The sequence below is a fragment of the Sorghum bicolor genome, chromosome 10 (genome assembly GCF_000003195.3).
Source record: "Sorghum bicolor cultivar BTx623 chromosome 10, Sorghum_bicolor_NCBIv3, whole genome shotgun sequence".
Lineage (NCBI taxonomy): Eukaryota > Viridiplantae > Streptophyta > Magnoliopsida > Poales > Poaceae > Sorghum > Sorghum bicolor.
In genome coordinates, this window is record NC_012879.2 from 60,763,524 (window position 1) to 60,902,205 (window position 138,682).

The 138,682-nt window shown below is 42.6% G+C and overlaps 16 protein-coding genes, 1 long non-coding RNA gene and 1 other non-coding gene across 23 annotated transcripts in view; 11 read left to right on the plus strand and 7 right to left on the minus strand.

Annotated features, from left to right (window-relative positions):
- Positions 1–1,215, minus strand: part of LOC8069230 (berberine bridge enzyme-like 18) — a 1,884-nt gene extending 669 nt beyond the window's left edge. The window contains exon 1 of the mRNA XM_021450495.1: positions 1–1,215. This exon is cut by the window's left edge and continues 669 nt beyond it. Within this exon, the coding sequence (XP_021306170.1) occupies positions 1–1,195 (1,195 nt within the window). The 5' untranslated portion in view covers positions 1,196–1,215.
- Positions 17,812–22,056, plus strand: LOC8069231 (catalase isozyme 1). Its single transcript, XM_021448709.1, has 8 exons — positions 17,812–17,946; positions 18,094–18,190; positions 19,129–19,406; positions 20,064–20,840; positions 20,972–21,061; positions 21,227–21,294; positions 21,390–21,483; positions 21,616–22,056. The coding sequence occupies exons 1-8, from the start codon at positions 17,932–17,934 to the stop codon at positions 21,673–21,675; spliced, it is 1,479 nt and encodes a 492-aa protein (XP_021304384.1). The 5' UTR covers positions 17,812–17,931; the 3' UTR covers positions 21,676–22,056.
- Positions 22,636–27,438, plus strand: LOC8066379 (probable U3 small nucleolar RNA-associated protein 7). Its single transcript, XM_002437587.2, has 7 exons — positions 22,636–22,885; positions 23,027–23,116; positions 24,185–24,317; positions 24,654–24,772; positions 24,934–25,001; positions 25,601–25,649; positions 26,416–27,438. Exons 1-7 carry the CDS (start codon positions 22,835–22,837, stop codon positions 27,436–27,438), a joined length of 1,533 nt encoding a protein of 510 aa, XP_002437632.1. The 5' UTR covers positions 22,636–22,834.
- LOC8066380 (receptor kinase-like protein Xa21) lies at positions 29,083–31,553 on the plus strand. The gene is made up of 3 exons (XM_021449937.1): positions 29,083–29,746; positions 29,838–31,309; positions 31,503–31,553. Exons 1-3 carry the CDS (start codon positions 29,083–29,085, stop codon positions 31,551–31,553), a joined length of 2,187 nt encoding a protein of 728 aa, XP_021305612.1.
- LOC8066381 (probable galacturonosyltransferase 3) lies at positions 32,926–36,205 on the minus strand. Of its 2 annotated transcripts, none has more exons than XM_002439020.2 (8): positions 35,975–36,205; positions 35,773–35,837; positions 35,631–35,676; positions 35,378–35,524; positions 35,157–35,267; positions 34,678–35,012; positions 33,613–34,585; positions 32,926–33,493 (listed from the first exon to the last, which is right to left on the minus strand). In XM_002439020.2, the coding sequence occupies exons 1-8, from the start codon at positions 36,110–36,112 to the stop codon at positions 33,215–33,217; spliced, it is 2,094 nt and encodes a 697-aa protein (XP_002439065.1). In that variant the 5' UTR covers positions 36,113–36,205; the 3' UTR covers positions 32,926–33,214. The 2 variants fall into 2 exon arrangements, with proteins under 2 accessions (XP_002439065.1, XP_021305859.1); XM_021450184.1 differs by having other exon boundaries at positions 35,440–35,524; positions 35,975–36,114.
- Positions 38,178–41,951, minus strand: LOC8069232 (probable serine/threonine-protein kinase PIX13). Its single transcript, XM_002439021.2, has 6 exons — positions 41,623–41,951; positions 40,495–40,847; positions 39,837–39,972; positions 39,259–39,401; positions 39,011–39,134; positions 38,178–38,866 (listed from the first exon to the last, which is right to left on the minus strand). Exons 1-6 carry the CDS (start codon positions 41,705–41,707, stop codon positions 38,448–38,450), a joined length of 1,260 nt encoding a protein of 419 aa, XP_002439066.1. The 5' UTR covers positions 41,708–41,951; the 3' UTR covers positions 38,178–38,447.
- LOC8069233 (glycosyltransferase family 92 protein Os08g0121900) lies at positions 57,760–59,920 on the plus strand. The gene has a single exon (XM_002437589.2). The coding sequence runs from the start codon at positions 57,840–57,842 to the stop codon at positions 59,670–59,672; it is 1,833 nt and encodes a 610-aa protein (XP_002437634.2). The 5' UTR covers positions 57,760–57,839; the 3' UTR covers positions 59,673–59,920.
- Positions 64,575–67,221, plus strand: LOC110431286 (transport and Golgi organization 2 homolog). The gene is made up of 5 exons (XM_021450262.1): positions 64,575–64,735; positions 65,058–65,247; positions 65,649–65,855; positions 66,314–66,508; positions 66,864–67,221. Exons 1-5 carry the CDS (start codon positions 64,653–64,655, stop codon positions 66,987–66,989), a joined length of 801 nt encoding a protein of 266 aa, XP_021305937.1. The 5' UTR covers positions 64,575–64,652; the 3' UTR covers positions 66,990–67,221.
- LOC110431285 (probable tRNA-splicing endonuclease subunit Sen2) lies at positions 67,573–69,335 on the minus strand. The gene is made up of 2 exons (XM_021450261.1): positions 68,661–69,335; positions 67,573–68,588 (listed from the first exon to the last, which is right to left on the minus strand). Exon 2 carries the CDS (start codon positions 68,583–68,585, stop codon positions 67,662–67,664), a length of 924 nt encoding a protein of 307 aa, XP_021305936.1. The 5' UTR covers positions 68,586–68,588; positions 68,661–69,335; the 3' UTR covers positions 67,573–67,661.
- LOC110431291 lies at positions 70,115–71,399 on the minus strand. Its single transcript, XR_002448757.1, has 2 exons — positions 70,900–71,399; positions 70,115–70,732 (listed from the first exon to the last, which is right to left on the minus strand). It is a non-coding gene; the product is annotated as an uncharacterized LOC110431291 (long non-coding RNA).
- Positions 71,926–74,003, plus strand: LOC110431028 (DNA-binding protein MNB1B). The gene is made up of 7 exons (XM_021449536.1): positions 71,926–72,200; positions 72,428–72,538; positions 72,630–72,687; positions 72,855–72,899; positions 73,056–73,136; positions 73,253–73,369; positions 73,643–74,003. Exons 1-7 carry the CDS (start codon positions 72,157–72,159, stop codon positions 73,661–73,663), a joined length of 477 nt encoding a protein of 158 aa, XP_021305211.1. The 5' UTR covers positions 71,926–72,156; the 3' UTR covers positions 73,664–74,003.
- Positions 76,479–76,550, plus strand: TRNAT-CGU. The gene has a single exon. It is a non-coding gene; the product is annotated as a tRNA-Thr (tRNA).
- LOC8066382 lies at positions 78,772–79,899 on the plus strand. The gene is made up of 3 exons (XM_021450506.1): positions 78,772–78,897; positions 79,000–79,454; positions 79,574–79,899. The coding sequence occupies exons 2-3, from the start codon at positions 79,197–79,199 to the stop codon at positions 79,772–79,774; spliced, it is 459 nt and encodes a 152-aa protein (XP_021306181.1). The 5' UTR covers positions 78,772–78,897; positions 79,000–79,196; the 3' UTR covers positions 79,775–79,899.
- On the plus strand, positions 82,166–84,202 carry LOC8066383. Its single transcript, XM_002437591.2, has 2 exons — positions 82,166–82,380; positions 82,491–84,202. The coding sequence occupies exon 2, from the start codon at positions 82,621–82,623 to the stop codon at positions 83,854–83,856; it is 1,236 nt and encodes a 411-aa protein (XP_002437636.1). The 5' UTR covers positions 82,166–82,380; positions 82,491–82,620; the 3' UTR covers positions 83,857–84,202.
- Positions 89,688–98,274, plus strand: LOC8066384 (epidermal growth factor receptor substrate 15-like 1). 2 transcript variants are annotated; one of them, XM_021449116.1, is made up of 13 exons: positions 89,688–90,051; positions 90,892–92,068; positions 92,737–92,955; positions 93,061–93,278; positions 93,892–93,966; positions 94,313–94,384; positions 94,879–94,977; positions 95,062–95,133; positions 95,219–95,333; positions 95,650–95,718; positions 95,829–96,138; positions 96,601–96,718; positions 96,813–98,274. In XM_021449116.1, exons 1-13 carry the CDS (start codon positions 89,929–89,931, stop codon positions 97,815–97,817), a joined length of 3,672 nt encoding a protein of 1,223 aa, XP_021304791.1. In that variant the 5' UTR covers positions 89,688–89,928; the 3' UTR covers positions 97,818–98,274. The 2 variants fall into 2 exon arrangements, with proteins under 2 accessions (XP_021304791.1, XP_002437637.1); XM_002437592.2 differs by having other exon boundaries at positions 89,768–90,051; positions 93,052–93,278.
- LOC8066385 lies at positions 100,644–110,817 on the plus strand. Its single transcript, XM_021449939.1, has 6 exons — positions 100,644–101,120; positions 101,147–101,853; positions 105,547–106,248; positions 106,353–106,952; positions 107,057–107,698; positions 108,288–110,817. The coding sequence occupies exons 1-6, from the start codon at positions 100,649–100,651 to the stop codon at positions 110,127–110,129; spliced, it is 4,965 nt and encodes a 1,654-aa protein (XP_021305614.1). The 5' UTR covers positions 100,644–100,648; the 3' UTR covers positions 110,130–110,817.
- Positions 110,907–114,077, minus strand: LOC110431210. 4 transcript variants are annotated; one of them, XM_021449955.1, is made up of 7 exons: positions 113,715–114,045; positions 113,050–113,610; positions 112,869–112,979; positions 112,623–112,734; positions 112,475–112,536; positions 111,986–112,339; positions 110,907–111,888 (listed from the first exon to the last, which is right to left on the minus strand). In XM_021449955.1, exons 2-7 carry the CDS (start codon positions 113,050–113,052, stop codon positions 111,247–111,249), a joined length of 1,284 nt encoding a protein of 427 aa, XP_021305630.1. In that variant the 5' UTR covers positions 113,053–113,610; positions 113,715–114,045; the 3' UTR covers positions 110,907–111,246. The 4 variants fall into 4 exon arrangements, with proteins under 4 accessions (XP_021305630.1, XP_021305629.1, XP_021305631.1 ...); XM_021449954.1 differs by having other exon boundaries at positions 112,838–112,979; XM_021449956.1 differs by lacking the exon at positions 113,050–113,610 and having other exon boundaries at positions 112,838–112,979.
- Positions 122,786–137,471, minus strand: LOC8066386 (callose synthase 3). Its single transcript, XM_002439022.2, has 41 exons — positions 137,023–137,471; positions 136,797–136,897; positions 136,387–136,511; positions 136,204–136,297; positions 135,969–136,079; positions 135,740–135,871; positions 135,518–135,610; positions 135,304–135,395; positions 134,978–135,104; positions 134,697–134,834; positions 134,539–134,615; positions 134,358–134,451; positions 133,848–133,970; positions 133,619–133,733; positions 132,741–133,075; positions 132,590–132,642; positions 132,445–132,505; positions 131,789–131,870; positions 131,665–131,714; positions 131,503–131,589; positions 131,024–131,149; positions 130,723–130,911; positions 130,478–130,638; positions 129,755–129,878; positions 129,574–129,677; positions 129,149–129,278; positions 128,895–129,046; positions 128,127–128,236; positions 127,892–128,017; positions 127,732–127,800; positions 127,462–127,636; positions 126,650–126,794; positions 126,071–126,190; positions 125,866–125,984; positions 125,666–125,749; positions 125,372–125,484; positions 125,062–125,291; positions 124,121–124,930; positions 123,986–124,036; positions 123,507–123,692; positions 122,786–123,414 (listed from the first exon to the last, which is right to left on the minus strand). The coding sequence occupies exons 1-41, from the start codon at positions 137,255–137,257 to the stop codon at positions 123,166–123,168; spliced, it is 5,898 nt and encodes a 1,965-aa protein (XP_002439067.1). The 5' UTR covers positions 137,258–137,471; the 3' UTR covers positions 122,786–123,165.

Below are 138,682 nucleotides of genomic sequence, written 5' to 3' on the forward strand. Positions count from 1 at the left end.
ACGCCTCGGGCTTCTCGAGCCAGTTTGACCATATGCTCTCCCACGCGTGCCTTGGCATGGCCTCCTGCACGTAGTCGGACTTCACCTTGAGGTGGTAGTATGGGTTGCTGCTTCTGTTCAGGAGCACCTCCGGCGGCAAGTCCGCCGTGCCGTAGAAGAAGAAGACGGTGGATTTCACCCAGCTCATCTCCTGGCAGTCCTGTTCCGCCATTCCTAGGTCCGGGAAGTGACCTCGCATGGTGTCCACGAGGCTGCTGCACCGGCCGAGGAACTGGGCGACGAAGTCCGCCTGCTGGTTCTGCACCATCACGCGGAGGTACAGGTCTCTGGGGAGGGCCGGCGCGATCGCCTGCCATTTGGTTATGAGGTCGACGGCGGACTCGTTCCTCCGCCGGCGGATGCTGAACACGGTGACGGTCTCCGTCACCGGCACCAACCGCACCTTCCAGGACAACACGACGCCGAAGCTCTCGCCGCCGCCGCCTCGGATGGCCCAGAACAGGTCCTCCCCCATGGTGCTCCTGTTCAGCAGCCTCCCCTCGGCGTCCACCACCACGGCGTCGAGGACGTTGTCGGCGGAGAGGCCGTATTTGCGCGACAGCACGCCGAATCCACCGCCGCTCAGGTGGCCGCCGATGCCGACGGTGGGGCAGCTTCCAGCGGGGAAGCCGAGCGTGCGGTTGGTGGCGGCGGCGGCATAGTAGAGCTCGCCGATCGTGGCGCCTGACCCGACCCAGGCCTCGGCTCTCGAGGCGTCCATGTCGATAGCGCGGAGCGCAGCGAGGTCGAGCACAGCGAAATCCCGCCGGTGGGGGTCGACGGAGGCGTAGGAGAGGCCCTCGTGGTCGTGGCCGCCGCTGCGCGTGCGGACGTGGACGCTATGGCGGCGGCCACAGAGCACGGTGGTCTGGACATGGGCGGGCTTGGTGGCCGCAACGATCACGAGCGGCCTCGTGCATGTGTCTGGCTCTGGCAGGGCGTAGCGGAGGTTCCGGGCAGAGGACAGAAGGACCGAGGAGTAGCTGTTGTTTGCTGGGGTGTAGATGAGGGAAGGCGGAATGTCCGCGGAGAGGCAGCCGAGGAATGCATCGACGACGACATCGCTGGAATAAGCTGAAGTTCTTGCGCTGGTGGAGAGGATGCAAACAAGGGTTACGAGGAGGTGCAAGATTGTTGTTGGTGTTCTTGCCATCATTGACGCCGGCGTAATATTAATTAAGTGGCAACTGTGGAGGTGGCTTGGAGCCAAGGAGATGTAGTATTTATAGGCTACAGTCGATCGTACGTGTTGTTTGTGACCTTCATTTGCGGCTCTCTTTGTTTTATTAAAACATACTCCCTCTGTCTTGAAATAAAGTGCATTCTGGTATTTAAAATGTATCCCTAAATATAGTATATTCATCAAAGAATAAGAAGATAATATCTACTTAAATAAAGTTACGGAAGAAGAAAGTAATTAAATGTTTACTAAGTACTGTAGATTAACTATAGTAATAAAACATATTCCCGTTGTGAATAGGATCAAATTTCAATAGATTAGAAAGTTTAGTGAGGATACATGCGTCTATTACCCTCTATCTTATTTTATCTTAGGTTAGAATAGCCACAACGGGAGGGATTTCAGATCCTCGAATTTTAAACTAATTTCAGGTCCTCAAATTTTAAACTAATTTTAAACCCTAGACATCTTTCTCTAGGCGGTGAAGCCTAAATAATGAGCACTAGGCTCCGATACCAATTGAAAGGATCAAGATGCCCAAGAGGGGGGGGTGAATTGGGCTTCTCTAAAAATTTAAGCAACCTATAAGCTCCAATTCAACCCCTTGTGCCTAGTGAGACTTAGAGAGCTACCGGATAAAAAGTTTTGCAACCTAGTTCCAATCCTATTCTAGCAAGGCAATTCTAAGAATGTAAAAACACAAAGTAAATGCTAGAAAGTAAAGGAGTAGTGGAAGAAAGTGCTCGGCGATGTTTTGCCGAGGTATCGGAGAGTCGCCACTCTCCACTAGTCCTCGTTGGAGCACCCGCGCAAGGGTCTTGCTCCCCCTTGGTCCGCGCAAGGACCAAGTGCTCTCTACGGGCTGATTCTTCGACACTCCGTCGCGGTGAATCGTCCAAAACCGCTCACAAGCTTGACACGAGCCACCCACAAGAACTACGGGTGATCTTCGTGCCTCCAATCACCACCGAACCGTCTAGGTGATGGCGATCACCAAGAGTAACAAGCAAAGAACTCTCACTTGACCCAAACAAGGCACTAGAGAGTGGTGGATGCACACTTGACTCTTGGAACTCACTAGAGAAGGATTCTCTCAAGAAATCACTCCAATCTCAATCCTCTCTAGGCTCTTGCAACTCTCTTGCTCCACAACAAGTTTCTCTGAGGTTCAAATGGGCAAGAGACCTCTCATGGACGAGGTGGAGGAGTATAAATACTATCCACCAAGTCCAAAGGTTGGCCAACCGTTTTCCACTGAAAACGGGGTCACCGGACGCACATTATGTTGCACCGGACGCACTGCACCGAGCGTCCGGTGTGACATAACGGCTACCTGCGCTTCCTCTGACAGGTCACCGGACGCTAACTCTCAGCGTCCGGTGCACCGTCCGGTGCTCGGGAAAACTTTACATGCTCCCTGCGCATGGGACCGGACGCTACCCGGTGCGTCCGGTGCTAGCGTCCGGTGCTCAGGGGAACTTTGCAAGCTCCCTGGGTAAGGGACCGGACGCTGCCCGGTGCGTCCGGTGCCAGCGTCCGGTGCCTAACCCTAAGCACCAAACTGTTCCAACGGCTAAGGACCTCACCGGACGCACTCACAAAGCGTCCGGTGCAGCGTCCGGTGCCCCTTTGGGCACCCAAACTTCGTCGAAACGCGAACGCTCCAACACGAAGTTTGTTCCTCTCGATCTAAGGACTATCTCTGAGCTGCCTAGTGCTAGGTTTACCAAGTGTGCACCACACCTAAACCTAAAGTCTTGCCTAAGTCAAGCTACTAGTTCAAAACCCCTCTTAATAGTACGGTCAAAGGAAAACAAAGTCCTAAACTACTCTAAGTGCCCTTCTTCACCATATGGCACTTAGACCTAGTCTAGTCTTGACGATGTCCATCCATCCTTTGAAAACCGAAACGATTTCCACTATTAAGTAGGCATGTACGTCCCTGTTCATCGAGTACCTATTTACCATGACCTTACCTATGACTTTGCCTCTGCAAAACACACGTTAGTCATAGTAACCAACAATATCATTAATCACCGAAATCACTAGGGGCCTAGATGCTCTTTCAGTTATAAATGTACTACAGTACTTAAAATTTTTTCTTTTCATGAACTAAACAAGGCTTAGCAATCAAAACACAGAAATTACCCTCTACTTAACAAATGGGCTTTATCCCTGGTGTACCTGCCCAGTGCGTGGCCGGCAAGGCTATTATTTAATCCATGGTCAATCGCTTGATGTGGTCAACCAAGGCTAGCTAGCCAGCAAGGTCGTCGCGCGAGCATGTCAATTAGGCCTTGTTTAATTCAACATAAAAATCAAAAACTTTTTAAGATTTTTTGTCACATCAAATTTTGCAGCACATATATGAAGCATTAAATATAGACCAAAACAAAAATTAATTGTACAGTTTGTCTCTAAATCACGAGATGAATCTTTTGAATCTAATTAGTCCATATTTGAACAATATTTGTCAAATAAAAATAAAAATACTACAATACCCAAAACCAAAAAAAAATCGAAACTAAACAATGTCTTAGTTTAATATACCATTAAAAGATTTGACTTTTTTGGTGTAATCCACGCACATGTGGAGTTTGAAATTAAAATTTTTGTTTATCTAGGCAACTACTGCCAATCAGCAGAAAATGGATTGCAGTTTTTTTTAAGAAAAAAAGCAGACGGGCCTCAGCCAGTGGTACACGTACCAGCCTCCAAGCCGGGTAAGATACTCCTTATAAAGAAAATGTGCAGTTATTCTAGTCTCATCCGTGTCCAAGAGAGCATACTACATCATATTCGTAAGGAATTTGACGCAAGCCACGTACGTAGCAGCTCTGGACAAGCTCTTCCCCACGACCAACAATAGGACCGGTAGAAGAGTGCTCTTTTTGATACCAGAGTAAGGTCGCGCAACCATCAATGGAGACGCCCAACTTTGTAGGCTGCAGTGCTCCTTTTAGCTCGATTTTGTACACCATTTATGTAATATTGAAGTTTGAAACAATTTGCTAGGACGGTCCAGTTGCAATAAAAGATCTCCTAGGGTGCTCATCAGAAGTGTGTCATTTGTATATAATTAAAGTCTTCTTCTTAATAGAATGATACATAAATCTTTTACGTATTCTAGAAAAAACTCTATACTTTTTAATATTTTAGTAAAAAAAAGGAAAAAAAGACCCTCTCGAACTGTGTGGCAAAAGAGCCTCTTATCTTCAAATAAAAAGTTATTAAATATCTTTTTTAATTCGTAAGTTTCTGCAGACGAGAGAACTCCTTATCTTTGTTCCCTAGGATAGTTTTCATAGGCACACTTTTTTGTTATTGCGAGTGGAGCCTGTTCGTTTGACTGAAAGACCATAGCTAAATATACTATTTGCTGATTTGTTGTGAGAGAAAAATACTACTGAATGATTGACAAATTCAATCGATAAGTTCAAACAAACATGGCCCTTGTACTGCCCTATGTCTACCTTCTTTATTTAATCAAGTTCTGGCCTCATCTTACGGATAGGGTTGACAGGAGGCCTGTGCGCTCGCGAATAGAGAAATGTACACGCCTTACAGATGATCCATTAATTATATGTACGATCGAATCACCACTTGTGCATCAGGATATGTTCCTAAAGTCAAATACTGCAGCTCATTGGACGTCAAAGTTTCGTTCAAATGAAGCGAAAGGTTCCAAAAAGGAGAATTAGGGCATTCTCAATACACAAACCATCATGATTTCTATAAACAGTAATTGTAGTGCCACCTAAGCATTTTACTGATGTGGCGAGGTAGTTATTGAAGAGAGAGAACAAAAATCATAGAAACTTGTCTAAGTTAGAAACCATGTCTACACGAAATCTAAGACATGAAGTGATATGATTGGTTGAGAATGGAGAGAAAATAAATGTGATTGGATAAAAAAATATTTTATAGAAACTATCTATTGAGACCATAGTTTCTATATATAGTGTTTAGGGCACTCCCAATGCTAGAAACTATGTATAGTTTCTATACTCATTAATTTTTATAGACACTATATATAGAAACTATGCTTCCAATGGATAGTTTCTATAGAATATTTTTATATCCAATCACATTTATTCTCTCTCCACTCTTAGCCAATCATATCACTTCATGTTTCTATGATTTTTACTCTCTCTCTTTAATAACTACATTGCCACATCAGCAAAATGCTTAGGTGCCACTGCAATTAATGTCTATAGAAACCATGGTAGTTTCTGCATTGGGAGTGCCCTAAAAATCAATAGGTATAGAAACTGTTGATGCAAAAGTTGATCTGCAAACACAAAGGGCTAACGATCCTGGATACGTGTCCAAAAACGGTGTCAACAGAAACTATATGTAGTTTCTAGCATTGGGAGTGCCCTAAGGGATTTTGACATTATTTGTGGTATCCACAATGTGCTTCGCAATAGGAGATTCACAAAAATCATCATCCCAGCGCTATGTTTACATTTGGGCTATCCTCACAACGAGTAATCCTCTGAACCAAGTCGCCTTCTGCCATTATTTTACTTTTATTTTTTATTTTTTGATAATGACCCAGCATATAGCGGATGTTGTGGTACTTTTGTATCCTTAGGAGTAGTGAAGATTCGTTAAGAGTACTTCCTCCATTTCATATTGTAATTTATTATAAAAATATTAGAGAGTCAAAATATCTCAAATTTGATCAAAACTATAGAAAAAATTACAAATATTTATGACATCAATTAGATATACTATAAAAATATAATTAATAAAGAATATAATATTACTGTCATTATAAATGTTATTATTTTATAATATAAATTTAGTTAAACATGATATTCTTAAAATGACTTATAATTTAGGATAAAGAAAGTAACATTCTTTGCACTAGCCGGTGTACCGGTTAATGTATTAAATGTATTTTTTTTTAGGAGTCATGGATAAAGGGTTGACTGATCGATTAACAAGGGATTCCAGCCATTGCAAGTTGCAACAGGGGAAAAAAAAGGAACGAACCAAGCCTGTAGAGCCGGAACAAGCACATTCAGAGGTAGAAGGTGGACGAAATGGTGAAGACGATTGTATTGTAGCTCCAGCACGCCGAGTAATTATATATATGTTACATAAAATCTGTATGTAAAATAAAATGCACCACAGTATGATGGGCATCCTTCCATCGGCGTGGTTCTAATTTCATCTGCGTCCAAACGAGCATACGACGCCATATTCATTGGAAACTTGACGCTGAGCCACGTGGCAGCTCTGGACGACCTTTTTCTAGCGACCAACAACACGGCCAGTAGAAGAGTGCTCTTCTTGTATGCTAGAGGCGCCAAACTCCGTACATTGCAGCATTGCTTTTAGCTTAGTTGTACACCATTTATATAATACTGAAGTTTGAAACCGTTTTCTAGGACGGTCATCAAAAGCACATCATTTGTATGATTAAACTCTTTTCTTAATTACAATAATACGCAAATCTTTTACGTATTTGAAGAAAAAAACTCTGTATTATGATATTTTAGTAAAAGAGCAAAAAAAACTCTCTCTAACAGTTTAGCTAAAGAGTTTTTTATCTTAAAAATAAAAAAGTTGCCAAATATCTTTCAACTTATAAGTTTTGGCAGTTGAGAACTCTGTATCTCGACAGAGTTTTTGCGGGTGCATTTTTTTTTTTTTTGCGCGAGCAGTCTTGTTCTAGTCCAGCGCCGCAGCCGCCCCCTTCAAGTTTGACGCGTCAAGTAGTACTGCCCTCTCTCTACCCTTTATTTAATCAAGTTCTCGCCTCGTCTTGGTAATACTAGCCGCCACTGCTTGTGCCTTCACACACTACTGGAATCGGACGCTTTGCCTAGTGTCTAGGGCACTCGGCAAACGGCAAAAAACACTTAGCAAACCGTTTACCGAGTGCCACACAGCAGAGATGGCAAAAAATTGACGGCAAAGCAAGCTTTGCCGAGTGTCTTTTTTCGGTCACTCGGTAAAGACCTGCAAAAGTAGCCGTCACGGCCAACCTAATTGAGGATCGCGGTTTGCCGAGTGTCTGGGGCCCAACACTCGGCAAAGACATTTTTCTAAAAAAATAAAATTTTCAGGTTTGCCGTTTGTCCTTCCTCGAGCACTAGGCAAAGTGCCACTCTTTTACCGAGTGCCCGATATAAAACACTAGGCAAAGCGTTTGACACTCGATATAGAACGTGTCTTCGGTAGTGACAGGTGTGTTGGTGTTTGTTTTATCCCACTTGACCCAAACCAAAGGAGTTCTCTCATTTAATCCCCAACAAATCAAAATCCTTCTTTACCCCTTCAATCCCTCTCTCATCTAAAGGTAAACGCGCCGGCAAGGCTAATTTAATCCATGGTCAATCGCGTGCTGTGTACCACCAATTCTTCATTTCTTTCTTTGTTTTCTGATTTGTCTCCCCCCTCCCCTCCTCTTATAGCTCTGTAAAAACGCTTCCTTTTTTGCCTTTTTAATTCACCAGTAGAGGTGCGCCCCTCCTGTTCATTCAAAAAAAAAAAAGGCTAGCTAGCCGGCCGGCAAGGTCGTCGTGCGAGCATGTCAATAAGTTTATACCCTTACAAGATTTGTCTTTTTTGTTTATCCACGCACCTGTCGAACGGCCGATGTCTGATGTTGGCGTGCAATCCGTTCTTGATACGTACAGCGTATCGCTGGGGCTTGACGGCTGGAGGATTCCAGCCATAGCAAGTTGCAACAGGAAAAAGAAAAAGAAGGACCGGCACTACTGGCTGTTCACTTGCTCCACGCCATACCCCTGAAAATGTACAGATAGCACATTTGACAGGAGGCCTGTGTAAATAGAAAAATGTACACGCCTGCAGATGATGCATTCATTATGGAACAGGCATCCATGTTTAGTGCACAAGCACTTTTCAGAGTATAGTATGTAGTGATCGAATCACACCACACTTGTGCATCAGGATGTCCATAAAGTCAAACACTGCAGCTCATTGGACATCAAAGTAGTGTTTCATTCAAATGAAGCGAAAGGGTTCCAAAAATAAAGGAGAATTCTAACACACAGGACGATTTTGACACTTTTGTGGTATCCACAATTAATGCGCTTCGCAATAGGAGATTCACAAAAATCATAGCATCATCCCAAGGCTTGATGTTTTTATTTGGGCTAATCCTCACAACAAGTAAATCCTCTTAGACCTTGTTTAGTTCACCTCAAAAACCAAAAACTTTTTAAGATTCCTCGTCACATCGAATCTTACGGTACATGCATGGAGTATTAAATATAAATGAAAAAAAACTAATTACACAGTTTTACTGTAAATCACGAGACGAATCTTTTAAGCCTAGTTACTCCATGATTGGACAATGTTTGATAAATAAAAACGAAAGTGCTACAATGTCGTTTTTCCAAAAAAAAATTGGAACTAAACAAGGCCTTAACCAAGTCGCACGCGTTCTGCCATTAATATTTTACTCCTCAGCGATTCGCTGAGGAGTAACATTCTTTGCACTAGCCGGTGCACCGGTGAATGTACTATTCAATGTATTTAGGCCTTGTTTAGTTTCCAAAAATTTTCAAGATTTTCCGTCACATCGAATCTTGCGGCACATGCATGAAACATTAAATATAGACGAAAACAAAAACTAATTACGCAGTTTACCTGTAAATCGCGAGACGAATCTTTTGATCCTAGTTAGTCTATGATTGGATAATATTTGCCACAAACAAACGAAAGTGCTACAGTAGTGAAATCCAAAATTTTTGTCAAACTAAACAAGGCGTTAATTTTAGGAGTCATGGGATCCAGGGTTTGACTAATTCACAAGGAAAGGATCATACTTTGGTTCAGAGTCAGATGAGCAGATAATTCCACCAATGCTTACAGTGGCAGATGCATGAGATGATGGAAGAATGACTTCAGGGGGCTGCAAAAATAATATTGGGATAGTTGAATGTTAAATTATTAAGCAGAGGCTGGGTGCTTTTCGTTGCAAAATCGATTAACAAAATATGACACCCCGATTATGCTACATTGTTTGACCTCAATCTTTGTATGAAATCTTTTGTTAGCGGGTCTTTATTGCCGTGTGAATCCCATTGTTTCTCTTCACCATATGTTTCTGAAAGGTCATGGTGTGTTCTGAAACTATCTTGCTTACAATCCACGAGTGGTAATCTGTTCGATGCAATCTGAGTAGCTTTTTGCATCCCGTCCTTGCACTCGCTGCCCTTGGGTTTTGGCAGAATCCCAACGGACAATGAATCAAAAAGCATTATGTTAACGTATTGATTTTCTTGATGGTTTTGGGGCTTTTCTTGAGGCATTTTGACCATGAAGGATATTCAGTTTTTAAGGTAGTGACATAATAATTATGGTTTGTACATGTACTGGCTTGATTAAATATAGTGATCACCCTCCTGTTTTTTTTTTTGAGCAAATCCAATTATAAGCACATGTCACTTAGGCAGTTAGGATGGATATAAGCCTGGACGAAAAACTCAGAAAGCTCGTTAGTTCATTCGGCTCGTGACTAGCTCGACTCAGCTCGGCTGAGCTAAGATTTTACCTTGTTAGCTATAACGAGCCAACTCGAGATAACTTACGAGACGCTCGCGAGCCAAATAAGCTATAATTTTTTAAAAAAGTTGTCATAACCATACGTGGACCCAACACTAGGGCCACCCAGGCCATGACCTTAGTCATGGCCCATATACCAAGGGAGCAAGTCTTGAGTTTTTTGCCATCAAACAGCCCCACACAAAGCAGCCCAAGCTGCATGCAGCAGGCTAGCAGCTCCCCTCCACTCGCACTTATTCCCTATTTTCCATCCTACGGAGTTTTGGTTTAACTAGATTGGAAATTGAGTTATAAATTATGGTTAAATAATTGCTCAGTTTTGTACTAAAATTATTTTAGTTTAATTGAATTAGATATTGAGTTATAAATTATGGTTAAATGATTGCTCAATTTTGTACTAAAATTACATATTTGCTTGGCTGTTCATGTTCTATTGAATCATCATCATGATTAAATGATTGCTCGATTTTGTCTAAAATTTCATATTTTTTGATTGTTCTACAAAATTACATAGTATACCTGTGGTACGTTCTCATTCAAGATTTACTATGCCTAATTTGGCCCTAGTCTTGGCTAATTCCTGGATCCGTCACTGATCATAACTTATATTAGTTTTGTATTACTTCATGTCTTACACTTTATAAATGATTGATATGTTAACTCATATAAATATTTTATTTGACTTAAGACTATTAGATATATTATTTTTATATTATTACTATTTTTAAGCTTTAGAAAAATAAAAATATTATATTTTATGTACTTTCCGTATCTAACTCGAAAGCTTAACTAGTTAGCTCGAGCTCGTAACGAGCCGAGCCGAGCCATCATGGATACTATATGACGAAGCTTGAAAATCAGCTAGTGTATCTCACCCATGCTCTGTGCAGTGCATACTGTGTGTCTCACACACGCATACAATCTAAGCCATTATAAAATTATTATTTCCACGACTAAGGAGTTGCAAATGTGAGAAACCACTGGGCTGGCCATGCATGCTCATCGTCGCCGATCGAGGGGGGATCTCGGAGGCCACCGGAGCTGCTGCTAGCTATAGCTGCATGCCGGCCGGTGGATTATATTGACGACACACGGCAGCCGCCGGCCGGAGAGATATATAGCCCGACGACCGACCGAGATCCGATCGAGAAGAAATGCATGGTTTGGAGAGGAGAGCACACCGTACCGGCCGCCGGGGGAGATGAGCTAGCTAGCGTGGCGTGTATTTAGCTTTAGAGCTTCTACTGTTGTAACGTATGCCTGCCGGCACCGGCAGTCCCCCCGGCCGGCCGGCCGGCACCACCACCACCACCACCACCCGAGGGAGAGGCCGGCCGCCGACGACAAGTGTGTGACACTGGTCGTCGTCAAATGCTTACGCCAGATGACGTCACGTGTTTAATTTAGTTTGCGAATATAGCGTGTGTATATATCTCAGCGAGCTAGCTCGGCTGCTTCACCACGCCGTATGTGCCCGCCAGCCCATGTGATCCATGAACACAGCACATACTGTCACACATTCATCATTTCATGTGTGTACTATCTACGTGTTGTGTTCACGTGACACACACGTACTTCATGCGCGTATATATATATATATATATATATATATATATATATATATATATATATATATATATATATATATATATATATTGTGTGTCACACATTTATCATTTCATGTGCATATAATGTGTGTACGTACGTGTGCGTGTGAACCTGCTACACGGTTAGTTTGTGGATGAGTGGATTGACGACTTCGGCCGAAGAGACGACCAATCGACCGATCGACGAAGACTGTACCAAGAAGGAATGGAATGGAATGGAGAGCACCGCTGGGGAGGGGATCGACGATGGGAGAGCGTACTTAATTAAGCTGCAGAGAATATAACGTATGCTTTCACCTGTGACCAAAAGTTAGAGAGAGAGGTTATTGCTTAGGCCTTATTTACTTCTAAATTTTTTTTTAGTACAATAGACACTGTAGCACTTTTATTTGTATTTGACAAATATTGTTTAATCATGAACTAAATAGGCTCAAAAGATATTCGTCTTGCAAATTACAGGTGAACTGTGTAATTAGTTTTTATTTTTATTTTTATTTTTTTATTTATATTTAATGCTTCACTAAAGATTCGATGTGACGGCTGAAAAAATTTGTAAAATTTTTTAGAAACTAAACAAGGCCGTTGTAACTAGGAAATTATTTGTGTATATGTTGCTTTGCATTGACTGTGAGCATAGCTAGGTAACAACAAGGTCTCCCCCCCCCCCACACACACACACAAGTATTCAACAGCAACTTAGATCTCAAAATTTAATGACAAATGTGAAATTTCCTTGAGTTGCATATTGTTCGAGGAACACACAATAATACCATGCATAGAAAACCCGAGAAATATGACTTCTATATATGGAATTCCTACATATAATTTCTTATTAAGTGCTTGGATTCCAAAGGGATCCATCTCTAAAAAGATTTGGACAAAACTTCAGCTGAACTTCATGAATTTCGGTAATCTTGGAGGTGGCCAAAAAAATCAAATACTGAAATTGAAAACAACCCCTAGTGAGTATATATATATATATAGCCGACTGTCCTCACGATGATCCTGATTATATGGAAGATGTCATGAGGAATATGATCGACGACGGTAGTCAGTACTTTACTGATTACAACGAGCTCGTGCAGGATAATCCGGCTGAGCAATAAGAGGGCAATGTGCCTGAGCAACAAGAGGGCAATGCACTTGAGCAACAACGAGTCGTACAACAAGAAGGGAATATCGGTGAGGTATGTAAATGTAAACATGTATAATGCATCTCTTACATTAGGTTTTAGACTTACTTGGCTATTAATTTAGTATTTTTTCTATATATATGTAGCCCTCTGGATCGATCTCTACGGGGAGAAGCGTACCTCCACGAGGGCCAAAGAAGCCGTTGGAGGGCCGCTACATCAATCAAACACCCAAAGAGATCTACATGTCTCTTTTCATTATCTCCTGAATTATATTGAATAACTTAGATAACTAATACCTTTTTCCTTTTATTTCAAATTGAAGACGGAATGGTTGAGGGAAAATGTCATGCAAAAAGACCGCATCAAAGCTATTCGAGAGACAATAGCTGGATTCCTCCACGATCAAGTGATCAATCGGTGAGTTTCACTTCAACGACAATGAAACTCTTATTCCAAAGAACGATGGTCATTTGTATCGGCTCTAGAGATTCGGAGAAGAAAACTCTCTCTCTCTCTCTCTATATATATATATATATATATATATATATATATATATATATATATATATATATATATGTTAAAGGGTTAAAGGGTGGGGCTTTAGCCCCGGTGCCCTGAACCGGGACTAAAGGGTGAGCCTTTAGTCCCGAAAGGACAGTACTGGCTCGAAAACTGAGACAACAGGCCCTTCCCGACCAATGCAAATGCCTGAAATGTACCACCAGTGCTTTTACCAGCGCAAAAGAGTCATGTTGGATTTGAGTTCCAAATTCGGAGTTGAGGGAGAAGTCCATCGGTGGATCAGAGCACAGCACACACATATCCATCCAACATGCATCAACAGATAATCTTAAGATTAATTTTTTTACTAAATCAAAAGAACAAAGAGCTTGATCGCATAAAAGTTTGATGTCAAGGAAATCGTCTTAGTGACCACACAACATGTTATTGCAATGTTTGGGCATACTTGCTAGCACAAAAATCTGAAATGAAGACACTCCTTATTTAGATGTGAAATTTTTTTGGATTATTTTGCTATTGTAGCACTTTCATTTATTTGTGACACAGTTCGTCTCGTGATTTACAGGTAAATTGTGTATTAATTTTGATTTTCGTTTATATTTAGTGCTTCATGCATATGCCGTAAGATTTGATATGATGGGGAATCTTAAAACTTTTTGGATTTCGGTGGGAACTAAACAAGGCCCAAGACAGTATATAAACACACACACATCTCTGTTGCTGCAGTGCTGCTGCCGCCGCCGCCGCAGCCGCCTTACTAGGGTTCATTTTATGACAAGGTAAAATTAAACTAAACACGAATTGATTGATGAAGCAGCAGGGGCAGCAGGCGGACGGCGGTGGCTACTGGGCCGCTAGCTAGGCATCAGGGCCCTGGCCGCCCGGACGATGGCGGTGGCCTGCTCTAGGGTACGGTGAACGTCTCGACGAGGATCTGCATTCTGCTCGTATGAGGGTCCAGGTGCATCGTGAGGAAGACGTCCAATCTGTTGCCGTGGTGCGTCTTGACGGACTCCTGCGACGCGAAGGCCAGCCAGCACGGCGAGAGAGCATGCATGGACACTGTGTATGTCAGGGGACCTACTGCACTTTGGCAGCACGCGACTAGAAGTGCCTTGCTTTCTCTTGCAAAGGTGGTTGTGGTCACCGAGGGGCTGAGTCACACTTGCCACTAATTCGATCGTATAACACCTCGAACAGATGTTTCTGTGATTACCAAATTTTTGTGGGATTATCTAGATGCAGGGGACAACTTAACAGTGATCCTTGCAATAGCAGTTCAAGCATATTGACGGCAATGTCGGTGTCTCAGCTTGCATCCTCTGAGTGATGTGATCCACCAAAGTTAAAGGTAACTGGATGTTCACTTGCAAGTTGCAAGTAGTAATACATCAAACATTTGTCATCAAGTCTTTTGAAGTGTACGTTGTTGTGTACGGCATAATAGAACGGATCGTCGATGGAGTTCATTCTTGTACGAGTTGATTGTACTGTATGATGTAGGAAACAAATTGTACACATTTGTAATAAATAAATTGTACAATATCATGTGTCATGTAATAAACAAATCTATATATTTGTGTGTGTGTCCCACACACACTACTCATGCTCTGTGCAGTGTGCATACTGTACGTGTGTGTCTCACACACCCAGACAGTCTAAAGCCATTATAAAATCATTTTCACACAACTCATCACGAGTTGCAGATGTGAGTATTGAATCAAATGTACGGTGAACGACAACCTTCATATACACTGCACCCGTGAAGACTAGCTAGGAAAGTAATAAAAAAGGTACGGTATCACGTATCTACTTACATTAATTAACCTACGTGTACCCCAAACATTTATACACGTTGTTGGCTGTTTTGACTCGGCGACATGACATTTCATGCTTCACCACCGTGGCCGCCAGCCTGCAGGAGTGGGCGCCGGCGCACACCCCCGGTCGTCAACAACAGGTTCCTGTGTGCGAGTGGTTCACGGCGCACCGCTCTGTTGCAGTTCTCGCCGGCACGCCTGCTGCTCATGTGCTGTGTCTACCTGTCATAAGATTTGATGTGATGAAATTTTTTTGAAAGTTTTAAAAACAAGACCAGGGTACCGCCGCTGCCCCCATCTTCGGCATCGGGCGCTACTGCTCAGTCGCTGCACTGGAGGATGGGACACACCCGCGGGAGTGCATCCCTGTGCACCAGTGGATCATGGAAGCCATTGCCAACCGGGCGTGGTCTATATATGTCGACGCCAATGCTGCTGCTATCCTCGCTATCATAAAAAACTACTTTAAGGAACATTGTAAAACGACCCCTTGATAATTGTTGCATCAGTCTCCAATTCAATTCGAGGGAGCCCCATCGATGTTGCCATTCTGACGCCTATCGAGCAAGCCAACAGCTCAGCATGGAGAGGATTCATAAGATCCTTGGCGCCGGCTCTCACCATTGATCCCTGGTCATCCCGGATAATATATCTGCAGCCCCCATGGTCGCTAGAGCTATCAAAGGCTCCATCTGTATTGATTTTGAACACCCCGGGTGGAGGTTTGACCCATCTTGTGGACTGGCGAGATTCCGGCAATAGGACTTCTCGAGGTGGTTTCTGAAAACGGTAAGCTAAGGCTTCAGATACATATGCAACCTCCATAGCTGATCTTCTTCTTCCTTCCTACCTCCATTTGTTTCTTTCAGTCCACCATATAACCACAGCTTCAGTACCACTTTCAATTGCGTTTTCGCATCCAGCTTCTAGGAAACACTAGAAAACATATTCATATGTTTTGCAACATGACGTATAGGTTGTTACTCAACTAATTTGATATGATTTGCAGCTCAAAGATTTGTTCAATAATCACACCATACATTTTATTTGTTTTGGAATTCCCTAGGACCTGAGCATCAAACCCATTAGGTAGTGACAATGTGAGATGGAGTGGGATATGGTTCTAATTTTCGTGGTGCTTGGTTGGGAGACAATAAGGGGAGTCATCCCACCACATAATATTTCCCATATATGCGGGGCAACCCCATCCCTCCAAAAAGAGTAGACGAGCTCGTCTTCTCTCATGCCATTGCATTCTCTCGTTGAGCTCATCCTTGTGTGGCCGGATAGGGATCAGGCAGATGGGTGCCCGCGGCTATGGGGGGTAGGGTGGATAGAGTTTTGAAAGCCATGGCACGAAGGGTGGTAGAGCTAATTCAAGCAGTGCGAATTAGCCAGGTCATGTTGATTAGGTAGATAGTGTGGGAGCAGACGAGCAAGGGCCAGCCAACGATGTTGAGCATGGATCGGATGAGTGGGAGCCAGATAGAGCAGAGCGACATAAATGGAGAGGGCCAGGTTGGCTCTTGGCAGCGCATCCGTGTGGGTCGCATAGAGGATGAGTGCTGGACGATGGAGACGCCCCCGCCCCTCCACCAAGCGAGCGATGTGGATGGGCAGAGGCTGGCTAGGTGGCACAATAAATCCCACCATAGGGTGCACATGGACTGAGCTCGGATGAGAGGGAGAAGATTAGAAGGAGACTAAGGGGGTGTTTGGGACTGCTCTGCTCCACGTTTTCGAGTTCCGCTCCATGTTTTTTAGCCAAACAGTTTCAGCTCTATGCACTCAGTTCGAGAAAAAAGGGTGGAGTTGTGAGAGCACCTAAAGAGGTACTCCACAAACTCCATTTTTTGTGGACCTGCTCCACGGTAGAGTTTGTGAAACAGAGTTTGTGGAGCAGTTTCAAACACTCCCTAATAGTTAGGGTTGACAAACAAACCTAAAGGTAAGATTGGGAGATGACTATTAGTTAGGGTTGGCAAACGACCAAAGATCCATGCAATTCCTTCTTATCCATTTAACCAAAAAAAGACAACCCAAACGTAGACATTATGGCCTTGTTCAGTTTGCAAAAAATTTTGGCTTCGGGTACTGTAGCACTTTCGTTTGCTTGTGGCAAATATTGTCCAATCATAGACTAACTAGGGTCAAAAGATTCTTCTCGCGATTTACAGGTAAACTGTGTAATTAGTTTTTATTTTTATCCATATTTAATGTTTCATGCATGTCGTAAGATTCGATGTGACGGGGAATCTTGAAAATTTTTGGTAGTTTTTGGAACTAAACAAGGCCTATCTTACAACCCAAACGAACCCAAAAAATTTTGTTTTTAGCTACTGTAGTATTTCGTTTTTATTTGATAAACATTGTCCAATCACAGAGTAACTAGACTCAAAAAATTCATCTCACAAATTATAGGTAAATTGTACAGTTAGTTTTTATTTTCGTCTATATTTAATGCTCCATATATACGACCAAAGATTTGATGTGACGGGAAATCTTTGTGGTAAATTGGTAATCACGTATTCACACGTACACGTGTTCCCTCTGTTCTGTTCATCTCTACGACTGCAAGTGGGCCACCCTCTCGGAGAGCAAGGAGAGCACAAACCACCACCCTGCCCATCCATCCTCCATTATTTCCCGGCTATCCTCGCCTTGGGCTCACCCCGAAAACCAAAAAGTTTTTCAAGATTCTTTGTCACATCGAATCTTTCGACACATATATAAAATATTAAATGTAAACAAAAATAAAAACTAATTGCACAGTTTACCTGTAAATCACGAGACGAATTTTTTGATCTTAGTTAGTCTATAATTGGATAATATTTGTCACAAACAAACGAAAGTGCTACGGTAGCGAAAACCAAAAATCTTTTCGCACCTAAACAAGGCCTTGGTGGATTTTGCTTGAAAAAGCGGCTTCCTACTCCTCGTCCTTATCACCAACCGAACCGACATTGTTTTCTTCCCCTTCTGGCTTCTGGCCTTCTCCTTCTACACAGTCTAGAGGCGTCTGCTCCCCCAATCCCTTCCGCCCGCCCCGCCTGCTCGACGCGATCCCGCCGGCGGCCATGGATCCGTACAAGGTACTGTTTTGTTTTTCGATTTCGACTTCTTTCTTCATCGATTTTGCCCTATGTATTAGATCCTCAAAATCAATTTCGAATCTTGTTTCCTTCCGCCCTTGATTGATGCGCTCGCTCATCTGATTTGTGAGATTCTTCTTCTTGCAGCACCGCCCTTCTAGCGGGAGCAACTCCAGCTTCTGGACCACCAACTCCGGCGCCCCCGTCTGGAACAACAACTCCGCCCTTACCGTCGGACAGCGAGGTCAGACTCTGCTCTGCTGCCTCCATTACTCCTTTCCTTTTTACCTTACACGATCCTGTAGCATATATGTTCTTGATTTGTGTGAGATTCATTCGATACGTGATCTGTGCTAGCCTTGCCATGTGGAATTAGTCGTTCTTTTGGTTGCTAGCTGCTCTGATCCCTCTACCAGTAGTATTGCACTGTGGAAGCTTGGCTGTAGCTGTTGACCTGAGGATTTGGCTTCCAATTCGTTCAAAGCTTGCGGCTTGATGTGCTTTTGGTTGATTTCCAGTGAATAATTTTGCTGCTCTATATATACGGATTGATTCACCTGTCATATAATTTCGTCGATGAATTTGAGACTTGCTTATTCTTCCTGTGCTGCCCAAAGGTCTTATTCCTTGGATCAGCTGTAAGGTGAAACTTTTGTCCTGATATTTTCGTCAGTCGCTGTCGTACCATTAAGTTGCTTAAGGGAAAGGGAAAGAAAGCACCTTTCCAATACGAAATGCCATCATGGAGTTATAGTGATAATCTTAGGTGAGGGGCAATTGCAGGGTGGTAAAGTCAAGGCAGGGTAATCACAGTTGATTATTACTGGTGCGCAGTGTGGTATATTTACTTTTGACAGTTACCTGGGCTAGTGCTGAATCACTACCAGAAAGCATAACCTTTGGATTTTCTCTCCTCAGCATGTATGGCAAAACTTTGAAAGTGATTGCAAGTCCAGTTTGGTTCTTCTGAATGTCATTGTCGCAAAAAGTGTCCATCAATTACAGGAACAGGATACAGCACACCTATCTGTAACCAATATGTTTCTTTCGGTGATGTCAGAAAAATAATAAGCCTTTTGTTTTAGGAGTTTGCTTTATTGTCTACCTGCTTCACTTTCTGTTTTGGTGTTTAGCTAACAATTTCTGATTTATTGTTTCACACGATGTGTTCTTCTTTGGCAGGACCCATCCTCCTTGAGGATTATCATCTAATCGAAAAGCTTGCTCAGTTCGACAGGGAACGTATCCCTGAACGTGTTGTGCATGCACGGGGAGCCAGTGCCAAGGGTTTCTTTGAGGTCACTCATGATATCTCTCACCTTACATGTGCTGATTTTCTCCGGGCTCCTGGGGTCCAGACACCTGTTATTGTCCGGTTCTCTACAGTTGTGCATGAGCGTGGAAGCCCCGAGACCTTGAGGGATCCACGTGGTTTTGCTGTCAAGTTCTACACCAGAGAGGTACTGAGGATAAATTCTAACTTGCCTCCTAGGGGGAATATATATACATCTTAACTGTTCTATTTTTTGTTATGTCTTAAAAAGGAACATTCTTTTTAGAACTGTTGTGAGATGACACATCTTGGCAACATTTTTCTGTCAATGTAAAGGTTTAGCTGATTTCAACTATTGCTTGGTAACTTGATGTGTACTTTAGCCATGTAGATGATGTCCTTGGCATGAGCTGTTATTCAGATGAACTGATAGCTCTATATTCTTTTACTCATTGGAATGAACTGTATCTTTTTTTTTCCTTAGTTGAAAGCTACCTCCTGTTTAAGTTGACCTTTTACATTGTCATGATGAACTTTTATGAAATTAAATTCTGATTACCTATTTGTGACACAGATACAAGTGTCTTTTGCTTAAAAGAACAATACAATGTGGCTCCATAATGTGCACATGGATAATCACAGATTCTCTCAGCAGAAACAGTAAAATCAAAGATATTTCATAACTGAGTCCATCTCTGTCCAGTTTCACCTACAGATTGCTGTGCTGTTTGTTTACCTTTTTTTAACAATTTTTGACGCCTTATATAGTGACCCCGACACTTTATATTGAGCTTTTTATATCCAAAGGAATAGTATCTTATGATTTTCTCCGTGCCTTTTTCAGGGTAACTTTGACCTTGTGGGTAACAACATGCCTGTGTTTTTCATACGAGATGGGATGAAATTCCCTGATATGGTCCATGCTTTCAAGCCAAACCCAAAGACCAATTTGCAGGAGAACTGGAGAATAGTAGATTTCTTCTCTCACCACCCAGAGAGCCTGCACATGTTCACCTTCCTCTTTGATGATGTTGGCATCCCACTCAACTACAGGCACATGGAGGGCTTTGGTGTCAATACCTACACCTTGATCAACAGGGATGGAAAGCCTCACCTTGTGAAATTCCATTGGAAGCCTACTTGTGGCGTGAAATGCTTGCTTGATGATGAAGCTGTGACTGTTGGAGGTACCTGCCATAGCCATGCGACAAAGGATCTATATGATTCCATTGCAGCTGGGAATTACCCTGAATGGAAGCTCTACATCCAGACTATCGATCTTGACCATGAGGATAAGTTTGACTTCGACCCGCTTGATGTCACCAAGACCTGGCCTGAGGATATCATCCCACTGCAACCTGTTGGACGGATGGTCCTGAACAAGAACATTGATAACTTCTTTGCGGAGAATGAACAAATTGCTTTCTGCCCAGCGATTATTGTCCCTGGAATCCACTATTCTGATGATAAGCTGCTCCAGACGAGAATCTTCTCCTATGCTGATACCCAGAGGCACCGCCTTGGTCCAAACTATCTGATGCTTCCTGTGAATGCACCAAAATGTGCCCACCACAACAACCACCATGAAGGGTTCATGAACTTCATGCACAGGGATGAAGAGGTACTATGTTCTTTGGACTTCTTTCTCCTTTTGCATGCAAGTGTGTTAGGATGCATCTTACCTATTGACACATGTAACATGTGGGAGTTCTTCCTTTATAGCACTTATATCTATTTTCTCTGCTTCTTTAGGTGAACTACTTCCCTTCAAGGTTTGATCCTACCCGTCATGCTGAGAAGGTCCCTATTCCTTCCCGTGTTCTAACAGGCTGCCGCGAGAAGGTGTGTATTGTAGTATGTTTAAATTCGAACAGTGCCTTTATGTTAACAATATTATGCTATGGTGGGCTTGTGGCTGCATCGTTGTACTATATAATGGCGAAGGTGAGTCATTGTTGGATTTTTTTCTTGATTCTGAGAACCTGGCGTGTGCTGTTGAATCTGCAGTGCATCATCGAGAAGGAGAACAACTTCAAGCAGGCTGGTGAGAGATTTCGATCCTTTGACCCTGCCAGGTTTGCTCCCACACCTCAGGCTGTTTGGTTTACAGGCATAGAAAGACATTAAGCTGCTGTTTGCCTAATTCAAGTGTTTTGGTATCTGATGACAGGCAAGACCGGTTTATCCAACGATGGGTTGACGCACTGTCAGACCCTCGTGTTACCCATGAACACCATACGATTTGGATCAACTACTGGTCTCAGGTATTCATTTTGTTGTTTGTTTTTGGTAAAATGCTCAGTGGCTACTTGGGCTATTGCTAACCATGTACAACAGCTGCGGACATTTGTGTTTTATTATCTTGGTACTGAAACCATATTACCTGTGTGCTGCAGTGTGATGCCTCTCTTGGCCAGAAGCTGGCTTCTAGGCTGAACCTGAAGCCGAACATGTAAGATTGACAAGGAAGAAAGCAGGCGCCGGTGGCCGAGGATGCAACATGGAGCGTGATGCAACACATGTTGGATCGTGCGATGTTGAGAACGGCTGTTACACCTATATAATCGAATAAACAGGGATGTGCGCGTTGTAGTATGCTGATGATCGGTGGTGGTTATATATCCTGGAACTTTTGGTGTACACATCTTTTCTGGAAAGACGTAATAATAAAGAAGAATGTGTCAATGTGGTGGGCAACAGTAGCAGACGATGTAGTTTACGGTGGCGTTGTTTTTGTCGCCTGTAATGCAAAACCCTGCTGTGTGCTCGCCTGTCTATTACAAACAGTGATGAGTTGTGGCGGTATGTTTTTGACAGTTTATTTACTAGTGAGTACATCTCTGATTGATCACGTTCGCCTAGAACCAAAGAACGTGAAGGAACAGTCGGTTCTGGTGTGGTGGTTGCCCCCTCAAAATTCAGAAAGAACGAACAGAGGCAGCAAGGATCCCAATCCTAACCCCATCTAAAGGGTCTCTCTTTGAACAGAATTCAGAAAAGCACAGGCAAAAGAGAAGCAGCAAGGAACCCATACAAAGGGTCTCTTAAAAGGCAGATTTTTTTGCCATGTTCTAGCACTACTATTTCAGCGGTACTTTTTAACGAACGAACAATGTTTTTCTTACAACAAATCAGCATAAGCATCGTATAGGAGTTTTACTGAAAGTTAGTTCAATTTGACAGGATTTTATAAGAATTATAATCATATAGGAATTTTATTGAAACTATGATTTAATATAGGGGAAAAATATCCTAAATTCCAAAGAGGCCTGTATCCGTCTGCACATACATTACACGGATTCAGCATGGCTTTGCCTCACCGTCACCGCAGCAAGAGCAAACATGACCAACCATGCTGCCGCAACAGAAAAACAGGCGGCCTGCAATTGTCCAGCGGGCCGGGATAAGTGGGCTTGCGGGCAGGCCGGCGTCCCTTGCAACCCTACTCTGCTGCCTTGTCCTTGTCTTCTTCTTCCATCACCCCCAAGCGTGACCGACGACTGGGCCGACCGCCGCCGCCGACGACGAGCACCACCAGTTACGCGCTTCCCTTCCTTCTGGGAGAAGCCGTGCGCCCAAACCTTAACGTAGCAGGACGCTCAGCACGAGCTGGAGATGGAGGTGGAGGTGGCCAAGTATTCGCGGGGGCAGGGTGCTGACTTGAAGGTAATCCATTGTTGTGCTCTTGCAAACAAGCTACAAGTGTTAACCATTCTACTTTAGGATGAATATGCTGGCCTGCTATGCCACTGTCATTTTCTCCTGAAACTGCACATTGACTAGCTTGGTTTTGGAATGGCTCTGTAGGCGCTGCGGGACAAGAAGTTGAAAGGGCAGCTCACTGTAAAAGAGAAGCTATATGGCCAATCTGCAAAAGCTGCTGCAAAGGCAGAAAAGGTCACCTCTCTTTCCATTGCATCGTTGTGGATATGCAATTGGTGTCTCACTAGAAATCTTAGGTGAAATTGTGAACATTATGCGGGTGAAACAGAGAGTCTGATATTTAAAACCTGTGATTGGTTATGGTATATGTATGCTATTGTACCCCACAATTGATGTTTAGCTGTTTTGACCTCAAGGGAATCCAGTTTGGATGAACTGACGAAGTGAGTATACGCACATACATACAGGTTTAGCATTTTACAAGCATTATATGAGTCACTGAAAGCCTGAAACATTACTGCCAAAAAGGACAAAGCCTCAGCAAGATCTGTATGTTTTTTTTTTTGGGTACATATTGGCTTGCTAAAAGTACTATTGCTGAGCTGAAAAGACTTGCTTTGGAGCAGAGCTTTGTTGTCTTAGATCAGCTCCTAGCTCTTCCTCTGAGCAGAACTTGGACATCAATGTGGTCTCTAATATAACACTTTGACTAGCAATATTAATAAAAGTATATTATGTTAAACAGAGATATACGTTATAAAAGTAGTATTCCGAATAAAGCTAGCAATGCTGATATAGTCCTATCAAGCTATATAAATATTATACTCCCTTCGTTCCAAATTATAAGACAATTTGGATTTTCTAGATACATTTCTTTTACTATATATTTAGACATAGTGTATATCTAAGTGCATAGCAAAAGCTATGTGTCTAGAAATGCCAAAACGTCTTATAATTTGGAAAGGACGGAGTAGACATTGATAGATGAAGATAAAAAGAAAAGTTTAACTTAAAGATAAACCTAGATGGACTTATATTTGTGATAAGAGGAAGTATGTAAAACGGCATGCCTACCTTTTTGAAGACAGTATGAGCTTAAATATGTTGATCTTTTAGATTTTTTTAGTTTGATTCACTTTTCTCATGACCCTCATTCTTGATGGTTATACTCTGAATCAGCTGTTGTTAATATTCTTCTTTAATGAAATAACATGCAGCTCTCCTGCCCATTTGAGGGAAAAAAAAACTGTTCTTAATTTCAAAGATTTGTCCTTGTCTGATTTCTGCTACTCCGTTTTGCAGTGGCTTATGCCTAATGATGGAGGTATTTTAGAGCCTGATCATTTGGAGAAGACATATAGATTTTCACAAAAGGATATATTGACGGAGGTGGATCTTTTGAGTTCAAGAAAACCATTTGATATGATCTTACCTGGTAAATCTTTTAGTCAATGTTAGTGTTCTAAGAATTTCTGTCAACATAACTTGTTTGTCGCTCTTGCCTAAACCAGCTGTTAACTGTTTGATAATAACAACCTTGTTGATTCTATATGATCCTTTAGAGTATACAATAACTCAAAAAATGCCCTTTTTGCTGATATTTATAGTTTTATACATGACACTGTACTGAATCCAACATGCATGTCCGGTGCCAGTTTTGATTGATTGAGAAATCTGCATATTCAATTTTGTTAGCCTACCTTACTATTAACTTTTCTGAATATATGATTACTGACTGCTATGGGATCTGACTGACGCTTCTATTGTGCAGTACTTGGTCCTTATCATATAGGATACACATCAAATGGACGCTACATGCTAGTAGGCGGACGAAAAGGCCACCTTGCAATGATGGATATGTTGCATATGAATCTTATCAAGGAATTTGAGGTAAGTTCTTTTACTATTGAAGCATTTCCCTCCATACGGGCTTTACTTCACATACCCTTGTTTGTGCCATGTTCAAATGTCAAAATATTTCCAGCATCACCCATTTTTGGTGTGCTTCATGGATAACGATTGATTTGGTTTTAATTTCTTATTTTCTTTAGGTGAGGGAAACTGTTCGTGATGTGACATTCTTACACAATGAGCAGTTGTATGCAGTCGCTCAAAAAAAGTAATTTCTTTTTACTTTGCTGGAACTGTGTACTATGTCATCATTGCTCATGAAATATTTAACATGTATTAACTGTTGGCCTGAAAAATATGAAATAAAGGAATATTAAAATTCACAGAAATCACTGTTCAGGGTCTCAAATGAGAACATATACCAAATTGTTGCGAAATCTGTTGATCAACCAGGTCATAAAATTATTTCCAAATGGTTGCTGCGTGTTCCTCATAGAAATATCCTGAAGCCATATTATTTCATGCAACATTCATTTTTGTGAACAATAAGCCTATTTCTGGCAGCTCATTGAACTTCTTATACATAATCTGAATCTCAATGATGTGAGGTAGGAGCAGCTGAAAATTGCCATTTGAGGTCTGAGCTCTGACTGATCTGGATTGCTTGTCTGAATTGTTCATCATTGCTTTACTGAGGCATTGAATTATTCTATAATTTGAAATGTTTGTACTAGGCTAGATCAAGCAAAATTGTATATGCTTATAGTTGATGCTTTATTGTTCTAGGCAGTTGATTATGGCTGTTGGTCTCTGTTTCCTGTCTACTATTAACATTTCATAGTTACTCATGAAACATTTTTCAAACAGGTACCCCTACATCTATAATCAACATGGTACAGAAATTCACTGTCTGAAGGTAAGCATGATGGCACAATAATGCGATGACATTACTGTTCAAATGTTGTTTTCACATGCTGATGGGACAATTATAGAAGAAAATATTCAATAATAGAATCATATTCTCTTATTTGCATTCATGAAAACTGCACTATATGTCAAACTGAAAGTGGATCTCTTTTTTGAGAATAACTGAAAGTGGAGATCAGCTACATGTGACTATGTGAGTCTCAATAACATTGGTACTTTCCGAGAACACATACCTTATAGTTCCGTTGGCTAATTTTCCTGCAATACTGAAAATAAAAGTTTGCATACATTAAATAATAAATTAGCACATGTTCCCTCCGTTCCAAATTGTAAGTCGTTTTAGCTTTTCTATATACATAGCTTTTACTACGTACCGGATGTACATTATGTCATACATAGTAGAAGGAAAAGCTATGTATCTAGAAAAGCTAGAACAACTTACAATTTGGAATGGAGGGAGTACTTCACAGTTCAGTCATCAAATGCCCTGCATCCAGGAGATCATTTGTCACTTAATCAATTCAGTACTTTTTTTATTTTCCTTTTAAATCCCACTGGGCCTTCAAATGAACTTATTAGACAGAATTTCTTTGGAATATAATGCTGTGCGCTGGTGAGCATTGTAACAGTTTAGCAACATAGATTTTGAGAGATGTGTATCAGTCTCAGCCTGTCATCAATGCATAGACGTGTTATCATCCTAAACTCAGTGAAGATGTTTTCTTTTGTGAGTGTGATCGCTTCTATGTTGGCAGGAACATGGAAAAGCATTGAAACTCCAATTTCTGTCTAAGCAATTCCTCTTGGCCTCAATAAACAGCTTTGGGCAGCTCCACTACCAAGATGTGAGCACTGGTGAAATGGTTGCAAATTATAGGACAGGTCTGGGCCGTACCGATGTTATGCAGGCCAATCCTTACAATGCTGTCATTGGCCTTGGGCATGCTGGTGGAAAAGTTACCATGTGGAAGCCAACCAGTGTGAAACCCCTTGTTACCATGCTGTGTCATCATGGCCCGGTGACTGCTGTTGCATTTGACAGGGGCGGCAATCTTATGGCAACAGCAGGTGTTGACAGGAAGATAAAGATCTGGGACCTGAGGAAGTATGAGGTTGTGCATTCTTACCCAGTACGTGCTCAGTCCTTGGATTTTAGCCAGAAGGGGCTGTTAGCCTGCAGCAATGGATCTCAGGTAGAGATATACAGGGATTTTGGTGGGCATGATTATAAGCTTTATATGAAGCACAAAATAATGAAGGGCTATCAGGTTGGGAAGGTTTTGTTCCGCCCATACGAAGATATTCTGGGGATTGGGCACTCGATGGGCTTTTCTTCCATTCTTGTTCCAGGATCTGGTGAGCCGAACTTTGATACCTTTGTTGACAACCCCATGGAAACTACCAAACAGAAACGTGAGAAGGAGGTGCATGCTCTCCTTGATAAACTCCCGCCGGAGACTATCATGCTCAACCCAAACACGATAGCCACTGTAAGAGCTCCAAAGAAGAAAGAGAAGAAGACCAAGAAGGAGATTGAGGAAGAGATGGAAGATGCCATTGAGGCTGCCAAGAACATTGAGCGCAAGAAGAAGACCAAGGGTAGGAGCAAACCGAGCAAGCGGGCCAAGAAGAAAGAGGAAGATGTTTTCAAAGCCAAGAGGCCCTTCCTGGAGCAATCCGATAAGGTCGATGGACGACCTGACAAGAAGCAGCGGATAGGCGAAGAGGTCGAACTCCCAAAAGCCTTGCAGCGGTTTGCCAAGAAACCACAATCATAATTGTCGTTAACACAGAGTAGGGATTCACATTGGTTTGTGATGCATGGCTAGTGAGCCTTTATGATTTAGCTGTCCAGTATGTAAAATTCCAGTGCGAGGATATAATGCACAGAAGAATGTGCCGAAATTTTGTCTGAACTATTGGTATTCCAGTGAGCATGGCCGTGCCCCCTCTTTGGTTATCGTAGATTCTATTGCCTTTTTCATTCAGATGAAGTAGATAATTCCTAGGTTTATTGTGGATCATCAAAGGCACTCTTTGTGGTCAAGTACCGAAGAATCAGGACTTTGAACCAGAAGCACTCATTCGCTGCTGTCCATTACGCTTTAGTTTTGGTTCATCTACTGTACCTTTGAAGGGCTCTGCTTGTGCAAAATTGCAGTCAAGGTTATCGAGTCGTTGGATCAGTTATTCAGTTGCGACTATTGGTGCCACCGTGATGAAGCTAAAACAAATTAGATGAGGATGCGCTTGTCTTGTAGGTATGAAAATTTAAATTGCAACTCTGGTAAAAATTTGATCTAGTATTGGGTTTTTAAATTTTTGTGGGCGAAAGTCCAGCAGGCTAGACGTTCGCCCGAGAAGGGGATGATCACACGCGGGAAGGGTTGGGCTACCCTGGATGCAAATCTCCCTTGCCTTAAGCGGTTGTGTGGATTATCAATCTTGAGATCTGTCGATTTAGTCTAAGACCTTCATAAGTGATCATAGAAATAAAGTTATCATTTTTTCCCCAAGATTTGCCAATGTTAGTTGGGAGGTTTTAACAATTTAAACAAGTTACTCCATACAAAAGCATATAAGCATCTCTAATAGGGCAACCAAATCATTTTGTAAAGATAAATAGGGCTATCATTAGACAAAAACTTCTCTAAATAATGTGCCAGGCGTGTTGGCACGGTCAAAAAGGTTAGAAATATAAATAAAAAAGTAGGTTGGGTTATATTTAAATATGATGTGAAAAACAATTAAAAAATTCCTGGATGGTGGCTCCACCACTGCCTGTGCCATCATTGACCAAGGCAAAGGTTTGGGTTATCCAAGGCCTTGTTTAGATCCAAAAAAATTTTAGATTTTGATACTGTAACACTTTTATTTTTATTTGATAAACATTATTCAATCATGGAGTAACTAGGCTTAAAAGATCTGTACAATTAGTTTTTGTTTTCATCTATATTTAATGCTCCATACATGTGCACAAGATTCGATGTGATGAAAAATCTTGAAAAGTTTTTTATTTTTGGGTGAAGCCCAAGTCACGGCGGTCTGGTCACTTCCTGGCCAAATGCCGTCTGCTCTGGGTTAAGTCAGTAGCAGCCTCAACGTCACTGTTCTAACTTCAAATTTGGATTTGGAACGGAGGGGAGTACTTTTTGAACGGCTGTATGAATGCAAATTATCCGCAGGTCTTCTGGTCGTTGCTAATCCAATCAAAAGATGATGTAGCACAACTTCAACGATCTTATCGCTTTGAAAAACAGAGAGTAGTGCGTGTTAACAGTGCATTATTCGGCTAGACTGGTAGCCCACTTGCTGTCAGGACTGCTAAGATTTTCACGGCGAAAATAAGCAAGTCTGACTATTTATTTGACCACGGCATTATATATGCACACTTATTCAGCCGCAACAAGGCATGACCAACCATGATGCTGCTTCTCAGCATCCTCCTGCTGTCGCCCATGACCACCACGGCAGGGCATAGCGACGAGAGAGCTCTTGTGGATTTCAGGGCAAAGATTACCACCAACTACGGGGTGCTGGCCTCGTGGAACAGCAGCACCAGCTACTGCAGCTGGGAGGGCGTCACATGCGGCCGCCGGAGACGTGTGGTTGCTCTAGACCTCCACTCCCACGGGCTCATGGGCACCATCTCCCCTGCCATTGGCAACCTCACCTTCCTGAGGGCGCTCAACCTTAGCTTCAACAGCCTGCATGGTGGCATCCCTCCAAACATAGGTTCCCTCCGCCGCCTCTGGTATCTAGACCTGCGGGACAATTCGCTTGTCGGCGCCATCCCAAGCAACATCAGCCGTTGCACCAGCCTCAAAATATTGGTGATCGCTGACAACCAGAAGTTGCAAGGAAGCATACCAGCCGAGATCGGCAACATGCCGATGCTAACTGCCCTCGAACTCTACAACAACAGCATCACTGGAACCATCCCACCATCTCTGGGGAACCTTTCCCGGCTCGCAGTCCTGTCCCTCAAGGGCAACCATCTACACACAACTCTGGTTCCTTCAGCTCTCTATCAACAACCTCTCAGGACTGCTACCGCATTCACTGTACAACCTGTCATCTTCGAAAGTGTTTTACGCTGCTGTGAACAACCTACATGGTCATCTCCCAGAAGATCTCGGAAGAAGCCTGCCTAAAGTGCAACTCTTTGGGCTTTCAGGTAACCGATTGACTGGAACTATTCCAATGTCACTCACGAATCTCTCCAGCCTCCAAACATTTGACATATCCAGCAATGAGTTTACCGGGGTTGTTCCTTCCGCATTGGGCAAACTGCAATATCTTCAATGGTTTACTCTGGATGCAAACCTACTTCATGCAAACAATGAGCAAGAATGGGGATTCCTTACTTCCTTGACAAACTGCAGCAGATTGCAAGTACTATCGATCGGATGGAATAGGTTCGCGGGGAAACTACCAAGTTCAGTGGCCAATTTGTCCACCAGCATCCAATTGCTACGGATTCGCAGAAACAATATTGCTGGTGTTATCCCATCAGGCATCGGAAATTTGATTGGCCTTCAGCAGCTTATTCTTGGCGAGAACCTACTCACAGGGGCCATTCCAGTAAGTATAGGGAAGCTGACACAAATGATCAAGCTATATCTGGGCTTAAATAACTTCTCCGGAACCATTCCATCCTCAATAGGAAACCTCAGTGACCTATTTGCACTTGGTATAAATTCCAACAACATGGAGGGATCAATTCCTCCTAGCTTTGGAAATTTGAAGAAGCTCATAGCTCTAGATCTATCCAGTAACCATCTCAGAGGCTCCATCCCAAATGAAATTATGAACTTGACATCAATCTCAGCATATTTGGTTTTGTCGGACAACTTACTGGAGGGACTTCTTCCTTTTGAAGTTGGCAATCTGATAAATCTTGAACAGCTTGCTCTATCAGGAAACCAGCTGTCTGGCAAAATTCCTGACACCATCAGCAACTGCATAGTATTAGAAATTCTCCTAATGGATGGCAATTCATTTCAAGGAAACATTCCTCCAGCTTTCAAGAATATGAAGGGGCTTGCTGTACTGAACTTGACGAGCAATAAGCTGAACGGAAGCATCCCTGGGGAGCTAGGCAGTATCACTAACTTGGAGGAGCTGTACCTTGCCCACAATAATCTATCAGGAGAAATCCCAGAACTCTTTGGCAATTCAACATCACTGATCCGTCTCGATCTGTCCTTCAACAATTTACAGGGAGAAGTACCAAAAGAAGGGGTTTTCAAGAATCTAACTGGACTATCAATTGTTGGAAACAAAGGATTATGTGGTGGAATACCACAGCTTCATCTTCAAAGATGCCCAAACTCTGCTGCGAGGAAGAACAAGAAAGCCATGCCAATGGCTCTTAGAATAGCAGTGCCTGCAGTAGGAGCTATTTTGGTCCTATTCTCTGGTCTTGCTTTGGCTGTATTTCTTTGCAAAAGGTCTCAGGCTACAACGACAAAAGAGCAACAGCCACCTCCCTTCATTGAGATTGATCTTCCAATGGTTTCATACAATGAATTACTCAAAGCAACTGATGGGTTTTCAGAAGCCAATCTCCTGGGTAAGGGAAGATATGGTTCGGTGTACAGAGGCAATGTAGAAAATCAGGGCATTGTAGTTGTAGTGGCAGTCAAGGTATTTAATCTCCAGCAACCAGGATCATACAAAAGTTTCAAGGCTGAATGTGAGGCACTGCGAAGAGTGAGGCATCGATGCCTTGTAAAGATTATCACATCCTGTTCAAGCATTGACCACCAAGGTCAAGACTTCAGAGCACTTATCTTCGAATTCATGCCTAATGGAAGCTTAGATAACTGGGTCCACTCAGATACTGAAAAAGAAAGTGGAAATGGAACACTCACCATGGAACAAAGGTTAGATATCGCTGTTGACATTGTGGATGCTATAGAATACCTCCACAATGGCTGCCAGACATCGATTATCCACTGCGATCTCAAGCCCAGTAATATTCTCCTTACTCATGACATGAGGGCTCATGTTGGAGATTTTGGCATCGCTAGAATTATAAATGAAGCTGCAAGCACTTCTTCAAATTCAAACAGCAGCATCGGAATAAGAGGCTCCATTGGATATGTTGCCCCAGGTAATATCGATGCTTCCTGCCTGCTTTACATAATTAGATTCAGTTAGCTGTATGCTCATTAAACAAGTTTGTGCATACCTGTTTGTGCTCTGTTTCAATCTATTGTAGAATATGGAGAAGGGCTTGCAGTATCAACTTATGGTGATGTATACAGTCTCGGCATTACTTTGATTGAGATGTTTACAGGAAGGAGCCCAACAGATGATATGTTCAGAGATGGGTTAAACCTGCATTACTTTGCTAAGGCAGCTCATCCTGATAACGTTATGGAAATAGCAGATTCCAGAATCTGGCTGCGTAATGAAGGAAATAATAGAAATGCTACAAGAGATATAGCCAGAACAAAGGAATGTTTGGCTGCTATCATCCAGCTTGGTGTACTTTGCTCAAAGCAATCACCCAAAGAGTGGCTGTTAATAAGTGATGCTGCTGTAGAGATGCATAATATCAGAAATACATTCCTCAGTGCTCACTGATAAAAGTCGTGTGAGATCAGAAGACTTGAATAATAATCACCGATTCACCGTACAAAGGTCATTATGTTTCTGATAATTCTTATTGAATTTCAAACACTTTTTGTCATTTTTCTGAGCATGTTGAAAACTTATCAATTGGTGTGGTGCCGTACCATCCACTTTCTATGTCTCATTGTTTATAGTATTTTTGTATTTCTTGAGTTATGAATAAATGAGGAAGTCATGACAATGTCTCTTCAGAATAGTAGTGCCTACAACAGACAGAGAGCTATCCTGGATTAATTTCAGGGTTTGCATTAGTTTTCTTTAATCATTACAGAAGTTCCAGGGCCATCTCAGTTCAATGAGATAGATGTTCCAATGGTGTCATAAAATCAAATACTTAAAGAAAAAGATGGTATCTCAGAAGTCAGACTCACAAGCCAATCTTCTAGGAAACAGGAAAGATGTTACATATACAGCACAATATCATTAGTGAAACCATTTCTGGTGCCATCTACGGTATAGGTAAGATCAACATCTGTTCACTCAGTCCATTTTAGTCACCCATCCCTAACAGTAACAGTGCCCTTTTGTTCTAGGCTTTTGGTACAGTTCTGTGATTGAGACCTTTGTTTTACTCCATTTAATTCAACATTCTTAAGCATCAATATTCAACACTCCATTATAACTGGACAGTGTTCATACTGCAGGACATAAGCAGTTGAACTTTTTCATCTTTTTGCCAATTCATTCAAGGTACAGCAAATTCTAAAGTAAACAAAAGAATATCTACTTTGCTGTGTGGTATAAATCACCTTATGCACCAGTTCATATAAGAATAGCTAGATAACTACAAGGCATAATGACTAGATTATGAAGACTTAACTATGCTAAACACGCCACTACTTTGCCTAACACCCTTCTAGGGAATAACTTATGCTCTGAAATGAAAAAAAAAAGTTGATGAAGATTTACATGTCATTGTTTGCCCTCGTAGCAATGCTGAACATGCGAGTTGTCAACATCTACATACTTGGACCAGTATGTCTTGTACTTGGAAATGGCAAGGTCAAGCCAGGGCTTATAATTCCCATTGTAATGAACTACTGCAGCATTATCGATCTCAGCAATGTCAACAGCTGGATCATAGCCCAGGCCCAAGACATGCCAAGTACGATTCAACGGGTATGTCAGGTTGTAGAAAGTAATTAAACCTGGAGGCAATGTACCCAGCTTCCACAGCTTACGATCCTCATTCTGCAACAGGTCTTCTCTTAGTAAGTGAAACAACAATATTCATTACAGCTTCACTAAATGAGGGGCAAAATGCAGTAAGACAATGCAATCAGCAGTAGATTTCTTATGTCACTACTTACCAAATCTTGCCAATAATGGTATATTCCAGTGATATTTCGCTTCTTCCACTCCTTGAGGTCAAACATGTTCATTCCGAAAGCCCACCCACAAGCATGCGGATCGAAGTTCTCTGAGATCTTTGGGTGTGAGAAGTTGAGATAAGTGTCAAAGCGATGGAAACTCTCTTTACAGGTTTCCACAGCGCCATTTACCATCCCTTTAAGATCAATATCCCAAAGGGGTGTCAAATCCTTCTGTACAACAACATCATCATCAAGAAACAGTATCTTCTCAAGCTTCGGATGAATTTCTGGCATGTAGAACCTCAAATGGTTGAGCATGGACAGATATTTGGGATTCCTGTATTTCAGATTCTCGTTTCCATCAGAGAGTGATGACGGATCGTGTGCTTTGAAGTAATATTCTTTGAGGCGAGCTGACTCCAGTTGCCGAAGAACAGAACAGTATGACGAATTGAGCCATTTGAAATTGTCTATGTTCTCCACATGAACAGTTGCCAGTTGAGGAGGATGAGTAATGAACCACATCTTCATGGCTGCAAAATTAAGTCTATCAGTGACAATATGGAACACGTGCTTCTCTGGTTCATTGGCATTTGTCACAGTTGATCTGACAACTACTGAGGCTGCAAGCACATTATCAGAAAATATAGCATAGTGGTAGAGTGACCGATCCTCAAGCTTTTCTTTATCTTGTTCTGCCTTCAAAGCAGCAGCATGAAAATGTTCCTTGGTCGCATCATCACGAAAATAATAATCAGTTGTCAGCTGCATATGTAGGCAGTGCAAGGGCATGGGTACTGTCTTCGCAGCATGCTGAACCAGAAATGAGTTCTGTTTCTTCACTGCATCAATATTTAGTTCCGTTGACTGCAACATAGCACGCAATTTTCTTGACACTTCACCCGAGCTGTACAGAACATCTCTAGCCGAAGACAGCACATGCCCCATTGCTTTTGCTCTCTCTAAGGCACTGCAGAAATAAGGGGTCATAAGCACCTTACTCTTTAACACAAAAGTGGGAAAGAGCCAAACTGATTAATCTTCAGAAGGGAAATTTAGTACCTAGAATCGAGTTCACTGTCAATAAGTGCATCCCCGATAGATGTTTGGCTTTCTTTTATGCACTTCATGAGCAAGGCATACATGTCTGGTTCCTTCTGGGAGAGTGCAATAGTGGCATATAACTTGGCCATTATTATCTGATCTTTCATGAGCCTTAGTGTTGAATCTGTATTAATAAAGCGGAACTCCTGCCTCCATATGTTGTAGCTGCCTCTAACTTTATTGTTAAAGTTCATTGAGCTATTTATTGCTGCATTTCGCATCTCAAGTTCAACCTTCTTATCCATCTGAAGCAGCTCCTGAACCCTCCGCTCCTTTCTTCTACGTCGAAATACCTGCAAGAGCAATAGCAGCAAACCAACACTCAGATGGGCAGAAATAACACATCACACAGTAAGCCAAACAAAAAATCTTGAAACACAAGTAAGTAACCACTGCACTGCATTACATAGTCACTACAGAGGGAGGATGGAATTGACCTGTCGCCTTAATTTAATCGGATCAACAATTGTAGTTGCCAGAGTTTCAGCACTTGAAACATTGGTGGTTCCTGATCCACTGGCGAGTAGATGATCCCTGGCAGCAACTTGCTGGCGCAACAGCAGAAGAAGCACCCGTTAGAGCTACAAACAAAATAGAACAACCTACCAACTTGTCCCCACAAACAACACAGATAATTTTTATTTTTTTCAGAACATACTGTTCCGGCTACTGGCTGGCTATCTCTGGGCAACCAAGGGTTCTCCCAGATAGAGGACGAACCGAATTCTCTGGCGGTGACTTTGAACAGCTTGATCCGGCCATGCTGGTCAGTGTACGCGATCGTCTTTTCAGCCTTATCCACATCCTGCTAACCATTCACCGTGCAAACATTAGTGTGGCGAGCGAAGCAACACAATGCAATCGCGTGCCCTGAGCAGCCAAATTCAGATAGATAAATAATAAAGAGTGACCTGTAGCTTGCTGCAGCCAGGGCAGTTCTCGCGAGTCCCGCGGTCTCTGACAATCCAAAATCACACGGCAACAGCGAAGTCAGAGACTTTACTGAATCGCGTAATGAGGAAGGAAGAAGGATGGATGGCGATGGTTTCTTACGCTCGGTGACCCGAGAAGAGCCACTGCGACACCGCTGATCTGGCGGCGGGCACATGGATCACGACCTGCGGAGGAGGAGAAGCGGCGGGAACAATGAGAAAAGGAAAGAGCCCTGGTTCTAAGGGTTGGAACGCAGTGAACCTAACATTTCGCCGTTGCGGTGAACAGTGCGGGGGTGAGCGGCGACGCGGTGGGTACAAACCTGGAAGGAGAGGAAGCAGAGGAGGATGAGGAGGAGGACCAGGAGGCCCGGGCGCCGCCGCAGTGGGAGCGTGGTTCTGGGATACGCTGCCGCGGCCGCGGCCGCCGCCGACGAGGCGGAGGAGGAGGAGGACGCCATGGACCGGGAGTGGAGTGATGGGATGCGGATTTTTTTTTTTTTTTAAAAAAAAGAAATATTTAGGGAGATGGATTTTGGGGGACGAGAGCTGGGTGTACTAGGTACTAGCAGGAAGAATGACGAATCTTTTTCTGGCCATAACGGTTAACGGGAATGGACGGCACGTTTGTCGGGATTACGGTTCTTCTTGTGGCCTATAAAAATGCCACCTTCACCCGTGTCCGTGTTAAAAGAGTGATGATATGTGCTAAACGAGTGACCACGGCAATCACTTTGATTTGGAGGAAAGAGCGATCAGGCAATGCCTAGACGAGGGTTAGATAAGTATGGTGTGATACGGAACATCAATGGTTGGCCTACCTCTACTTTTTTGTTAAGGTGGGAGAGAAAAGTCTATGAATAAATCAGCTAACAGTAGTACTTTCTGTCATGGTTTATCAGCCAAACGAACAACTGTCATCTAAGCATTTTGCTGACGTGGTAAGATAGTTATTGAAGAAAGAGAGTAAAAATTATAGAAAGTTAGAAACCATGGCTACACGAGAACAAGACATAAAGGGATGTGACTGGTAGAAAATGAAGAGACAATAAATGTTATTGGATAAAAAATTATCTCGTAGAAACTATCCATTGGAAATATAGTTTCTATGTATAGTGTCTTTGAAAATTAATAAGTATAACATTGAGACTGCTCTAAGAAACCAATGTTTTATTAAGATTAGTGTGCTTGTATTGCACGTTGTCTCTAGGAAATGTCTTCTTTAAGATACCAAGTGACTTTAAGAGAGGGATAATAAAGCATTTTAGAATCTTTTCATATGTTCCATAAGGGCGTAGTGTAGATGACGGTGCTCGTAAAGAGCATCTAGGTGTGATGTGTAAAGAGTTGATGTCACTAACTCACTATAGAAACATTGTTGTGGAGTAAATGGGACTAAGGTTGTGATAGATACAAAACCATAATACTCTGGACTCAAGACCGCGTTGCTCTTCTTTAGTTAGACTGTTAGACCTTGTTCAGTTAATCCCCTATCAAGAGGATTAGAAGGAATTGAGAGGATTTAATCCTCTTTAATCTCCTTCAATCCCTCCAATTCCTACCAAATTGAACAAACCCTAACTTGTACTTTTAAATCTAAGTATACTTTGAACCTAACAACATATCTACAACCTAACAATTGCCCATCATAGTTCCTCTAAAAAAGTTTCGCCTTCTTTCTGAGATTATAGGACATACTACAATTAAGTTCAGAAAAATGTTGCACAAAATTACAATTGAGGTTTATGCATTGGAGCCAGCACTTGGAAGTTTCTAAGGTTGCACACAAATTAGCATAAAACAGTTCTACTTTATGAATTCACACTTAGAGTATAAATTCTAGAGAGAGAAATAACAATGGCAGAATAGTATGGTGCAGTGCTAGCATGCCAAGGATCAAAAAGTGGGTCAATAGTCAAGTCACCCCTGGGACATGCCTACCTCCTTTCCGTAATGCTACTAGACATGGGATCGGGATACATAATCCACATGTGTGCTTAGCAGTGTGAAGAGATGGACTTGAAACACACTTCCTTGTGCCGACTGATGACATCTGCAGGTAGGCTTAGTTCCAACCAAATTACAGAACTTTTGACCACCCAGTGGGAAATGCAGAATTGGAGGCCTAAATCCTAGGGCACCAAATCCTTAAGTGACTCAAAATCATTTATAAATCCCCATTACCACCAAAAGTTATTGCTTGTTAATCTAAAGCGTTTCTGGACAGCCTTTGTTAGTGGGCATCCCACTAGAAATGTCGATAATAAAGGAATGCAGAGTGCCGCCACATTGCTTTATTTGGATTAGCTTAAACCAGCTACAGAGGGAGTATGACCAAATCTGTATGGGCAAGCAATGATTCAACATCACTTTCTGTCTCAAGATTTTCAGCAATTATAATATATATTTCTTCTATATAATAACAATGGTTGATAAAATCTTTGTTGTAGTGATTAGAGTATTTGTTTTCTTCACATTTGGCTATAAAAGTTCAGAACTTGTACAGAACCATGACTAGCAGAAAAATGGACTGAATGACCATGACTGGAACTATTGTAAGTGCAATCTGATGCAATTCAACTCAGACAAGACTTCCATGGAAGAATGGTTGAATTTTATGCATATGCCAACTAAAAAGTCATCATCTTTGTGTACCGCTACACTGTTACATTGATCATCATGATCGCCGTAAACTTCGTCATGACAACAAAAATTGTGGTCTACTACCTTTACAACGTACCTCCGCATCAGAATCGATCAGTTCATCCTAAATGTCCTCATGACCATGCCATGCATCTACCTGCCCCTGGAGCTGGAGTTGTTCCTAGCGCTGTCACTCCTAGGGGACTGCACCTGACTGCGACGCGAGGACGAGGAGCTGTTCCTGGGCTCCCTCATCACCCTGCTCTTCACGGACTCGATCTTCTCCAGTGCCTCCACCACTTCCTTCATGGATGGCCGGCTCTTTGGGTCACCGTTCAGGCACTTGAGGGTCAGCTGAGCAGCCAGGAGGGCTCCTTTGGGATTGTACTGCCCCTCCAGCCCACTGTCCATCAGCTGGCTAAGCTTCCTCCGGTCAGACAACAATGGCCTTGCCCAGTTTACCAAGTTCACCTTCTCGCTCTGGCGGCTTGGGTCCAACGCCCTCAGACCAGAGATCATCTCCAGTAGTACAACACCAAAGCCATACACATCACTCTTCACATACAGGTGGCCTAGTTCATGAAAGATGCAATCAGTTAACATTTAGCTCTATGAAAAGAGCATTTCCCTTAGTATGCATTTATGATGCTTACACAAATTGTCAACAATAATAAGGAATAAACATATGGGAGGGAGAAAAACCCTGATATACATACCGGTAGAAACATACTCTGGAGCTGCATAGCCATAGGTTCCCATGACTCTTGTTGTCACATGAGACTCCCCACCATCTGGACCATGCTTGGCTAATCCGAAGTCTGAGAGCTTCGCGTTGAAGTGCTGAACATGATATCGGTGTGTGTTGATTATAGTATCGCTCAGGTAACAACAGTTCGTTTTTTTTTGTTTTTTTTTTGACGAGACCAACAGTTCGTTATCAGTAGCTCTGGAAAGAGTATTTTACCGAATCCAGTAAGATGTTGGAAGCCTTGAAGTCTCGGTAGATGATCTGCCTTTCTGATGAATGAAGAAATGCGAGGCCACGAGCTGCACCAATGAGAATCTTCAGCCTGAGGCTCCAAGGCAGCGGCTCAGAAACCGCCCCTCCTGTCAATGGTGAATAATCAGTATTAATATTACAACTAGAAAATAAGATGTTTCACACAAACAAAATACCCTGAATGGCCCAGAAATAGTAACAGGGAAAACAAGTGGAACCAACTTTTTCATCATGAATTTCCATTTTGACTCGGCAAGGATAAATGAAGGCTGAAGCAACAAGATATCGTACAGGTCTGGGCAATTTGGCTGATGCTGACATCCTCCAAAAATGCTCGTTAGTTGTATGGCACTATGGACTATGGTGCTTCATATATAATATTTTATGAAAATGATTTGAGATGCAGATGAAGCACCAACATTTGCAAAGTGCGCTACTGCAGGTGAAGTTGGCATAAAGAGTTTTGACCAATGTGACATAAAGAGATGTTTCTGGATCAAATACTATCATTAGGGAAAAAAATATCTTCTAAATATACTCACTTCGGAACAGGTGGTTCTCCAAGCTCCCCTTTGACATGAACTCATATACGAGTAGTAGCTCGTTGTCATCCATGGAATAGCCCAAGAGTTTGACAAGATTGGGATGTGAAATCCTCCCGAGGAAATTGACTTCAGACTGCATTGGAAACAAGCAAATTATTTTTTTGGGAGAAAAGCATATTTAAGAGAGTATTATTTCTTTCTAAGTCGGGGGGGGGGGGGGGGGGGGGGGGGGGGATAAAGGAAGCCATGGAGTAAATCAGAAACCCTTATATGTTGACAAGACTAAAAATAGGAAAGATAGAAATAAAAAATGTGAGAGCACAGGACCATGCACTAAGTCCCAACAGCTAGATCATTCTGATTGTAAATAAAAAAGGAAAGAATACTGATAAAGAACTAGACTCTCATAGGGACTCATCTTCCAAAGAAGCAGAGTTAATAACATATAGAGAGAAAAAATCAGTACAAAATTGGAACGAACTGAAAAGGGCAGCAAGCTGCACAATTGTGTACTGATATTTAAGCATTCACTGATTCATTTCCCTAGTTCCCTGATAGTTAAACCCGGAACCACCTAGATTGCAGTCATTATATTTTTCCTAAAGCATGCAATTTATAATGTAACGAAAAACTAGCAACTTGACAGTTTCTGTACCTGCCATTGTTCCATTCCCTGCACGCTCTCAGGATTGAGCTTCTTGACGGCAACCATGATGCCAGTGCTAGCCTTTGACGGGTTCAGAGTCTTCTCATCAACCCATCCCTTGTAAACCTTGCCGAATCCACCCTCCCCAAGCACAGTCTCAGGCCTGAAGTTCTTGGTGGCGCTCTTGAGTTCCGCAAAGGTGTATATCTTGAGGTTCGGAGACTCAAGAATCTGGCCCTCTGGGTAATCGTCGTCGACGCTGACACCACTAACTGTGGACGGCATGAAGGTGCTGGTGCTGCTAATCGTTGACAGCTTCCCTGTGGTGGCAGAGCTACTAGTCCTCCTCGATGCAGACATTCCTGAACATGTGACAGGAAAAAAAAAGTGAGGTCTTGAGTAAGTTGGGTATCAGGACAGGGAATGAGAAGTTTCAAATGCATAATAATCTACCATGGCTTAGAAATTTAGAATTTATTTATATAACGGAGGCTAATTTTGCTATTGGAGATAGATATATACGAAATTGGAAACGAATTTTGCCATTTGGATAGCAAAAGAAAATTATACTCTCCAATATATGGTGTAAGTGCAGAGGGTAGAGGCCAAAGGGTTGACGGACCCAGATAAATTTTCTTATACGGCGAGAGAGAGAGAGAGAGGTGGTGTGTTTTATTCTACAGACAAGTCTCAATTGACAGAAACCAACAAAATAACAAATTAAATAAATATAGTTGCAGAGAGATTGAAAATTTTAGTTGATTCATCAATTGTCCCAAACATGAGTACTTGGCGAGCACGTGCGCCTTAAGTTGAATAGCATGTGATTCTTGGAAAGTACGTAGTTTGTTAATGATGATGTAACAGAAATTTGTAAAACAACACCAAGAGAAGAAGAACAAGACGACGCGGCGGTAAGTAAAATATACGCGCGGGCGCGGGTAAAGAGAACAACCGCACACGAGATATGCATGGCATCAGATAAACAAAGGCATGTTCCAGTTATGCAAGCAGAGGATTTCAGTTTCAGGCAACAACCCGAACAGGGAGGAAGGAGGCCACCGCAGCAAGCAAAAGATTGAAGCTTTAATTAAGAGAGAAGAAGAGAGGAGGAAATGCTGACGGGGGTTACGGTACCAGGAGTAGCGGCCGACGACGGCGACGGCGACGCCCTGTTGCCGCGCTGGACGAAAGCGTCGATGGCGCTGGCGCAGTTCCCCATGGCAGGCGGCCGGCGGCGCGGCACGGGGGCCAGGCGGCAGCGGTTGGAGAAGACAAGAGAGGAGAAGAGAAGAGAAGAGGAGGCTCTAGCGGTTGCTGGAGGGAGTTCGATTTGCAACTGCAACTGCGACTGAGAATGGAACTGGAGTAGAGCCACGGGAAGGAAGGGAGAGGCGGAACCAACTGCGACTGCGAGTCTGCGACGCAGGGGAGGGAGGGAAGGAGAGAGGAGGAGGATGGAGGCGACTGCCGACTTGCGCTACTCGCTATATTGTCGTCCTCTGGCGCGATGCGATGCAAGCCACTCGGCTTTTTCGTTTTTTTTTTTTTTTTTGTTCTTGCTCGTGTGATCGTGTCACGTCTCAGTCTATCATAGCGGGCAGAAGGTGGAGAAAAAAAATGAAAAATGAAAACAAAAAGAGAGTCCTTTGTTTTCTCTTCTTCTGCCCAACACAAGACGTACAAAGGAAAGCGCGCACGCATGCACACAGCACACCTTAAAAGTTACTAGTTAAATACTTCATCCATTCTAAACTATAAGTCATTCCAAAAATTTTAGAGAGTCAAAATATCTCAAGTTTAACTAAAATTATAAGGATTTTTGACATCAAATAGGTATACTATGAAAATATAATTCATGAATAAATCTAATCTAGACATAATAATAAAAAGTCAAAATTTCTCACCCCCTGTTTTTGGTCGAGTCCATTCTTTAGAAATAACTAGCAGAAATCCCGCGCATTGCGGCAGGCGCAACTTGTGAACCTAGGACTCAGTTTTTCCTTCTCCTGATATATCATAAAATTTAGTTAAACTTGATATGCTTTGACTCTTCAAAATTCTTGAATAACTTATAATTTGGAATGAAGTGAGTAACTATTTGACGAGTGAGCTCACGGTCTAGTCACCGTAGGGACATTCTCCCAATCAGCTCCAATCCACTCTTGCCTCTTCCATCATGATTTTAATCAAAGTTGATTTTCTTGTTCTAAACTTCTAGAAAAAAAATACTCTCACAAAAAGAGAACTTCTAAAGAAATCTAGATAAAAAGCTTACTTTTTGTAATGTTGATTCTAGAGAAAACAATACGATGATGAGATCCAGTAGCAGGTGAAGGGGTTTCCTCTGCAACCTCAACCACGGTAGAGGGAGTAGAGGTAGCGTAGCATGGGGTGAGTGACGAAAGGACGCGAGCATGATAAAATTGTCGGAATTTTTTGAACCACGGTCTAGGAAGAACTTCTACTTCTACAATAAAAAGGCACGATGAAGAGAATTATGGATGGATAAAGCGGCCGCAAAAGTGCAACATTTAAAGAGGTTGGTGCGCTTTCTTTTACTGTAATTTGGTGAAAAGCCGGCTTCAAATAGGGTCTAGGTATGCTCTACTCCACACCCTACATGTTTGGTAACACTTCCAACTTATTCCACTATCTGCTTTAGCCCATGCTCGACGACGGCGCAGGAGGCCATAACAGCATAAGAAGAGAGGGGCAAGCAAGGGAGGCTATCGCGACATAGGAAGACGATTAGGGCGAGCTATAGGAGGCCACCTCCATGGAGGAAGATGAGGAGGGAGAGCGGTGAAACGTTTGCGCAACTCGAGAGCTCTCCTCACCAGAGTGAAGGAAGACGAGGGTGCATGGAGTCCGCGGTCACTAGAGACCGAGTCGACAGGAGGGAAGGAGGGTACGGTGGTTAAGAAAAATGATGGGAGCAGGATTGCATCATGAGGAGTTGGTTTTTCTGTTCCACCCCAGTGCAAAATTGGCGGAGCAGGTGGGAGTAGCAACATTTTGCAGCGCTCTGCTACCTAAATCTCTAGTGGAGTGGAATGAAGCAGAACGCTCCCAATCTATGCCTAGTGGTATTTCTTTTTTCATTGACATTATAAACACAAGGCTCACATACACACACTCATTGGTGCAACACACACTCATACTCACTCTACCTAAAGCACCTATCATGAGTAGAAAAACACATATTTGGAGGCAATTAAAAGGTGTTTGTAGAGGTTGTTGGGAGAAACCCATTGCTAGTTCAATGGCTGTGCAAGAGCACAATTTCCAACTGCGGTTTGTATATGAATGTGAAGGTGTTATTCCCAAAGGCAAATAATTTTTAACCCTTCTCAATTCCTTTCACCTTATCAACCTCCCTATCTCTAGCTCTCCCCTGTACCGATGGAGCTTAAGGCAAGGCCACCTCTTGCCACAACCTAAGTAGTAGTTATAAGGCTAATAATAATCAACGTAAAATTGGTATTTTACAATCTCATATTAATTTGTACTCTCTATATAACCTATCCACAGTACTAGAAGAAACTATTTAAATGGTAATTTGTACTCTACTTGTTATTTATTGTTAGGTATTTATGTTGTTAGTGACTAATTGCTCTAGTATTTGTGTGCACATTGATCTCTATAATGCAAATTGACCCTTCTTAAAAGTTGAAGTTGATCCTAGCTCTGCCACTATCGTGTCATCGTCTAGAACTATCACACCGAACTCAGCCTTGTTAGTTTGCAAGTCCTACACACCACCCGGCGGTGGCCACCTACCTAGTGGTCATGGAGCCCACAACTATAGCTTTAAATATGGCTAGCCATATCAAATGATACCAAAGAAAAGCCAAAGTAAACTCCTCGTTGGTTCAGTGACCACGAAAAACATGGTTTCCATGAGCGGTATGCACCCACATATAGATATCGATTTCTAGAGATATAGATAATTTAAGACACTTTTTTATGAAAACCGTCTTTTTAAGTACACCTGTTTCGCGGTCCCCAATCTTGCACCTCCACCTCATTGACCTCACCTACTTTGGTAGAATTCACGTGGCCCTTATAACATCTGGCAAAATTCATCACTATCTTTAGGTCCTACGATGATAACCCTACAACAACCAAATGCCTAACAGTGCAAGACACAGTCTCATGTCCATTATTGATGGACCTGACTTGCAAAAATAAGAATTTCTATAGACGATCGTTTATGTGATCCATATCTAGAAAGAGGCCGGTTTAAAAAAACAGTTCACATATGCATTTTAGTTGCACTTCTTAGCCATGGGGCCCACAGTAATAGTGTATAAACGTCACCGAGAGACTAACTTAATACATCATCCACAAATGGGGAAAAAAAGGTAGTTATTAGCCAAAAATACAAATATTTGTGCTGAGTAACAAGCCTAGATTTTGTTCGGCATGCAAGTGGAAACCGCCGGCAAATTGAACTGGTCGGTTAGTCGGTGAGCATGTGTTATTTGTCTGCTTGTTTCCATTCTTATTTTTTAGAGAAAAATCTGCGTGTGTTTGTTGTTTCCAATGGCTGCTCCTGTGCTGCTTCTTGGGTCACACTGACCGGCAAACAATTTTTTTTTTGACGAGTCCGGCAAACATTGACGCTGAGTCGCGCATACATACACTGTCTGCAGTCTGCTGTGTGTGCTTTATCTAGTCGGCCAACCGCACATAAGAATATATGAGACCGGCAGGCACAACTTGAGTTATTATGCATCCATTAGACAGGCATGGTGTGTAAAGGCATATGGGCGCTGGCCTTTTTTTTTTCATCCATCAGCATATACGAGTAGAACTACTAGAGGTTGCTATGGTAGTGTAAAAAATCCAATATTAATCCACCCCGGCCTTGCCCGTTTGTGTTGGGATGAGAATTGATCGAGAGAGACTGTCGCCGGCCGGGCAGGCGCGCGGGCACCGGCAGCGGCAGGATCTCTAGTTCTCTATCTCTGATGATCTCTCAGTCAATAACTGGGTCAATGGAGGACTAGCTTACTGATGCTTGTGTCCCTGGCCATATCATCTCTTACGTCATCGGTTTCTTCATGCATTGTGGCCTTGTTTAGTTGCAAAAAATTTTGCGAAATAGACACTATAGTAATTTCGTTTGTATTTGACAAATATATTATCTAATCATGAAATAAGTAGGCTCAAAAGATTTGTTTCGCAAATTACAGTCAAATTGTGCAATTAGTTATTTTTTAATTTATATTTAATGCTTCGTGCATGTGTCGTAAAATTCGATGTAACGGAGAATCTGAAAAATTTTGCAAATTTTTTTGGAACTCACATGTGTGACTTTTCACTCACGCACTCCGTCAGCTGCTGATGATGCTGAGCTTCCCAGCGCTACTACACGCTAGGATCTTTCCCATATACTCGTTGCAGACGGCCGACCAGTCATGCACCTGTGTTTTCTTTGTAGTTGAAATTCCATTGCACCCCAAAAACAAAGTACAACTATGAGTGAAGATTGTCCCATTCGAAATTTTCCAGTGCTTGAGTAACATTATGTCTGGGCGAATAAGCTAATACTATCTCCGTCTGAAAAGAATATAATTATGAGATCTGTGTCAGTCAATATAGCTTAAGTTTAACTAAGTTTACAGTAAATATAGAGTAAACATTTATATATGGAAATAATTTTATTATAAAAATTTATTCTATATAACTAATTTAAGGATACTTATTTATATATATTATTATCGTTAGTATTTTTTATATAAATTTAGTTAAAGTTTAAATAGTTTGACTTATTTAAAAACGAGAATTATATTTTTTTTAGACAGAGGGAGTACCTTAAGACAAGAGCATGGCTCACCTTTTTTCAGTGAGGTTTCTCACTTGATGACCGATTGTCTGCATCTAAGAAAGTAGAGGCCTGGGTATGGGCGGATCTAGAGGTATTCCCCAGTATTCTTGAAAATACTTAACTATTTTGATATACTTTTATGTAGATATGTGTATATACTTATATATATGAATGTATAATGCTATAATCTATAGTATTTTTCCACATTTGAGCTTAAAACAGGTAAAAAAACTAGTATTTCAATTAGAAGTTTAGATTCTAGAAAGTAAATATTGATTTAAAGTTGCTGATTTACAGTGTTATTAGCCATATTTTAAACCTATAAATTTGACCCTTTTTTTATAACATAGAAATGGGAATACCCAAGTTTCAAATCCTAGCTTCGCCACTGGGTGTGAAGCAAACTAGCATGAACAGTCGTGGCCAACACTCGATTGCCAGTATAGAGAGCTGCATCCTACGAACTAAGGCCCTGTTTAGATTGAGGATGAAAATTTTTTAGATATCACATCGGATGTGTCGGAAGGATGTCGGGAAGGGTTTTTAAAACAAATTACATAGCTCGTCAGGAAACTGCAAGACAAATCTATTAAGTATAATTAATTTATCATTAGCACATGTGGGTTACTGTAGCACTTAAGGCTAATCATGGAGTAACTAGGCTTAAAAATTTTGTCTCGTGATTTTTAACCAAACTGTGTAATTAGTTTATTTTTTTATCTATATTTAATGTTTCATGTATGTGTCCAAAGATTCGATGGGATGGATGAAAATTTTTTGGGTGAATAACTAAACAGGGCCTAAGAGCCATAGCCATTCTCATACGCATCCAACACGACTATAGAGATAAGAGCATATGACCTAAGGACATATTTAACTTTACCTTATTTTTATAGACAACCCAGTATTGGTAAATATGTAGCAGTTCGCATAGTCACAAGATAATATTGATAAACTAATTAGACGATGTTTGGTTCATGGACCGTGGTACCTATATTTAAGGGTACTCACAATGTAGACTCTATTATATAGTCTAAAGTTATTTATTACATCGAACAATGTGGACTTAGAGTCTAAAAAAGATTTAGAGTCTTATTTTTTCTATATCTTTTTCAATAAATATGCTGCCACATCAGCAAAATACCATAAATAATATGTAATTAATTGTTTTAGAATCTGTGATAGAGTCTTGCATTGTGAGTGCTCTAATCAAATTTTTTAAAAAGATTGACTTCTCGAAGCAAGAGATGTGCAGTTATTTCTGGATTGAGAGAGTTTTTTATATGTGTGGACACAAAATTTAACTTCCGCTTGGATTCAGACAAAGAAGCAAGACCCTCAAGCTAGCAACGACTCCTGCCTGGGTCCTGTCTAGCTAGGTTAGCAACCAAGAATTGAATCCTGACGCGTCCTTTGAAAATGACCGCTATGCATGGTGAAGTAGCAAGTACTTGTGGTGTGCATGTAATGCACGCGTGGACGTACTACGCTGGAGAGCAGTTGTCATCGTCGTCCATATTGGTCCATCTAGGAGAAAAACTAAGGTTGTCTCCAGAGTGGACACAGGTGTGCCGCATAAGTCTCATTTAACAACATGTGTAATCACCCAATCTGTAGGGGTTTTGATTCGCTCTTCTTCCTCGTTGGACAGTTGATATGGAAAGAGTGGAACACAAGGATTTTCAATGGTGTCGCAACTCCGCCGACACAAATGGACTGAAAGATCCAGGAAGAGGTTGACAATTGGTGTCCTGTGTTGACAATTGGTGTCTTGCGCTAGCTTACGGCATTGCGGGTGCTCATGGCCTTCTCTTGAATGGCCGAACCCCTTAGTCACTCAGTTTGTATCCATGTAATCACAACTTCTTGTTTCATCGGGCTATGTAGCTTCAATAACTTCGGATTACCGTGGCAACTTTGTGTTGTAACAAACTCTCTTCTTTTTAATAAAAAAAATGTGCTAAGGCACGATCGCGCGAAAAACAACAACATGTGTAATCTCTCTGTGTGGGGTGTCAAAGTGTGGGCATCTCGCCCGCCTTTGGTCACACCATGTAAAACTTGTTATCCCCTTAATGAAATGCGTGCAATGATGTGCATGTTTGTGAAAAAAGTGACCTCATTTACCTCATCCTTTCTATTTTTCTCCATCTCCTCTTTCTCCTTGTATTCTATTTGTTTTTTCTCTTCCTCTCCATCCTCTCGAAGACGCGTTAACGCCCCTCCTCCCTCTCCCACTAGTGAATCCAAAAAATTTCCAGGCTTTTTACCATGAGCTTTAATAGCACTTGATAGAGTGCACAGCTATATCCAAATACAAATAATAGATGTACTAGCCAATGAATGTGGAGGCATAACACCATATAGAAGAAAATACACAAACGAGAATAACATTAAGGCATGATATTTTTTATTAACGAGGTTTTTGCGATGTGCCTATATCTTCGTGGCATGCATGCATACGAGCGCTCCTCATTATAAACAATAGGTACACCAACATCTAGGCACTCCTGGGGCTTGTCACCGTCCAAAGTAGCCACCAAGTGCTCACTTTGTTATAGCAAGGGATTATATCATTTTTATGGCCTATAGATATAGAGTTAGATAGTCCCTAGCTAATATGACTCAGATCGTAATATAATTAAAACATACGTATAAAATATTCAACAAGTGGTGGTATGCTTGGTGCTAGAGGCGGAGAGGTCGGAAGAGTTAGTGTGCTGATAAATCTTCGTTTAATTTGCCGGATCGGAGGAGGAAGAAAAGAAGGGCTTTCGTTCAAAAAAGTATCCGCATGCAGCTGGCTTTGCGCGGTATAGGTATATGGTGGATATGCAGAAGCAAATGTATTATTTATGCATCGATCATTGACCACAAGAAGTCAAGAACCCTTTCAAAAAAAAAAAAAAAATTGGACTACCACCAGTGTACGTAAGGGTAGTATACTAGCATCATTGTAGCTAGGCTATCCAATATATTCCACACCGACGACGACCATGCCATGCATGCCCCCAAGCCAAAAGCCAAACCGTGTGTGCTGGATATATCGGATCGGAGAGAAAGAGAGAGATGACATGCAATGCCAATGCATGCATATTCCGCCGATCCCATCATCCCATCTCGCACGTTCTCACATACGATAGATATATCTACATAATACCAAATTAAAACAGCATGCAGTGGTTGGTCACCGGACGTACGGACTCAGCATATGCATCATGTATGTAAATGTACGTCAATGGCGGTCTCTACGCTGCGCTGCCTGCTGCTGCTGGAATAATCCGGGTATATATTTTCCGGACCACAGAGACTCACTTGGATGCCTTCCAATTCCAATATCCATGATGATAATCTAGTCTGTGAGCTTCGGTCGTCGGTAGCTTCAGTGTGAAAATACGACAGAGAAATAGGGGATATAGAGCTTTTAATTTAGTACTCGATCGGTATGGAGTTTATTACTTTTATTTGAGGGTACTGACTTGCCTATACGTACTAAACAAAGGAAGTGTGTGTGTTGGGTCCAGAGAACTAAAAGTATATGAGCACAGAATTATTTTCAAAATAAATTGAAAGGGTATAATAGTACTTTAGGTTAGCTACCCCTTATATCGTCTCTCCTTTCATCTCTCTGAGCGCAACTAGAGAAAGAGGCCGTACGATCTCTTGTCCAGCTTCTCCGCCTTCGCCTCGATCTCCACCTGGAGCACCCTGGAGATGTCGTCGGAGGCAGCCTGCTAGTGCTTGGTGTTCCCGGCGTGATGATGATGCCAACCAACGATCGAGGATCCTGAATCCCAGCATGGCAAAGATGGCAGGTCTTCTTATTGGCGTAGTCTCGGACATGATGCATGGTGACGTTGAGCGGCCGGGTAGTCGATCGCCGCCGATGCCAAATTAGCCGAGCCGAAAGTGGAAGAAGCATAGCGTTGGCGGGTGTGCTCCGGAATGAGAGCCCAGATCGAGGCGAGGGAGCAGACAACCAATGTTATGCTGTAGACGATCGACGCTCTTCCGGTCAAGTCTGTCGCTGAGCCAGCTGAAGAAGAGCTATATATATATATATATATATATATATATATATATATATATATATATATATATATATATATATATATATATATATATATATATATATATATATATCCCCTGAGAGCGTACCGCACAGTGTGACGCCGTTCACAGCGGCCGCGACGTTGGGTGGCAGCGTGGCCGTGTCCGGCTTGTAAGTTGGGGTCGATGATGTAGACGTGGTCGAGCTGCTAGCTAGCTAGATGCAGAAGAGAGGTCGACACGTTGGCGAAGAAGCCCATGCCCGCCAAAACGATGGAAGAGTACGTCCATCTTGTATGAGAAGGCCCGGCCCGCTCGTTCTGTTCCCAGGCCACCACGCGTTCTACTTCTAGACTAGAGGCAGCAGGCCGCCTGTCTCGACTACAAAATCCACCTAAACTGCAGTATTATTAATTTCAAGCCAATGGATATGTGGTTGCCTGGCCTGTGCAATTGTGCATCGTAGTATACGAGGCCTTGTTTAGTTACACCTAAATTTTTTTTAAAAAAAAAATCAACATTTTTGACACATGCAATCTTACAACACATATATATAGAGTATTAAATATATATATAAAATAACTATTTGTATAGTTTTTTATAATTTGCGAGACGAATCTTTTGAGCTCAAATAATTGTCAAATACAAACAAAATGCTACAGTACCCTAATCCAAAAATTTTTTTGAATCTAACAATGCCTGAATATAATCTCCTCACTATACATGTACACGAGTCTAGTGATCTATATCTAATCTATAATTTTGAACTCCACTAGCTATATACTTCAATATGCAAGCTGTCCACCGCAGTAATTCACTATCTCCATACTTATTCCTCCTACTGGGCTGATGGTTTATCTTCTCTGTTGTATGAAAGTTTGGGATAGGTTGAAGGCCTAAAAGTTTGTAGGCATTCTCTGAGCATATCGTACATCTTTTATTTGTAGATGATAGTCTTCTATTCTTCTGAGCGAATCAACAAGGGTCACTCCATTGCAGTCAAGAATGTTCTCAATATTTTTTAAGAGTGTACACAGTTGAGTCCAAGCAACTGTTTTTTGCTCGTGAGTGAAAATTACTGTCCAAGCAACAGTTGAGTTGAGACGAGAGGCTGGAGGGTTCGAACCACCGGATGTTATTTGTCCACGTGGCAGTGGATTAAGGTGTCTATACACCGAGTCTCTCGGTGGATTAGGACAGATCAAATGTGACAATAAAAAACGAAGGGAGTATTTATCGGTAGAAATTACTGGCCTTACATTTAATCATAGAAAATTCCACCGGTCATCTTAAATCTGTGTGCCGTACGTATCAAGAAACCATGCATACTGTAATCTACATTATTGTGGCCCTACACCGTCCAATCAGACGTTAAGGCCTTGTTTAGATCCAAAAACTTTTTAGATTTTGACACTGTAGCACTTTCGTTTTTATTTGACAAACATTGTCCAATCATAGAATAACTAGGCTTCAAAGATTCGTCTCGTGATTTACAGGTAAATTGTGCAATTAGTTATCTTTTTTTATCAATATTTAATGCTCCATGCATATGCCGCAAGATTCGATGTGACGGAAAATCTTATAAAGTTTTAGATTTTTGGGTGCATCCAAACAAGGCCTAAGACGATCATTTTCAGGTGCTTCCTTCAAACACGATGGCTCTCATACCATGCATCCCACTAGCTCCCCCTCACCCTCCCGCGTCAATGTCATTAATAAACTAAATTACTCTCTCTCCCTGAAAGCTGCAACTTATAGAGCTGTCCTAAGTCAAACTTTTACAACTTTGACCAAATTGAAAAAAACGCTAAGATTTATAGTACCAAATTAATACTATTAAATTTATTATAGAATATATTTTCATAAGATACTTATTTTATGTCATAGATATTGATGCTCTTTTCTATAAAGTTAGTCAAAGTTTGACTGACACGGATTATAGGAGTTGAAGCTTTCAAGGACAGAGGGAGTATTACATAGCAACACCTTTAGCTGGTATTTTCCAAATGACCCTCATGTATCCTTCATCGCAGTAATTACCTTGGACTTGGAGTCTGGCCTCTAGAATTCTTAAAACACAAGATTAGAATAAAAAATATGTAGAATTGGAATTGCATGAAAATGCAAAAGAAAGTTTTCGTGAGATCCAACCTCATGCTAGTAATCAGAAAAAAATTCACACGTGTTGTTAACGCTTTGTTAGGGATAAGCTAGGGTGGTAACCAGACATGTAGCTTTAGTTTCTCTAAGAAGCAACTTGACCTTTGAGCCACATCCATGCAATGAGTTTATGGCTGGTGTCTATACAAGGCAAAATTATGACCAGTATTGTCTTTGAAGACATGATATTTCAAAGAAAAAGGAATTAAATATTTTTGAAAGTACTTTCCATAGGTGAATATAATTATCGTGTATATATTTTACACCGTGAGTCTGTATATATAATATATACGACTCGTTATGCACCGATGTGTGTGTGAACAATACCAGTCTTAATGGTAAGTTTTATGACACAGTTACTAAGACACTGCTAGATATCTTTAGTGTCGTGTGACATGTTTCATCTAGATTGAAAAAGCATGTCAGTCTTTCTCTTCATAATTAATATGTCAACTCAACAAAATTTGCTGATGTGTCACAAACATTACATGAGAATAAAACACCTTTGAAGAACCCATTGAAACTGGTCTAGTAATGGTTCAAGTTAATGAAGCTTGACCGGCAAAAAGAAAAAAAAAACTGGACTAAATTAAGGTGGTATTATCGTGCGTGTCATCATCATGGCACCGTAGAGCCATATATACAAGACTTGTATTATTGAGTGAAGACCAGCTCTTGCTTGGAATATCGTGAAAACGTTCTGTCTCCTTTGACTGGGATAACATTAACATCATGAATGAATTGAAGCAAGTAGCTAGGATGACGTGGTCATGCTCAACTTAATTTCTAGTGCTTGTTTTGGAGTAGCGTACGTGGTGGGGGTCAGAGGACGAAGGTGGAGATGAAATTTAATTAGTGGTCCGGTATAATTGATGTGGTCATGCTCAACTTAATTTCTAGTCTCTAAACTTTCAAAGGGCCGGCATATGCATGAGCATGATGATATATGCATGGGTCGATGGGTGGTGGTTCCAGTCAGCGCGAGTCAGATGAGACCGAGACGACCTGAAACAAGAAGCTGTTCGTTCTCTTCTTTCTCCAGCCCAAGGAAAAGAAGAAGAAGAAGAAGAAGATTCGCAGAACCTTGCTGCCTGCTGCAACGCCTCTGACGCCCGTACGTGCACACGACTCACCCGCCAACCGCCATCTATATCCACTCAAAAAAAAAAAAAAAAAAACCCTCACCCGCCATTTACATTGCAAATGCAGATGCTCCCAACTTTTTTTTTATTAGCTCCATGTGTACTTGTTTAAAAAAAATTTCACTGCGCGCGCATGCATGCTTGTTTCTTGGATCCAGTATATTTTCTTGGATCAAACATATATAGTAAATATTTGATGAACTAGCTGCAAGATATAATATATATAACTAAATTATACGAGCTGACCACTAACCTAGCATGGGATGCCACTCAGGTTCCTTAACTCCGGACTTGTTTAGTTCCGAAAACTGAACAGTTTTCGAAACTGTAGCACTTTCGTTTTTATTTGACAAACATTATCCAATCATGGAGTAACTAGGCTTAAAAGATTCATCTCGTGATTTACAGGTAAACTGTACAATTAGTTTTTATTTTTGTCTATATTTAATACTCCATGCATGTGGCGTAAAATTCGATGTGACGAAGAATCTTGAAAAGATTTTGATTTTTGAGAGTGAACTAAACAAGGCCTCCCTTGATACATCTTCATGTCTGGCAGCTTGTCTTAGGGCTTCTCCAGTGGCTTTGATAAAAGCAACTCGCGCTCCTACGTGAAGACTGAATGAGATGACAGCGACCTGCGCGAACTTGTTGCCAGTGGAGACGACTGCGGAGACGGCCACGACCTCGCCAATGGAGACAGTCGTGACCTGCGCGTCTCCGGTGAAGCGAACAGAAGCGAAGAGGAAAAAAAAGAAGGGATGAGTCAGATATGGGTCCCACACCATGTAGTATGAATTGACTCTTCAATGATTCGGTTTGGGATATACTCCATACGTGGCCCTTTCTTTATTTGTTCTTTATTCGATGAGCCGATTCACCATTGTGTATAGATGGCCATGGTAAGGTGACATCCCATTGTGGGTGCCCTTACGATGACACATGAGGTCTGACCTTAAACTTATCATAGGTATGTCACCTACTCCTAACTTCCACTTATAGAGCACAACTTTGACCCTATGGCTTCAACTATTAAAGCAGACATCAGGATATTCGAGGTGAATGATGAAGAAGCGTAGGGATGGTTAACAACGATGCGGTGAGAGACTAATGTCTAGGGGAGCACGGAGATAGAGCGTCGTCCACACTACTTCAACAATACTTTTCAGCGGATGAACAATATTTTTCTTTCGCAATATTTCATCATAAGCCAAAATTCATCGGAACAAACAGGAACGCTGCACGAAGCTTGTGAGGCCTGTTTGGATATGTAGGGAACTTACGACAAATTTGGCCACCAAAAAATAACATTTTAAAAAGACATGTATTATAATTTATAAGCCTTAACAAGCAGAGGCAAACCTAGACTTAGAGAATGTGTATTGAAACCTTGAAATGATAAAAAAGCTCGATTGCATAACCCTTTTGTTTTGGCATGTATATATATAGTTAATTGTATCCTTGAATACCATTGATTAGTGAATGTAACAATGTCCTCAAATTAATAAACCCCCCCCCCCACACACACACAAGCTCCAATAACTGATAGTGCAATTTTGAGAGTTCATTCATGGAGACCTAGGTAGATGAAATGAAATTTTGAAACAATTTTAGAGCCCGCGATGTGTTTTACTCATAGTTCGGCTAGGCGGCGACTAGTCGCGACTAGGCGCTGGGCGAAGCCCGTCGCCTCGACTAGGTGGGTAGTCGCCCATCTCGGCGATAGGCGGAACTAAGGGGCGCGCGAGATGGGCGTGGAAGCGACGCGGAAGCGGATGCGGACGCACGCGCCCGCGGAAATTTGCCGCAGCGAGCCAGGGCGCGAAGGTTTCCGCGCGGAGGCGGACGCCGAGGGCATGCGCGCGCAGATGGAATCAGGCGCGAGGTCTTCCCCGCCGGCGCACCCCTCCCCGTCCCATGGTCAATCCCCTTCCCCTCCTCCGCCAGCGGCTGCTCTCCCCTGCTCCTCTCCCCTCCCATGTTCTTCACCCCTCCCTCTCAGGCTGCTCCCCTGTCCCGTGTCCCCTCCCCTGCTCCCCGCCTCCTCTCTGATTGAGTGTCTGTGACTGCATGTCTCATTGATTGCCAAAACGCCTAGGAAAACGTCTAGGAGCGCCTAGGCGCGAGTACTCCCGACTAGGCGCTAGGCAATGGGTCAGCGCCTAGATTCCGCCTAGCGCCTAGCTAAACCTTGGTTTTACTCAACATAGGATACACACATTAGCCTGTTCGATTGTCTATATGTGGACTGGTCATACTCTTCATGAATACAGTATTGATCATACTCTCCTTGAATGCAGCAGCACATCATTTGGTTGGTTGTATGCTAGGCAAATTGGGCCTTCTATGTCTTCTAGGCAGGCAACCAAACACGCTAATAGAGAACATAGAAGGAACAGTAAGCCCAACATGCAAATTGGGCCTCTACTTTTTCCATTTGCATGCTGCCCTGTAAAAAATAGGGACCCAAAATCTATTGCAACTCTAGCACAAGCCCCTACAAGGAGCTCCAGGTACGCAAGGTCGATGAGGTTGCCGTGGAAGTAGTAGGACCTCATAGTGTTGTGCTAGTCGGGAATGACGGGCACGGCCGCCGCCGACACGGGCAGGAGGCCGTTGTTGTCGTCGCCGCCGGCGTAGCAGACTAGGCCTCGTGAGACGAACACGGGGATCTGCGGGTCCGGCTTCGGCGGCTGGTTGGCGAGCGTGACCATGTGGTAGTGTGTCGGCGGTGCGTCGCAGTCATCAGCACGTCAATCGTCTCGCCCAGCGCGACAGTGACCATGTTCGTCTCAAACAACGTCAGGTAGTTGCCGTCGGCGCCGGCCGCCCTAGCTGCGTGCAGGTGCTGCTGGAGACGCGGAACCTCCGGGTGAAACGCGGAGCCTCCAGGCAGGTCTACACCCACCTCCCTCTCCTTCGACGGCGGCCTCGTCCTCACCAATAGTGCGGCCCACAAGGTGCCCTGGCCGACACACCAACAACGCGGATCATGACGGCCTGCGGCCTGCTCGTGAGGTGGGAGATGGAGGCCGGTGGACTGCGGCCTGCTGCTCGACGACGCCTGGAGAGGAGGGGGCGCTCGCATGAAGGGCGAGGAGGAGGCGGTGGGAGGGCGGCGCGGTGGCATTGGGGGCGTCGGAGGAGAGGGAGAGGATAGGAAGGTCCTGTTCTTGGGGGCCTGTAACTAAAATTTGGGAGTACTCGTAAAATGAGAGCCCACTTAGGAGGTAATTAGAATTGTTTTTTTACTCAAGCTCTTAAAATTTAGAATGTAGGCCTATTTAGAACTCCATTGGAGTTGCTCTAAGAGCAACTCCAGCCCAGCATGCAAATTGGGTCCCTACTTTTTCCATTTGCATGTTGTTGAGCCGTCCTCCTGCTAGCCTTCGGCGCCATCACCTTCCTTCTCATCCGCCACTGCCTGGCCGCCCTGCGCCGTCGACCCTCCGTCGACGCCGACCTAGAGGCACGAGCTCCAGTAGCGCCTCGTCATCGTTAGCCACAGCCAGCGGCGGCAGCGGCCAAGCCCAAGTAGCAGCAGCAGCAGCAGCAAGCGTTACTAATAGCAGCCGTCAAGAAAGAGGCGCAGCAGCAGGTGGAGGCGCTGACCGGTGGCTTCGACGAGGCGGTCGTGGTGGGCCACGGTGGCTCCAGCACATGTACCTCACCAGACTCATGGACAGCTCACCTATCGCCGTCAAGGTGTACGGCTGTTGTTCGAGAGGATCCTATTGCTAGGGACTCAAAACTAAAATTTAGGAGTGCTTTTCAAATAGGAGTCCTATTAAAGTGAATTTTTTTACGATTTAGAATAGGGACCTTGCTCTAAAGAGCCTAACCGAAGCCCCCTACATATACGAATTCAAAAACCGTAAACGACCCTAGTTCGTAGGAAGTTTCCAACCGACTTGAACGAACTCGCGTCGAATTCCATTCCATTGAAAACACGCGACGCGAGCGTCCTCCAGTCCAAGTCCGTGTCGTTCTACCTAGCGTGCGTGGACCAACCAATAACCGCATATATATATATATATATATATATGCTGCCACGCCCACGCACATACCGTATTCATCAGCTGATGACAAGAGAGACCAGCAGGGCGGGGGCGCTCCGCTGACTGATCAGCCCAGCCCGCCTCGCCCGCGTTTTCTTCTTCATCATCATGGGCCAATCGCCAGCCATGCAGCCGCCCTCGCCGCGCCGCCGCGCCACCACCAGGGCCCTACTGCGCCTGCTCTTCCTCGTCGCCCTCTCCCTCGCCGCGCTGCTCGCCTTCGTCACCTCCACCCCGTCCTCCTCCTTCTCCACCGCGCGCCGCGCCCTGCAGCTCGTGCCGCCGCGCCGCCACCGCCAGCCGCTAACCACCCTCCGCGCCGTCCGGAGGGACGAGGACGAGCCGGACAGGCCCACCTCGCCCGTCGTCGCCCCGCGAGCGGTGGGGCAGGGCCACCACCGCTCGTCGGACCTCGACGCCGTGCTGCTCCCGGACTGGGAGGTCCTCGTCCTGCTCCGCCCCGGCGACGACGACGACGCGCCCCCCGGCAACGCCACGTGCGCGTTCCCGGCCGGGGCCACGTCCCCGGCGCGGTCGCTCGGGAGGATGCCCGCGTCCGGCCGCCGAGCCTACACGTGCGCCATGCCCAGGCCGGAGCGCCGCCACAGCAGGCCCTTCCGCGCGCCACGCCTCGTCGTCGTCGCCGCCACTACCACGCTGTCGTCGTCGTCCTCGGAGGAAGAGCGGTCGTTGACGCCGGAGATGATGCGTTGGAGCGGCCGCCTCGTGTACGACTCCGCCGCGCTCGCCGCCGGCGGCGACGTCCTCGTGTTCGCCAAGGGAGTCAACGCGCGCCAGGGAGTCAACCGCGACGCCACGGACGTCCGGTGCATCTACTACCGCCGCGGCATTAGCGGCAGCGCCGCCACCGTCGTCGCCTCGCTCCCGGCCTCTACCTCGGCGCAGCAGGTCTTCCGGTGCCCCCCGCCGCCAAGCACTGCCGCCATGACCATGACCGCGTCCCCAGCCGAGGCGCAGCAGCTTCGCGTCACGATCGCCGTCGCTGGCGAGGACCCCATCCCCTCGGTGGCGACCTACACCCCTCCTCCTCCTCCTCCTCCTCCTCCACCAAAGAAGAAGCTCATCTGCGGCTGCACCATGGTCCGCGACGTGGCCAAGTTCCTCCGGGAGTGGGTGGTCTACCACGCGGCGGTGGGCGTCGACCGCTTCTACCTCTACGACAACGGGAGCGGGGATGACCTGGAGGGCCAGGTGCACCAGCTCAGCGCGGAGGGCTTCCACGTATCCACACACGCGTGGCCCTGGCCCAAGACGCAGGAGGCCGGGTTCTCCTACACAGCCGCGGTGCACCGAGATTCGTGTGAGTGGATGGCGTTCATCGACGTCGATGAGTTCATCTTCTCCCCAGACTGGGCTGGGTCGAGCAAGCCGACCAAATCCATGCTCCGGTCCGTTGTCACCGCCGTCAAGCCTAACATCGGGCAGGTCACGCTAGGGTGCAAAGATTTCGGGCCCTCAGGGCGGACCAAGCACCCCAAGGAGGGAGTCACCCAAGGGTACACGTGCCGGAGGCGAGCCGAGGAGCGCCACAAGTCACTCGTTAGGCTCGACTCTGTGGCCCCATCACTGATGAACTCTGTCCACCATTTCAAGCTTCGGCCCGAGTTCAAGTGGGAGCGATCGAGGGCTGTGAGGGTGAACCACTACAAGTACCAGGCTTGGGATGAGTTCAAGGTCAAGTTCCGCCGCCGTGTGTCCACCTATGTGGCGGACTGGACCGACCGGGTCAACCATGGGTCCAAGGACCGCACACCCGGCCTAGGGTTCGAGGCGGTTGAACCAGCCGGGTGGCCACACAAGTTCTGCGAGGTGGAGGACACCCTGCTCCGGGACGTGACACGGAGGTGGTTTGGTGTTGGATTCACCAATAAGCTTGCTCATCACCGGCCGGTTGGAGGGACAACTCACAGCAGCTCATAGTATTAGTTTTGGTATATACTCTTTATTAATTGGACACGGAAACATACATGTATATTATACAGAGTAGATTAGGGAGAATTCATTTTGATTCTTTCAACAGACAGGGTTTTGTTAATCATTTTTTATGTGATTTAACAAAGGTGTACAAAGACGGTTAGGAGGAGGTGTAACTTCCATGTGATTATTTATGCCTTTCTTGTTGCAGCGGATTGGCACTGGCAAGAAATGTGTACAAAAAGCTAACTGATCAGTCGTTGCTTACCTTCAATTCTTTGTTTGTATTCTATATAATATAATATATAATCATGCATGCATGATACAGTATGCTTCCATGTGATTGGCAGGTGGAATAAGCATCATGTGAATGTGATGTTGGCATCAGCATATATGCTAACGTGTATGCGATGATACCTGGCCTTGTTTAGTCCCAAAAAATTTTGCAAAATTTTTTCAGATTTCCCGTCACATCGAATCTTTAGACGCATGCATGGAGTATTAAATATAGACGAAAATAAAAACTAATTGCATAGTTTGGTCGAAATTGAAGAGACGAATCTTTTGAGCCTAATTAGTCCATGATTTGACAATATTTGTCAAATACAAACGAAAGTGCTATAGTGTCTGTTTTGCAAAAATTTTTGGAACTAAACAAGGTTATATAATAAGGAAAAAAACTAGATAGTTGTAGTCAAGCAAAGTTACATTCTCCATGAAACAGAGACAATGGCGCTACTGTAGCACTTTCATTTGTTTATGACAAATATTATCTAATCATGGACTAACTAGGATCAAAAGATTCGTCTCGCAATTTACAGCTAAACTGTGCAACTAGTTTTTGTTTTCGCCTATATTTAATGTTTCATACATGTGTCGCAAGATTCGATGTGACAGGAAATCTTGAAAACTTTTTGATTTTTGGGGTGAACTAAACAAGGCCTAAACAAGGCCAAAGTTACATTCTGCAACTCCATGAGACAGAGACATGGCGCCTCTCTTTCAGGAGATGGTTGCACGAGGAACTTCAAAATCTGCTCAGAAGACTTCAGGATATTATTGTCCATAGATACAATACTAACCTTGAAAATGATAAGGCAAGTTGGAACTGGGAGAAGTCTGGACGCTTGTCGTTGAGATCTACGTATAAACATCTCTGTAGTAAAAAGTTTGGGGACAGCTTCAGGAAATTTTGGAAAGCTAAAATCCCTCTGAAAATTAAGATCTTTATATGGTTGCTAGAAGAAGCAATTCTTACTAAAGATAACCTTTGTAAACGTAAGTGGAAAGGCAACGAATATGTGCCTTCTGCACAGATAAGGAAAGTGTGCGTCACATTTTCTTTGAATGTGCGACAGCCAAATTTCAGCGAAGCAGTACTTTCTAATGAAGGAACAGTATTTTTCTTCCCACAACATTTCAACATCAGCGCAAATCAAATTTCAGCAAAACGAACGGGTTGACTGTAGACCAAGTAACTTGGACCAATACTGGTTTTGTATTAGTAATAGTTTGCCCCAAGGTCAGCAGGTGTACGCTATGGGGCTGGCAGCTATATGTTAGGCCATTTGGAGAACTAGAAACTCTATTTGTTTGAAACAAATAGAACGGCAAACCTTTGTTTGTTTGGAACTCTATTTGTCTCTTCAAGAAGACTGCGGCCTTGTTTAGTTCCCAAAAATTTTGCAAAATTTTTCAGATTTTTTGTCACATCGAATCTTTAGACGTATGCATGGAGTATTAAATATAAATGAAAATAAAAACTAATTGCACAGTTTGGTCGGAATTGTCGAGACGAATCTTTTAAGCCTACTTAGTTCATAATTAGATAATACTTGCCAAATACAAACGAAAGTGCTACTATTTCTATTTTGCAAAAAATTTTGGAAGTAAACAAGGCCTGCACTGTGTTTTCACAAGAAGGATGCCGAGAAGATTGCTCATGAAGATAGCCAGTTGGCGCCTTTCGTTGTCTAGCTGTGATCTTTTTAGCCAAAGTGGCTATCTTCATGAGTTTTCGCTGTGTTGAACACTCGGAGTCAGATCCCTGTGTGATCGGTTTTACTCTTTTCAATCAGTAGTTTCGCGTTTATCTTTCCGTTCACAATGCAACTCTGTAATTTCAGTAGAATCGTAATGAATTTCGGCTTAGGCTATTATGGAAACAAAAAAACATTCTGCAACTCCAAAGGCCGACAGATGTAGAGTATCTTTCTATTCCAACTTCAACTACAGGGGAAAACACCTTCTTTATCAATACAAAGCTCTTGCCGGTAGCTTAAAAAAAAGGTGGGAGTGGGAACACACCTTCTTCAGTCAAAGGCTACTTAAGATTTTTTTTTGAGGGGGTCAAAGGCTACTTAAGAAAGAGGCTGATAGAGGAATTCCTAGATGAAAGCCTGACGGGCCAAACTTAAGAAGAAAGCCCATGTAAACACGGCCTATTGTCTTGCCAAAGTCTTGGGCCGAATAGGATTGTTGCAAAGAGGCCTATTATAGTATACGCACGTGTAAATATATACACTATAAACATACATACATTTAGAATACAGATATGATAATGGTCTCAAAATGGGAAAAATATTTATTTAGCTGGCTTACCTCAAGGGAAGAAGAAAACTCTGGTACATATACATATGTGAGAGTAGTATATACTCCCTCTATCCCAAATTAAATCAACTTCTAGACCCAAATTAAATCTAACTTTTATAGTTATTTTAAGTTTGACTAAATTTATAGGGAAAAAAGCACTAATACATATTTTTATATTGTATATATATACTTGTTTTGGGACGAAACTCCATGGTAACTTGGCATAATGCCATGTACTATCACAATGCACTGTACTCTCCGAGAGACAAGCCAAATGTCCCTTTCCAGAAGCCATGATTTCAAGTGCATGGATAACACCATACTACTGTTGAGTGCTTCCGGATGCAAGTCTCTCTCACCCACTTTTTTGTGGCTTTAAATCAGAGGCAAAATGCAGTAATGAATAGTCTGCTTCCATGGAATTGGTTTGCGGCACTGAATTTCATTCGTCGAAATCCGCAGTATCTTTTTTTTTTTTTAAGATCCGGGAACGAATTGTTCCGGCTTTTTTGAAAAAAAAAAAAAATCTGCAGTATACTGTACTAGTAGAAATAAGAGACGCATTCATGCATGCTAAGAGCATTATGGTAGCAGCAATCACTCCAAGGTACATGGCTGGTTGCCGCCGTTGGTTATTGGCAAAGTGGTAGCGTGCATCACTGGGCATTCGGTGTAATTGGGTGCCGACATGGTAGGTTGTAGTGACCCCCAACCTATGAGCACTTGTGTTATTGTCCTTCTAATTTTGCTGACCCACAATAAATGTTTAGCTACTTCCATTTTTTTTTTACAATGACAAGCTTCATTCTCAAAACTACAAAACTTGTTTAGCTACTTCCATCCTTATTCTTTTTTTACAACGACAAGCTTCATTCTCAAAACTACAAAACCACCAAACTAGGTTGCTGCTAGTTTCTGACACATGTTTTTTTCCCAGAACAGTTAATTGTACCAAGTAACTTATTAGAATTGTAACCATTGATGAAAAATCTCTAGAAGATGGTCCAGCTACTTCTTACATACTGAAAAAGAAAATTGATGGACAACCACTGTATGAGTGACACTAATATCTAACCACCAAGTGCCAGATGACTATTCTCCATCTAAACCAAATAAGTGAGATGAGAGATAAGTGAGAAGGAGTCAACAACTTACCCAATACCAATCCAGGACCAGTGCCCCCTCAAAAGGTCCAAAGAAACCAAACAACCTGACTTTCTGCAAAGTTTCACATGATATCAATATACTCTGTTGTTGGCCATCAAGTTTATTTTTTGATCATAATGGTAACAAATAACCTTTAAGAGCTTTAGTTGGTATAGCATCTAATCCATGGAAACTCTAGGAGGAAGGAATGCACTGTGACCGTTTTAAACAGTGTATGACCTGATACGTGTGTGTCAGTACCATGACAGCACCAACGAGTTATTTAATTATATTTTCTATAAACAGCGGCCGCGTCTATATATTATCAACAGAAAACCTTGCGGCTAAAAGAGAAGAATCCTGCACACGACACTGATATTTTATAAATAGGTAGCACATCCATCACACGACAGGATAAACATGAGCGGAAAATAACAAATATGTATTGCAACAAGAAAGAACATTGTACTTGGAAACAGATAAAGTAGATGACGAGTGCCTGAAAACCGCCGTGCAGGCCAGGGCATGCTGCTCTTTGAGCTCAACACGTGTGAGTGTGAACCACCACAGCCAAGCGCCAACTACCCACAGGAAACAGATTGGTGGATTCAGTACTGGCCTTTTGAATTCTGGTCATACACAGAAACAGGGGTCATATATTGCTTCGAAAGGTCAGGTCGTTGCTTACCGCTTTTGTTTTTCACAATCCAGCACGCCTTGGTTTCGTTCAGATATGGCTGAGTTTCCCGGGGCCTGCAAAACCAGCACACTCCAGTCATAACAGAGTAAAGAGCGCTGCCTCCTGTTTTCGGTTCTAGTATAAGCCTGTTGCGTTCCTGAGCGATAAGCACACTAATCCATACAACCAGTGTCAACAGTACGAGAGCCTGTTCCAAATCTCACACAGATCATGGACCAAACTAATTAAAAGCTATCCTGAGATGATGTACTAAATATTTCGCCAAATATAGAGGACGTCGGGGGTGAGGAAGGGACCCTAGTCACATGCAAAGTAATATAACCTTGTAACTAAACATGATGGAACTCTGGCAGAAGAATGACAGACTGCAGAGCACCTGGTTGCAGCCAATAATGCAAAGACTCTGTGGGCTCCTTGTGCTTTTGCTCTCCTTCCAACCTTCTCCCTATAAATACAAAGGCGTGCGCAAGGCAGAACCATCAGCTAAGATAGTTGCAAACAAGCGAGTTACTTACAACCAACCAAAGGAGTAGAAACCACCTGAAGCCATGTGCATTGCTGCATGGATTTGGCAGGCTCACCCTGTGCACCAACTCCTCCTGCTTCTCAACAGAGATGAGTTCCACAGCAGGTGCGTGATCTTGCTTGGTTTTATTGATCTGTGTAGGACCCCAATCTGCAAGTAATAGTTCTGCCATATGAGGTACTATTTGGAAAATTGGGTACTTTTTTCCCTCCTAACTTATACGTTCACTGACAGAATTCCCATGAACCACACTGACATATGTGATGATACTGTTCATATTGTGCATGCTCCTATCATTCATTCAGTTCTCAGAAACAAAATGCTGCTAGAGAAACCTACAGGCTATAGAAAGGTTACCCACTGCAAAACAACAATGCTAGCTGTTCAGTGTTCATCACTTTGTATCTTTTTTCTTGAACTGATGCAGGCCTACAAAAGCAGTAGGATGGTGGGGAGAAGGCTCAAAGAAGATTCTTGGTGGCAGGGATGTGCTTGGTGGAGGAACATGGATGGGGTGCACCAAGGATGGAAGGCTTGCCTTCCTGACCAATGTGCTTGAACCAGATGCCATGCCCGGTGCACGGACTAGGGGAGATCTGCCTCTCAGGTTCCTGCAGGTATATAGCAAAACATAGCAACAGCTTAGCTGATCTAGGTGATACCGAGAAAGATAGATTCATTTCTTGTACAACCCAAGTTCTTGTTTTCCATCATACTTCTGCTGTCCCCGTCATTCCTTAGCAGCTGATTTGGTCACTGTCTGACAAAACCTTTGTTTTGTCAGTGTCTCAGTGATTGGTGTAGACACTAGACAGTGCACATAGGAACATATATTCACACCGCATTCCCATTATAAACCAAAAAAAAAAATCCATTGAAAACACTTTAGTGGTTCATAATATTACAACTGATAACTCTAGCATGTATTGTAAGAACATATGATTAATCAACATGAAATTATCTTCTATGTAAAATTGTTCCTGAATAGCACACACATAATCAAGTCTGTGCGGTGCAGAGCAACAAGAGCCCACTCGAAGTTGCAACTGAAGTGGCAGAAGAAGCTCATGAATACAATGGCTTCAACCTCATACTAGCTGATCTAACAACAAATATCATGGTCTATGTGTCAAACCGGCCTAAGGGGCAGCCTGCAACAATTCAACTCGTCTCACCAGGACTCCATGTGCTGTCCAATGCAAGGCTAGATAGCCCTTGGCAGAAGGTAAGCAGAGAACTTTCATGTTCAACAAGATTTGTAGATAGCTAAAAAACTAAAAATGCCTTGCAAATAAAAATGAACAGGATGATTTTATTCGGTATAGTGGGTAGCACATATTGGTAGGTACAAAACTAGAAATGCTGAATGCCTATGAGGTGTCATGTTAATTATTTTATTTTTAGCTGCACTAAAATGATGGATCACAGAGAAAACATTGAGCTGGGAAAAGCGTGAGAAAGGTACAGGTGAACCATCTAAAGTACTTCCCTAGTAATAAGCAACATTGCATTTAACTCAATTTATAGCACAGCATGTGCAAGATGTAAGATAAGATGACAATGCATTATTGCAACCTACTCTGTCTCTCAGGGACCATTCATCATACCAAGACCATTATTCATGAAGACAGTGTGAAGTACCTAAAGGGATTTTTTTTTTCATTGTTGTGTATGCACTTGTAGGCAATTCGCCTCGGTAAAAACTTCAGGGAGCTTCTTAGGGAGCATGGTGGCGATGAGATTGAAGTGAAGGATATAGTTGAGAGGCTAATGACTGACACCACAAAGGCTGACAAAGATAGACTGCCAAAAACTGGTTGTGATCCCAACTGGGAGCATGGTCTGAGCTCCATCTTCATCGAGGTGCAAACTGACCAAGTGAGAAAAATCTCTTGATTCAGGGTTCAACTGGTTGAAAAAACTATATCAATTGTCCACTTATAAATATCTGTGTACATAAAGATAGGCTAATACTTCAGAAATGAACTTATGAATTCTATTTTGGTGAAGGGTCTCTACACACACACACACACACACACACACACACACACACACAGATATATATATATATATATATATATATATATATATATATATATATATATATATATATATATATATATATATGTGTGTGTGTGTGTGTGTGTGTGTGTGTGTGTGTGTGTGTGTACACAAAATTAGGCTAAATGGCTAATACTTCAGAAATGAACTTATGAATTCTGTTTTGGTGAAGGGCCTCTACGGGACACGGAGCACAGCTGTTTTATCAGTGAACTATGATGGTGAAGCTAGCTTGTACGAGAAGTACCTTGAGAGTGGTATATGGAAGGATCACACAGTGAATTACCAGATAGAGTAGTAGGCAATGCACAGGAAAAGCTGGCAACCAAAAATAAATAGAGACACAATTGTGAATTTCATTCTTTCCCTGATCCTGAGTCACCTTTCAGAACTATCTAAGATCCCATCATGATGCCAATTACATTATTTACTGTAAGCAGATTTGTCACTTGACAATAAAATGTCAAGCAGAAGTGTAAGTTTAAATATATACACCAAATATATAAATTTACAGACTTTGTGTAAGATCAGTTTTTCTTGCCTTCTTGGACATGTTTACTCGAGAAATCTTAGCAAGCTATTGTATGTTGAGTTCTGTTGTATTAAAGGTTAATTCACTAACATAAAGTTACTGTAAGATATGATACATTTAAGCTACTGAAATTATAGAATATATCAACAACATAAAAAAACGATGCACGTATGCGTAAAGAAATGCATCTGGTGTACCTCATTTGTTCAATATGCTCCAGACCTCCAGTGGTGTCGGTCATGCAGCTCCAGAGCCTAAAAGGGATTTTAAAGAATAACTATACAAATGTTCTTGTGAAGTCTGCAGTCTAGTGAGTTCTGTGATGATGTTATCCAAGATATGTAGAAACTGAGAATCACAACAAAGTACCATCATAGAGTTGCAATTGCAATATTCATGTTCATTAACATGAGTATACAGAAATATGAAGCTCTTCAGTCAAGATTTCAGCTTGTAGACAAGCAAGCTACAAAGAATTGTAAAGCTTAGCACTACACCCCAATAGCTAAACACTACACCCCCACTTGCATGCTCTTGTTCTTCGTTGCTTGTTACTTCTCTGCAAAATTTTTGTCTTTGCCCATCCCTGCTGGTTTCTTCTCTGCTTGGTTTGTCTTGTTGTTCACGGCACTGCTGTGGTATCCATCTCGTGATCATCCTCTCATGAACAATCATCTGTTCCAAACAATCCAAGGATCCCAGCTCGGAGCTCTCGGTGCTGATGGTCAGAACAAGTACCGTCTTGGCCACACTTCCAGAGGCCCGAAGCGCACAGAGTAGTTCAGACCAGACCTTCATGCGGCTACACCTAGTGCCGAATGCTTTCCCTTCTGGAACCACAGTCACCGCAAACTCCGAGTGCACAAGTGCAGGATGATGACGGTAAGCTACAAACTCCGCCCCGTACTGCAATCCTGACTTTACAACCCAGTTCTTCAGCCTAAGGTGCTGATACGCCTTGTAAATCTCCGGGAATCGCTCCGAGGCGGACGCCAAGAGATCCCACAGCTCCGGCGCACCTATCCGCGCCTTCTTCTCCGACTCAACCGTGACGCACTTGAGGGCATGGCAAAGGAAGAACACCTCCTCAGGGCCCAGCTGGAACCAGTGCCTCTCCGCCGCGCCTGTGCCTGCACTAGACACGGCGCGGCCAAAGGAGGCGCAGTTCAGAAGCTTTGCTTGGCGTCGCCCGACCATGAGAATCGCGTCCCTGGTGTGCGCAGCTAGAGTCGCCACGGCTTCTGAGTCCCTCAGTGAAGCCTGGAGCTCGGCGACTATGCTGGACATGGGCTTTTCTGCTGCGAGTGCTGCGAAGTCCTTGCCGTCCTTGCCCTTCTTCCATCGGGGACCTGGCAAATCCATGAGCTGATGGCAGCACACGACATGAGATTTGATGGAAATCGGTAATCCACAAATCTAAGGGCATGACATCTACACCTTGTGCAGGAGCAAGAGGCCGGCCGTGTAGCTGCTTGCCGCAGGAGGAGCGGCGCCGTTGGGCGGGGTCGCAGGGCCCGCCGGTCTGGAGCGGGACAGGGCCGTGAGACGCGGCGTTGCCCTGGAGCCGGCGCGGTCTGATGCAGCGGACGACCGCGGCGGCTAGGAGCAGGAGGGGCTGTCGGGTCGGGCAGTGGCGGCTCGCCGGCATATGGACGCTCCAACTCCAAGGTGCGGTGCGGTGCGCGCCGCCGCTCCAAGGTGAGCGAGGAAGTAGTCGGCACGGTGGAGGACGTGGGCTACTGGGCTGGGCCTCAGCTCTTTTATCTTGAGTGGGCTCGTCTGGGCCACTGTGGTGTCGGAATGGGCTTTGATCTTCTGTTCCAATCTGACAGTGGAATTTGTTCCGGGTCGGCCCAAAATCAAAATGGATGTTTTCCGGTTTAAGTGAAAAATCTTGCGCCAAATCAATCCCTGCAAATACTTCATGAAAACGTGCCGTAATGGGTTCCTGTTCTGCAAGGACTGCATAGACCTGTGGGCACTTTTGTGTAGAGCAGTGTGAGATTTCCTAAGACGTGGATAAGTAAAAGATTACAATCCAACTATGTGTTTATTCGCTGTAAAGAAGATGGTTTGCTGCTTCATTATGATTGTACAGGCAATTATATATGCATTCATTGGTCTATTATTTGCTACTTGTACCATTATACATGCCTTAGGGCTTTACTAATCCGTTCCAGTTCCAGCACACTGACAATAATTGAGTTGACGCTCTTTGAAGTGAAGCAGTTGGCAGCCCTCCTTTGAGCAATACATAAAACCACTCTTGGCCTTGTGGGGCACATTTATCTTCCTGTTGCTCAAATAAAATAAAATAAAACCACTAGCAGTACAACCACAATGGATACAAATGTACACGATTTAGTTTGTGCAGTAAGTTTTCTTTTGCAAATAAATGCGCAGTAAGGTCATTGCATATTACTTCCTCCATCCGAAATTGTAAGTCATTCCAAGAATCTTGAAGAGTCAAACTTTTCTAAGTTTGACCAAATTTATATGATAAAATAATTATTCTTATGATACTAACTAAGTACATCCTTAATTATATTTTCATAGTATATTCACTTTATGTTACAAATCTTAGTATTTTTCTCTATAATTTTGATCAAACATTAAAATGCTTGGACTCTCCAAGATTCTTGGAATGACTTACAATTTGGAATGGAGGGAGTAGCTATTTACATGGACACGGCATAACATTTAGGTATGTTTGGAACACAGGAATTTGACCCTAATCTACATTCTCCCTTTAAAACTGAATTAATCCCGACCCTATACAGTTTTTGTGTTCCAAAACAGCCCTTAGTTTTAATGAGGAGGGTAGAGTCAGCAATAACTTGATTTTCCTTTGTAAAAAAAAAAAAATCAACAGTATCCAAACCTCAAGCACATGTTGGTGATCGTTCCTTTTTCACAATGATTGGACTATCTTCTTTTTCTTTGGCATGTCTTACAAATGTTATTGCCCCTTTTGCATGTAAGGACGATTGAGGTCACTATACCATGACCATGGAAAAATGGGACATCTTCGACCCATGGACCACTTTGGGTTCTTTGGACTTGGGTTGACTTTTGAAAGATGCTAGTTTTCCTAAGAACACCACTCTTTAGCAAACCTTTTATTCACACAAGAAATGAGAGTACTATCTTGTATGCTAAAAACACTGCCCTTTCTGTACATAAAGGACTAACATGACCATCGAAACAAAACTTTGTTCCAAATTGGCCACTGCTCTTCTCACGCAAAACTAGAGTGGTTCTCTCTTCTTCTGCAAGTGGTTTAAAACATCTTCGTAGGTAAAGAGCGATCAATATCATAGCACTCTCCAATTAAGATAATCACACAATGCAATTGCCCACGCCTATACAATGCAAGTTGTTTGCCGTATTGTGAGGACAGATGAAGAATACATCTGGTCTATAAGTTTTAAAACTCTGTATTACATACGCCGTCACCTGACCTCCTTTAGAATGCAGGCCTCCCTGTTTCTTGCGTGTGTGTTTTTCTTCTGTGAAAATCCAAAGGCACCCTGTGTTAAAACTAGTTGCTTTAATCAGCGGTTGTAGAATGCAGATATTAGGTTCAGCCAATGCAACAGGCAAACACTCTTTGCTTGATTTTTCAGTATAGGTGTCCATATCCATAAATAAATTAGAGGTAAAAGTTCAGACTCACAATGTAATAAGCAGGGAGGCTCCTTCCTTTCGTTCTGTTAGAGGACGAAGACAATAACGAGTGGTGAAATTACAAGGGTCGTATCCATCCATGTACCAGAATTATACCCTACAACGATGATGTTATCCTACAAGATCATCCGAATGAACCTGGCAAGCGCATAAAGCTGATGATCGCACAGCAGACCGTGGAGGTGGGGAATGCAATTCGCCGTAGCACAAATAAATATATCTCGCCGTGGAAACAATCAGTCGAGCAGGAGTAAGATGCCGACCGTGTAGTGTAGCTCCTCGCCGCACCTGCTGGCTGCGCGGCGGCGGACCGGCCAGAGCGACAAGCCGATCGCCGTCTGCCGCGGTGGAGGCGCAGGCAGCAGCAGCAGCAGAGCAGTCCTGCATCCACAGCCGCCGCCTAGCGGCTCACCGGGGACGCGCGCCACCCGCTCCCCTCCAGCGGACGGTCGCGAAACTGGAAAATTTTGTTGCAACGGTCGGCTGCGGAAAACCAGGCGATGGTGTGCGCTCACAGAAAGCACAGCGAAGAAGCACAAAACACGCCGTGGCCTGCCTGCCGCCTGCCCCTGCACACCAGCCAACCAGGCGCGCTCTCGCGGATCGGTGACGTGGCGAGGTGGACCCCCGAGCCGGCAAAATATCTGCCGCCGTGCCACTGCCGCGCGGGGCCCGCACGTCAGCCATGTGATCCGCGCGGCCACATGCCCACCCTCCTCCTGCTGCTGCGGTTCTGCCAGCCCAAATTTTCCAAAATCCCGCCCAAGCCCCTGCCGCCGCAGCTTTTGCGCGGAGCACCCTGACGTCTGCTGGAACCGCGAGCACGCCCCTCCGCCACTCGTACGCGGGCGGCCGCAGCCCTAGCCGTCGTATAGGAATCCCGGATGACAACCGGGACCCGCGCCTTTATGGACCTACAGGTCAGTGGGGGCCGCGGCTGTTGTCGCGGTGAGGAAAGGTCCCGGCGGGTACGGGAATTCAAATTGGGAGGCGGATGCGGGCCCTCGCTGCGCGGGCGGAATCGCAGATATGCCCTTGGGCCACGCCTTCCTTCTTATCCCCTGCGCCTGCCCTCCCCCCTCTTCCTGCAGCGTCCGTCGCCCCCTTTCCCCTCCCCATCCCCGCGGGCCGCCAGAGGCAAATTCGACCTCGATTCGTCCCCGCTTCGCCCGGCCGCCAGCGGGATTCCCTCCGCCCCGCGCGGATCTGACCGCTGCGCTCCGTCACCACGCCGCTCCAATCCGCCATGAAGGGGGCCAAATCCAAGGGCGCCGCCAAGGCCGATGCCAAGTAAGAATAACGAATCTCGCCGTTTCCTTCTTCCTTCCTTGTTCGTCGCCTAGATCTGTTCCGTGGTGTCCCAACCATTCGATTTATGTTGTTGTTGTTGTTGTTGTTGTTGTTGTTGTTGTTGTTGTTGTTGTTGTTGTTATATATATGCGACGCCGTGACATGCGTTTGACTTTTTTTTTTTTCGTTGCCCTGTCTCTGTCGCCGTTGGCGATTGGTTTCTGCAGGCTGGCGGTGAAGAGCAAGGGTGCGGAGAAGCCCGCCAAGGGCAGGAAGGGGAAGGCCGGCAAGGACCCCAACAAGCCCAAGAGGGCTCCCAGCGCTTTCTTCGTCTTCATGTGAGATGCGACTTTTTTTTTATTCCCCCAGTTTTTCATTGCTGTTTCTGGAACTGCGGTTCGATCTGTTTTTGGATGGATGTGTATGCAGGGAGGAATTCCGCAAGGAGTTCAAGGAGAAGAACCCTAAGAACAAGTCTGTCGCTGCGGTAAGTTCCCCCAACGAATCAAATCACCCACTACTACTTTATGACCGACCGATAGTACTATCTAACTTTGACTTTGTGATTAACCACTTTATTTAATTTATTTACTCGCCTCGATTCGTAGTTTACTTAACCTTTTTTACCCCCTCTTTCCTGTTGGAACTTTTCAGGTGGGAAAAGCTGCCGGTGACAGGTGGAAATCCCTCAGCGAATCGGTAAGCAAAGCTTGCTCCACACATTACACCTAAATAATAATAGTAGTAGTAGTAGTAGTAGTAGTAGTAGTAGTAGTAGTAGTAGTAGTAGTAGTGGTTAGATTCGACTAAAAGCTTGTGCTGTTTGGTTAACGTACGTGTGTTTGTGGATTGTAGGACAAGGCTCCCTATGTAGCCAAGGCTAATAAGCTCAAGCTAGAGTATAACAAGGCCATTGCTGCCTACAACAAGGGCGAGGTAGGAAAACTTGCATACTTCAATTGCTTTGTTACTTATGTATATACTGTTCTAGCTGGTTATTTATTCGAATAAGTAATGGGCATACTCAATGAATCATGTGTTGGCTTGTTCAGAGCACCGCTGCTGCTAAGAAGGCTCCTGCCAAGGAGGAGGAGGAGGAAGACGAAGAGGAGTCTGACAAGTCCAAGTCGGAGGTCAATGATGAGGATGACGACGAGGGTAGCGATGAGGTATACAAATTTCTTTCATGATGACTCAAAAGCTTCTTATACGTTTGCATGAGGCTCACCTGTTAGATGCATAGCGTGCTCATGTGTTAAGCAGGTTACTACATTAGCTGCTCTAGAATGTAGGTAGTATTTGATTGGAATCAACCAATAGATAGGTAGGTACATATTTGTAGATTGCATTACGAGTCTAGAATGTAAGGCTTTGTTGGAACCAGATTCATTGTGCTTTGGAGTTAGCAAGTCTTAAGATCTGTCTTCCCCCTTTGTTTGCAGGACGAAGACGATGACGAGTGATGGAGCTTGCTCTGAGACGATGGACCATGCTTTGTCCAACAATGGAGCTGCGACAGAAAGGCCCTGTGGCGAAAAACTATAAGGAGCCTATATCCATGTACTAGAATTATTCAGTTTCACTTCACATCGTGATGTTTTTACTTTTGTCGTGCTATAACGGATAGCGCTCCTTGTTGGCGCCACCGGCGGGTGGTTTTGCTTCTGGTCTGGTGTGTGGCCACACTGGACCAGCAGAGACGCCCGCTTGTACCTAGATTACTGTTTCCATTGTCGTCATCGGCTAACATTGTGATAATATCAGTTTGGGTAATGTTAGATTAAGTAATCATTGTGTTCGATATCCTTTTTGTGTTATATATTGTTGCTCTGTGCTTGGTACTGGGAGTTGTGCTGTTGCTTTGCATCGCGGGCAACTGTCGTGTAACTGCAGATTTGCCGTTTGGGTGATACATGTGCTCCAGTATTTGGGAGGCACACGGGCACAGTTTAGTTTGAATATGTTTGTGAAGGAATGGAATGGAATGGAATGGGGCTGGGTAAAATGATTGGCGTGCTGTGTTGACATGCGTTGGTGGTTGGTTGGCATCCTTGCCCCCTTTGGAAAATTCGACTGGGCGCATTGCTTTGGTAGTTTGGTTGACCTTATTTCTGGTTCTGTCTTTGCTTGGTTAGTCTTGCTGTGGTGGTCGAATATGAATACTAGGTTTGATGTGAGCTGATGGTTGCATGTTAAGGTTCGCAGATGCATGTGCAGGTTTTTGTTGTGGTTTGATTTGATGATTGCGCCTGGAAATCAACACATCATGCTTTGTAGTCGAAGAACGTTCGTTACCTAGGAAGAACGTTCCAATGATTTTCATCATGGTAAATGGTAGCAGAGGCTGAGCAACTCATGTCCCAAAACTCAAGAATTCATGGTGGAGGGCGCGTGCTACTTGAGGTAGGCAATGGGAGAGCTGTGGGGGTGGCAGAAGAAGGGGAGGCAGCAGGGACCATTTGTAGACGTCCGTACTGTACTGCTGCAGATGTGTCCGTTGAGATTTGAATTGAAATGGTTATAGGGCAATGTGCTCCGCTGCAGCCTGCAGGCTCTTGCGCTCAGGGTAGTGATAGTGACTGCTGGTAGAGAGGCAGTGTGGCAGTGTCCTCTGTTGTCCTCCTGCCCACCCTCACCCTCTGTTAAAAATTTTATTTACCGCAGCTGCAGGAGCAGCAGCTGAGCATGAGAGCAGGCAACACTCATCAACGCCTGGGGCCTGGGCTGGGCTGATGATAGGAGGATACCTACTACAACGGTCGACTCAGGACTCCTTTTCTTCTTCATCTTCTCTCCCTTCTTCTTTAGGCCTTGTTTAGTTGCGAAAAGATTGCGGTACTGTAGCACTTTCGTTTATTTGTGGCAAATATTATCTAATTATGGACTAACTAGTTTCAAAAGATTCGTCTCACGATTTACTGTGCAATCCATTATTTTTTTTATCTATATTTAATGATTTATGCATCTGCTGTAAGATTTGATGTGGCGGAAAATCTTAAAATGTTTTTGGGTTTTGGGGGTCAACTAACGAACAAAGTATGAGGAAAACGAAGGTGTTTTATTTCATCGATGATTGATGGATGGGGAGTGAAAACGGTTGTACACAATCTATACAATACAATGAAAGATGGGCAAGGGCGGACTCAGGATTGGCCAAAGACTAAGGCTATTGCATTAGACATTTGTGCTAATTATGCTTGACTATAGAAAAATAATAATTTGTCCACTGTAATTAAGGGCTAAGATTAGCATCATAGCCCTAGTGGCTCTAGTGTTGGGTCCGCCACTAAGATGGGGAAAGAAAAGAAGAGAGACCGACACGCCAAGTGGTATGGGTTTCATGCTTCCCATTGCTCACAATGTAAAAGCAATTGTGCAAGCATTGTGTTGCATGATAAGCAGTACGTATACTACTAGGAGGAAATGAAGGTGTACTTCCTCCGTCCACGAATAAATGCACATCTCGCTTTTTGTGGAGTCAAATTTTTTAAAATTTGACTAGAAATCATATGTACTCCTAGAAGTAGTTACTCTCGATTACTTCGTACTCACAATAGTAGTTACCCCTATGTTTATATCTCTGTATTTAGGATGTATATGACCGAACCAAATGTATATGTAGACGAAGTATATGATCATACTAGACCATATAAGGAGATATGTATGTTAAGTATGTATACATACATGGAGTATGTGGTTATACTTATTATATATACTATAGTTATGACTTTTGAAAAAAAAATTACGTTATAAGTAAGATCTAAAATATCTTAATATAATAAGTATACTCAAACCGATAAACCGATGCATAACTATCCTACGTAGTCTTAGGGTGAAAAAACTTAAAACTGAAGAATCTGTTATTTTTTATGGCGGAGAGAGGGCAAGGAGGAGCAGGAGTGTTGTACGGAATTCTGATCGTTCTCTCTGCAACGAATATGATGGCGACGTGTGATGCCCCCTGCTCCTGGTCGTGATCATCATCACCTCCAAGTGCCTGCCTTCCTCCTCGGAATCAACAGCAGACGACAAACATGTACTACTACTACTACTAGCAGTGTAACCCGTAGTACTGTACTAGTACTAACATTCGAGCTGAGGAGTCCCTCATAGTTGCAACCAATATTTTTTAGTTGGATTTCAAGTGAGCTACTCGTAGAAGACTGCAGCAAAACACACGTTCATATTTTCACCCTCACTCAGCGATGATTGATTATAGTGCAGTTGGATGAGATCTTATCAAGAAATTCAAGTGTAGAATACGTAACAGCAAGATGAGCCTCCGTAGCATAGTGGTAGTGCGTTCGCTTCGTAAGCGAAAGGTCGCGAGTTCGATCCTCGCCGGGGGCTCCGTCAGTGTATATTTTTTGCTCGTGCTTCTTCCCCCTTCCCGTTCCCGTTCCCTCCTCTCATCTGCTCTGCTTGTCGTTGAGGCGGCGTGAGCGCACGTCTGTCCGATGACAACAAGTCTTTGTGTTCGTGCGCGCGAGTGCATTGTTGTTGTTGTTGTTGTTGTTGTTTTTTCCCATGCCATGCCACCATGACGACAAGGACAGTTCATCATTCATGTTAGTAATTAATTATTCTCCTCTGCTTCATGCCCAAATTAAGGCTTCATTCAAGAAGTGAAAAGGTTGACGCTCAACCTCCATCTTCTTTCTTCACGCTTCCAGCAATCCTCTAGCTGCCGACGATGAGCCGCCGCCAACACCATAAGCCGCCGTCCAACCAACCCGATCACCACCACCAACCGTCTCCATCACACCGCCGCGGAACAAGAGCCGACGATGATGATCCACGACACGACGCCAGCATGCGACGACCCGTCGTCCACCTCCAGCCGAACGTCATCGCTCGTCTCATGGGCATCGACGACGCCGTCACACCCGCAGGCGGCATCGTCCAGTTCCAATTCCAAGCGCAACGACGACAGAGCAATAACCGCAGCAGCCTGCACCTGCCCTCGTACCGCGCCCGCGTCGGGGACGACGATGCTGCAGAGTATCCCGATTCGACTACCACTTCCAGGATGTGCTTCCACAAGATGATGATGATGCTAGTAGTGCCCCGATCCCGAAGCAGGCAGGCAGGAGGAGGAGGAGGAGCCGCTCCAGAAGATGAGGCAGGACCTCCAGGCGTGGCAAGCGTCCAAGGCGCCGGCGATGCAGCAGACGACTACTATACTCCTACTCATACTCCTAGGCCGTCCGACTCGGACGGCGGCAGCAGGTCCAGGTCGTCCCTTGTTCTTCAGGCCATCGCGCAGGAGGACCTGCGCAGGCACAAGATGGCCAGGTTCGGTTTCGGTTTGGGAGGACACACCAAGGTGACGCAGCAGGACGAGCTTCTTCCACCTGCAATGCCGGACCCGGACGGCAGAGATCTGGAAGCGCACAGGGATTGGGATGAACACGGCGCGCCTGCTGCTCAAGCTCAACAACTGCCGTCACACAGACACACGCCGATACTGCTCCTCAAGGCTTCTTCTGAATCTGATACGACTACAGCTACAGGTGGTGTTGCCATTGGCGATGGTCAGAAAACCTTGTTGCTTGGCCTGCCGAGGCTCCACAGGGATGCCAGCATCAGCGTGCTTCTTCAGGAGGTCAAGGACAGGGTTCAGAGAGAGCTGGCGCTCCATATCGCGACAGCTACAGGTGGTGATCGCATCAAGGCACCAACTTGGGCGATTCTTCCACCATTGCAGCAGCAGGTCACCAAGCACAAGCAGGACCGTGGCAACAAGAGGCTGTTCCGGTCAGAGTCCTTTCGCGCTTTCAGAAGTGACCGCAAGCGCACTCCTGCTGCTGCTGCTGCTGCTACAAGGCATGCCTCTCATGGGGATGGGGATGGGGATGGGGCGGCGGCTCACATTCCCAGCAGCGAAACGGCCGACAATGCCGATGATGAAGAAGAAGAAGAAGAATCCTTGACGGATGCATCTCTTTCAGTCCTCCGCCCAGGCGTTACTGACGGCCAGAGTTTCAGAAGCGAGTGCCTGACCCTGACCACCACGAAGCACAGGGACGACGCCGCGCCGTCGCCACGGCTACTGTTCCGGTCCTTCTCTGCACCGGAGTCAGGGTTCGCCTTCTCCATAGGCAGCCTCTTCTCCTCCAAGCACCACGAAGCTTCTGAACCTGCTGCTGCTGCTGCAGTGACAATGACAAGCAAGAGCGTCGTCAGTGCTGCTGGTTTCAGCAGCTTCATCCGGGGGACCGTGTCGAGCCTGAGGCGCCACGGATTCAGCTCGAGAAGGAAGCTCATGATGTTCAGGAGGAAGACGCATTGGTCTTGGTCCAACAACAACAAGACGGCGTCTCTTGGAGCAGGAGAGATCCACATCCACCCTGCTAAGATGGAGATGGAGATGGAGATGCCCATCTGCACACCGACACCTCCATGTCATGAAACGATCAACCTCTTCAAGGTTGCACAGGCAAGTACAGTTGATCTGTCTTCAAATTACTCTTACTTTGTTTACTTGCAAGGAATTGTGTCTGCTGTATGTTTCACTTTCACACAGAGAAGAAACAATGGGCTGACTGAAATTAAATACTGTTGCTTTTTGGCTTCCTGCTCTGCTATTAGGCAAATCTCAGCGAGCTGCCTCCGAGCCCAGTGTCCCCACTGGAGGTTGCAGCAGGCCAAAATTCCCGCCATTTATTCAGCGATTTGCACTTCACCTTGCCACCAGGTACATATGACAGGCTTATTAGCAACAAAACTAGAAACAATCCTCTGATTATATTAATTGGTTTCAGTTTTTGAACCTGACATAATCTCCTCCTGCATGCAGAGCTAAGTCCAAAATGCCTGTCAGAACTCGAGCCACCTGCCACTGCCAGTGAATCATCATTCAGGACAGACATCACCGCCGTCGAAACAGCGTGCAGCCGTGACAAGGCCTACATAACAGAGCTTCTCATCGCCGCCGGCTTATACGACGACGATGACGACGGACCGTCGTCGTCGGCCAATGCCAGGGTGGACTCGATGGCGAGGCCGATGCCCATCTGCGACGACGTGTTCGAGGACGTCGAGGACATGTACTACTACCGCGGCGACTACATCGTCGGCAGCGGCATGCACGACGATCGCAGGATGCTGTTCGACCTTGCTAACGAGGCGTTGCAGAGCCTGGTGGTAGCAGAGAGCTCGAGAGGTGGTTGTGCTTCATCGCTGCGTCAATGGGTCGTTGACAGCACGGGAGTGGCGCGAGGGAAGAAGCTGGTAGATGATGTGTGGCAGCAGGTCAGTGCATCGATCTCCATCGAACATGTTATAACTCTGCCAAGAAAGAAAGAAAGAAAAAAAAAAGCAAATGACTGTAGCTTTGATTTGTTTTTGTTTCGAATAATGTGGAATTTCAGGTGCAAGCTCTGAAGAAGAATCCCCAGCAGGCGCAGGAAATGCAGACGATAGATGGGATGGTGGCGTACGAGGTCCGGAGATCCGTGTGGGCGGAGGTGCTCTATGAGGACGTTTACGTTGTTGGGAGGAAGATTGAGCGTGCCATCTTCGATGAACTGATTGAAGACTTTTTTCTGCATGCGCTGGAGGTTTTCATATGATGAAACCGAGATAGATAGCAGCAGATGACCTGCCAGATGTATGTGTGTGTGTGTGTGTGTGTGTGTGATGGTGATGAGATGAGCAGCTTTTCTTAGGAGTGACCGTCCTGTGTCTCTGTTGGATCTGTATCGCTCTGCATCGGTCACTCTCGTCTCGTGCATGACAGACAGGAGGACGAACGCGGGCCTGGAACAGGGCTTGTTTAGATCCAAATTTTTTTCAAGTTTGATACTATAGAACTCTCGTTTTTATTTGATAAATATTGTCTAATTATAAGTAACTAAACTTAAAAAATTAATCTCGCAATTTATACATAAACTGTATAATTAGTTATTATTTTCATCTATATTCAATGCTCTCTGTATATATAAGATTCGATATGATGGGGGAATCTTTGGGTGAACTAATCAATCGAACGCATCTTCGAACGCCAGGCCCACCCTCTGGTCTAAAATTTTTAAGATTCATCATCATATCGAATCTTGCGGCACATGCATGGTGCATTAAATATACATGAAAATAAAATCTAATTGCACAGTTCATCTGTAAATCGCGAGACAAATTTTTAAGTCCAATTACTTTATGATTGGACAACGTTTGTCAAATAAAAATGAAAGTGCCACGCAAAAAATTTACAAACTGAAGAAAGCCGAGCAGCTGGCCGGAGCAATCGCCCGCAGGGGCGGCCCACATGTAAAACCCCGGTCAAGGTGGCCTAATTTTTTCTTCACCAATTCTGAAAACAGACAACTTATCCCTTGGACTCTTGAAACTGTTCGTGGTTTAAAGTGGTTCCTAAGGTCTCGTCAAAAAAAAAGTGGTTCCTAAGGTGGTTTTATAACTTTTTTAGTTCAAAACTTTAGTAAATATTTGGTAAGATTTTAAATCACATAAAATTTAACTAAGTTTTTTAAGTTCCAACCAAAAATCCTAGAGATAAATTGGGATACACAAATCCAAATAAACATTTAAAGTTTGTGAGAGTATCTTTAGAAGCTTAGAAAAAATAGATTTAGCTCTATGAAAATGGGAAAGTTATCAAAAAAAATCTAGAAAGTTTACAAAACGTTCTAGTTGATATAAAAACATGTTTTAATGGGAAAAAAATATTATACACAACTAACTTGAATGTTGTTTTAATGCTAAAAACATTCATGCTTGCTAATTGTGTTGCTTTGTTGCAAAAGGTTTTCAAAATATTTTTAGATATCAATTAGAAGGTTTTGATATTTTGTTTCTATTTTGTAATTAAATTTCTTTTTTAAATGTTTAAATATATTTTCATGAGGTCTAAATATCTTATTTAGATTCTTGTATCCCAATATATGTCTAGATTTTTTTCTCAGAAATTTTTGAAGTTTATGGGCATTTTCTATGGTTTAAAATCATTATTAGGTATATTTTTTAAAGTAAACTAATAAATCAAAGAACAAAATCACCTTCAAAATGACTTCAAAACCGGGCCAAGATGTAATTTGAATAGTCTTAGTAAGATGTCTAATTTTTAAGTTTGAGGTGAAAAATTGGACTACAAAGATATTTAATGGAATTATAATAATCTTTTTGTTATTTTTTTATCCGACAATTAGGTCTGTCAATTACACCTAGCGCAAGCAAATCATCAATTAACACCATTATTGCATGCTTTTAAGTAAACTTTGTGTTGTCTATTTTATCTTATTTGATAAACTGATGCTATGATGTAGGGCTAGGATATTTGCGAGTACTATTTCCTCTAAGAAATATAAGGAGTGAAGTTCCCCCACAAGCTTCGGAAGGGATAGGAATGTGGATTTTTTTTTTTCTCACCATGGGGTTGTGGATGGAGAGCCATTCGCCAATGAGAAATTTCTCTGTGCACCGCTATATGGAGAAGAAATAATTATTTGATCACACAACACATAGTAGCAAGCACATTCGCTAGCTTACATGAAATGCTAAGAAAAATAAGCATGGCCTCACTATAAGCTAGAAGGGATATATAGTGTTATCCCTCTTAAAAAACAACCCTGGTTCGAGACTCTATAACAATGTAGAGCTTCAACATCACGTGACTCAGATATATATAGATGGTAGCTCTATCAAGAGTTCCTACAAACTCTACATTACAACATAGCGGAATTGTCTCTAAGAAGTGATTCAGGCATAAATATTCATACAATGAAGAAATATATTTATAAAATAACATTTTCTGTCACATCGAATCTTTCGGCACATGCATGAAGCATTAAATATAGATGAAAATAAAAACTAATTACACAGTTTAATTGTAAAATCGCGAGATGAATCTTTTGATCTTAGTAAGCCTATGATTGGATAATATTTGCAACAAACAAACGAAAGTGCTCAAATTTTTGTGACATCTAAACAAGGCCTAAACTGTGGCTGTGACCTGTGACGCCTGATCTGTTCCTTCCTGGATCCCCTGTGTCCTGTCTGTCCTGTCCGTCTCTGGGTTTTTGGGATCCCCTCCTCCTCGCCTCTTCTTCCTCCTCCTCTTCTTGACAGACAGACACAGGAGCTGTCCACGCCGGCCTCCTCTTGTTCTCACCACATAAATCCACGCCAATTCCACACCGATCTCTGCCCAGCACGCGCCTCCAAGGTAGGGTTTCTCTCCCCCTCACTCCTGCTCCGCCTCCGCGCGGAATTCAGACGCGGATTTCCATGTCCCCGATGCTAAAGGAGCCATTTTTATCCGCGTGCCCGTGCTAGGACCTGGCCGGTTCGGGGATGGACGCACAGATTTAGCTGATCCCGTCGCTGCTCGCGCTCGATCTCGCGGCGCCCCGCCCCGGCCCCCCGGCTCCACGAGATGATCTGAGCCCCGCGATCTGCTGGAGAAATGGAGCCGCCGCCGTCGGATCTGAACACCCACCTGCCGCCGCGGAAGCGGCTGCTCGCCGGGCTCAGGACGGCGGTGGCCACCACCGGCGACGCCGCCGCCGCCGAGCCGCTCCCGTCCCCGCCCGCCTCCGCGGGCGATCTCGCCACCCGCCTCCGCGAGATGGCGCTCGCCGCCAACGCGTCGGCGTCCTCGCCCGAGGAGATGATCGAGGCGGCCAGGGCGGCCGCGCAGGCCGCCGCGGACGCCGCCGTCGCCGCGCGCGCCGTGGCCGCGGAGAAGGCCGCCGTCGCCGCCAAGGCTAGGGCGGCCGCCCGGGCTGCCATGGAGTTCCTTGATTCCTTCTCGTCCAGGGGAGCCGGCGCGTCCAGGAACGGGAACGGACTCCAGTTTAAGGTCAAGTCCAGGAAGAAGCATGTCCAGGTCAAGATGCTCTACAGGCCCAATGGAACCCTTGGGCTAGGGGAGGCTCCCAAGCCTAGGAGGCGCAAGCAATCGGATGAAGAGGTCGCACGCAATTTGCACCGAGTCATGAATAGCTCGCCGAGGATCTCTCACACTGGACCCCCCAAGAGGCCTCGTACCATCACTGCTGGTGATGCCAAAGATGCGGTTGTTGCACCCGGTGGAGGTAACGGCGAGGGTGACACTGATGCTTGTAATGGTTCTTCAATTCATGTGCCAATTGAGGCTGGCACTGGGTTGCCTAATGGATGCTCGGAGGGGAAATCTAGTGAGAGAACTGTTCCATTGCTCAATCGTGAGGGTCCTGATGTTGACGGTCAAGACTCATCCAGACACGCCGCAAAGAGTAGCGGCGACATTGCTGACAATGGAGTTTGGGTTCGAAACTTAAGTGCCGGTCAGAAAGTGAAGATCAAGAGAAAGGAGCTGCTTCTGAATCAAAATGGTGGTAAAGAAACAGAAGAACCCAAAGAATCAGAACAGCCCAGAGAAACAGAACCCTTTGTACATTCTTTTGCGCTTGATGAATCAAAGTCAAACTCAAATGGAAAAGGAAGATCAAAGCCAAATGGGAATGGAGCAGAAAAGCTTGCAGGCCCTGCAGATACAAAGACCCCAGGCGACGGCGTGACGCCGATGAAGATAACATCCGTATGGAAGTTCAAGAAGCTAAAGACATCTCACTGTTCTTCCGACAGCAAGGTGTTGCACAAGGTTTGCCCGCCGCCTCCTGCGGCGGCTGAAACCTCTGCTTCGGTGAAAGCTGATTAGCGAGGCACCATAGCATATAGTTCGGCAGATGCTTGTCTTAGCTATGCTTGTTGTGAGATTTTTGTATGTTGATGAAGTGGCTATTCAAACAAGGAGGGGAGAGGAGGTAAATCTCTCTTGGTAGATCTCACCTTTGCTTTGATTTTTTATACAAATGTGCTTGTTTTATGGTATATAGATTATTGGGTATTTCTACTGTATTGTTTCCTGTCCGTGCTTCCATTTGATGTCACTAGTGATAGGGAGTGTGGCATAATCTTGTAGATGTACCTGTTATGCATACATCGTTTTAATAAAAGGCACTGTGTAACCAATGCTCTGAGATACTAATTTTTTACCTTTGTTTCTTGTCTTGGAGTAAATGATGTCCTTTGTGCTATCATGGTGCAAATCTGTGTTAAAATATGAGGGGATTATGACAACAGGTAAGAAGCCCTATTTGTTTGTAACTACTACTAGTGGAAATAATTACTCTTTTATGTCCGAGCTAGGAGTTGTATACAAGGAATGTAATTAATAAGACCGAACATGACTGATGTGTGATCCTCTGTTTTTGCTGCTTCTGAGTAGATCCTAACTCCAGCATATGTTGTTAGCATGTTTCTGATTTGGTTAAACTCTGGCCCTCTTTGTATAATAATAATTCTATGTAAAGTCAGTTGTGGTATTGACCGCTTTTCTAGTTTTGGCCATTAGTTCACCAAATTTACGCCTTATGATGGACAAGCATCCAGATACTTTGTATGATGTTACTTTCCAGATCCTTTTTTAATATTATGAATCACAATATACATGGGTGGTTGAGCATGGAAGGCCATTGGAATTGCAAGATGTCAAATTCTATTCCTTTTCACATGTCAGTAGGTTTGTTTGTGATGGTGATGTCTAATGTCTTGAGGGAGCCTGCATGTTTGTATGGCCCCTCAAGATGACATTTATGGGTAGCATGAGAAGTGATGTCTAATGTTTTGATTTCGGTTGGCACCATGCATAATCTTTCTAGCCTGCAGCTCTGCCTTTCAGCCAAGCGAACAGGTAGGCACTGGCACGGTAGCTAGTGCCATTTTATTGTGACGAGTGCTATAGTGCACATAATACACATGGATGCCCCTGTGCATTGGCTTGTGATATCCTGGGTGGTGGTGATACGAAAGTATGGAGCATAATGGGTACTGTTGCTGGTATGGCAAGTGGAGTAGTAGTGGTGGCCACTGGTGCAGTTAGATTCTTCTCAGTTGGGTGTGCAATAGTGCATCAAGTGGACAGGCATAGCAGCAGAGGTAGCACAGATGATGCATACTCCTATCTACTATACGCTACTCGCCTACTCCCTGCCCCCCACCCCACCCCCACCCCAAATAAAGTGGCATTCTAGTTTTCTCCAAAAAAAAAAGGACAAATTGTCTCATGGTATGGGCTGTTAGATAGACTGCTGGCTGGCTGGGTTCGCTTGCAGCCAGAGCACGAACTGCCAGTAGCAGGGTTCTATGCTTCTGATAGGCTGATAGGCTGACTGAGGCCTTGTTTAAAACTAAATAGTTTTTAAGATTCTCCGTATCGAATCTTTCGACACATACATGAAGCATTAAATATATACGAAAATAAAAACTAATTGCACAGTTTATCTGTAAATCGTGAGACGAATCTTTCTATAGTTGGACAATATTTGCCACAAACAAACGAAAGTGCTACAGTAGCGAAATCTAAAAAATTTTTGCATCTAAACAAGGCATTGTGAAGCCTGTTTGCTTGGTTTGTTGATTTGTCGAAAATACTGATGAATAGGGATGAAAACGGATCGGATCGGTGCGGATAATGCCTTTTCCATATCCTAATCCGCTTTTCTTTGTCGGATTCGGTGCGGAGCGGATAATACACGGATGTGGATGTGGATACGGTTTTTTTCGGTATTCGGAACTGGTACGGATATGGAGCGGAAATGGATCGGAGACGGATTTTAATAGTCGAGTAACATGTGCATACATAGAGAATTATATACTTGTGAAGAATTTATTTAGTACAGAACAAGAATAAGCAATAGATAATAATCTTGCATTGCATTCCATGTTGTTGCTCTCATACTAATAATTAACACTTAACATGATATCTTCACCAAAAAATAATAAGTTATTAGCCAATAAATAATAGCATCTAGCAAATTTATTAATTTAAAAATGAGAACATTAAACAACCACATCATAAAATAAAAGTCCTCAACTAACAAACTTTTTAAAATCCTAAATTCTTTAGTCTTGGAAGAGAAACCTTCGGATATCCTATTTTAAACATCGGATAATCCGCATAAAATTTACGGATAATCCATATCCGCCGGATTTTACCTATTCCATATCCTACTCCGTATCCGCAGATAATCGGATTCGGATTATCCGTATCCGCACGAATGTTAAAAGTTCTTCTCCATATCCTCAAAATTCGGATTCGGATCGGATCGGATCGGTTCGGAGAATTATCCACACCGCTTTCACCCCTACTGATGAATGACTGATTTGACCGCTATCAGGCATGGAGTTAAGCCGTTTATAGGTTGTTGGGTTTGAAAGGGGAGGTCTTGCTCGTGCTACTCTGATCAATCCTGCAGCAAAACAAGGCAGAGCAAGTGGCATTATGATTGAGGTGAGTAGAGTGGTCAGCTGATTCATCTCAGAATTCCAGATCCCATCTGGTTCTGGTGGTGGCTTAGTCAGTCACTCTAACCATTTCGCTTGCACTGCCTTTGTAATTTGTTGTTGGTGGGTATCCGATGGGTGAGAGGTGTGATGAAATTTCATGCCAGGTTTTTTTTTTTTGAGTAAAGTTTTCATGCCAGGTTGGCAGCTTGTATTATTATTAGCTAGCTAGCTTAGCTTGCCATTATCTTTTTCTCTGTCCCCACACACACACACACACAACAAGGTCCATTCAGGTGGGCGATGTAATGCTGCACCAAACACACACCCTCCCTCTCTTCTAATTGGTTGCCTTCCCTCCTCTACAGAAAAAAAAAGAAAAAAAAGAAAGAAAGAAAAGAAAAGAAAAATGCAGAAAGAGCTGTATGTATGTCTGACAGTGCTCTGATCCAAGTTTCCTTGGTTCATGGTCACATATTTTAAACGAGTTCCTTTATACAGTATCAGTCATGAAATAAGTCTTTGTAGTTTCTTCAAAAAAAAAAGTCTTTGTAGCAAATTTGTTTGGTATTGTATGTGTTAATATTTCTATTTATAGCTCCATAAATCAGATCGAACTTATATAATTCTAACTTAGAACGAGACTAAACATATATTTTGGAACTAACTTTTGAATTTTTTTTCTAAACAAGCTAGCTGCATAAAACATGGGATGCTGGAGCAATAATATATGACCGACCTATATTGCACAAACTTATATATATGTATATATCAAATTAAAGAAAAAACATAAATTTAGTACTACGTACGGTACGTCTAGGATTGTCACATAAACCAACCACTAGCTACTTGCTTCGTCATAGTAATAAAAAAACACTAGACGATGTGTTTAAGCCAATGCAAGCTAGTGACGTTCTTCATGGATGGGTTGACAAATGTTCTTAGGTCCAGCACTGGTTTATAAATGTTGCCCACTTGTCTACTTTTCTAAATTCTAACATGTACTCGTGTCCGACGACGATGTACATTGAAACCGAGATGCATCGTAGGACAGGAAAAAAAAAAAGAGAAACGCCACGTCACAATCGTGTGCTGCTGTTCCTGTGGACAAACGTACGCCTTGGATCGGTACGTACCTACTCTGTATGTACGTAGGTACACCTCGACATGCTTATATGTGCCTTTTCTTTTGGAAAGACTTGTTGCATGCACAGCCGTTCCTTTTGTGCACCAGGGCTATGCTGCTAGCCTGCTACAGTGCTACTCCCTCAAATAATTAATTTTTAAAATCTGTACCGGTCATACTTTTTAAATTTAACTAACTTTATATAAAAGAGTAATAACATTTATGACATAAAATGCACATTTTATAAAAATATATTCTATAATAAATCTAATAATACTAATTTAATATCATAAATTTTAATATTTTTTAAAAAAATATTCAGAGTTTAAAAGGTTTAACTTAGAAAAACTCTATAAATTAATTCTTTCAGAGAAAGTATATAGAAATAATAGTATGTGTATGTGCACGTGGCTGCAGCATACAACAACTCTGTATAGTTGGTCACATGGGAATTCATTCATGCTGCTGCCAGTTTTTTTTCGCTACATAACGGTACATGCTGCATTCTTGACGTAGCAACGGTTATCACCGTTGCAGCGAACCCGTCCGAACCAGCTGAGTTAAGGACATGTTTGATCCACTATATTTGTCACTTATTTTTTACTATGTATACCTAGTAAGTTTAATAACCTTGCCATATTTTTGTAACAACAAAATTCACCATCTAAAGTTAAAAGTATAACTCACTTGGTTAGATTTCTTGTGATGTAACCTAGTCATCGGATTTAAATTGTCGACTTGGCGTAGGTCCTCACATTTTTTATTTTTTTCATAATTTAATGATGTCATTTTAGTGGTGGACAACGTGATAGTCGATTAACAACGATGAGCCTAATTCACCAATCTCAATATCTACTGGCTCAATCTTTCAAGTATGTATGTATAAGTGTTTGTGTATTGTGATTCGGTAGAATTCGATTTGGGTCTATGATAGATGGATCAAATGGCTCAAAAGTTATGTGACTAAGTCGTGGCAACAACTAACTTAGTTGTGGCTCACGAGTCCGAAACAAGCGTGATTATTATGCATGCGCGCACACACATGGATGCCCTAGCTATATAAGACTATCTATTACATGGCTTCTAGGCAATGTTCTTTTCTTAGTGCAGACACGATGGATTTGTAAAGACATAGTTTTGAAAAAGCCCATTTTATTTTGAAAATCGTTACCTTGATTCCTTAACTATTTTAACTTATGAAAAGATGCAACACATGGTAAGGTGGTGTGACGGCACTTGTGAGCTCTGTTGGCTACCGTGGAGAATATCGTTTGCAAAATAATGAAAATGAGTTTATAAATTGAACTAGTAATCGCCATAAAATATATAGCTATTCAAGGAATGACACCAAAGGCTTTTTGTTTGGATCTCCATATATTTAACTCAATCTACGTGTATTGAAGTAGATTGGGATGAAAATTAAACTAAGTTTCATTTTAATCCACTCCAAAAGTTTAAGATGTATATATATGTGTATCCAAACAAGGCCAAAGTGTGTCCTGAAAACTGCATTGGATGGTGTTTGTCACCTCATCCTATCCTATGCTGTCTTTTGTCGCTAGAAAACACATGGTTATTTATGGAATTGAAAATTACTACTCTAGGCCTTGTTTAGTTCACCCCAAAAAGCAAAATCTTTTCAAAATTCTCCGTCACATCGAATCTTACGCCACATACATGGAGTATTAAATATAGACGAAAATAAAAACTAATTGCACAATTTACCTGTAAATCACGAGATGAATCTTTTAAGCTTAGTTACTCTATGATTGGATAATATTTGTCAAATAAAAACGAAAGTGCTACAGTTCTGAAAACTTTTCAGTTTTTGGAACTAAACAAGGCCCTACATGCAATGGTAGCTTAATAACCGTTGTAAAAATTTTGTGTGTGATGATTAGGGGAAGCTCCCCCTCCTCCCCACTACTACCACAGTTCATGGGGTACATTGTCCCACAACCACCCTCAAGATTAACCTTTTTTACACTTAACTCTGTCGTTAAATCCTACTAACCCCCGAGACAAGATCATCTAGTCTAGTAAGTACGGGCAGTTCTATTTTACAGAAAGGACCCTGAGGGAGAGGGGGTTCCAGCGAAGGCCAACACATTTCCGGACGGGCACAAGACAACAATCGGCACCGCACCGCACCGCACCGCACGCCGACCCATCCGCCCCGCGCGCAGCACCAGCACCAGCACCAGCACCAGCACACACTCCCCCGCCCCCGATCTCGCCGGCCGGTGGCCCTCGCCGCCGGCGACACCCGCCCCCAGTCGCCTCGCCCTCCCCTCGCCCCCGCCCTCCGCCCGGGGGGCGATGGAGGCGGCCTTCGACGCCTACTTCCGCGCCGCGGATCTGGACCGCGACGGCCGGATCAGCGGCCAGGAGGCCGTCGCCTTCTTCAAGGGCTCCGGCCTGCCCCAGCCCGTCCTCGCACAGGTGACCCTCAGATCTCCCCTCTCCTCCTTTCCCCAGCGCCGCGCCGCTCCTGCCCCGGCGATCTGCGCCAGTCCAGCCACCCCCCGTGTGGTTCGAATCGCGGTGTGCCTGGTCGCTGCAGCCTAGTTGCTCGCTCGGAATTCCGAGCTCCCGTGGGCTACGGGAGCCGAGATTTGGAGCCTGCGCTGCTCATTATGCTTTATGGGTGGATTTCGCTGTGTTCTAGTCCTTTCCACCACCGCCTTGCCCGAGCGGATCAACTTTAGTTGCTTTTCAGTGCTTCTTAGATGTCTGTTCCTCCTCCTGCCTTGATCCAGCTTTATAATTACGCACTCTAGCTTGCAATTTGCTTGTTCTGTCTCTGTATAGCACGGCTGGGTCCACCGTTTTAAGCTTGGAACATCATCTGTATGATTGTGCTTACTTGCTCACTAGCAAGTGTCGAGAACTGAGGTTTAGGCCACAGATTGGGGCTTTCCTTTTCATGGGCATGACCCTAATTTGCTCTTGGGATCCAATCTGAGTGGAGTACAAGATTACTGTAGTTAATCGCTGTTCCAAAATCTGTGGACCTTTTAATCATCTCCTATGAAATTTTGAACCAATAGTGTGGTTGTTGGAAGAAATGGCCACCAGCCCATTCTTTGGACCTTAGCAGAACTGCACATTTCACTTCTGCTATCCAAATCTACTCTGCAATCAATTACGATTTATTTATTTTTTGCGAAAATGCAACCTATTGGAATGCTGTTATTAATAGTAGTAACTCAAACACTATTGAACTGCACACTCCATTTCTATTTACTTCCACTCATAGCTTTGTATTTTATTCCTGTTCAGATTTGGACGTATGCTGATAGAAACCGGTCAGGTTTTCTTGGGCGCGAAGACTTCTTCAATTCACTCAAACTCGTCACAGTAGCTCAGAGCGGCCGAGAATTGACACCTGATATTGTTAAATCAGCATTATTTGGACCAGCTGCTTCGAAAATCCCTGCTCCTCGGATAAATGTTTCTACAGCTGCGCCTCAGACAAATAGCGTAGCTAGCCTCCCGAATGCCACTCAAGCACCACGTCCTGTTCAACAGAATCCTGCACCAGGTCCTGTTCAACAGAATCCTGCCATAAGAGGAGCACAAGGGCTTCCTGGTGCATTGCCAAATCCACAAGTCAGGCCACCGCAACCTCCAAATGCAAATGCTATGTCCCCTGCTCATGGTCAGGGAGTTGCTTCAAGACCACCCATGGGAAGTGGTCCCACTGGGCTAAACCATACTAGTTCAACCACGCCAAGTCTAGCAACTGATTGGTTCAGTGGTAAGAGAAGTGCAAGTCCGTTGGGTGCAACTTCACAAGCTGCAACCAGAGGTATTTCTCCACAGGCCAACCTTAGCAGTGCGGGGATCTCAGTGCAGAATTCAACTCCTGTTCCAGGCTACAATTCTCATACGCCAGGTGCTGCAACACCTGTCAATGTAAATTCGACAAATTTGAACGTGATGTCTTCCCAACCATCAGTTAATGACTCCAAGGCGTTGGTGCCCTTGGGTAATGGATTGTCATCGAACTCAACTTTTGGTGCTGACCCTTTCTCTGCAACTTCACAACCGAAACAGGGTTCACCTTTGCCCCCCAATGTTCCAAATAATCTGCCGAGCTCTACACCTCCTGCCTCAGCTGCTGGACATTATCACCCTCCTAAGCCAATGCAGGCTGGTCCAGTGCAGGGTATATCCTCGCTTTCTTCTCATACTAGCCAGTTGCCACAGAGTCAACCAGCTCCGAGGCAACAACAATTTAATGCTACACCAAGTGCTCCAGGACCAGTGAGTTCAAATATTCCCAGTGGACAAATTCCTTCAAACACAAGCCAGTCTCAGGCCCCATGGCCGAAAATCACTCAAGTAGATGTCAGAAAATATATGATTGTATTTATCAAGGTAGACAGGGATCGTGATGGGAAAATCACTGGTGAAGAGGCAAGGAATCTATTTTTAAGTTGGAGGCTGCCAAGAGGTACATCACGTATCTTTATATTTACTCTTCCTTATCTAGATACCATAATTCATAGCCCTTGCGCGCTATATTTTTTTGTCCTGCTGATGATTCTACAAATTATGTATCAGTAACTAAAGTATTGTTTAACCTGCAGACACATCAATACACTTGTGAAATAAGAATTGCTAGTTTTAGATGGTCATTTATTGTTTGTAGTTTCCCCATACCATTGTTTTTCTTTGCTGCTAAACATGTATTTTAGATGATTTATTAGATGTATCCTTAGTTTTTGTGGATGCCAAATTCATTCCGAACTGGTTGCATGCTACTACTTGTGTGAATACATGTATACATTGTTGCTCAGTTATTTTTCTCTTTCCTAGCATCACATTGAGTTGACATATTGTTTCTCATATTGTTGGATCCTTGTCTTCTATTTGCCGGGAATTATATTTTCGAGAATCAAGTGCCTCGGAGCATTACCACAATGCTATGATATTCCTTATTTCGATTTACAACTTCTTGTCTTATCAATGGCAAAGTTGCATTGAAGTGTTACGTATTTGCTATCTTGTTCTTCTACTGTGAATTATTTCTGTTTCAAATTTCCTTTGAAATTGAGTTCCTATTCTTCTCTTCTCTCGCATCAAAAGTTCCTAAAAAGAAATCTGCCTCTCCACCTACAGATATCTTAAGGAAGGTGTGGGATTTGTCCGACCAGGATAAGGATGGGATGCTATCTTTCAAGGAATTTTGTATTGCTGTGTACTTAATGGAGAGACACCGAGAGCATCGTCCTCTTCCTGACACAGTAACGGATGCTATTTGGGCTGAGGGCACCGCACTACCCTCTACTGGCCAGTTTGCCGAAAATCCTAGTGCCCCTGCTCCTCAAGCAAATGCAGGTATTCATACAAAAGAAACTTCTCTGTTATTTTTTTTAATTATTGACTTCTAATGAACTTGTCAATGATGTTATTTTTACTGAACACTTGTTGAAGGATACACAGGTAGAACAATGCAAGGACCACATCATGGGATGCTTCCCTCATCAATGAAGCCACCATCTCGAAGGCCTCTTCCTTTAGATGCTGATGATACTGTTAAGGTAGAGCAACAAAAGCCAAAGGTTCCTGTCTTGGAGGAACATCTAGTTGGCCAGCTGAGCAAGGAGGAACAAGATACACTGGGTGCAAAGTTTAAGGAAGCTTCAGAGGCTGATAAGAAAGTGTGTTCCTCTCTTATGTTGTTTCAACTTTCAAGAGCCTTAATGTCTTAAGATTCGTAAAGCAGATGGAAATAAAACATATATTGGACATTTCATTACTGTCTTCACTTTGACCTAACTCTATTTTGCCCCAAACATGCAGTTTGAGATCAAAGTTCAGGCATATATAGTTGTAAATGCTCCGGATATATTTGAAGCAATTTTGCCCAACTGGTCTAGTTTTGTTTCTATTCATAGTTGACAAAAAATATATGGCTAAATTAATACATAAGAAGCTATCATTTCTGTTGTACCTGTATGGCAGCAAATCTTTCAAAATGCTCATGTGTCACATGATAGTTGATAGTATTTCTTGAATTTCTCATTTGCAGAAAGTGTTTAAAAATGTGAAAACTAGAACAAGATAGAATTCTTTGGTGCACAAACAAATGTTCAGAACATTGTTTAATAAATTACAATCCATATTTCAAATGTCAAATTGAAATGGCAGCAGTGTTTGATCTCTATAGATTGTGTTGACGAGCAGAACTCAAGGTTGTGAGTGACTTCTTACAATTTTACGCCTCTAGGTTATGTTATTATAACATGATATTTTTCTGAATCTTCTATGAAGGTCCAAGAGTTGGAGAAGGAGATCCTTGATTCTAGAGAGAAGACCGAGTTTTATCGCACGAAGATGCAGGAACTCGTAAGTATTCTCTTGCAATATGTCTTGCTATAAATGCAAACATGTATTTGATTCAGTCTTTACTGTGCTCGTTTCAGTTTCCTTTATAGCACTTCCATTCAACCTATGAACACCCCGCTCCCCCCAACCCACCCACCTACAATCACCAAAAAGGAAAAAAAGCTTCCGCGCTGATTCGGTTGGAGTCTAGAGATGAAACCCAACAAGAGGCATATACAAAGATGATTTACATATATATGATATAAAGTGCTGGGCTATAGCGCATAGTTTAACATGAGCTAATGAGCTATGTTTGTGTCCTAATTAATGTATTCATGTCTGACTTATTTTCGTTATATTGTCCTAGATTCTCTACAAAAGTAGGTGTGAGAACAGGTTTAATGAAGTCTCAGAAAGTATGTCTGCTGATAAACGTGAGGTAATTTTCCTTCTGTAACCTTGTTTAGTTGAACTCTCTGATTCTATTTCCTACCTTTTTTTTTGGGTAATTATGGTTCGTAGAAGATGCTGGTGGTTTCTGAAGTGCTGGCAGAAGCAGAAAAGACTGATGAAAATAATCTCTAGTATCTCATACCGTTTTTACTTTGTTTGTACAAGCTTCCTGTTGTTCCATGCTCCTGGAATAATTACAAGTCTTTAGTGGAATCATATCGTATATTACTTCAGTAGAAGCTAGAAGAAGACTTTTGGGCATTATAATTTATGTTACAATTTTTTCCACACCGGTAAAAACCGAATTTCATTACCGCAGCAGCGAAATTACAAAGGTCTTTCAACCAAGTTCAGCCAAACCAAAACAAAGGACCGAAAATAAGTCCTATGAAGTCCCTTGTATGATGCCATGTAAGAGTGGCCACTCTTTGTTCTAATGCTGTTTTATGCGAAACTCACAGCTATCAATTCTATATTCAGGTCCAATCCCTTTCTGCAAAATATGATGATAGATGCAAGAAGGTTGGAGATGTGGCATCAAAGCTAACAATGGATGAGGCTACTTTCCGTGAGATCCAGGTATATTTGTGATCTATTAGAATGTGGCAACTTCATCCTCGAGATCAGGCTGTGAGCATATTACTATTTTTTGTATGTTTGCAGGAGAAGAAGTTGGAAATTTATAACGCTATAGTTAAGCTGCAAAAAGGGGATGAAAGTGATGAGAAGCTTCAGGTCTGTATTTTTTTGTTCATCCAATATCTTTCATTGCATCATGCTTTACATCTGTTGTCTGATCTCCTTTGCCCTCTGTTTATAGGAGCGGGCTAATAAGATACAGTCAGATCTTGAGGAGCTTGTGAAATCTTTGAATGAGCAATGCAAGAGATATGGGTTGAGAGCTAAGCCAACTACTTTAGTGGAGCTTCCTTTTGGTACTTGTTACTATCCTCTTCGTTTCTTGGCTTTTGTCCAACATTTGCTTGTTTTGGTTGTGTTTCTTGTTTAAATGGATACACTGATTCTCTGTCTGTCAGCTATGAGCTAATGAAATATTAAAATCAATCTTAAATTATGTTTACTTGCATCATAATATCTATGTTCATGAAAACATCTTAACTAGCTCTCGCTAATTTTCTTTGTATTAGTGCACTGTTCATTGCAAGATCTAATTTGTTTCTGGGCTTCATCTATCCCAATTCCCAGTTGCTTAATGAGATCCTGCTCTTTGCCTCTATTTTCCGTTTTTAGGTTGGCAACCTGGAATTCAAGAGACAGCTTATGCATGGGATGAAGAATGGGATAAATTTGGAGATGAAGGTATGCTAGCTTCAATCTTGATTCTACCATGATGTCCATTATTCAATGTATGTTTATGTTGACCATTTGCATATTAAACTATATATGCTGCTCCGTTTGCATTTATCCAGGATTCTCTATAATTAAAGAACTAACAGTTGAAGTCGAGCCTCCCATTGCACCAAAGAGTCAGCCTACTGAAGATGCTAAAGCATCTACAAATGGGGCATTAGCAGAAAAAGAAGACAACAAGGGTGATAAATCTGCTGCTGCTGCAGAGCAGGCAGTCGAACCTGAAACAACACCATCGAATATCAAACCAGAGTCAGCAAAAAGTCCTCCAGTTAGTCCTGTCAAGAACAAAGAGGATGGTTCTGATGAACGTGATAAAAAGCAATTTGGAACAAATGACGTCTCACCACGTGCCACTGAGAGTATCAGGTACAGTTTTTTGCTTTTCTTTTTATATGATAGATAGATACACGTGTCTTGCTAGAGAAAAAAGAAACATTGATTGTGAATACCGTTTAGTTTCAATACAACTTTAAGCTCTTGCATGTAAGCTTCTTTGTCAATTCTTTTTGGTGAAAAAATATTACATGTTGAGGCATGATCTCGCATGTAACTTAAACTATATAGGCCATTGGCTTCTCCTATAAGCCAGGTTTCTGCCAGCGAAATATATTGTTAGTCTAGCTGGTATAGGAAATTTGGTTCCTGAACGTTTTATGTGAAACATGTTTCTTGCATGCTGGAAATATAGCATATAAACTTTTTTTTGTTGGAAGGAAAGCTTGAAGGACACCTATTATGTCAAACTATTGACCCCTCTCAGTTTTACAGTATTTATTAGTATTTTGTTTTATGTAAGCTATCTTCTTATTGCACTGGTGAATTTTGTAGCAACCGTGGAGCAATGGATTCCCCTACTCATGGAGATAAAACCCATGATGGACACTCATGGGGCCCATCTTTTGATCATGGCATGGATAATGACTCTCTATGGAACTTTGGTCATAAGGTTGGACTCTGCTCATTTTTTCTTGCGTTGTGTCATACCGTTATGTTATATTCATACTGTACTATCTAGCACTTACATCTGTGATTTGTTTCAGGACGGTGAGAATGGTGATTCAGATCTCTTCTTTGGTCCACAAGGTCTTCCCCCGATAAGAACCGGAGGTTCCTCATCTGGTAGTTCATTTGTCAAGGAACAGAAGCCGTTCTTTGATTCTGTTCCTGGTACTCCAATGGAGAAACCTTTCTTTGATTCCATCCCAGGCACGCCAGTTCAGAAATCCGTCTTTGATTCCATCCCAGGCACACCAGTTCAGAAATCCGTCTTTGATTACTCAGTCCCTAGCACGCCAATGCAGAACTCAAGCTTTGATTATTCTGTCCCAAGCACGCCGATGCAAAAGTCACTCTTTGATTCCATTCCTGGTACACCGGTTCAGAGATCAGTATTTGATTCTGTTCCGAGTACGCCAATGCAGAGATCGGTTTTTGATTCTGTTCCGAGCACACCGACACAGAAACCATTCTTTGACTCTTTTCCAAGCACTCCAATGCAGAGATCACTGTTTGATTCTGGGCCAAGTAGAGCAGAATCTCCTACTGCCAGCAGCATGTATGGCAAAGAGCAGAAGGGATTCTTTGATTCTTCGGTCCCGAGTACCCCAATGTACAACTCAAGCTACACGCCAAGGTACAGCGAAGCAGGAGACGATTCATTTGACACCATGTCTCAATACAGTTCATTTGGCATGCACGAGAACAATTCCTTCGGACAGCGTGACAGCTTCTCGAGATTTGATTCCTTCACGAGCAATGCTGACAACGGTGGCAATGACACCTTTGCAAGGTTTGATTCTTTCCGCAGCACTTCAGATCAGGGTGGGGGCAACAGCTTCATGAGGTATGATTCCATGAACAGCAGCAGCGACCATGATAGAGGCGACCCATTTGCGAGGTTTGATTCAATGAAGAGCAGTGACTACAACAGCCGGGGCTACTCATTCGATGATGAGGACCCCTTCGGAACCGGGCCGTTTAAATCAACAGAAACCAAGAACAGCAGCCCGACGAAACATGGGACAGACACATGGAGCGCGTTTTGACAGGGATTGTATCATATTCATAGAGGTCATGTGCTTGTGCACCTTACTGCAGATATATACACACGTACAGGGGCGAGACAATTTTTTTTTGCATGGGCCTCTACTCCACACCTGGGGACGGCAAGGGAAGGGATGGGACGGGGCTTGCTTGTGTGTTTGCTTTGTGTTTAATTTTGTACCTAGGCTGGGAACATGTGTTTGGTGGGATGCTGCTGCTTATAAACTCAACATTCTTTATACCTTGTATTGTACAAGTACATGTACAAGATGCGAGTCAACCCGTTGGGTTGAGAAACTCTCGAGTGTTTTTTCTTCCATGGCGTAGCGTTTTTCAGTTTCTCTAAATTTTTCTGAGCTCTGTACAGACAGACAATGTTGCTGAGAAGTCGGAATCTGGTTATGGGTTACGCCTTACTGGAGTACAATATACTGTGAGGCAATTAAATCGGGTTCAGCATGGGAGTTTTGTTCGTTATTTCTACATTCCGATCCGTTGGTATTGTTATTCATGAATTCGCGTGGCTTTGTGTGTGTCTGTGTGTTCTTTTCTTTTGTGTGCGTGTGCGTGTGCGTGCGTGCGTGTGCGTGTGTGTTAGATAGGACATATGCAAAGTAGCTAGATAGGACATATATTCTTGACGTAACCACAAGTTGTCCATATGCCAGCCAAAAGCAGAAGTGTGGCGCAAGTTTTGGATCTCTTTCCATGCACTCCCATTCCCATGAGCCACGTGTTCTATATATGCAGCCATGGATATTGTCTTCCTTGCCTTGCATACCGCTGCTGCTGCTGCTCTCTGCTAATTGAGGTGACGATCCTATCTATGTCTCACTCTAGCTATCAAGCAAGATTTCTCTCTCTAGATCTCTCTCCTGTAATAAATCTTAGTGTAATTTTGCCTTAATTAATATATTGCTATACACAACCTGATTTCATATGTGTATCCTGATGATACATTATTCTCCATTTGGAGTATATGTTTAAGTTGGTTGCAAATCACAACCAGGAATTTTAACTTCTTCTAGTGATATGGGTTCTCCTAGTGTTTAGCATTCAAAATTTAGTATAAACTTTTTCTACTAAATGCTTCCCAGTGAGCATTCTCTAGTGCTATAACTAATGATAGTGTTTTATTACTAATTAAAAATACTAGAAAAACTCTACCATTTTGGTATTGCATGCTCTATAGGCACGACTTTCACTTGCTACCACCGAAGCCTTGTTTAGTTCACCCCAAAAACCAAAAAGTTTTCAAGATTTCCCGTCACATCGAACCTTATGACACATGCATGAAGCATTAAACATAAACGAAAATAAAAACTAATTGCACAGTTTATCTATAAATTACGAGATGAATCTTTTGATTCTAGTTAGTCTATGATTGAACAATACTTGCCACAAACAAACGAAAGTGCTACTGTAGCGAAATCCAAAAACTTTTCACATCTAAACAAGGCCTAATACGCTGAAGTATAAGTTGGCATGAACAGGCAAACACTCGAGCTTCTTGTGAAACACTTTCTTAATTGAGATTCCATTTAATTTAATATTGCTGGTCATCAGGTTACAAAAACTCTATTCTTGATACCAATTCATTCCACTTGTCCAACTTATCACCAACTAGTGCCTTGCGGAAAGTCAAATTAAGTGGTATAGAATTGAAAAAAACCTGAGCTACTGTAAACAAATTTTCCTGGTGATATTGTTTAAAGTTGGGTATTTTTCTTTTGGAGCCAGTTTTCAAACCACTTGTTCTCCCAAAACCAAACAAGAGTCTCATTGTGTAAATTAAAAGAAGATAAATCTAGAAAACAATGTTCAACCTTCATGGGGCGTGACTAAAAGTGTGAATTCTCCTGGTTTACAATGTGTTATAGCTTTGCAATGATTGATATATAGATTTAAACCATTTGATAAATACGTGTGTGATCACTGATTTTATCTAAATCCTATGATTTATATGTCTAGCAGTATTTTTTTTTTAAAAAATTGTTGACTAAACTTGTATAGTCAGCTAACAAAAATGAAATTTGGTCTTAAATATTGAAAAATTATATTCAATAGTATTTGAGTGTATATTCCTTTAGCAAATGGATAGTATGAGAAACTAACATGGCATAACTACATGGAATATTAGGCAATCACAAGATTAAATTTAGAAAACAAATCATGACAATCGACCACACTATTCCCTCCGTCTCAAAATATAAAAGGCGGTTTGACTTGGTGTAGTCTTTAAAATCACACTTTAACCATAGTTCTCTTATATGCTATATATCATTTGTTGCAACAAAAGATTGATTATAAGAAAATATTTTTTTAAAAAATAAATCCAATGTAGCCATTTTTATAGCACAAAAAACTCTTTGTATTGTTTTTTCTCGAACACGCAGGAGAGCTGCGTATCATTTAAGAAGATAAACTCTTTGTATTGTTAGACTAATTGTTAGTCAAAGATTATGAAATTTAAATCTTAAAATATGCATGTGCCTTATACTTTAGGGATAAAGATAGTAGCACGTAATAAGTCTGTAACATATATACTAGGTAGCGACAATAGCAATGTAACCAATAGACATGATTAAACACAAGATTAGGACACACGGTGCACATATTGATTGTTCGTAGATTGAGGTAGTGCTTGGTCCGGAGGTAGTGAGAGCACGCTGGTGTAGTGCAGGCACGGGCCACAGGCGAGTACATGTGCCTCATCCTGCCCATGCAGAAGTTCTGCGATGAATCTGTTTGGTTCAGTTAATCTTTCTCTCATTTTCCACAGACAGTAAACATGCATATTGATGTTAAATGTTTTTGGCAGCAGGCAACAACCATGGCGGAGTTCGCTCTTGGGTTGACCAAGACGGCGGTGGAGGGGACGCTGAGCTTGATCAAGTCGACGGCAGAGGAGGAGGCGAAGCTCAAGGAGAAGGTACAGAACGACCTGGTGTTCATCACTGGCGAGTTCGAGATGATGCAGTCCTTCCTCCATGTCGCCAACAGGGAGCACGTAGGCCGTGGGAATGATGAGTTGTCGCTGGCCTGGGTGAGGCAGCTTCGCAACCTGGCCTTTGATGTTGAGGACTGCGTCGAGTTTGTTGCTCACCTTGACAACAAGTCTCCACACTGGGGGTGGCTGCGGCGTGTGTGGCACACATTCAACTGCGGCGCTTCGCCACTGCCCCTAGATGTGGCGGTGGCTGAGATCAAGCAGCTCAAGGCCAGGGTGGAGGACGTGAGCCAGAGGAACACTCGTTACATCGATCCTCAGCCGCCGCCGCTGCCGACGACGACGACGACAACAGGCCGCAGAAGCCTGCGGTCACTGTTGTCATGACGACACCGGCCGTAGAGCAGCAGCCGCCGGATAATGCCACCACCTATCAATCGTCAGCAGCATTCTACGTCCTACGTGATGCGTGGGAGGCTACTGGCAAGTGGTGCAGCAACATGTGTAACCTCCAACAAGAGTTGCTGATCGCCCCTGAAGGTGAAAATGATGATGACCTTCGCGTTATCTCCGTTTGGGGAAGCAGCAGCAGTACAGGAGGAGGAGGAGGTGGTGCCGCTGTTCTTGGGACGGCCTCCATCTTCAGGAAGGCCTATCGTGACCCAAAAATCTGCGAAAATTTCAAAATCCGTGCTTGGGTGAAGCTGAGGCATCCTTTCAACCACGATGAGTTTGTGAAGAGCTTGCTGGCTCAATTCTCTGTGAGCTCTCACCAAGCAAACACAGGTGTGGATTTCAGTTGGACAAGGATGAAATCAGCAGAGGTTATGGAAGCTGACAACCAGCTCATGAAAGCTAAGCTCATGGTGCAAAGGTTTCTGGTTGTCTTGGAAGATGTTTTCACATTGGAAGAGTGGGATGTGATCAGAATGTACCTGCCTGACAGTAAGAACGGTAGCCGGATAGTCGTGTCGACGCCACAATTAGGGATTGCCCTTATTATGTGCACAGGAGAGCCATACCAAGTTTCGGAGCTCAGGAAGTTCCCCGGTGATAACCAATTTCTTTGTGCCTTCTTCAAAAACAAGGTAAACCACAAATTCCGGATCCGAAGCAATGTATAGCTAGTCATAAGTACAGCTAGCTCCCTAATCTATATCCTTAATTACATACATAGTATTCCGCATATATGCACACCTACTCTTTTTATTCAACACATGTATTGCTTTGGACAAGGCATGTGGTCACATCTACAGATCGATCCTATGCTTTTTGCCATCTTGCATTTATATATATGACGGTCCTTTTTTAGACACTATACCTAGAGTTGAGGAGGACCTCACAAGCTCATCCTAAGCTAGAGTAGTTTTTTACATTTAAATCCAACAAAAATTTGTTGTGATGAATTGAAAATATATTTCTGTTACAGTTCTTAATATGTGAGTTTCATCTACTTATTTTATTTTTTCTGATGGTTAAAGCAAGTTTGATATTCCCTCTGTCCCAAAATAAGTGATGTTTTAGGTTTGTTCTAAATTAAACCATTTCAAGTTTGATTAAATTTATGAAAAAAGTCTATATAACCCCTAACTATTTATGGCGGACTACTTCATCCCTTAAACTATAAAATCGGATTTTCTACCCCCTGAGCTTTCTAAAACCGGTCAAATAACCCCTCATGCGGTTTTGGATGGTGGTTTTGCCACAATGATGGCGGTTTGTATTTTTCTTTTTTATTTATTTCCACCACTGAATCTTTGAAAAATCATAGTAAATCATAGAAAAAATATAAAATGAAAAAAGTTCAATCTTTTTGACTTCACATGAGTAGATCTATAGAGTAAACATATAAATATGGTTGCTTTAGTACATTTTTTGCTATAGCTTTAAATATATGTTTTTTTTGTAAATAATTGAAATAATTCATAGCTGCATCTTCTATAGTCCAATTGTGGTAATTTTTTATGGTGGGCTAATTATTGTATGCTGAAACTGTAGTAAAATTTCATACTAATTGAACATATATAATTTAGTTATAAATTTATTTAGGTTTATGCTTGTTAAATCTATACTTTATCTATAACTAAGTTATACATAATCCAATGAGTATGAACTTTTACTATAGTTCAAGCATACAATAATTAGCCCGCCTATCATAAAAAATTCACCATAATTGGACCGTAGAAGCTGCAGCTATGAATTATTCTAATTAATTACTCGAAAAACATAGATATAAAGCTACAACAAAAAATTGTACTAAAGCATACTATATTATATGCTCAATGTGTAGATATACTCATGCGGAGTCCAATGAAATTAAATTTTATTTTTTATGATTTTTTTATAATTTACTATAATTTTTGAAAGATTCAGCAAAAATAAATAAGTAAAAAAGACAAAACCACCGCCACTATAGCAAAAACACCATCCAAAACCACTTGGAGAGGGAGGTAGTTTATTTGTTTGGTTTTGGGAAAGTTCACAAAATCTAGTTTTGTAGTTTAGGAGGTGAAGTTGGGGTGGGTGGGGAGGGGGGTACGTAGACTTTTCCCCAAAAATTATATAAAAAAGTAGTAGTGCTTGTGATACCAAATAAGTATTATTAGACTTACTATAAAAGGTATTTTTATACTCTAGCTATTCGGTCATAACTATTGTCAAGCTTTGAATAGTTTGACTTAAGACTAATCTAAAATATTACTTATTCTGGGATGGAAAAAATATGTCTGAAATGTTAAGTTTTCTATATACGGGCATGAGCTAATACATTATCATTGACTTTTCAAATAAACCTGTCAAAATTTGAAAATGTGTACGGCATGCATTCTAGAGCAATACATTGAAAGGGAATAATGGGTTTGATGGATTGTCCCCCCATTTCTTTATCTATTTCTTTGTTCCATCGTAAGATGTTAATACAACCTAGCTATCTGAGGGTAAGACACTATTTCCTTGCTTAAGATGTTTAACTTTTATTGCTGATTGGATAGATCAGGTAAGTTTGTTAGTTTTGTTAATTTTTACATCATCTCAATGTTAAACTCTTTGTTTCAAATGGGACCGATCATCATCATCAGGGGGTGGACACGAGATTATTTTATTGGTTTAATTACTGGCAAGGACACAAGTGAATATGGCCTTGTTTAGTTCCTTCTCGAAATGTTTTCGCGACACGGTAGCACTTTTGTTTCTTTGTGATAATTATTGTCCAATTATGGACTAACTACGCTCAAAAGATTTGTCTCGTAAATTTCGATCAAACTGTACAATTAGTTTTTATTTTTATTTATTTAATACTCCATGCATATATCTAAAGATTCGATGTGACAGAAAATCTTAAAAAGTTTTTAGATTTTGGGTGGAAGTAAACAAGGCCTATGTAAACTGCGGATACTAGGGGCCCCCCACCCAAAATTTTTTCATCCATCCTATCGAATCTTTGGACACATGCATATAACACTAAATGTAGATAAAAAAATAAATTAATTACACAGTTTAGTTAAAAACCACGAGATAAATCTTTTAAGCCTAGTTAGTTTATAATTAGCCTTAAGTGCTACTGTAACCCACATGTGCTAATGACAGATTAATTATGCTTAATAGATTTATCTTGCAGTTTTCAGACGAGCTATATATATTTTTTTATTAATTTTAAAAAACCTCTACCGACATTCTTCCGACACATTCGATGTGACATCCAAAAAATTTAATGTGCCATCTAAACAGGGCCTAGGCCGAATCGGAACCCCGAACCCCGTCCTTGACCCTGAGCGCCTCCGCGCCGCCGCCGGCCACCGCGTCCTCCCTCCCCGCCTCTCCCTCCCCCTCCATCTCCTCCGCCATCCCCTCCCTCTCCCCTTGTGCCCACTCCCTGTTCGCTCCTGCACCGCCGCCGGTGACGATGCCGACCGGCCGCCACCGCCACCTCCCCCGCAGGGTTGGAGCCGTTCAAGAGCTCGGCGCCACCCGTGTGGATTGACCCAATGCTAGAAGAGTTCGCCATCACACTTCAGGTTGCTCCTTTGGCGACAGCTGCTCCGGGCACGGCGGATCCACCTCCATCGTCACCTATGTAGGCCGTGCCTCCTCAGACTGGGCCTGTTGTTGTGGTCACGACGGCACCCATGGCGAACTCTACACCGCCGATGGACGGTCTGATGGAAGACCAAGCCACGTCTGGCCTCGACGACGCGACGCCCATGTTGGGTGAGGCCGTCGCCTCGCCACAGCCATCGACGTTGGAGTCGGCACTGCTGGCGTCTCCACGCGAGGGCCAGCTCGGCGTCGTGACTGGGGACGAGGCACCAACGTCACGCGAGGCCGCTCGGCGCCTTGTAAGGTTTCTTGACGAGGTGTGAGTCGAGTGGGAGCCACCTTGATCGCCTCCCCACCTCGGCAAAGGACGCCTGTCAAGAGACCTTTGCCTATCCGGCCCACGAGCAGTCGGAATAGAGGGCCTGGACGCGCTGTTCCCAGCGTTCAGCTGGCGCGCGTGCGAGCTCTTCCGGAAAGACTCGTAGGACGCGGCGTCGAGCGTTTTTTGGTTACCCCTTTTTATGTAATATCGATCAACGAAACTTTCTGCTAGGTCGGTCCAGCTGTTGACTACCTAGCGCGCTTGATGCGCGTTTGTTGTACTGTAAACTCTTTTTTCTTAATACAATGATATGCAGACCTCCTGCGTATTCAAGAAAAAAAATTACTGGCAAACATGATAGCTATTTATGTATTGTATGTAACTGGATGGCATATAACTTATCAAATCGGTTTCTTGCTTGCAGACGAAAGGGGTATGGGTGAATTTTACCGCCAATTGCGACACCAGGGGGGTGATATCCGTGTGGGGGCCTGATGATGATGACAAATCAAACCTCGTCGATATATTGCACAAGGGCTTAATAAACGGCTGGTTCAAAAATTTTGAAGGGGTTTCTGATGCTGCTGAGGAAGCAGATCACGTCGGTATGTTGCGCAAGGGCATAAGAAACAGGATGAGAAAACTTGTTAAAGTGGATGTGGACCGTGAGCTGGGCAGGTTGCTCAGTGTGGAATTTGAGCGGCACAGCTGGGGCGACATGGAATTTGAGCGGCACAGCTGGGTTGATGTACCCAGCCCGTTCGATTTCAAAGTCTTTGCGCAACGCTTATTTCTGAATTTTTATTCGGATGACATTCGAGCCAATGAAATCATGGAGGTTGGTAGCAAGGGATCAGAGGCAGGCCTAATTCAGCGGTGTTGCAGGTTTCTGTTTGAAGAGGATTGCCTCATCGTCATTAACGGTCTGCAGTCCAGGGATGACTGGGACCAGATAGAACGTACCTTGTTACTATCATCCAATAAGGCTACTACGGCTAAAGCTTGTATCATTGTCATCACAAATGAAGAAACCGTGGCCACATATTGTGTGAAGGATCACAAACATCAAGCGTTCAACGTCAAAGATTTGATGGCGGACACATCCATTTCGAGCTTGGTAAATAAGGTAATAATACTAACAGTAGTAGTAGTATATATATGTTATGCCTCGCTTAATTTCCACACCCCTTCATCATCAAGGGTATGAAATTTGCATTTTATTGCTTGCAGGGTTCTTGGCACTATGGAATTAGAGGCATCAAGGGTCGCTTGTTCTATGACAGAAGGAAAGATGCACTAGAGTGGACCGATAAATTTAAAAATGTTGGCGGTAATAATCCAGATGAAGGAAAAGACGAGGAGGAATTTGGTGTGTTCACAATGAGTGAGGATGCAATGGATATCCATTTATTACAAGGTATCCTTAGACATGCCTACTATGTTGCATTTCCACAAATTAAATGGCGTAGCTGGGTGGACGTGCCAAGAAAACCGTTTGATTTGATGGACTTCTCCTGGCGCTTACTTCTAGATTTTTATTCTGATGATCCTCAAGCCAAGGAAGCTATAGCAGTTGGTCTGATGGAAGGCACTATTATTGACCCGATTGAAAAGTGCTGTGAGTTTATTCGTAACGAAAAATGTCTGGTTGTCATCAATGATCTGAGGTCCGAACAAGACTGGGATTCCATCAAGGACACCTTCTTGTCCGACTCCGAGCATATTCAAAGCATTATCATCGTTAGTTCATTATTAATTGATAATACTTACTGTAGCCCTAAGGTGCTGCGGCTGGGTACCCAACAGGGTTTTGGAGATATTTACAAAAAGGTATGGTTAGTAATACATATTCAGCATCAAACTCGCATGTTATCCTTGTTGTCCAACATTATGAAAGACAATATGCACAGGCCCTAATTCTATAGTACTCGCAGGAATACGACTGTATATTTTATACGGAAAGAAGCCAAAAGGCACTGAGATGGAGCGAGAAATTTAAACCCGTCGGGCGTGAGATGGAGGTGATGTTCCTTGCCTTTGACGTCGTAAATAATGGCGTGAACTCGGTATGGGGGATTGCCGGTGTTGGCAAATCATCTGTCGCCAGGACAGTTTATTACAACCAAATGCTTGATTCAGCAGGACCTAAGACATCATTGTTCGACTCATCCAGTGATACTTTATTCGAAGCATTTGGTTGGGTGGACGTCGCTCCGAGTTGTCAGTTCAATTTGACTGAATTTGCCTGGCACTTACTTCTCGATCTCTGTTCTGATGATCCTCAAGCCAAGGAAATTGCAGCAGTTAGTATGGTGGAAGAAGGCTGCCAAGTCCCAATTCGAGAGTGCTGTAAGATTCTTCAAGAAATAAGATGCCTGGTTGTCATCGATGGCCTGCACTCCACGCAAGACTGGGATTTGATCAAAGCCACCTTCTTATCCAAGCCTATTAAAAGCACTATTGTTGTCATCACCATTGAAGAAAAAGTTGCAATGCATTGTGTGGAAAATGACAAGTCCCGAGTAACAAACATCAGACGCCTCGAAGCTGATGTGGCCCTAAGTCTCTTGGAAAAGGTGTGTTATTTACATACGGATCCATTTTTTTTTCCATGCATAGTACTCCGCAATTAAGCATTGATTGAGCAGTATTTTTAATCTCTGTTCATTTATTTATGCATGTTTGTGTTCAAAAAAATTAATTATGCATACTAACAATACATATTCAGCATCAAACTCTCATATTATCCTTGTTGTCCAACATTATGAAAGACAATGCACAGCTCACTCTGTATGCAGTCTAATTGATTCCATATGTGCCCCCAAAGATTTTGACACCCTTGCTATATGTTAAACAAAACCAAAGATCTTCATATATCCTAGTAGTTGTTTAAAATAAACCCTGCTGTTGCATTAGCTCATTATTGCATTACTTCCTCCCGAAACAAAACTTAATGCTGTATCTAAGGTGACGATTTGACTCATTGCATTAGACCATTATTAGTTCTCAGGGAAAAAATAGACTTTGCCTAAAGTGATAACCCTGGCAGTTAAACCTTGAATTTCCTATCGGTTATGAAATCAACTTTTGTCTTAAATATAACTTTCTTTCAGCTCAAGTTCAAATTTTAATGCTCAAAGTAGATGATTTACAAATTGCATGTAGATAGCTTCGGAAGACAAGGGATTAACTTCTGAAGAGATGGCACTATTGAGAACTATTATTGTCCCCAAGTGTGGCGGGCTGCCCAAAGTAATATCTGTCGTAGGTGAAGGGTTCAGATCACGCAGATGGTGGTGGGATTATCTGAGCTACAACTTTATGGGCACACTGGAGACGGAACCAGAACTCCGGCCTCTGTTCTCTTGGATGAAGTCATACTTTGATGATTGCTCAGATTCACTCAAGCCATGTATCTTCTACCTGTCAATCTTTTCTGCAGAGAAGAACATCAGGCGGCAGCGTTTGCTGTGGCGGTGGATCGCAGAGGGTTACTGCAGGGACACTTCCGATGGTAGAACTTGTGAAGACAACTGGGAAAATTTTGTCTCTGAGCTCGTTAGCTTGAGCATAGTCCAGGAGTCAACAAGCAATAATAAGGTGTTTTATCAAATCAATGGCTTCTTCCATGAGTACATCATCTCACGGCCAATGGAAGACAACCTTGTGTTTGCATTGGAGGGGCATTGCAGCCTCAACTCGACACGTGGTGGACAGCACCTGACCATAAGGAGCAGCTGGGACAGAAGAGACAGGATTGTGTACGAGAGCATCGATTTTTCACGGCTACGGTCCTTGACTGTTTTTGGGGAGTGGGAGTCATTCTTCATCTGTAGCAGCAAGAATGTGAATAGGATGAGACTCCTTCGGGTGCTGGATCTTGAGGACGCTCAAGGTGTGACTAATCAAGACCTTGAGCAGATTGCCAAGCTACTGACTCGACTCAAGTTTCTGTCCCTACGGGGATGTACAGAGGTTACTAGTCTGCCAAGTTCAATGGGTGGTCTGAGGCAGCTGCAGACCCTGGATATCAGACACACTTCCATAGCAACATTCCCACCAGTTATCACCAAGCTACAGAAGCTACGGTACATTCGTGCTGGCACAACTGAAGTATGGGACTGCGAAGATCTCCTGCCAGCCGCAGACGGTGAGGACAGGGCATCATCGTCATCATCAGCAACACCAGCAGAAGGCAACAACAGGCCACGTACTTTGGTATCCAGCTTCTTGTCCAAGTTTATCAGACGTGGCGATGGACCTGCTGCAGCTGGTGTTACCTTTCCTGCAGATATTGGAAATCTGTCTGTCTTGCATACTCTTGGCGTTGTCAAGGTCAGTCATGCTCAATGTGGTAGTAAGGCCATATTCCAGGAGCTCAAGAAGCTTACGCAATTGCGCAAGCTCGGCGTGTCTGGCGTCAACAAGGGAAACATCAAGGAGTTGTGTTGTGCCATTTCTGGTCATGTCCATCTCAAATCTCTGTCAGTGGAGCTCGACAAGGATTATGGCAACATGGATGACATCAACCAGCTAGTCTGGATCAGGATCGGGCAGCTTGGCTTTAGGCGAAAGCTCAAGCTTGATATGACTATAGCAAAGCCAGAGGAGTTTCCAAACCCTAGTCATCAAGATGCAGATGCAGATACGATATTTTTCATACATCATCTTCGGATCAGGCCGATCCAAGGCGGTGACCTCCACATTGGCCGCAGCTGGAGAGACACCCAGGTTGTGGAGATTCAGTGCAGCTCCGTATTGTTACATATAAAGTTTGATGATCTGGGCCTTTTTGAGTGGAGAGTTGGGTTGCTCAAGGTCCACTTCTCCGGGGGATCACAGTCATCCTTGCACATTTCTGGGCTAAGTAATCTGGACAATCTCAACGAATTGTGGCTCAAGGGACACACCGACGCGCACAGGCAATACATGCAGCAACAAATTGACCACATGGAGCTGCGGCGGCCGGACCAGAAGAGACCGGTGTTGAAGTTTTTCCTGTCCTGATAAATCAATAAATAACTGAACCAATTCTGTCAAACCAACAACTTGTACAAGAAGCTTTCTGCTTGCTGCTTCTTTCTTCATAAAAAATAGTGTTATTAGTTTTCGTTCCGCGATCAGACGCTTTAGTAACATTGTAGTATTATATTTGGTTCCCTGACTACAAGTGCTGCATATGATGATGTTTCACCACCGCCTTGCCTTGTTAAGCCAGATGGTGTGACTAGAAATCTTTCACCTCCTTCTCAACTCATTCATGCACTGTGCTTCTACTCCAGCAGTACCCTCTTGGAAGTTGGAACTCATCTGGGGCACCAAAGAGAGGGAGCAACTACTCAGCACAAACCTTCTTTGGCACTGGTGGTGTGTTAGACAAGGTGAACGCAGGAGAAAACCAGAGGAAATTGCTTTTGTCGATCAAACACGGACTGATGAGTTTATGAAAAACCGTATTTCTGCCCCCAAGATTGTAATAAAGTAGCTCATGCCCTAGCAGGAACTGGTTGTAATTGTGCTGAAAATTCTGCTCTGATGTGGGATAGCACGCCAGGAGTCAACAAGGACTGGTGGCGAGCGATTCTGTTGTATCTATGGTCTAATGGAATTCGGAATCTAATCTAAGCTAAAAAACACACACACAATAGCACACCCAGGCGTGGGGTTAATGCGGCCCCCCGCACCCAAGTTTGCTCTGAATGACCAAACCAGTGTTCAATACCAAACTGATCGTACAGACACAGTGTAACTCGTCCAAAAAAGCAGACAGCATTACCAAGTTCATTCATAAATCAGTTTCCATTAGGAATTAATAACTTTGAACAGGAGAGTTCAACAAAATCTGGTTTCCTTATACAACAACATAACAGGCCAGAGATCGGCATCCCTGCACAATAATATCTGTCCAGTCTACACTAGGTAACAGCAACAAGCTTGCAGAATCTTACATTGCGCTGCAAGCATGAAAAATAATGTTACACATACACTTGCCAATCTCGGTACCTCTTTTGCAGGCAAAAAATGGCAGGCACACTGGAACAGGGGCTGTGTGCCACTTGAGTCTCTACTGTTCAAGATCAATCAATCTTCAGTCAAATTAGCTGTAGACAAATATCTGGTTGGGTTATTCGACTTTACATCTTTTGTATGGCATGAATCCCCTTATCGGTTGGTCTCTGCTGCCGCTGCTCGGCTTCACTCTTACGAAGGCCGAATTCACGCTGGGTTTCAGCTCAACACTTGGACCTGACTCAACTGGCCCAAGTGACTCCTTGACAACTTTGCAGTTGGTAGGGGTGGTTGTATGAGCATTGCCCACGCAATCTGAACTAGATTCAACTGATGGGCTTTTGCTGGTATCACTCTCACTGGCACCTTCGTTATGCAGCCCTGTACCAAACCCTCTTGGATGGTTGGCCGGGAAACCATAGTAAGGCCACCATATATGAAGAGGGGAAATCCTAGCATCCCCCGACTCATACATATGAACAGGGAAAGATTGGAATGGAAGAATCCATCCATTATGGGAAGGGTATGCTGCCACACCTCCGACTGCTGCAACACCTCCGACCAAGGATGCTTGCAGCATTTCTTGTGTAGAAGAATGAGAGTCTTTCTCTCCAGCTCCAGCTGCCCCATCCGAGGAACAAACTTTCTTTGGGTCTGGGATGATAACTGTCTTCCCAAAAAGCTTCAAACTGGTTTCTTGGACTCGTGATGAATCTTCTTCAGACAACTCACCGTCACTGTTGTCCTGCTTTAATTCCTGTAATCAAAACATACCAGACCACATAAGCAAACATGCTCACTTGTCAGATTAGCCCATTTGAAAAGATTATCAATGTGATAAATGTCCTCTTTACCTGACGGCATTGATCATCTTCTATTTGCTGAGTGGGTATAGTTTCCTCCCCATTCACTACCTCAGCGACATTATCCCCCTCATCCGATGACGCAGGGGATGTACACCCCGTTGACGGGTTTGATACTGATGATCCAAAAGCATCTGATTGCATTGCAGATAACACCGACACAGGCGAACCATTCTCTTGATCAGAACCAGATGATGATGAAATAGGAGCATTCTTCGGTTCGCCAATTGGACGATTTGCAATGGTGGAGTCAGCACACTTGCGAGGGTATGGGTGCAGTGGTTTTCTCTTTGGCCTAGGGGGTGGGATCTCAATTGCATTACTTGCCCCAGGTTCACGCACCACCTGCACAGTTAGCAACTTAGCATGAGAAATAGGAGAGAGGAATCAGTAGTTCAGAGTTAGCTGCTAGAAAATCTCACTGTACAAGCACATGTAAATGGTATACTAATTAAACAAGGGCACATGAGGGTTAAGCACCTTGGAGAAAAACTTCTGAGCATGGCTCCGAATCTGGACAGCAGTCTTTGTGCCAATGTGTTCTAATAAATGACAGTTCGGACAAATCAGAAAATTATAATCACCAATGGGCTATAATGTTAAGGTCACATATGAAGTCTGCACGCACCTTGTATCTGGCGCCAAGACCGACCATAAAGCTTCAGTGCCTCCAGGAACTTCCCATGCTCTTCTTCTGTCCACTTCTCTCGCTGTTTCGTGATCGTGTAAGGCTTCCGAGCCTATTTGAATCAAGGCAGGTGTTCATCAGGCATGGTGAATTGGTGACAGTGCTATAGGATAGCCCGCGCTCACACAGAAAAGAACCAACTAGCATTTGCATACTGATGTGAAAAGTGGGACAAGAAATGGGTACCTTGACAGGGTACCCATCCGTCCCCTCCTTGGGTTGCATTGCATCATCCACCAGGGGAGATTGGACAGCATCCGGCGGCAGCCTTTTGTCAATTGGCAAACCACCTCTTTCCTACAGGGAACAACAGGAAACAAATATTAGTGCTTGTCTTACAACAAGTCAAAGTCACGCTAGATTTTACCATGCAAAAACGTCCAGATTTGAGTGCTTCTGATCCCTCAAATGACACCGACTTAAGAGTTGAGACATGTAAAAGAGGTGGTAAACTGGTAACAATAGGATAGGATAGGATGGGTCATGGGTGGGAAACTGTTGAAGCTAGACTTGTCTATTGGTTTATAATGACTCACTGATGGATTAAATGGAAGATAAGTTACCATAGTAAAAAAGGGAAATGGGTACAACAAACTACCATAAGTGGTAAACACCCATTATTATTATTTTTCCGAATTAGGCACCTATACCTGTGTGCCAGATATCTTTAATCAATGTAGTATGCTAGTATTGGCCATCTCGTTCTAGAACCCTCTACGGATACCATGATTGGCGTGGAACCCAAACCCGAAGGAGAAGCATCTAGAAACAGCACATTTTTTTAAGAGGGCGATAAAATACTGACATTAAAAAACAATTTTTTTTTTCCAAAAATCCACATGGGAAACATTTATTTAGAAAGGAAATCTGAAACCCAATCGCCCCCCTCCCAAAAAAAAGCACCGCTCCTATTTGTTCATTCACCACGCTGAAAAAAAAAAGGAAAGGAGATTTACACACAGTTCTAGCGAAGTTGCCAACACCGACAGGAAAGAATCAGGCCAAGTGGGGGAAAGGCAGAAAGATGTTCACCTGGACCTGCGCCATGGACGCCATGAGGCGGGCCCGGAGCTCAAATCTCCGGTTACCCTTGCTTCCCCTTGGCAGGCTCGTGCGCACGGAGGAGAGCCCAGCGCGGGCGCAACAGAAACCGGAGGTCGAGGTCGTGGAAATTCGCGGCCGGGATCGCCAAGGAGGCACTAAAAATCGCCTCTTGGCCAGCCAGAAAACAAACTCAGCAGGAAAAGGGGGAGAAATGGAAAAGTCGGCCGGCGCAGGGAGGAAGACGCGGCGGAGAGGAACCGGAGGAGCCTCACCAGCAAGGAAAGCGGAAGGAAATGGGAACGGAAATGGCGAGAGAGAGAGAGAGAGAGAGGGGAGGAATGGAATGAGATTTTTGGGTGGGGGCGGGACAGGGGAGGGGAGGGGAGGGGAGGGGAGGGGAGGCGGGCCACGTCGGGCGCGGGACCCACTTGTCAGGACCGGAATTTTCCAGAAGGCCCAGGGATCTAGTGGCTGGGGAGGCTCCAGGAGGGGAAGGGCCCACCTCGGCTCTCTCCGGATATTTTCCGCTCTGGCCCCCTCCGTGGGTCCCTTCTTCCCATATCCGGACTTCCGGAGGGTGGTTGGTTATCTCATTCTCACCTCTTCTTCTTCTTCTAATAATAGTAATACGGTTTATTAGCATGAGAAATTACAGCGAAATTAATTAATCCATTTCCTTAAAAAATGCAACACAGTGGTGATTTACTACCGAAAAATTTAAAATAAATTTCTTCAGATCAAATCAGTATAAATATAGACATTCTATATATATATATATATAGGAGTACATTATAATATTTTTTTGGATAAACCTTACCCAAGTTATTATTATCATTATTAGACAAGGAAAAAAAAAGAAACAAAGCACGAGTGAGTGAGTGGCCCTTCCCGCTTGTCCAGCCACGTTCCTACTTGTGGCCACAAGAAATTCTCTCAAGAGCATTTTATATTTGCATTTCTACTAGTCTTCTTAGGGGAAAAAATACAATAGTACGTGTGCAGAGAATGGAATGGAAAAGAAAAAGCGAATATCCGTGGCGGCAAAAGCGTGGCCACAAGTATCTCCGTCCGCCTTTTTCGCGGCCACGTCACGCCACCGGTCGACACGTGTCCACCCCGCCACCCAATCAATCGGCCAGAAAGATCTGCGCGGGAGGGGCGGCGGGGCCCACACCACACCACACCACACCACCCACCTTGACCTTGTGTTACGTTACGCTGCCAAAGCATCCCTGGCCACATGTTGTTTTCCCCCACCCCTCTTTTGTGCCTTTTTTTTCTTTTTCTTTTTATTACTCCATACTACTGGTAGTAGTACTAGCAAGCAAGCCTGTCTGGCTGTCTCTCTTTTCTTTACTAGCTTTCAGAGTGATGTGAGCTAATCTCCATTAATAATTAGCCCATTTATCAAATGGAGCTGCCATCCACTGTAGCATAGCAAACTCTTCGTTCCCTTTAATTCTTCTTTTTTCACTCAAGCCATATGAATATATTTTTTTTTCTTCAAAACCAAATCAGGCAAGAGAGTGATTAATTATTAGGTATAATAGTTGATTTATTTGAGATGCGAGAAGTAGATAAATCTGGACTGGACCATATAATATAACTGAGCAATAACGACTTCAATGGGTCAAGCAACAATACAACTAAAGCCATACAGATATATATATATATATATATATATGCTTATTAGAGATAATGATGTGTGCCATTCTAGTAAAGGTCTATTGGAATGGGTGACAACTGATTCTTGTGAAATTCTTTCGTGATTTCGGCAAAGTCTGTTCACTTGACCTTATCAGTCAGCAATATTTTTCTCTCACAACAATCAGCGAACAATATTTTCTAGTACCATTCCTTATCAACCAAATGAAAAGAAACATTGTGCAAACTGACCTTAATGCAACCAAAATCTGACTAGAATTGCAGTGTCCGATTTATCAGCTGCTCGGGATATCTTGGACCATTTATCCGAAACATGTACTACTATGCATGATAGCCACCTCGCTCGTGACGCACTTGCACCAGAGATTTTGCTGACAAATTTGTGGACGCAAGCACGACAGGTTGCAAACCGCAGTTCACATAAACAGGAAAAAAAAAACTCCATCCTGTCTGGAAGTTTTTGACGTACACAAAAAACAAGAAAATGAGTGTACATAGAGTGTGGTCCATTAGTCCAGGGGATAATCAAGAATATCCAACCCCACACCGGAGGATTGGTTTCAAAGGCACACACACGTATACACGTCACTAGGCTTGGTAGGTGCATGATCCAGCTATATTTAAATAAAAGCGTTGTTCAGTTCAGTTTGAGATTTTACTATCCTAGAATCCTATTGGGAACGAACATGCAGAACCCAAGTTTTATTACTATACAATAATAATTTTTATTATACATTTAGATATTGTGTGTCTGTCTAAATACATAATAAAAATAATATATCTAGAAAAGTTAAAAAAAAATATCTTACTATTTTAGAATGCAGGGAGGATATAGGTGGCGCACACATTAATTTACTAGTTACTATGTTGGCAAAATATTTAGTATAAATCACATCTTCGGTGCAATCCATGAAAACCCCATTAAAAACATACTTAGGAGTTTTCAAAAAAAAATTGAAACTATGCACATCAATAGTGCATCTCTAGATGTTCATTGTCACAAAATTTGAGATTCAAACTCGCATTACCAAAATTCATATAAAAATAGCAAATTTTATTTGCATGCTAGAGGACAAAATTCCATGATTTTTATCCTCTAGTGCAATATGCAAATAAAATTTATTATTTTCATATAAATTTTTGCTAAATGAGTTTGAATCTCAAATTTTATAACAATGCTCGTCTACAGATGCACTATTGGTATGCATAGTTTTATTTTTTTAAAACACTTAAGTATGCTTTTGCAAAGCGTTTTTACTATTGCACCGGAGATATAGGGTTCCTTTGGTTGGGCTTTTGAACCTGCTTTTGCTTTTGTAAAAGCCAAAAGCCAACCAAAGGGTCCAAAAGCCACAAGTGCTTTTGCCCAAAAGCAGCTTTTCTCGTAGTACAAATCCAAAAGCACCTCACCTCCTGCTTTCACTGACTTTTGGGATCCGTTCAGTTTTTTTTTCCAAAAAGCCACGAGTGACCAACCAAATGACTTTTGGGTTTCTCAAAGCCCACATCCCACAGCAGCTTTTCAAAAGCTCAAAGCTCACAGTAGCTTTTTCAAAAGTCACAGCCCAACCAAACACACCCATAGTTTGCACTGAATATTTTACCTACTATGTCAAACTTGTTTTTCCCCATGCCACCCACTAGATGGCAGACACGACAAGGTGAATTGTGCTATTTTTTGGGTTTTCTTATGTTGGGTCAGGTTTACTCTAGGTTCTAGATCAAAAAGTGATGTATGGATCCTTTTTAGCAGCTTAGAATGGCTAGAATGGTCTATAAATAGATCTAGCGACACATATTTCCTCCGTCTCAAAATAAGTGCACTTCTAGTAGAACTATGGTGAAAATAACAATGCTAGTGGAAAATTATAAATATAACCCTAAAAAGATGCAATGATTGCACTTTGAGAAGAGAGAAAATAGAAAAAGACAAATAGAGTCATATTGTCTTATATGTAGATGTACACTTATTTTAGGAAAAAAATTTAAACTCTATGAGTGCACTTATTATGGGACGGAGGGAGTAAGTGATATGATGGGAAGGCATCAAGCAAGAGCAAGCAAATTAAGAAGCCCCACATCATCTCCATGGTGACTCGAGGGGCTCTCGGCAACCATCGCCTAGGGCGTCTAGGCCGCCCCTCTAATGAGGCTTTAGATCCTCACCCTCCATGCTAGATTCGATATCTAGCATCGAGCCCTGGTGATTCTCATCTTTGGATAGCGCAATAGGCCCCAAAGTCACTGAGAGGTCGCTCCCCCTTCGCCTACCACACTGTGGTAGGTCAGGTGGCTAAGGGGCGCCACCGCACTTCGAACTGCCTAGATTCCAATGGATCAGGGGGCTAGCACGAGGACGAGGACACATCTATAGCTTAGAACCCCTTCGACGCATAGTGCCTACCTGCACATATGTCTACGTGGACCCTCCCTTTGGGAGCTTTCCAACCTATCAGGTTCCTGCATCTGGGCCTAGGGTCCAGCCTCGTAGGTGCTTGTAAAGGCTTGGGCGAGACCTCAATACAGTGGTAGTTCTAGATGAAAGCCTTGCTCGGCTACTAGTCAACGCCAATGGTGATGGCAATCCCAGACATCATGTCCCTCCTTGGTGGCGTCACTGAAGAATCTCTCATGTGGGCATGCTATCGTCTTCCTGTGGGGATCGTTGCCATTCATTCCTTGTCGTGTCGCCAGTCCATATCGGAGTTCCTTGTTGTGCTTATGTGCTTCTCGTTCATCCTTTGTAATGGTTGTCTACCATAGCATCATTGGGGTCATCTTGGTAGATGTTTTTGTCGTCGTTTGTTTTGCTCACTCTTTATGGATGTTTTGCTATCGACATCATGTTAGTTCCCATGGCATATGATTTGCCCCGAGGTTTTCTAGGCCTCTCCTATGGCAGATGCTTTGTCGCCATTGTAGTTCAGCTTTTGTGGCGGATGCTTTGCCCTAGCATCACTTTGGTGTTAGTGGATTAATTTGCTGTTGAGATCGCATTAGTTCCTATGGCGGATGCTTTGTCGCCGAGGTTGTATGGGTCTCCCTCTAGCAGATGCTTTGCTGCCAACTGTGTTGCCTTAATTGGGTGGATGCTTTGCCACCATGATTTTGATTTTTCTTTAGGCAATTGTTTGTGTCGATGTCTTCTATTTTCACAGGATCAGCTAGTTTTCTTGGGTATTGTAGCTGAGGGATCACGCCCGCTGCTTTTCCTTGTTGTTTGTTTTAAGTTATCTACCACTGTCGGGGGTTCATAGCCTGCGCTATGAGGTCCCCCTCATAGTTGAGTCTGTGACTCCATTCTTCTTAATGAAACACATACTAAGGAATCTCAAAGCATGTTCTCAAAAAAAGGATGACAAGGCAGAGCCATAATAAGATAAATTCTAGCTGTCAAACAGTGATTGGTTTGGAACCTTCAGCTTTTCACAATCTAAAAATCCATAAGATGCTCTTTTTAGAAACCCTATATTAAACAAATGGACCGAGCATATACAAATGGAATTGCACTTATAGTCTATCTAGTCGGTCATTTAGATATATCTATTGCATATGAAGAACTGGAGTTTCAAGCTAATGGTGACTATGAATCCTATACATGAAGATAAAATAACTCAATAATTCTCTAAATTAAGTACCAATGCAACAAGAAGGTCTAATCTTGTTAGACGTCACCTTGGGAAACAAAAGCATTCTAGGTCCATTTGAAATATAGAGGAAAAATACATATCCAATTCCTATAAGGGCCATTCAAACAAAAGAATGTTTTCAACAATTTGTACGAATTAGAGCATTCTAAAAAAATTGAAAGAAACTAAACATAAGCTCGATCTAGTGATAAAAATGGAAAGGGGAGAATTTCACCACCAAAAAAAGTATTTCATTATATATATGGTTGTTTTGAACAATAAAAATAATATACTAGAGTAAATCTGGAGCCTCTTAAAAATATATTCTTCACCTCCAATCCATGTTGCTGATAATGTTGGAGCGCACCGACATCAAAGACCACTCTCAAATTATCCACAGCATCAGGCCCAAAGCAGCGCATGATCCTGATGAGTTTGCAACCATTGTGAGATAAAAATCCAGTGAACCGGTGGCACAAAGATACATATGGGAAACACGACCATCCACACCAATCGCATCAACCCAACAAATAAGCCCGATGTGAAGGACTCTTGTTTTAATGCCTAGATAGGAGTATTTGCAAAAAAAAAAGCACTAGAAGAAAAGAAACAAGATCCTGCAATGATCGGCAATTTTTTTTTCATAACTACTATGAATAATAAACTAGATAATGTATGTAGGATCCCTCTGCTCTTTTCTCACCGCTGGTGAGGCTGCTGCCGTACAGGGAGGAGTTGTGGAACCGTGATGGTGACGGTCTGCCACGGTCACGAACTCGCCTCAAGAGTGGAGTTGCATTGGGTACCGGACATGTTTGATGTTTCCACTTCCTTGGAAAGGAAATACGTAGTGCAAAAATATCAAGCACCTTTATTAATTAAAGTAGTAGTAGGAGGAGTATCAAATTGGGTCTCGTTTACTTCCACCTAAAAACCCAAAATTTTTAAAATTCTCCGTCACATCGAATCTTTAGACGTATGCATGGAGTATTAAATATAAACAAAAATAAAAGCTAATTGCATAGTTTGGTCGGAATTGACGAGACGAATCTTCACCAAACCACACACAGCACAGCACAGCACAGCAACAGTTGGTCCCGCGCCCTTTTCCGCCACCTCACCTCCTCCACGTACGTACGTGGCCCCACTACAAATCGCTCAAAAGAAAGATCCCCCTACCTTTGATTTAAAAGTCCTTTTGAAAAAGGATTGGATTTTTTTTTTTAAAACGGTAGGCAGGAGTTCTGTCGAGCTTATATTGAGACAAGGTTTGGATTAAACATTAAGAATATAAATCATCAGTAACTTTTAAAATTTTGAGCTTACGAATTATATGAATAAATTTATCTTAAATATTTTCCTAAATTATAAAAGTATACATATATTATCTTTTTTTAAATATAAAAATAAGAAATCAAAGTTATGTTTTAGAAAAGGTGTCACCACAGATAAGAGATCAAAGCTGTCCTAGCAAAATGCTCACCATATATCAGCTTTTGTAAATGTTTTGTTTTTAAACACCTTTTGTAAATGTTTGTACTCTGATACGGAGCAAATATTTTGTTAGCCCGGACCGTTCCATCTCTCTGTATACTCCCTGCTCCCTCCGTCGTGGGAACCAAAAAAAAGAGTAATTCTAGCACTCATGCATGTGTTGTTATAATTCTACTTTATGAACAAATATACTACTGTATGCAATAAAGTACACAGAGCTTATAGGTGCGTAATTATCTGCTTGCGTTTATTTAATGACCAGTTGGAGTAGGAGTAGAAAGATTCTTAGGCCTTGTTTAGTTCACCCAAAATCCAAAAAATTTTAAGATTTTCTGTCACATCGAATCTTGTGGCACATGCATGTAGCATTAAATATATATAAAAATAAAAACTAATTACACAGTTTGCCTGTAAATCGTGAGGTGAATCTTTAAAACTAGTTACTTCATGATTGAATAATATTTATCAAATAAAAACAAAAATGCTACAACATCAAAATCTAAAAACTTTTTGATCTCAACAAAGCCTTACTAACGAAACTTGAATCTATCTGAAGTAGACTGGACCCAATTCATAGGTCACATGATTAGGTTAGTGGCTGCCTGATAGTCACATGATTAGGTTAGTGGCTGCCTGATAGTACCGACATGCATACCTGGATGCATTGAGAATGAGGTTGAGTGCCAGGAAATGTCACGAGGCATCTCCACCACAAAAAAGATACTCCTGGATCGAGCTAACTGCCACCACAGATATATTATATATACTAGCTAGGATCCGGTTAGGATCCATTAGAAAATACTAACAGATGTGTACTGTTCATTGGATCCATTACTGTTAAACATAACGGGTACGCACTATTAATTGGAACCGTTACTATTTAGCGTAACGGGTGTACTGCTCACTGGAGGATAACGGTTACACTGTTCACTGGATCCAATCCGTTAGTGTTGTACTTAACGGGTGTATTGTTCATAGGATCCGTTACTGTTCTACTTAACGGATGTACTGTTCTTAAGATCCGTTACTGTTAATGTACAGTAAATTGTGAGAGAGACAGTGGTATACAATTATAAGGGTAAGGAATAGATAATCTATATAATTTATAAAAAAAAACAGGGCATGAAATCAGAGCCACATGTCATCATCTACTATTTTTAATTCCCTTTTTGTTTTCTATATATAGGCCTTGTTTAGTTCACCCCGAAATCCAAAAAGTTTTCAAGATTCCCTGTCACATCGAATCTTGCGGCACATGCATGAAGCATTAAATATAGACGAAAACAAAAACTAATCACAAAGTTTGACTGTAAATCACGAGACGAATCTTTTGACTCTAGTTAGTCTATGATTGGACAATATTTACCACAAACAAACGAAAGTGCTACAGTTTCGAAAAACTTTTCAGTTTTCGGAACTAAACAGGGCCATAATATATATAGTTTTGACCTTTTGCCGCTGGGGACTTGTGGAGCATGCTATCCTAGCTGTAGCTGTAGGAATGCTGGCTAGTCGTTTCTAGACGCTTCTGATCCGTCGTCCCATGCGCCAAGTTTCGTGGCCATGGCCACCCACCCACAATTCTTTTGCTTTGCTGCTCCCACCCAACAGTATTAAGTATTTGTATTTTTGTCCTTATGAAAAATATTTCTCATATTACTAAATCCAGATATGACAAACTCATATCACTTGAACTAAAAGATCATACAAAATACATTTGACTCTTTAGTTCCTCAGTGAATTGCTAAAAATAAATATCAAACACACTTTGAACACAATAGAAGTTCAGGTTTTACAGTAGTATGTCCTAAATTAACTAACACACAATTTTGATTAATTGCTGTCAAAAATTTGCAAAAGAAAGTCCACTGATCAACTACGTTCACCATTTCGCAGACAGTGTATTCTAACATTTTTACAAGAGCGATCCTTTTTTTCAATGTTGCCACCTTCCTTGTTTTGTAGGTAGAGTCCCAGCCTTCTAATCTAAAATTCTGCATCACCCGTGCATACGGCACTTATATAATAATGTTTATAATATACGTACATCAACATTGTGTTACCTGTTAAAGCTCAACATGTATATATTATACATTAAAAAATTGGTACTAGATGTTTAAGTTGGCATGGTTCTCTGTTGCGTGTTAGTAGTTCGGTCGATATTGTTACTTGGTCAGCAATCAGTTATCAACCACAAGCCCAAAGTCATTGCCAATCTCAATCGGCTATGCCACCAACTACGTACTACATATTTTGCCTCCATTTTCCTGGTTGTCCTCATCCCAGATAGTAATCATTCTCACTTGTCAGCATGGCTCAACCCCAGCTAGACCAACATCAGCTCAGATATGACGCCTGCCATGCACGATTGAATATCAGATCAGATACTGGCCATTGCACTACTAGCAAATCTCAGATGCCTCCGATCCACAAGACCATACAAAGCAAACCTCAGCATGCACAGAGCCACAGATTTACATACTACTACTAGTACTAGGTGCAACACAACACACAATACGGCTTGACATATACTCCTACTAGCTAGGCAGGCTACTGCATCATGCTCCCAGCCGCCCTCTACTCTCTGAACCTGATTGTTCCAGGACTACCGGCGCCGGCGTCCGCCGTAACCTTCAATCAGCATCCCGTAACTACTCCTTGTTCCGGGTCCCTCGGTCTTTCTTGTGGCCTCCGAGGATACGGGAGATCTGCAGACCTCTGCTGAAGGCCTGGTTGAACAGCATCCTGGTCTGGAATTCGGACACGAACGGGAACCAGGCAAGGAAGGCAATGGGCGTGAACAGGAGAAGTCCCATCAAGATCTCGTAGCCCCGGGCAAGAGCCTTGATTGACCCCCACAGCCCAATCTTTTGAATCACAGGCCTGATCGCTTGGGCAATCTGCAACACAAGGTGACCAAGAATAGTAAGTAAATAAGGAATCAAAAGGGACGCGGGAAAGATTATTATAAAACACATGTTCAACAACTAACCAGGAGCAAACCCCATCCAGTGGGCATGAAAGCAAGGATGCAAACAAAGATGTCCAGAACCGTCATGCCAGGGATTGCTATTAAGATTACCACGATGGCTGTAAAAGTTATAAATATGAGACCCTTGATCAACCGGAACACGAGCTGGAACTCTGCACTGAACCTCCTCCTGCCCACTGATACGGTCTGCAAAAGAAAATACAACTAATTGAGTGATCCAGCTACAGAGAGCGGTTAAACCATTGGTGCCTCTTAACAGAACCAAAAATCTTATTACAAATATAGCACTTCTAGAGCTTTGCAACCTAATTATATATTGTGTGGATTGATTTTTATTTTATTTTATTTTATTTTGCTAAATTATATCAGTCAGAAGGGAATCTTTTTTTTACTAGACTAGGCACTACCACAACCAAACCATTGATGAATACTATTCCCTAGGAACCATGAACACAAGAGATGATTGTAGAAAAATTTACCTTCATAACCAGTAAAATGACAAAAATTACAACCCATGAGAAGCAATAAACCTGGAAAGAAGCACTAGTTAGAAAAACTGCACCATCATAAAGCAGATGACACCAACCCAATGCGAAATAAGACAAGTAAATTACCAGCACACTCTGGTTATCCTTGGTTATCTTCTTCGTTATGTTCAGATGATACACAAGTCCATATTGGTAAATAAAGAAACGCAATGCAAGCAGTATTTCGACAATAGTACCACGCTTCCCAGAGTACCGAAGGGGCTCTTGCTCTTTTTCCCACCATGACTCCCAGCTTTTCTCTGGTGCTACACCAATACCTCCACGATTGCTGATCCACTTGTGCCAATCAGTCCAGTCATCCACAATCTTTTGCCACTCAAATCCAGAAGGATTGAACAGGAAGGGTGCAAAGAGCCAAGTGCCCACCATGAACCACATGGATACGGTGATGAAGATGTAAGTTATAGCCCCTCTATATGACTGACCAAATATTTCATACACAACCAGTAGAATCATCAGCTCGATGCCCTTCACAAAATGGCTACGGGAATAAAGTCGATAGTTGTCAGCAAATTTGGCATGGAACACCACAAACCCACGTCCAGTGGCTCTGTATTCAGCTCCTCCATGGAGTAACGTCCTTCCGTAGTAGTGAGTTTTTGTTCCCAATGAGAATGTGAAGAAAACAGAGGCCAACTGAAGTTGCATCAGTATAAAGTCACTCAATGCAGTTCTGAATCCTCTCTCCAAACCGATTTCCATCATCATGGGTAGCGCCATCAAAAACCCAAGTTGCACAAAAGACTCTGATGCAAGCGCAACCTGGAGGGGTGCATTGCGCACAAACCTCCTTCCAGTAGCCAGTGCTTCATCAAGTCCACTAAGTACAAGATATAGCCGCCCGTAGAGGAAAACATATACAGTCCATACTGTAATCTAAGTCCATACAGAAATAACAGAAACGTTAAGGGTTAAACAACAAACAAGTCCAAACAAAAATGGAAGAAAGGTTAAATGCTAACCAATGAATGAACAAGAACAGCTAACAATTCAGATCAGAAAAATACCATTGTACTGAAGTAGAAACCAATTGTTGTGTAGTAACAAGACAGCATCCTGAAGAAATCAAAGCGATGACCTAGCCGGTAGATGTCACGGCTCAGCGTCTGTTCGCCATTTCCATTTGCTATCTTTGCCTCAAACAGAGATATTTGATTGAGACCCACATCCCTTCCCTTGCCAACTTGCATGTATTCATGGTGAGTAACATTGCCTTCACGCAATGTGGAATTGAATCCTGCACCAATAGAAGCCACAATATTATCATAACAGTTCCACATTTACAAATGTTTAGCAGCAACAGCAAAAGAAAAGTACCTGCAAATATGTCCTCACTAAGATTGATAATTTTGGATGCTTTACTCACACCACCCCTCGTAACGTGGAAAAGGCGATCAAAAACATCAGGATGACCATAATGAAACCGAACCCTGAATAAAGAAGGTTCAGGGAAAAAAATGTCAAAGACAGCATCTTAGAGTAGTAACATTCCAAAGAACAAAACAAATGAGAGGACAATTCACACAATCCAAAGATTGACAAAAGTAGAACCAATAGACAATGCATCGCCACACCATGAATGTAAAATGAAATATGAACCAAGATGGATACCTCAACGGATTGGCAAGCACTCGTTGTCCAATTGTCACAAAACTAGTTTCCTGATTTGACATGAACCATGCAAGGGATGACACACTGCAGAAATTTTGCAACATTTAATCATGATAGGAAAACGAAAACTACAGAAAAATCAGAGGTCAGATGGTCTTAGTTTAATTTTAACCTTAAATATATGAAACATGGCATATTACCTGCCCGTAAATATGTGTTCTCTGACTCCAAGTATTGATGGATATCTCACTCCATCATGTTTCTTCTGAAACTCTTGCAGCAGATTTCTCATTTTCAAAGCCTCCTCCATATAGTGCTCCTGCCAATACAACTCAACAAGTCAACATAACCAAAGGCACGAAATAGACAACAATTCCTAAATCCTACCAGTCCACGGAGCTGTACCTGATTCATATCTATAGTTTGGAGACATTCGCCGCGGGTGAATATTATTGCATGGTTCTGATTTTCTGGCTTTCCTTCACCTAAAATGGCATTACCTGGTAGTTTTATCTTGTAGATGACCTACACAGAGAAGATATGTGGCGAATAAATCCAACAGAATTTGCACAACTGAGGTTGTGGCTGTGGATACTATAAATTGGATGAGTCATCAGAAAGATTTTGAACTATTCCAAATTAAACACAGAATGATCCAAACACAAACACAATAAAAAAAACAAGAATTTAAGTTCAAAGGATTTATGTAACCAGGCACACTTCTAGCAATGGACAACCTAGATAAAGAAAATGAAACCATGACTTTCTTCAGCTGCTAATCTACAGAAGGTGTTAGGAACTTAAAAATAAATATGTCACATCCAAGATAATCTCCTTGACATGCCACCTATTTAATCTTCATCAGCATTCTTTCTTCATCATTTCCAGTGCATCACATTGCAGTTTCAGTAAAGTAAGCATCAACCATGATACAGCAGAATAATGTCACACAAGTATTAAATTAACAGTGTAGTTTTTCAATACCTGATCAAGGCTCTGACCAGGCTCATTAGGTTTTGTAACAGAAGCCTTGACTAACACGGAGTAGTAAACCTTTTCAATCTTCTTGTTTCTATCTTGGCTGGGCGCTTCAACTTCATCAATATAGGCAACCCGAAGTGATGGATACCTGCCAAAAAATTGTCACTTCTGTTATTCCAATACATAACACATCACTTATGGACAGCAAATAAACTAAACCATTGACAGTAGTAAGTAGTAATGTGTCCTTAACAATTTGCATCATCCTGTTACATTACTAAAACCTACAGTTATTGGATGAATGACAATCATTAAAACAAGTTCATGTTAGCTTAATCCCAGTCAAACTTCTCTAACTTTGACCAAGTTTTTAGAAAAATATTTTAAAATCTAAAAGTTCAAATAAATGCATTATCAAAAGAATTTAATGAACCTAATTTGATATCATAGATGTTGATGCATTTTTCTATAAATTCGGTTAAAGTTAGAAAATCTTGACTTAGGAAAAGGGTAAAATGAACTATAAATTGGAACAGAGGGAGTACAAAAATAAAGAGTGAACTTGGCAAACACATTGCTAAAAGTAGGGTAGATAAGCAAATATTGAAATTAACTGTTGACCCATCGGCCATCGCTAACTACTAACAGTTCCAAATCTAGACTGTTCTAACCCAATAAGCTTACTAATAGGTTGCAAGCAAAAGCAACCAGCTTGTGTTCTTTTCAGATTTGAGTATATACTTCGAAAAATGGAGAATATTTGCAATTTACTCCTATATAACAGGACTAATTCAGAAGTTCTCAAAGAAACTCACTCCGTCATTAGTCTCAAAATATCATGTGCACAAGGCTCATTAGAACGCTTCTGAATTCCATATTGTTGGCATGAGACAACATATGTAAACTTCATGTCAGCTATAGCCTTGCATTGAGTCATTAATTGTGAGTCCTCAGGCATTACTTCTGTTGCTCTGTAGCCTTCCATAAGATCTAATGAGACAAAAACAGAAGTTACCACATATGTCACTAAATCCACATTCAGAACAACAGTTCAAAACCACAGCATAGACAGCTATTAGAAATACCATCATCTTTGGCCATATCAAGAAAAGCCTGAAGCTCCAAAGCTTTTCGATAGTACATCATCCCTCTTACTGCATACACAAGAGCAACAATGACAAAAATAGACACCATACATACTTTAAGATGTTCCTTGAGAGAAGATATGCAGGAGATAGACTATACCAGTTCTTGTTAATGTCTGCCCCCTATATGATGCCCAAAGACGAAGCTTCTCTTCCAGTTCTTCATCTTCACGGAGTTCCTCTTCATTCTTGCAGCCCACCCTTTCGAGGAAATTTTTCCATTCATCTTCAGTGAGGTTAGTACACAAAAAGTCAGTTTCAGTGGACAGAGGGCAAACCCAAAAAATTTGCATGAATATCAGTTCAAGTAAATGGTAAGAAAGTGAGAAAATAACCTGGGTAAATTTTTTGTAAGTAGAAAAGAATGGAAACTCCATCCTCATTTGGCTCTTCCAGATTTTGTAATGAGAACAGAACATCTTCCTTGTAATAAGGAGTCAAGATACTACAATATAGAAATAGTTGAAGTAATGAAATAAGAAACTCAAGCAAAAGACCAAATCAAACATGCATCTTGCAAAAGTAGCTTGCCAACAAGTTTTGTGGAAAAGCATGCAAAAACAAACTTATGCAAAAGACAAGAATACACATGTTGCTCAAACAAAATGAATAGTTGGTTATACACATGTTGCTCAAACAAAATGAATAGCCAAGCACACTGCAGTTCAAACAAATAAACAATAAAATGAAATCTTTCCAGATAAGGTAGGATCCTTTTTGATAAAAGAACTAATAAAGAGGACAGCATCAGCATTTCAAACAGATGAAACTGAAGCAAATACTCCCTGCGTTCCAAATTGTAAGCCATTTTAGTTTTGTCCTAAGTCAAACTTCTCTAACTTTCAACAAGTTCATCGACACATATTTAACATTTACAAACCAAATTTATGCATTATCATTGCATATTTCAAGTTTGATTTAACAAAACTACTTTGATGTGATAGATATCCATTCTCCTATAAACTTGCGATTTAGAACAAAATTAAAATGACCTACAATTTGGAAAGGAGTGAGTAGTAAATAACCAACTACGTTATTTACATGGGAATTGCCAACAAAATGACAGCAAATTGAGGGACAGATAATCAGCGGCAAAAACTTACGAGAAGGGCAACATGTTCCGAACTTTTGGAGCATTGGGCATATCCATAAATAGAGAATTTGCAAAGAACGATATCCGCCGCCTAGCATCAAGATTAGTAGGAACATCCATAGCAGACTCCTTCACAGTTAACAGAAGGTGAAGCCTCTTTATCTGAAAAAAGCATAAAGTTTATGTCACCGCAGCAACAGAAAGAAAATATATAAGCATCATATCAGAATCCCCATATATAAAGGATGGGGATGAAAACCAGACCTTTTCAGTCCATGCATTTGATTCCTCCACAGGGAACTTAATAGCTTTAGCAAACAACTGATCTTGCTGATCTAGCGGTGTAATCCCTTCATGTTTTCTACTATGGGCACCATGTATGGAATCCAACAGTCTGGAAGAAAAATAATAGAAAAAATTTAACACAAGCTACTGCAACATTTCAGTAGACAATCAGTTCCATAATCACTAAATACCATCACAAAAGGTAACTAGATAAATCACCAAATTGCAAGTAGAAACAAAATTGAACTCCAGATTTAGTTTTTGTTACTAACAAAACAAAAAGAAAGAACATGATAGCTATGACACAAAGAATGCAAGCAGATCTGCATAAGTGGCATGCCATGCGTGTTAATATCTGAAGAAGAATATCAAGTACTGTAACAGAAAGAAACTAAGCTACTCACGTGCTGAGCTGATCCTGTTCCTCCATTATATCCCTTGTGACCACCTCGAGCATATCTTGGAACAAAATGACTACCTGACCCAAGTCTTCTTCCTTGTTTTTTTGCTGCACTCAAGAAATAGATACAGTTAGGAGGTATCCACCATGAACATGACCTAAAACAACGATGACAGGATTTATACCAGTAACTCAAGTAATTCAACAAACTTCTTGCTCAGTGCAGGAAGGTTCCTCATGTTGAGATCCTTTATCAGAGTTCCATCTTCTATATGCTCATCAACAACTGTAAAAATCTTTGCTAGGACACTGAAACAGGCATCACATGGTTATTCAGAAGGAAAATCCAAGTGGCTTAACGGAACTTCAGTCAAACAGATGTTACACGCCAAGGATTAAATATACAAAATGACCTTTTTTCCCCTAGAAAGCCCCCACCCTCCTTCCATCCCTTGCAATAATCTCACCCTTCAATTCAGATCAATCAACTATTTCCAGTTTCAGCATCTTGAAACTATTACCCATTCAAAATGGACCTATATCATATGAGAATAAGGTAGGTGGAAGCTTCAAGGAACCACCTCACTAATGTGGAGGGTGACTTTAATAGTGTAACTCCACAAATACACTAAAAGCTGCTTGCATGACAATTGAACACTCAAGGCCAGAGTTTCAGTTTATCATATCTTCATCCTTCCACACTAGAATGCATCACTTATGTTTTGAGCCCTTGATTTGGGATGGAGTGTTCAGAGCAGAATTGGTACTATTTTAGGTTTAGTGCCATATTGCTTCCAGTCCGAAGACAAAGAACCACCATGTAATCTACAAAATCAAACCCTGGCCTAACAAGTACCACGGGGCCATATTTCCCTAATAAATAATAATCTTGGTAAGAGAATACATACTCCTTCTCCCGCTGACCAAACACTAAGGTATTGATGATGTTCTTGAATGAAGCATAGCATTCTCTGATAGCGAAGGAAAAGTATGGATCTGATTTTATCCTCTTCGTCAGATCACGGTCTTTACCACCACTGTCTGCTGCCATATCCAGTGCTATTGGGATCTACAATCCAGCAGATAAACAATAAACTGCTGAATCCACAAATATAGTAAGTAGAGAAATTACAGAAAAAACAAGATGAGCAACCTTGCTAGCAAGTAGGAAAGGCGGCCATTGGAATATATCAAGTTCACGGTCTTTACAGTATGGAACCAGTAGCAGATCCATCTCCCTATTGTCAATGAGGTCTTCTTCACGGAAGCTTGTAATAATAACGTTCCACATTTGAGCAAACCTTGCAGCTCTTTTCTCTCTCTCTCTTTCGTCACCAGGAACCTAAAAACCAAAATTGTGTCAGATCAAATAGATATTATATATATATATATATACTCTATTGAACTGCCAATGATCTACTCATAATGCCCAGTCTTACAATAGAAACAAATACCTTGGGTCTACTCAAAAAAGCAGCACGGAGACCTTTACTCTTATTTGCATCAGAAGGAATCAAGCGTTCATTGAAGGCCTCAGGCAAAGATTCAAAGCGAGATCTCAACATTCCTAATGTCCGTATCTGATATTATGGAACCACAGAAGGAGTCTAATGTGAGTCCCATCGATCATGATAAATTATGCTCCACAATACTAGAGAAATATATAATGAAGTAAAGAGGCATCATAAAACAAGCAGAATTGGGTAAAGAAAATGGAATAAAAAAATAACAACATTTTTATTGATGCTACTAATATGGAAAAAAACTAGAAATGATTTCTTAAAAATAGGAAGGGGGGAACACAATCCTAGAACTAATTTTCTGATTGCTACTAGCCTACTAGACACAATTCAGTTTATTGGACAATGAAACTGTTCCAAGGCCAAAGAAAGGTGCATTAAAAATACGCAAGATACTAAAAAATTTTACCAACCTCACCAAGACGACGATAAGCCCCGTAGATGCCACCAATCAGAGTAGAGAACAGTGCATACCAAATTTGGGTGTCCATGAAATATACCTGTATTTTAACTAATTAAACTCAAACTAATAGAAGACTTCCTTCTTATGAGCAACAAGACATGTCAAGACATACCAGGATTATTGGAGCCCAGAGTGATATAACAACACCAATATTGTTAGTTCCTGCAAATTAAACCTAAATAAGAAGCCAAAAAAAGTTATCAAAAAATGTAAAATAGGGATTTCACGACAAATACCATGAGGGAAAAACTCGTGCCACTGGAATGTCCTGATAGGTTCTCTCATTATATCTTTGGTTGGCTGTACCAGAGGTTTGATCTGCAACAGGACAGCTAGACAAGATAAATAACCAACAGCCATGGAGAGTTTAGAAGGCCTAGTTATCTTTGAATCTCAAACGAATGGACAATAGATCTCCAATCATTCTGCATGGCAAATTGGCAATCGCTTTCCACATGTACAAACTATGTGTTCATTCTTATTTATGTGTCTAACATTCAATACAGCTGATCGAGGAATAGCTTCTGGTGGACGACGTAACTTGTGACTGAAGAAATCCAAACATGAATTAGGTAACCCAAATTTCAGGCGAAACCATAAGCCTTCATGGAGTTGTGCAGTCAAATCATATTTTGCCAACAAACTACCATGCACAAGCAACATGACATGGGACTTACTGTTTCTATATCATCTGTTTTCCAACTATCAAAACCACAAAAATTACACCTAGGACAGTCAAGGTCAATACTCAAACCGTGAGAGTTATCGATTTATTTTTGTTCTTTGATAATGAGTCTACAGGTAAAGAGCAAAAATTTCATGTTCAAGGATACCAAAATGTGGCATCCATCAACAGTGGTAGAATGAACATGATACAAGAAATGAATGTTACCTCAATATAGAAGCTTACTATCAACTTCATTGCTAAAAGAATAATCCAGAACATGGTATACCTGTCAGGACAAAAATGTTCAGTAATTGAAAAAGATGTAACATGAGACAAGAAAATGTGAAGATGGGTTAACAATTTAACATACTTGAAGAGGGAGAATGCACCTTCATGCATCCCTCTGCCAACAAATAACCGAGGCTGCAGACAAACATAGAATCTTTTTTTTTAAAAAAAAGGAAGGCATCGAGAATCTTGACTATCTAATTAACAGAAGAAAACAAGAGATGGAATACTACCTGAGACCACCACATCATGATCGTTATGACCTTAACATTTGAACTCTCTAGGAATCTTCTCATAAATGGGAAAAGAAATAGCATAGAAGCAAGTATGTTTGGTGCCATATATATCACTATGGCCAATATATACAAAGATGGCTGATTCTGACCATCACCAAGCCAGCTTTTTATTGTTCTTGCGAGACCAGTAGGATTCTCCCAAGTGTACGCGTAAGTCACAGGTAAAATCACAACCCATGCAGCAGCAGATATTAACTTCAAGACATATCGTAGCTTGACTGCAAATGACATGCTTCTTCTTGCTTTCCAGCCAAATACGAGGTCTAGGATTGCTGTCACACACATAATAGATTCATTAGCATTAATTAAATCCTTCCTCAACATAAGACACATATATGCAAATCATTGAGTTGCATGCACCAACCAGTTCAACCCAAAAACTTAAGCTGATGGGGAGAGGTGCGCAATTCACTTATATTCCAACACAAATGGAAGAAAATGATAATTATTTCCAAAGAAAATGATGATATTACACATACAGCCCCAATTTCAAATAAAAAATAGCCCCAGACGAAGTTATTTTTTAAGGTGCATGCCTTCATGCCAGTCATCTAGCCAATATTTCTCTGTGGGTAAAAGCAAAAGATAGGCAAAAAACTGAGTAGGGTTCAGGGGATTTCAATGAGCAGGAAAACTTAATAAGGTACATGATGCTTGCACAACTCACAAAGACCACTATAAAAGTAAAAACTGTAACAAGATTAGCATGTAGAGCTTACAAGTAGCAACTACTGAGATCCCAACTAAATAATTGGGGAGTGATATGGAAAATATGTAAACAGGGAGATGGTGGGAATGATGGGAGTGTCCAATACCTTGACCCAACTTCAAAATTGCAGCAGTAATAAATATGCTCAAAACCTTCTTAAATACTCCAGCATCAAAGATATCACTTGGTGTTCCACCATTCCAAGCAATAATTATCATGGCCTATACAAAAATCATAAACCATCACAATATGTTGAATTAAGGGCATGATAATGTCTAACAGAGGTATTTAATGAACTGTAACAGATAAAAAGTGCACAAAAAAGAGCAACTAACCTGCAAGGACAATATTAAGAAGATCCACATCCTGTCGAAACTACGGAATATGTGCCAAAATGAACGTATCTCCACAAAATTAACTTTTCCCATCCAATGGACATTGCCTGCAGACCTGTTCTCCTGGACGACAAGAAAAATGGGTTTCAATACGACTGATAGTCCAGGGAGTCTTTATTTTGCTTGTTTTAAGTTGAAGGAAAAACTAAGCATCACATCAGATCATGGATCTGTATTTCAAGCTACGAAGTATAAAAGACAAGGCAAGATGAACGTAAAACGAACAGATCAAACCTATCTGCAGTAATAGTATAGTATAGATCAAATGAACAAATTGCCAGAATTAGAGCATCCACCAGAAAAGAAAAGGAACATCAGAATATTTTAAGTTCAATGTGTATATACTTAAGCAATTGTAATATTATCTATCACGAGAAAACATTAACGCATTTAAGTTACATAATGTCAGAAAAGAAGTATGAAGATATCAATATTATTGAGAGAACCTACTCCATTCAAAAGATTCGGATAAGCGTCTTTCGGAGTTTTGAAAAAGTCAGCATCAGCTCTCATAGGCCATCCTAGACGGAAACAATCAACTGACCTGACAAGCCATACAGTAATGATTTGGGTTTCATTAAAATCTAGAGCACAAGATTGTCAACAGCAATGCAATCAACTCATCACTTACCAAAAGTACTCATTCAGATCATCATAGTTTCTCCAATGTGAGTGCTTTGATTTCATGGTCTTGCTCCTTTCAGCTTCCTGTTAAGTCCCCACAAACTGTGAGCAAATTGAAATGAAAGTAAGACAACATTCAGGTATTTAAAATAACACGTGTTATACCTTCTCTATAACTTTGTATATTGGAGTCACGACTTTCATCAAAAAGGCTTCTTCATCACCACCATATGCTGGTTTAACATTTTCACCGGTCATTGGGCTCACATTTCCAGCCAGCATACCGTAGAGTTCAAAAGCCATCTACGACAAGAAAAATAGCCTCACATAAATTAAAATTTGCAAGCCATATATTGATATATTTTTTGCCATGAATTTCAGGGTATAATCTTCACTACCGCAAGCATACCAAAGTTAATTTGGAAAAGAATGCAAGTCAATCTTACATGATGGTAGATGTAACAAATACACTCTGGCATGAATCTCAAGTTAGCCGCCTCACCCCAAATCAGCAAGTAGAGGCCCATATAAAGAAGCTTACGCTGCTGCACTTCCTGCTGGATGGTTGGTAACCTAGAGATCAATTCAGCAAAACGTTTAGAGAAGCAGTAACTTAACAAAGAGATGTACTATATGTCCTTTCAAGTGTAGTAGCTCTATGGCTAAAATGTCATGATTGGCAACCATCTAAACGAAACAGAGTGTAAGCACAGCTCTAGGAAATCAGTTCAAGTGATTCATACACATTTCATAATGGATCCTCTGTACCTACCATAAACTGCTTTTGCGGCCGAGGTACTTGCACCACTTCTTATAATTCTTAAATAGCTTCTTCATTACATCATCCAGAGCTTTGTCGTCCAACTAAAAAATGTAGCACCATCATACCATCAATATGCAAATTGGGGCAGGTCCAAAAAAGAAAGGTCATCTGGTTCCTCTAGAAGATCTAGACAGACAGAGAGAGAGAGAGAGGAAATTTGTACCTTTGGTTGTAGGTCAGCCTTGGGTATTTTCCTTATATGAACATTTGCAAGCAACAGTATCAAATGTTCCCTTTGGTTGGACACGTTGTCTTTCTGAAAAGGGACTTAAGTTAGATGAACGTATATTTTAACTTCTAGCTGTACCTTTAAGGGCAAAGCACACTTCAACACAGAGAAAGAGAATGCCAGGAACAAATAAGTTTCAGTGTTACACACAATTACCTGAAACCCAAACATAGCCTGAAGCCAATCAAGAAGGTCTTTACCAGTATTCTTCTCATCAGGCTTCTTGTCTTGGTCCTTTGGCCATGGCAGGCCTCTAGTATTGCGCAGAGCATAAACAGCAGCTTGAATCTACATAGTTATGAGGAACAAGACATTATTGATGGTAAGAGGCGTAATTTGGCTCCTAAGATGGCCAACGTTAACAAGAAAGGTGATAGACGAGAACCTCTGGATATAGCATAATGGCTTGACCAGTACTTTCAGGATCAAGCGGAAGAATGTTACAAGGTAAAAACAACTTTTTCTTTTCTTCGACCTTATTGTGTGTATCCAAAATCTGTGCAGCAATAACACACAAGGAGAATTCACAGTTATAGTGAATCAAAGAGATGCAAGACATGGTGTACGGGTGTCAAGAAAGAAAACAGAAACCAGCATAGCAACAGAGACGAATGACATACCGCTTGATCGACTTCAACAGACTGCGAAACATTAACGGCCCTCAAGACCTCAAACAAGACAGCAGCTGTTTGGTATGCCTTAGTGAGCAGTGCACTGGGGAAACAGAAAGGCAGAGCGTGAAGGGAGGAGCAACTGAGGGAGTGGCACAAAAAAAAAAAAGCACGAGGAAGAGAATTGCTCACCGGTCAGCCTTATCAGCAGCATTTTGCAGTGCCTGAATATACTTCTTGTAGTATTCACGGTAGAAGCGCTGCATCTCCCTAGCATCGCTCTGATGCACCCTTCCCTTCAAGGTGGGATCATTTTCCTGGAGAAGCGAAAAGCCAAGAGGTGAGCCTTTTGCTTATCATCAGCCATCACAGAACCATGAGCAGGTTGTGTAGGTGGTATGTAGGGAATGAGAATATGCGTCAAGTTTTAACATTTTGTTATGATGAGTGTGAAAACAAGCAAGGAAAGCCCCTGGTAGTAAGCAGCGGGCACAGTGGCAGCTGCATTGCATTGCAGCATGTGAGTAGGTGTGCGTGGTGAAGAATAAATGGTGAATGAAGAGTAAATAAAAAAAGAGGGGAAGAGTTGTACTAGTACCGACCCTCTCAAGCCTCTGCAGAAGTGCGGTCTTGAACTGACGAACACCACGGCCACTGGAAGTCGGGTCGAGGCGGTGAGCCTTCTCGAAAGCGTAGAAGCGACCTGGAGCACGGCAAGCGAGCAAACAAGTAAATGTGATGGGATGGGATGGGATGGGATGGGATCGGATCGACGGGAAACCATTAGTAGCAGTAAGAAACAGGAGCACAAGAAAAGTAAAAACTTACAGAGGTAGGCGACGCGCGGGTTGGTGGCCTCGACCTCGTTGGCGACACGGAGGATGGGTGCGATCTCGACGAGCGAGGACGGGACGACCTCACTGTCGAAGATGGACTCGCCGAGGTTGCCGACTGTCTGGGTGCGCAGGAGACGCCTGCCGGTGGAGGAAGGGGCGGCCGGGGACGGCGAGGGGGCCGGCGAGGACGAGGACACGTCGGCCGTCCTCCGCCCCGGCGCCGCCATCCCGCTCCCGCGTCACCTCACCTCAGTCCGCAGCAGCAGCAGGTAATGCGGCCGAGCTAGCTTTGCCTTTTGGGTGGACGGCGCGTGGAGGTGGAATGGAACCCTAGATCGGATTTGGCGGCGGGCGACGGCGAGGCGGGCCAGTGAAATGGAGGGGGGATGGAGAGGGAGGGAGTGGAGTGGGATGAGCAGAGAAGAGCAGCCGCCAGTGAAATGGAGGAGGAGGAGGTAACGGACGGAAACGTTTTGCTGGGGTTTTCAAACTTTTTTTGTTTTCCTTTCCTTTTAGTCTGGGCCCGTAGTTGAGGCCTGGGGTTCCAGGGATTCTACGCTTCTGCCACTGGGGTTTTCTTGTACGGGTGGGACTTGGGAGTGGCACTGCCGTGATTAGGTACGGTATACTGGGGTATTCATTCATGGAGTTGGATGCACAGTGCAGTGCATGGGACAACGAGCCCACGTACGCTGCACGTGGGCCCAAACCAGCGCAGCAGCCTCTACTCGTCGTTTTGCGGTCATCCATCCATCACACCGTCCTCCTTTTTTTTCTCGTCTCTCACCGGGGGATTTGATTAGATTAGATTAGATTAGGGTCTTGTTTAGTTTACCTTGAAAACCAAAAAGCTTTTAAGATTCTTCGTCACATCGAATCTTGTGTCAAATGCATGAAACATTAAATATACACGAAAACAAAAACTAATTACACAGTTTAACTGTAAATCACGAGACGAATCTTTTGATACTAGTTAGTCCATGATTGGATAATATTTGTCACAAACAAACAAAAAGTGCTACAGTACCGAAAACTTTTCACTTTTCGGAACTAAACAAGGCCTAGATTAGACTGATGCCCCAGGATCTCAATTCGGTTCACTGGTCTTTTTCAAACTTTGCTTATCAAAAAATTGAAGACAGCAATGCTTCCAAGCTTTGTGGAAATGGACAGCTCTTGCTGCCATGTCAATTCTCATGTAAATTTTTCTTTTTTTTCCCATTTCTATATTCTACAAAATTGAGTAATGAACCGTGCGTTCTTTGTACTCCTCCAATGGATTTTAAGCAGCGCCGGCCAAACCGCGAGACTCTATATTTTGTGACTGACTCACCCAATCGATGGCAATCTCATGACGTGCAGGCTTACCTAGCGCCTAGGCTTCTTTCTAGCTGCACATGGCATGTTATTTGGCTCTCATATCTACCAATCTTTTGTTCATTCTTTTTTACCAACGACAAAGTAACGTATGTTCCACCCACTTTGAATTTATATGCGTTCGTGTATTACTTTCTGCGCTTCACTGCGCACTGGATTTCGGCTTATTTTTTTAGTTTGGATCATACATTTTACTACCGGTTGTTAACACTAGACGTTTGAAGATTTATACCAATAGTGCTGCTACCAATCGTTGTTCTAGACTGAAATCTTCG

What these genes read in the sequence shown, in the direction of transcription:
- LOC8069231 (XM_021448709.1), top strand. An exon ending in TAACAGGCTGCCGCGAGAAG is followed by an intron (nt 21,062 to 21,226) that starts GTGTGTATTGTA and finishes TTGAATCTGCAG; the next exon opens with TGCATCATCGAGAAGGAGAA. An exon ending in GGATCAACTACTGGTCTCAG is followed by an intron (nt 21,484 to 21,615) that starts GTATTCATTTTG and finishes TGTGTGCTGCAG; the next exon opens with TGTGATGCCTCTCTTGGCCA.
- LOC8066379 (XM_002437587.2), top strand. Translation starts at nt 22,835, where the DNA reads ATGGAGGTGGAGGTGGCCAAGTATTCGCGGGGGCAGGGTGCTGACTTG. An exon ending in CTGCTGCAAAGGCAGAAAAG is followed by an intron (nt 23,117 to 24,184) that starts GTCACCTCTCTT and finishes TCCGTTTTGCAG; the next exon opens with TGGCTTATGCCTAATGATGG. An exon ending in ATCTTATCAAGGAATTTGAG is followed by an intron (nt 24,773 to 24,933) that starts GTAAGTTCTTTT and finishes TATTTTCTTTAG; the next exon opens with GTGAGGGAAACTGTTCGTGA.
- LOC8066380 (XM_021449937.1), top strand. Translation starts at nt 29,083, where the DNA reads ATGATGCTGCTTCTCAGCATCCTCCTGCTGTCGCCCATGACCACCACG. An exon ending in ACAACCTGTCATCTTCGAAA is followed by an intron (nt 29,747 to 29,837) that starts GTGTTTTACGCT and finishes TTGGGCTTTCAG; the next exon opens with GTAACCGATTGACTGGAACT. An exon ending in TAGTTGTAGTGGCAGTCAAG is followed by an intron (nt 31,310 to 31,502) that starts GTATTTAATCTC and finishes GGGTCCACTCAG; the next exon opens with ATACTGAAAAAGAAAGTGGA.
- LOC8066381 (XM_002439020.2), bottom strand. Translation starts at nt 36,112, where the DNA reads ATGGCGTCCTCCTCCTCCTCCGCCTCGTCGGCGGCGGCCGCGGCCGCG. An exon ending in CTGGCTGCAGCAAGCTACAG is followed by an intron (nt 35,525 to 35,630) that starts GTCACTCTTTAT and finishes AATGGTTAGCAG; the next exon opens with GATGTGGATAAGGCTGAAAA. An exon ending in ACCATTATTGGCAAGATTTG is followed by an intron (nt 33,494 to 33,612) that starts GTAAGTAGTGAC and finishes GACCTGTTGCAG; the next exon opens with AATGAGGATCGTAAGCTGTG.
- LOC8069232 (XM_002439021.2), bottom strand. Translation starts at nt 41,707, where the DNA reads ATGGGGAACTGCGCCAGCGCCATCGACGCTTTCGTCCAGCGCGGCAAC. An exon ending in GGAGAACCACCTGTTCCGAA is followed by an intron (nt 39,402 to 39,836) that starts GTGAGTATATTT and finishes CACCATTGACAG; the next exon opens with GAGGGGCGGTTTCTGAGCCG. An exon ending in CCAACATCTTACTGGATTCG is followed by an intron (nt 39,135 to 39,258) that starts GTAAAATACTCT and finishes TATCATGTTCAG; the next exon opens with CACTTCAACGCGAAGCTCTC.
- LOC8069233 (XM_002437589.2), top strand. Translation starts at nt 57,840, where the DNA reads ATGGGCCAATCGCCAGCCATGCAGCCGCCCTCGCCGCGCCGCCGCGCC.
- LOC110431286 (XM_021450262.1), top strand. Translation starts at nt 64,653, where the DNA reads ATGTGCATTGCTGCATGGATTTGGCAGGCTCACCCTGTGCACCAACTC. An exon ending in AGAGATGAGTTCCACAGCAG is followed by an intron (nt 64,736 to 65,057) that starts GTGCGTGATCTT and finishes GAACTGATGCAG; the next exon opens with GCCTACAAAAGCAGTAGGAT. An exon ending in TAGATAGCCCTTGGCAGAAG is followed by an intron (nt 65,856 to 66,313) that starts GTAAGCAGAGAA and finishes ATGCACTTGTAG; the next exon opens with GCAATTCGCCTCGGTAAAAA.
- LOC110431285 (XM_021450261.1), bottom strand. Translation starts at nt 68,585, where the DNA reads ATGGATTTGCCAGGTCCCCGATGGAAGAAGGGCAAGGACGGCAAGGAC.
- LOC110431028 (XM_021449536.1), top strand. Translation starts at nt 72,157, where the DNA reads ATGAAGGGGGCCAAATCCAAGGGCGCCGCCAAGGCCGATGCCAA. An exon ending in AGCGCTTTCTTCGTCTTCAT is followed by an intron (nt 72,539 to 72,629) that starts GTGAGATGCGAC and finishes ATGTGTATGCAG; the next exon opens with GGAGGAATTCCGCAAGGAGT. An exon ending in AGAACAAGTCTGTCGCTGCG is followed by an intron (nt 72,688 to 72,854) that starts GTAAGTTCCCCC and finishes GGAACTTTTCAG; the next exon opens with GTGGGAAAAGCTGCCGGTGA.
- LOC8066382 (XM_021450506.1), top strand. Translation starts at nt 79,197, where the DNA reads ATGGCGAGGCCGATGCCCATCTGCGACGACGTGTTCGAGGACGTCGAG. An exon ending in TAGATGATGTGTGGCAGCAG is followed by an intron (nt 79,455 to 79,573) that starts GTCAGTGCATCG and finishes GTGGAATTTCAG; the next exon opens with GTGCAAGCTCTGAAGAAGAA.
- LOC8066383 (XM_002437591.2), top strand. Translation starts at nt 82,621, where the DNA reads ATGGAGCCGCCGCCGTCGGATCTGAACACCCACCTGCCGCCGCGGAAG.
- LOC8066384 (XM_002437592.2), top strand. Translation starts at nt 89,929, where the DNA reads ATGGAGGCGGCCTTCGACGCCTACTTCCGCGCCGCGGATCTGGACCGC. An exon ending in CCCAGCCCGTCCTCGCACAG is followed by an intron (nt 90,052 to 90,891) that starts GTGACCCTCAGA and finishes ATTCCTGTTCAG; the next exon opens with ATTTGGACGTATGCTGATAG. An exon ending in AAAGTGATGAGAAGCTTCAG is followed by an intron (nt 95,134 to 95,218) that starts GTCTGTATTTTT and finishes CTCTGTTTATAG; the next exon opens with GAGCGGGCTAATAAGATACA.
- LOC8066385 (XM_021449939.1), top strand. Translation starts at nt 100,649, where the DNA reads ATGGCGGAGTTCGCTCTTGGGTTGACCAAGACGGCGGTGGAGGGGACG. An exon ending in TTTCGAGCTTGGTAAATAAG is followed by an intron (nt 106,249 to 106,352) that starts GTAATAATACTA and finishes TATTGCTTGCAG; the next exon opens with GGTTCTTGGCACTATGGAAT. An exon ending in TTGGAGATATTTACAAAAAG is followed by an intron (nt 106,953 to 107,056) that starts GTATGGTTAGTA and finishes TAGTACTCGCAG; the next exon opens with GAATACGACTGTATATTTTA.
- LOC110431210 (XM_021449954.1), bottom strand. Translation starts at nt 113,117, where the DNA reads ATGTCTCAACTCTTAAGTCGGTGTCATTTGAGGGATCAGAAGCACTCA. An exon ending in TTGTCCCACTTTTCACATCA is followed by an intron (nt 112,735 to 112,837) that starts GTATGCAAATGC and finishes TGATTCAAATAG; the next exon opens with GCTCGGAAGCCTTACACGAT. An exon ending in GTCTTGGCGCCAGATACAAG is followed by an intron (nt 112,537 to 112,622) that starts GTGCGTGCAGAC and finishes GTCATTTATTAG; the next exon opens with AACACATTGGCACAAAGACT.
- LOC8066386 (XM_002439022.2), bottom strand. Translation starts at nt 137,257, where the DNA reads ATGGCGGCGCCGGGGCGGAGGACGGCCGACGTGTCCTCGTCCTCGCCG. An exon ending in TTGAATTACTTGAGTTACTG is followed by an intron (nt 129,678 to 129,754) that starts GTATAAATCCTG and finishes TCTTGAGTGCAG; the next exon opens with CAAAAAAACAAGGAAGAAGA. An exon ending in GAACAGGATCAGCTCAGCAC is followed by an intron (nt 129,279 to 129,573) that starts GTGAGTAGCTTA and finishes TTTTTCTTCCAG; the next exon opens with ACTGTTGGATTCCATACATG.